General features: G+C 45.3%; 1 long non-coding RNA gene across 1 annotated transcript; it reads right to left on the bottom strand.

Annotated features, from left to right (window-relative positions):
• Positions 1 to 27,484: 27,484 nt before the first annotated feature.
• Positions 27,485 to 130,117, bottom strand: LOC113902283. The gene is made up of 3 exons (XR_003513743.1): positions 130,047 to 130,117; positions 41,334 to 41,410; positions 27,485 to 28,572 (listed from the first exon to the last, which is right to left on the bottom strand). It is a non-coding gene; the product is annotated as an uncharacterized LOC113902283 (long non-coding RNA).
• Positions 130,118 to 144,179: the final 14,062 nt, after the last annotated feature.

The raw sequence follows: 144,179 nt of genomic DNA, 5'->3' as shown, positions 1-144,179 counted from the left end.
GGGTTACCAGCCTTGCTCCTCTCGCATCTGGCTACAGCAGTGAGCCCTGCTCATCCAGAACTGGAAATAGTTCTTTTCCTTGTCTGAGTGATACCAGCAAGTATAACTTAAATGTACATTGCAGACCAGTGAAGGGCTTAGGCCGCTGAAGATGAATCCAACTCGTTTGCAGAAGACAAGGGTGGGCAGTGGAAATGTTCCATTTCAGTACCCATGGCAATGGGCAAACTAAGGCTGAGAGGCTGGAGGACTTGCTTGGAAATGTAAAGCAAAAAAAAAAAAAAACAAGCCAGGAAACATCTCTGGTGGTCCAGTGGTTAAGAATCCGCCTTGCAATGCAGGGGACGTGGGTTCAATCCCTGGTCAGGGAACTAAGATCCCACATGCTGTGAAGGAACCAAGCCCACAGGCCACAACTCCTGAGCCTGCGTGCCACAACCAAAACCCAGTGCCATCAACTAAATAAATACTTGAAGAAGAGGAAAAGCCAGGTTCCTGCTTTTCTGTTCATTTTCACTCCATTTTTCGAGCTGCAACCCCATAGTAGAAGATGATATTTCTAGGCAGGACACTAAAGTGTTCTTCCCTTTATGAAAACATCCGTCTCAGAATCCTAACTCCACAATGTTCAAACAAAACCGACCCAAACGATCTGGCTGCAGTTTGTGTGCTCCGGACTCTCCACCGGGAATCTGGAAGCAGAAGGGGCTGGGCCAGAACATTGTAAGTGACCACCAGAGGCACTGAACGCAGCAGATCATCACCCATTCCTCAGCGAGAGTGGAGCCACGCACGAGGGGCTCAGTGGGGAGAAGTAACTCTTATCACCCAGCTCAGTGGAGATCTGCCATCGCTCCTGCCAGAATCACTATAGAGCCTGATTCCAGGGCTTACGTTATCTGATATGCACTGATATGCATATTAGCTTAGATTTATGGTAACTACAAAAAGTGACCCTGGCCCTGAAAGGAATCCAAGTGGTGATTAAGAACCATCCTTAACAACTCAAGTATGACTCAAAGCACTTGCCCTCCATCTCTTCAGGCTGGAGACGCCTGCACCCTGGCTTCGGGGAGACCTCTGTCTCCTTGATGACCTGGGCGAGTGTGGTAAGACCTTGGGGAAATTCCTATGAATTTCTCAAGTTTTCAAAACTCCCTGCAAAGCTGCTAGACGATGCTTCATCTAAAGGAAGCACGTTGGCAAACTCAGAGATAATGTGTGCAGGGCAGTTACCAGGATGGATACTCAGTCCCAGGCAGTCCTCCTCCTCCCAGAGGGAATGTGAAAGGCAGAGCCCGTGCCTGTTAACTGGTGTGGCCTGGAGATGGGGTAGGAGGTAGAGAGGGGGCCAGTTGTCCAATCTCTCCCTCCTGCTATGTTTCTGAGTCAAAATAATTAGTGCTTAAGACAGGAGATCAAGCTAAAAGAAGAGCTCACTTGATCCCAAAATGAATGTGCTAAGGAGTCTCCTGGGACAACTCCCCACCCCATCCCCCACCCTGATCAGGGCAGGGCTTCTTGGCCAGTATGACTATTCATGACCACAGTGCCAGCTAAAGCCTGACTACCGCGTGTATTGCAAACCCATGAACACCAAGGAAAACCTCCTTTGCTTCCAATTTTTACATGAGTTGCTTTCACAAGGGACATAATAATAATAGCTGGCAATTTCTGAACACCTTTCCCAGGCACCATTTTCAGTGTGTTGACTCTGTCAGCTTCCCTCACGACCTTAGGAGGAAATATCTTTTCTCATTTACAGGTGAAAGCCCATACACCGAGAATTCCCGGTTACACAGCTAGCAAGTGGCAGAGCTGGGATTTGAACCCACGATGCTGGTTTAAGAAATGATGACATGGTTCTGTGGGGACACAGGGTCTCGGGTATCCAATGTGCCCCTAAGCGTTAGGGAGGACCTCTCGCCAGTGCCGTGCGTACATTCAAAAGAGGCAAAGAGGATGTGGGAGAGTCAGAGACTTCCCTAGTGGTCCAGTGGTAAGACCTCATCTTCCAGGTGAGGGGCACAGATTCAGTCCCTGGTGGGGGAGCTAAGATTCCACACCCTTGGGGCCAAAAATCTAAATCATAAAACAGAAACAATATTGTAACAAATTCGATAAAAACTTTAAAGATGGTCTACATAAAAAAAAAAAATTCTTTAAAAAAAAGAACATGTGAAAGATTCAAACCAAGGGGAAATTTGGAATAATGGTCATGAACAGGGGTTTCGTGATCAACAGGTGTGACTGGAGTCCACTCTGTCCCTTCCCAGCCAGGTGATCTTGGGCAGGTGACTCAGCCTCTCCAAGCCTATTTTTCCCATCATAAAATGAGGATAAGAAAGCAGATACATTACTTTTCCAACAAAGGTCCGTCTAGTAAAGGCCATGGTTTTTCCAGTGCTCATGTATGGATGTGAAAGTTGGACTATGAAGAAAGATGAGCACCGAAGAATTGACGCTTTTGAACTGTGGTGTTGGAGAAGACTCTTGAGAGTCCCTTGGACTGCAAGGAGATCCAACCAGTCCATTTTAAAGATCAGTCCTGGGTGTTCATTGGAAGGGCTGATGCTAAACCTGAAACTCCAGTACTTTGGCCACCTCATGCGAAGAGTTGACGCATTGGAAAAGACTCTGATGCTGGGAGGGATTGGGGGCAGGAGGAGAAGGGGACAACAGAGGATGAGATGGCTGGATGGCATCACCAACTTGATGGACGTGAGTCTGAGTGAACTCCGGGAGTTGGTGATGGACAGGGAGGCCTGGCATGCTGCGATTCACAGAGTCTCAAAGAGTCGGACACAACTGAGCGACTGAACTGAACTGAACTGAAGGACGGCTTTATCTCACAGTGTTCATGGGGCCGGGGAGTAGGGGAAGTTAAATAGAGCTGTCCCTACAAACAGCACTGAACAGTGGCTGGTTAGCAGTTCATGTGGTATACATGGTGATGTGAATTATCATCAAATACTGCAGGCTAAGGACAAATTAGGGCAAGATAAAGTTTTTTATTCTTTTTTTTTTTTTTAAGATTTTTGTTTTGATGTGGACCATTTTTAAAGTCTTTATTGAATTTGTTACAATATTGCTTCTGTGATTTATGATGTTTATGTTTTGGGGGTTTTTCTGGCCAAGAGACAGATGGATCTTAGCTCCCAGACCAGGGATCAAACTTGCACTTCCTGCATTGGAAGACAATGTCCTAACCACTGAACCACCAGGGGAGTCCCCAAGATAAAGCTTTATTTTAAAAAAGAGATTTAAGGTCTACACGGTCTTCTTGGTGGTCAAATTTGTTATAGAGACTTGTGACCCATAAATAAGGAATTTCCCTTAAAATAGTAGCTTTGGGAAGAAGTTTTGCTTGTGCTCAGTCATGTCCGACTCTTTGTGACCTTATGGACTGTAGCCCACCAGGCTCCTCTGTCCATGGGATTCTCCAGGCAAGAGTACTGCAGTGGGTTGCTGTGTCCTCCTCCAGGGATCTTCCCAACCCAGGGATCGAGCCCACATCTCTTGCATCTCCTGAATTGACAAGCAGATTCTCTACCACTGAGCCACCTGGGAAGCTCAGCTTTGGGAAATGGTTCCTTTTTCTCTGCTGGCCGCTGTCATTCACTCTACTTCACCCCTTCCTCCGTGGGATTTGGTGAATGAGGCAGTTATCATGTAACAGCTAAGCCTGGCTTCTCCTTGGTAACAGCTACGCCCACAGCGTCAGCAAAGCTGCCTCTGGGTAGTCGGGCCCCGACATTCAATCCACAGCAGACCGCACTCCGCCCTGTCTCCTCATACTCCCTGCTCTGCACCCCACTTGCAGCCTGGCAATGTGTGGGCAGACTGTTGGCCAGAAGCCCGTCTTCCTCACCCAGGTCCTGTCACTATAATAACCATATTTTCTCTTGAGGTGAAGAGTAATTGAATTAAATTGGGCGGCATTTGGTCCTGACCATATTAATTGCCCGATCCCATTGAGGCCTCTGTGAGGTCGTGGGCAGGAGTGAACAGCGCAGCCAGACAGATGTCCTCATCCCATGGGCTGGGTCGTAGTGCTCTAATTTCCATGCACATCCCAGTGACCTTCCTCCTCCAGGGGGAATCCTCTGGAGGTTCAGTGGGCCTGGGGGTGAACCAAGAGAGTCCCCTGGGTGTGTGGGGAACACAGAAGAGCTGGCAGGAGCCAATTAGACTGATGTCACAACATATGGACGTGCAGATGTTGCAACAGCAATGGATGGAAGCACAGGCGATGGGTGACATCTATAAAAATGGGTGCAAAAATTACTGTGTGTGTGTATGTGTGTGTTGAAGGGAGTTCCACAAGTAGGAATGAAGAGTTTTGCTCTGGCAACCTCTCAAACGTTCCATGGTTTAAAAGCCACATGTCTTTGGCAAATGAGCAGCCTTGGGAGTCTTTATCAAGAGTAAATGATGTGGGTATGTCACTTATCTAAAAGTAAAAGGCCCAGATGACTGCCTTTAAATGTCTCACTAGCTCTGTTTTCCCTTCTTTCTGCAGATAAAATTAAAAGTAGACATCACCATCTAAATTCATCAGCAGAATGCACCGGAACACCAGGAAGGGGATACGGGAGGAAGTCTCAGGGGTTAGGCCTTGAAACATCTCTTTCTCTGTCATCCTTTCCCTCGTCCTCACTGTCCACCTGGTCCCGGCATTGCTGTTCATTGTTCAGATGTAAAACTGAGTGACGTTTGTAAACGTTTGACCCTCTCTCTCTCACCCTCCATTTCATAGTTCCTTACGGTGAACAGGGAAACAAAAAGATGCCTATATGTTGAGTGAGGCAGCCTGGAAGTTTGGCCCTGCTTGTAAAACGCTGGCAAGGCTGCTTTTCATCCTCAGCGGCAGGACCTCTGTCACTCCGCTGTGGCCATTGCCTTTGTTGGTTGGTGAACCCAGTAATCGAGTTGCCAGGCTGGGAGGAGTCCTTCATTTTCACTGGTCACCCATGGTCTGCCAGGAGGAAACCAAATGTGCCTGGACTCTGAGAATAAAAAGCAGCAGTCAGCCCCAAGGACTAAGGAGGGTGACGATTATTGTCCCCACAAGGAACCCAGAGTAGATGGTTTCTTCTTGCGCTTGTTGTCATAGGATTGCTCCAGGAGGAGGTGATGGAAGGATTTTCCCCTTCATTTATATTCAGAAGGTTCAGTTTGTGTGTCAGGATAAGGATCTGTGGGCTGAGCGAGAAAGGAAGTCCCAAACACCCCATAATTTTTAAATGATGGGTTATGACACATTAATGGTTCCCAGGATGGGGAAAGTTTCCATCAGGATATATGATTCAGCTCCATAAGCAAGCCCAGAGCCCTCAGTAGGTGCCAACTTGGTTTCCAATCCACCAATCCTCTACAGTCAACCCCCAGTTTCCCGGGGAGAGGTCCTCCCCAGAGATACGATGCGTCACCCTTACAGTACTGTTTTAGCAAAGGGAGTAAGTCTGGCTGCACTCTATGCAACCAGCCTAAAGTCTAAGATGAAAACCTAACTGAGCAGGAGGATCAGAAGAGCATATCAAAAGCACCCTAAATTTCTGAATCAATATCTTCTTATTATTCTCATTGGTTGATTCGGTGACTGTTGTAAATTTGAACTTACAAACTAAGCATTCTCTAATTTTTTTTGTATTTATTTGTTTATTTATTCATTCACTCTTTTTTTTGCACGCTGTAGAATCTTAGGGGGCTCGGGTGGTGCTAGTGGTAAAGAGCCTCCCTGCCAATTCAGGAGACATAAGACACGTGTGTTTGATCCCTGGGTTGGGAAAATCCCCTGGAGGAGGGCATGGCAACCCACTCCAGTATTCTTGCCAGGACAGAGAATCATGGCAGGTTACAGTCCATGGGGTCACAAAGAGTCAGACTCAACTGAAGTGACTAAGCATGCATGTATGTGGAATCTTAGTTCCCCGACCAGGGATGGAACCCACACCCCCACAGTGAAAGCACCAAGTCCTAACCACTGGACCACCAGGGGAAACATTCCCTGGTAAAATGCTGCTTTTTATCTGCTTCACATGCTGGTGTTTGCCAGGAGATTTTGTTTGGGGAAAAAAACAAAAGAAGTTTGCAAACTACAGGACACACCTTAGGATCTAGCCCACAGTGCAAGGCCCCTCCTGGGTGCCCTGCTACCCTCCTCAGCCTCACGTGCTTGCACCCCCTCACCCACACCCTGTACCCCAACATGCAAAATCACCTGCTCTTTTTCTGTCTGAGTCTTTGCTTATATGGCTGTGTCCTCCACTGGAATCTCCTTTCCTCCTCACCTTCCATGACCGTCACCTCCAGGAAGCCACTCTGACTTCTCTGAGTGGAGGTAGGATGTGAGTTCCCATATCTGTGTCCCCACAGAAATGCTTCCCTGGCCTTTCTGAATCACTGTAGTTTCTGTTGACATGTCTGGGATCCTAGTTGGAAAGATCTATAGCAGACTGGTTCCAAATAGGAAAAGGAGTTCGTCAAGGCTGTATATTGTCACCCTGTTTATTTAACTTATATGCAGAGTACATCATGAGAAACGCTGGACTGGAAGAAACACAAGCTGGAATCAAGATTGCCGGGAGAAATATCAATAACCTCAGATATGCAGATGACACCACCCTTATGGCAGAAAGTGAAGAGGAACTCAAAAGCCTCGTGATAAAAGTGAAAGAGGAGAGTGAAAAAGTTGGCTTAAAGCTCAACATTCAGAAAATGAAGATCATGGCATCCAGTCCCACCACTTCATGGGAAATAGATGGGGAAACAGTGGAAACAGTGTCAGACTTTATTTTTCTGGGCTCCAAAATCACTGCAGATGGTGACTGCAGCCATGAAATTAAAAGACGCTTACTCCTTGGAAGGAAAGTTATGACCAACCTAGATAGCATATTCAAAAGCAGAGACATTACTTTGCCAACAAAGGTCCGTCTAGTCAAGGCTATGGTTTTTCCTGTGGTCATGTATGGATGTGAGAGTTGGACTGTGAAGAAGGCTGAGTGCTAAAGAATTGATGCTTTTGAACTGTGGTGTTGGAGAAGACTCTTGAGAGTCCCTTGGACTGCAAGGAGATCCAACCAGTCCATTCTAAAGGAGATCAGCCCTGGGATTTCTTTGGAAGGAATAATGCTAAAGCTGAAACTCCAGTACTTTGGTCACCTCATGCGAAGAGTTGACTCATTGGAAAAGACTCTGATGCTGGGAGGGATTGGGGGCAAGAGGAGAAGGGGACGACAGAGGATGAGACGGCTGGATGGCATCACTGACTCGATGGACGTGACTGAACTCCCAGAGTTGGTGATGGACAGGGAGGCCTGGCATGCTGCAATTCATGGGGTCGCAAAGAGTCGGACACAACTGAGCGACTGATCTGATCTGATCTGATCTGATAGCTTATTTATATTTATTTAATTAGTGGCTACCCACTACTGGCTTATAGTATGTGTGTTTGTGTATGTGTGTATGTCTGAGCTCAGGCATGTCCAACTCATTGCGACCCCATGGATTGTAGCCTGCCAGGCTCCTCTGTCCATGGAATTTTCCAGGCAAGAATACCAGAATGGGTTGCTATTCCCTCCTCCAGGGGATCTTCCTAGCTCAGGAATTGAACCTGAATCTGTTGTGTCTTCTGCACTGGCAGGTGGGTTCTTTACCAACTGAGCTACCTGGGAAGTCCTTTATAGTATGTATCCATAGTTAATAACTGTGGGTTGAATGAATGAATGAATAATAAGCAATTTCAATAAGAACCCAAATTTAGTCCTTAAAAGATGTGAGCTTTCAAATTGCTGGAATGTCCATGCTGGGTATGTAATGTCTACCAAGCATCAGGTCCTGCTTTAATTATTTGTGTAAATTGCCTCACTGAATTCTCCAAACTAGCTCCACAAAGTAGGTGGTATAATCATCATGTTAACTTTTCAGATGAGGAAACTGAGCACAAGGAAGAGATGTGATACCACCAAGCTCCCAATGCTAGAGAAAGGCAGGGCTGCACTCGAAGCCCCAGCTCGATCACCCTGAGAACATCCTGTTCAGGGAGCTCCCTACTAATTATGCTCAGAGGGCTGCAAGTGGTTGAACATCTTCTTGAAGATGTGAAGTCATGATGACTATCCTCTAAGACAGATGCCTTTGGGAATGGATGAGACGCTTTCTGTCTGAACTTGACAGCCCCGTGTGTGCAGGTTAAGTCACTTCAGTTGGGTCCAACTCTATGTGACCCAATGGGGTGTAGCCTGCCAGGCTTCTCTGACCAAGGGGATTTTCCAGGCAAGAATCCTGGAGTGGGTTGCCACGCCCTCTTCCAGGGGACCTTCCAAGGGTCAAACCCATGTCTCTTATGTCTCCTACGTTGGCAGGGGGTTCTTTGCCACTAGCTCCACCTGGGAAGCCCTTGACAGTCTCAGGGTGTGGTAAATTTTAAGTATGATTCTCTTTTGCCTCCTGCCATTGCCCTGATCATCAGGGATTCTTAGAGGGCCTGTCTTTAGAAAGGTCAGGGGCAGAAAAGGAAGGAACATGAGCCCTGGGGTCACAGAATCCCACACATGGAGCACAAGTCTACCATTTACCGGCTCTCTGACCTTCTCTGAATCTGTTTCGTCATCTTTAAAATGAGTCCATCACACACCAGTGTAACGCCGGTTGAGATCGGTTGCTATTAGAATAAATACGACAGAAATACCCAGTCTATTCACTTTCATTTCTTCTTCCCACTCTAGTCCCTTGATTCAAATATGCTATGGGATTTGAAAGCAAGCTTGTTAGAATCACGCCTAAAATAAGCACAGACAAGGTTCTGAGCCTGCATTCTTTGATTAAAGCACACAAGCTTCAGAATGTGTCTTCTCCTAGCAGTTACCTAATTGTGGCACTGGGGGAGGCTTTGCTTTTTTCCTAACTGGTGCTTCTCTTCCGGATAGATGAGGCTGGCTTCTGGATAAGTGAAGGAGCCTGGTAGTCACCTGTCTTACCTGGCTCACCGCTTGGTGGCAGCACACCCCACTTCCTTTACCCCTATTCTTTCCTGTAAGTGTGTAAGAAAGTAGGCGTTCTGTTTAGGGGCCAGTCTCCACTCCTCCGTCTCCTACATTGCTTTTGATGCAAACGATCATTTACACTTTTAGGTAAAAGCAAATATCGCTTGTGTGTGCTTTCATGCACTCCTTTAGGATGACCTGTGGAGCCTTACCAAAGCCGAACTCAGCACATTGCATTAGACCATTTTCACTGGGAGGTTTTTCTTACACAAAAGGATCCACAATTAAAAATGTGGAGAAATTTTCTCAGTGTGGCACAGCTTTTTAAAAGATAGGAACAAAGACTTTATTGAAAAGAGCAATTTATCATGCCAGTAATTTTCTACCTCTGTCCTGCCATTATTAAGGATAGCCGGGTTAAAAGGAACTCTTAGCTCTGGTCTCTCCGCTCAGCCAGCAGCCTCACATAATGGCCTGTCTCTAACTTCAGCCCATTGCCATGGAAGTAATTATACCACACGGCTGAGGAGGGCGATTTGCCACAGAATCAAGGAAGCAGCAATTGGGTTCAAAATGAAAAACAATCTCTAGATACAGGAGAAAAAGAAGCATGATGAATCGCAGAGGATCCAGAGAGCATTGTTTTATGTGGACAACTGCTGTGGACTGAAGTTTTGAAATAAAAGATCATCAGAATAAGACAATAACATATAAAGTTAATGAAATAAACTTCCCTATGCCCCCTTTCCTTTTCCCATAATTTTTTTTTTTTTTTGAATCACAGCACATGATTAGACAGTCCCCAATAAATGGTTCTTTACAGCTTCTGTGACAGTTCCTGCACCAGGCATTCCAAGTAAATAATTTTATTTATTTCATAAAATTCTGGAAAAGAATCACAGAGACCATGGCTGTGGATGTGATCTGGGAATTCATCTTGTTCCATACTCTCTGTCTTCCAAAAGGTTCAAACCGAAACTTTCCCAAGAAGATCAAAATCAACACTGTGGAAAGATCATGAAATAATTTTTTTTTTTTTTAATGAGGCTAAGGACAAAGATCCTTCAGTGGAATGGGTCAAATATTTTGTCCAGATGGGAACATGAGATCTGGAGTGAGAAGACCCTGCTTGGAAGGCTGGGCTCTGGGCTTTGCCAACCTTAACACTCGGACAAGTTCACAAAACGTCTGTGCACTTGAGCTGCTTCAAAACTGGAGATAATAGTCTATGTTACACGGTTGGCCAATGATCCAGTGAGACAATGAACGTGAAAGTGCTTTGTAAACTAGAGAGTTACCTGTTGCCACTTACGAGCACTTCTGAGCTCACTCAGTTCTTTTCCCCACCTCAGCGTGCTACGGCATCCAGCCTTTTACCACCAAAGAGCAGAAGGCTGATACCTGCGGTCCTAAGCACATCAGCAGCCTGGAGAGAGGGGTTATCTGAGGACCCAGAGGGTGCCTGGACCTCCCCGCCTCCTCCTTGGCAGCGCGCCTGCGCACTCTCCACCTCTCCGCCTCCGTCTGGCGCTGGAACTGTAGCCTGAGTGATGGGAAACGTGGCTTTGGGCCACTGTCTTGCTGCATGACTCTTTCTTCACTACTCTGGTTACTCATTCCGAATAAATAAGGATCAGAGACCCAGGCTGTTGAGCCAGGCAACCTGGGTTCCAATGCTGGTTCCACCAATGACTGGAGAGGTGACTGGGATAAGGACAAACAGTAGTCAGTATTTAGTGAGCATTCAGATACGCCAGCCCTGCTCCGAAGGCTTCATCTGCATCAGCTCAGGTGATCTTCACAATAACCTTATGAGGTCAGCCCAGTTATTATTCTCATATTCCAGGCAATGAAACTAAGACCAAAGTGCTTCAGTAACCTGCCCAAAGTCACTCTACGAGTGAGTTGCCGTCTCACATGCTCATCACGATGACGCCTAACTCCGCATAAAGACATACGTTAAAAGCTCAGAGTAGTGTCTGCCACATGGTAAACACTCAGTGATGGCTATTAATTATTGTTCATCAAAGACCCATTATATGCCAGCCATGTGCAGAGGAGGCTGGCAGGCTACAGTCCATGGGGTCACAGAGAGCCAGGCACAACTGAGAGACTAACACACACACGTACCAGTCACCTTGCTAGATGAACCCATGATACACAAGCTCCCCAGCCCCACCCCAGTAAAGATCACAGATAAAAATACTTGCTCTATTTATTCCGCGTGGTTGTTCTGGGGATCAAGTCCAGAAAGGCAATGTGTAAAGATGGAGGTGGGCTTTTGAAAGTGAAAAGGCAACTCCATTGGTAAGGTGGTATTCGCATTAGTTTATTTTAGCTGAATCTGACACAGAGTTCCTGTAATAGGAAAAGCTTAATCCAAGAGATACATTATAATAATCTTCTCCTTGGAATAAACATCATCTGGTGCCGTGGTGAGTGTCTAGGACTCTGGTTGCCAAAATAACCGCTTCGATTTTGTAGTTCTTAGTGTCACACTGACCCCAGCCCTGCGGACATAACTGTGCTTGTTTATCTTCCTCCAGGGTGGGACACATACAGCAACACGAAATGTCTGTTTTCTTTTCCAGGACCTGTTGGCCTTCTCCCAGAATATCAGTGAACTGATCTTTCTAAACACCCAATCGACGTATACTTATTGGACACATACTATTTGCAAAACACTATTGGACTGTATTTGTTCATGCTTTCCTGACTTTGTGTCCATCACTGGGGGTTAGCTCTGTTATAATTTTTATATTACAAGGACCACAGAACAAATGCAACAGGGTTCTTTGTCCCTTTTATTTCAAGAATGCCTCAGAGAAGAAAATCAAACCTAAAATAATTTGTGAAAATATTAAAAAACACCATGGTTCTTTTAGCCCCAAAGGCAAATTTCTGAGGGAGATAGATAGAATCATAGTAACATGATGTTGAATCTGATTTTAATGGGAATTTCTTGACCACCTCCTCTGGCCTTAATTCTTAAATATGTGTTCCCAGCTTGGATAAGTTATTTAACCTTTTTGGACCTTGGTATTCTTATCTGTAAAATGGGGGAGGACATAAAATATTTGGGAAGCTCTTAGAAAGCATTTATAACTCATTTAGTCCTCTCAACAATTCTGTGAAATAGATGTTGTTCCCTACTACATCTGATAAAACTTAGCTTCCTGAGCAAAGCAGAATGCTTAAGTTCTCACAGTTGGCGAACAGCCAGGTGAAGACTCTAATATTCTTTATTTCAGAAGCCTCTGTTGTTTTTTTTTTCCCCCCCTGGACCAAAGGCCAAAGACCAGAAAGGACTGCCTTTGGAGAATTCAAAACCCTAAGCAATCAGTGACAAGTTTTATTATTCTTCAACTCAGTTGTCCTTATCCCAGCCATGTGGACACTCTGGCCCCAGCATTTCTTGATATCTGTGTTTGCAGGTCAGAGCTCAGAGGACTTCTCATAAACAGTTTCAAAATACAAATGCTCTGTTCAAAGCTAAGCAAAGCCAGATTGACTTTAAAGTCAGAAAGTTCTGTTGCCCCCAGTTTTGTGTGTAGGGCACGCTTTGTGTGCTGGAGGTCAAGTTTTCCCAGTGATAAGGGGGACTTGACAAGGAAGATCTCAAAGCAGGAAAGCAGAGCATGGGTGCCCTAGAGGTCATCAGTGGAGAGATGGCCTTGAGAGGTCTTTATCTAAGTGGACTTGCCACCGGGAGTCAAGCGGGAGCAAATACACACTGCGTCTGCCAAAGGTCACGCACCTATCGGGGCAGCTGACAAAACCAGGATGGCTTCTAACTATGGTACGTGCAATTTACCAATATCCGGCAGTCAGTGAAACTGACAAACTTCCTCTGGGAAGTGCAGTCAGTTTTAGAGCTCAAAGTTCAGGATAGTGTCTTATGTTGCTGCAGTTTCTTCTCTCTCTCCTCACCCTCCCCTCCCTTCCTTCCCTCTTCTTCCTCCCTTACCCATCCATTTAGAGAACGAGAATCAGTCCATTGAACTCAGAGCCTATTCTGTCCTATACATTCATAATTTTTTTATTTCACTAAAACCTCATATGGTAGTTCTCACACCAAGCCCTACCACATCCCACTCAAGGTGATGTGCGTACATTTTTCTACCCCTGTTTGATATACTCATTCTTAGAAATGATAGTTCCTTTGAGTCCAGTTCAGGATGCTGCGAGGAGGATCCCTCCCTGAGCCCCAGGTAGTTAAATGCGTTGGAAGATTGGCAAGGGAACTTTCTAGAGACTTCTGGAAAGATTTCTTAGAAATGATAGTTCCTTTGAGTTCAGGATGCTGCAAGGAGGATCCCTCCCTGAGCCCTAGGTAGTTAAATGCGTTGGAAGATTGGCAAGGGAACTTTCTAGAAACTTCTGGAAAGACTGTGTGGAATCACTACCCAGTGAAGTTAGAATAAATGGTCACATCTAATACATGAGGCATTTATGATTGTCCCCGAAGGAAAACTACAGTAACACTTTAAAGTAGAGCATGCTCATTCTTTTTTTTTTTAAACATCGTGGAAAGAATGCACACTTCTGCAAGATGGACTAGAAGGGCAGCAAAATGATGACTCTGGCTCCAGGCACGTTCCAGGGTTCCTCCTACATTCTCTCTTGGGAGATAGAAGGCCGGTTTGGAGTCAGATGTGCAGGGGCTGTGCCAAGCCCAGCTCCTCTTGGGCCCTCTCCTGCCCCCAGGAAGTGGTAGGGCCAGCCTTCCCCTGAGCTGTCCTGTCCTCCTCCTGGAAAGGAGGGGTCCCTCCTCATCCAGACGCTGTTCACTCCACCGTTCTGCCAGCAGCTCCCTGGAAGTGAAGGTGCAAGGTTGGAGCTGCAGCTTAGCCCGATTGCCTATGTGCTTGGAGACCACTTGCCCTGACTCCCGGGGTGAGCATGCCAGGAAAGCCTGGCAGTCAGCCTTATCTGCTTCACCCACAGCCTCCTCAGCTCAGTGGCTACAGTCTTCTGAGCCTGAACTGAGAGCCTTCTTCTCTCATCTTCTCCATGGTTCACCTCTTAACACTCCACTTTCTCTTCTTGGGTAGCTCCGGTCAGATTACTCAATTCATTTTCCACCTTGGCTGCCTCTTGGGCTTAAATTCAGTCCCGATTGCTTAATTCTCAGCTTTTCTCGGACTGCATGGAATTGCCCTGAAATTCCTTAACTCCTTAAAGGATCCGCAGGACCTATCAACTTAATTCCATCCACCCCAGCGCGCCTAGGCTGACTACATCCACAATTGGAAGGGAAGAGAGATCTACTTATAGAGTCCAGGAAAGAGAGACAATCTCTCCTGATCACAACAAGCTGTGAAATATACAATGCTATCGCTGAATGCAGTCTGTGAAGCTAGCATAATTGCCCCAAAAGGGCTCAGAATGGAGAGAGGAGAAACCTGGTTTCTAGTCTTGTTCCCACCACATGAAAAGCAATGGATTCTTCATTTTTCTTGCACTGAAGATCCTCGAAATGCTTTGGAACCTTAGCCGTCTGTGCACAGCATTTAAGGGAACAGATAACGCAGTCTGCCCCCAGGGTGACAACCCCTCCCAGTCTCTCCCTACAGTGTGTTCTAGCACCAACACCCACAGGGTCCATTAATCCTTAGAGGGGAAACACGCTAGCAAGTTTTATTTTGCTGTTCAAGATGCTGATTGTCCTATGTAGCCTTGAGAGTAAAAGCAGAATAGCATGGGCAAGTTTAATCAACTGGTCTCATCCGCAGATTTTATGAAATGCTAAAATTATCCTCAGCTCCTCGGAGCGTTCCTGCTGTTCCATATGGTTTATATCCTAGCAATCTAGCAATTCATCAATCTGTTTACATACTGATGTTATACTTAGATTGATATTTAACTCTCCTCAGCATCAGTGCCTTGCAAAAGATTTATAAATGACTGCTAGGTGGTAATAGAACAGATACTGCACTAAAAGGAAAATAGTAATCATTTAGTTAGGAATCATGGTCCTTTCTTTTTATTTACACATATACAACCACATATTTACTGAGAGCCTTCTTCTCTCATCTCCTCCATGGTTCACCTCTGAACACAGGCTATATCACTGGCTATTCTATATAGTACATAGAACTGGCTATATCACAGCACCCGACATTGACAAGTACGTCAAATGCTGAACGTTGACTTGTTAAAACAGCCACTAAAGTTCTGGATATAAACAGCCTCCCATAAAAAATGTGCATGAAGTTAATGTACAGCTATCGATACACATATAAAAAGCGTGCACTTATCACTCTCTTTTTCCTGCTTGTTTTTGCTTCATGGTATACGTCACAGTGGAATTTCAAATCTGTCAGAAGATATCACAGTGTCTGAAATAAACAGCCTTTCTTTCCTACTCCTATAGTATCATAGACTCTTAAAGCTGGAGGATCTTTGAAAGGCTGTTTACCCTGGCTTCTAGCCCAATGCAGGAATCACCTTCTTTACAACCTTGACAGAGGGTTGTGCAGGCCTCTACTTGAATACTCCTAGTGATGGGGAACTCGTTTCTGTACACATCAAAAGGTTAGGAAGATCTTCCTTATATCAAGCCAGAGTAGGTTCCTAGTCATTTCCATGGCCGATCTAAAGCCAGTCTTGTCTTTCTTCCTCTTCAAACTAGCTCCTTCTTTTATGTCTCCCATTCTAACTAATAGAACCACTGATCAGCCACTTAGAAACCAGGCCCCACACGTCTCTCCATTTCCCCTTCAGTTGGTAACCAAACCCAAATGGGTTTGTCTTGATAAAATAGCCTCTTGAGTCTGGTACCTTCTCTCTGTCCCCCAGATTGTATCACTTCTTTCTTGAATTATTGCAATAACTAGTAATGAATCACTGTCTCTAAACTCAACCTGTACGGCTCACCACCCAAATGGAAGCAAGACTTCACTCTGTAAGCCCTACACTAAAGCCCTGTGACATCTGAGGCTGCAGCTTCATGCCCTTCCCCCACCCCCACCCTTGTGTCTCATGCTCAGCCTGTCACTCTTCCCACTGCAAGTCCCAGCCCTAAGGAGCCACTTCCGGGGAGTTCCCTGAACACGCCATCATAATTCACACCAACACGTTTTCAGGAACGTCGTTACTTTGCCTGAAACCCTGTGCCCTTGATCTACCTGAGGGAGTTCCACCAATGCTTCCTGACCTCATGAACAAATCACATTTTTTGTTGTGATTAGGAAAAAAGTGAAATTCACATAGAAATAGAAAATTTTATTTTGTTTGGTGTAACATTCTTCCTAACAAGCCCAGGTGTGAGATCACCCCCCTCTTCATGTGTTAGAGCTGTTTCTTTCTCAAACTGGAGGAAGTTAGGATTATCTCTACCAATCTGGTCTATCATTATGAAATAGACAAGTCCCCTAATTTAGGCAAAGAAAGTTTATTCAACCTGAATGACCCTAAGAAGTTAGTTAATAAATCGCCTACTCTCAGGCCCTACATTCTTCTTTATCTATTAAAGAGGTGTTACCCATGATTCGAAAAATAATTCATCCAGTACACATAGATGACCTATCCTGGGAATTGCCAGCACCATGGACATATTCTTTTACCTCCTACATAACCTTAGGCACCCTAAACTCATAGTTGCCACCATGTACTTGTACTTGTCCCTAGGGGCTCAGGAAAATAGAGTTAATTTTAATTTCTATTTGACACATGTCCTCAACAAAAACAATAACAGCCTCCAGCTCCAACTAACCCATGTTTAGCTTACAGGTCTGAGCCTGACTGACCGGTGAAGGGAATATAGTCTCACCTCTCCTCAAGGGGCCCCCATGTCTTTTAGTCCCAGAATGTTCATCTGGAACTCAACTCAAATACATTTCTTAAAGCTAAATGGTACCTACAAAATACCTCACAAGTGTTTGTAGCTTTATTTATAATCACCAAGAAGTAGAAACATTTCAATGTCCTTCAACTGGTGAATGGATACAGAAATTGAAGTACACCATGTCCTGGACTGCTTACTATGAAGCCTTAAAAAGGAACAAGCTACTGATACGTGTAACAACATGATGAATCTCAAATGCACCATGCTCAGTGAAATAAGCCATATCCCCCCAAACTACATAATTAATGACTGCATTTACATGACACTCTGGAAAAGGTCCAGGTGGCGCCAGTGGTAAAGAACCTACCTGCCACTGCAGGAGACATAAGAGACACAGCTTCGATCCCTGGGTCAGGAAGATTCTCTGGAGGAGAGCATGGCAACCTACTCCAGTATTCTTGCCTGGAGAATCCCATGGACTGAGGAGTCTGGTGGGCTACAGTCCATAGGGTTGCAAAGAGTTGGACACGACTGAAGCGACTTAGTATGCGTGTACTGGAAAAGGCAAAACTATAGGGACAGAAAACCAATCAATAGTTGCCAGGGCTGGAAAGCGGGAAGAAATTGACAATCAAAGGGTGAACAAGGCATTTCGGGAGGTGATAGAACTGTTGCATATTGATCGATCATGGTGGTCATTCAAGAAATGTGTCTGCCAAAAACTCATAGATCTTTACACTAAAAAGAGTAAATTTTGGTATATGTAAATTACACTCAATAAACTTGACCAAAGATCATTTTAAATGAGGTTTTTTTGTAAAAAGAAGAAAGCGACTAGGTGAGATTACTCTCCTCTTAATCCCAGTGTTCAGGTAGATGTGTTCCATTGAGAATGATAAATTGATATCTACATGAAGTCAGGATTGGACGACATTGACCCAGCAAAGCATACTGATTGCTGTTCTGAGAGACCACAGAGGGTGCATGTGGGAACAGCATTTCAAACTTGTTGATCCTAGGAGTGTTGATAGTGTAGCTTGGGATGGCAAAGGGGTGGCCAGGGTAAGAGCCAAGCTTGGTATGTGTGGGTGCACGTCCTTCATTGGTCCTCCTGTAGGACAAAGGGCAGGTGCCTGGACAACCTATGGGCAAAAATATGAGGCAATATACATGCAACTTCCAAGAGCTTCCAACCCAGCATCTTACTGAATCTTCTAAGAAGTTTCTGAGACAGGGGTCATCATTCCAGTTGTACAGATGAATAAGCTAGGGCTGGGGGGATATGACTGAGCCAGATCCCAGCAGGACAGTGAATGGTAGAGCTGGGCCATAGAGCTTCTGACTTCATGCTTATTTGTTTGTTGCCTGGTGGGTTGGCGGTGGTGATGATGGAGGTTTAAATGCTACTCAAGCTCTTACATCTTTGAGGTGAGTCCATCATCAAAATAAAAAGCAAAACTGGTGGAGACAGATCAAAGCTTTTTTCTCACTGTATAGTTAAAGATGAGGGTGAATTTCCAAAAAAGAGACATAAAGCAAATGTCAGGATTTTGTCTAAAATACTGACCTACGGCTCCATGAAACCAAGCATCTAATTTACAATTATGTAGGCATGATGGTATTATGGCATTTTGGTATTCAGGATAGCATTCTGGTATTTTGATTACATGTTTGAAAACACTTGGATATTTGCAGTTTTGAGGTGAACTTTCTGGCCTTTCCTTTGTCAGCCAGGTGTCCAGGAGTCTTTACAAATCTCCCAAGGATGTTTTAGAGATTTATTACTACAAACTTCCCAAGGGTGACCTAGTGGAGGCGCAGGGCAGTTGGGCACCTACAGAGGAATTTGGGTCTCGGGAGTTCTGTTTCTGTATCTGGAAACACTAGACTCTCCCACAGGAAAGAACAGGAAATACATCACAGCTTCCATATACCCTCCTGGTAACATAGATCCGGCTGCTGTCTATACTGCACAAGTGATATAGACCATATCATGGTTTGGGTTGGCTTACGAACAGATTTGGAAATTTTCAGAAGGGTCAGAATGTTAGGAAATTTGTAGCAGGGAAAATTCTTGCAGTGGCAGCTGATAAGCTAAATCTCCTGACTAGATTCTCTCCTCTCTTTCTGGCACGTCGCCTAATTGAACAAGCAAATCCCGTGAGGTTCTGCAATAGTCATACCAAACATATGGCACACTCATACCATGCTCTTGATTGAAGCCCTTCCAGGGTTCCACCCAGTGCCCATGTGGGAAATGGAGGCCCAGAAACATTGACCGTGGGGTTAGTGATGTAGTGGGAACCCAGGAATGGGATGGGGCTAGGGAAGTGTGTTCTCTGTTCCAAGTCGCACTGGATCCCCTCCTCAGGTTCAGGGGGCTTAATTCCACCCTGGTGCTTCCCTACATTCTGGGGGTGATGTTTTCTCCCATTTCTCTTTTTTCACTCTCAACTGTTCCCCTTACTCTCTGCCAACAAGCCCATGCTTTCAGAGGGAAATGGAGAAAAGGCTCTCGCCTCTTCTTTTTTGTTTTTTTCCCTTGTTATCAGGGTGAGCTGGGGGACAGGACCCTGGAGAGGCAGCAGAACAGAGGGGAAACTCGAGCCCAAAAGCCCAAGAACCTTAAAGGATGCTGACCTATTAATCATTGTTAATAATCACACAGCACCAACCTTCAACCGTTCCTACACATCCCACTTGGAGCAAACTCATGTTGTGAAAAATGAGGATTTTCACAGAAGAGAAATTATGAATCGGTATTCCATTAGCAGAGATGTAACTCCGGAAGTATTCATAAACACCTCCACTAAATGCAAGCTTTTTCTCATGCATTTTTAAACAAGCACTGGATTTCTTTAAAAAAAAGGTGACTTTCAGTGTAGCTCTTTGGCACCATATTTCTTGGGTAAAGTGAGATATACTTGCAATTTGGTCAAGGTTTCCAGGGAAGAATATTCTCCATTTCTTCCACCATGTGCCATAATACTTGGGTGAGATGAATGTAGAAGCGCAAACATTAGAGTTAGGCTGAGCTGAACAGAGACCTCTCTGTCCCAGGGCACAGGGTACCATCTTGATTATTATTCCTGGCAGGACTTGCAGGGTGATAATAAATGCTTCTCTAGGACAGAATCAGTCTGTCTCTCTCATAGCAAAGCAGAAGGCAGCCTTCCCACTTGTTTGCAAAAGAGGGAGGGAGAAAGAAAGTGGTGAGAACGACAGGCTTCCTGATCATTTTAATTTCCATAGCTCTAGGCTTTATGGGTGGAGAAGGAAATGGCCACCCACTCTAGTACTTTTGCCTGGAGAATCCCATGGACAGAGGAGCCTGGCGGGCTACAGGCCATGGGGTCGCAAAGAATCAGACACGACTGAGCAACGGACACACAGAGGCTTTATGGGACCATCAGGAATGAAAAGCAAGTGCACTAACTGTAAGTGAAATAAAGAAAATAAAGCTTCTCAACCTTAGTTTTTAATCCCATCTCTCAAGCCGTGGCCAATTTAACCTTTAAGGATATTGGGGCCCAGATTGTAGGTTACAAGGGCAGAATGCTAAGAATCTCTTGACTTGGCCCCAATCCTATTTACACTGCTAAATTCTGCAGAAATGATCAGCCAAGTGCTGTGCCTAGCATCACCAAAACTGTTTCAAGTATAAAAGCCAGGCATTTGATCAACAAACATTTACTGAGCACCCACTGGTGGGGCCATCACAAGGCACCCACTAGGAATATCTGCTGGATCCTGACCTCAACAGGTTTGCAGCCAAATTGGGAGACAAGCACATACACAAATGACCCTAAGTCTATGTAATAAGGGCTAAAGCAGAGATGCAAAATAACTGCCCCATGGAGGAAGGGGTGATCAGAGCAGCCCAGGGTGGAAGAGGCTCTAGCCAGGGAAGGAAGGGTATTCCTGGAGAAAAGATATTCCTGGATATTCCAAGATAGCCTTGCAAGATAAGCAGAAGGTAACAGAACCAGGAGTCCTGTATTCAGGCTATGTTTGCTCCTGCAAGATTCTCAACCCAAAGGGCATGGAATTTTCCATCAAGAAGGCTGCCAATTTAATTTTTCCATGAAAGTATATACACATGCATATATACATATTTGCCCTCCTCAGTCCTGTCAGATTGATAGCAATTATTTTTTTGGTTCTATCTTCAAATTTCAAAGGAATCAAGAGCAAAGGTACCTCCTGTCTGTGATTTCAAGCACTCTGGGGAAAGATTTGGGGTGGTAAGTGAATAACAATGAATATTTTCCCATCTGATCGGCGGATTCTATGGTGTTTGCTCTTGGAATTAATTTAGCTTTCTGGTCAGGTTATCTTGCACACTTTCCAGGGTCCCCTGATATAAGTAGACTAAGCAGTAAGGAGGAAATCAAAACAAGTGTGCATTTGTCTGGAGTGTGGTGACAAGAGTATAAAGTGGAGGAAAACAAATAAATATGGGAAAATAACAGTTAACAGAGAGCCTTAAGGCAGAACTAGTCATGACAATGTATTTACCGCATCAACTGGCTGCCCATCAAAGGCTAAGCTAGAAATTCAAGTCAAGATCAAGGAGAAGCTCTAGGCTGCAGTGAAATGATGGAGGTATTTTGGTCTCCTAATTTATTATTATTTTTTTAATCAGGTCAAGTTTACCAAATTTCTTTCCTGAAGAAATAAAAAAGAAAACCTCCTTCCTCTCAGTCAATAATGAGAAGTGTGTCCAGTTCTAAAGTTGCCCAGAGCAAGTATTTGTTGAAGACAAGCTAGGGCTCATGAGTGAATATTTACCAACCTAAATACCTTAGTTCCCTCTCTTTTTGGCAAGGGTATGGAAAAAGCGCTTACAGCCTGACAGTATTTACCTTCGTTTTATTTGTAAATCTGAATGAACAATTTGCCTTTCTTACTGCAGATTCTGCTTAAGGGAGAGGGGACGAACCATGTCCCGCTTTGTGTAGAATTCTAAGTTTTAACACTGGGAAAGCCCTCAGCCCTAAACAGGCTAGAATGGTTGTTCTCCCAAAGTGACAATAAATCTCAAATGCAATTAGCCATATTCCAACTGAGGGAATTCTCAGATGGGAGGGACTATTTGTCTATAGGTCAAAACACTGTACCTGTCCAACCCTGGTCGGCCTGTTATGTCTTCTTCCTTTGTACATGATATGTCTGCCTGTGATGGGAAGGTAAAGAAAATAAGCCCTTCTTTTCATACATAAGTTCTCAGGCTCAGTGGCTCCTTCTCACTACCTACTGGTAGGCGCAGCCAATCAAGTTCTTGGTGAAAGTCAGAGTGTATGTAGGCCATGAGTTTAAAGAATTCTTATTGCAATTAGAACAATGGCTAAACAAAATTTTCTTTTCTAACTAATTTCTATCCCCATAAGGTAACCTGTTTCATCATTAGGTTAAACTCAGGTCCAGAGTAAACTGCTTTCTTTTTCCTCAAATCACCACAAAAGCCCAGAGCAGAATGACAACATGAATTTGGGAAAGAGAATAAAACAGTTGTTATTTTAATTGAAAAGCATCCCAAGAGAATATTGATCCAGGACACAACCTGGATGTTGTGTTGGGGATGAAAATTAAGTCATCCTTAAGGATAAAAGCATCACAACACCCCCATCCTCACCACACCCACCCTTTCCCTCACTGCTAGAAGCAGGAGAAATTGATTCTAGTAAATCACCATTTCCTCCACTGTGGATCCAGTTAGGTCAGTGACACCTCTCCGAAGTGTCTGTAGTCCCTGCCATCCCAGATAAACTTCCTTCAGGGTTGCCCAGCAGCCTGGCTTTCTGGCCTCTAGAAATGGTAATGGATTCATTTAGAATCAGGGGCTACCGAGCCACGAGCTCAGGTGCTGCAGAAATGGCAGGTGGTTGGAGCTGACTTGACAGCAATTAAATGTACAAATCTTTGATTAGGCTCCCGGGAATGGAGTCATTAGCAACCTAGAACCGACCAGCTTGGTTTCCACCGCCTCATTAGCTGCTCCACCGATGTTACTTTAAAAAGCCGAGAGGAGGGCGGGAAAAAAAAAAAAAAAAAAAACCCTCCAGTGCAGAATTAGGAAAGTTGAGTGACAAACCCGGGAGGGAGGGGAAGCAACCAGTGTAAGCATTTCTACCTGAAAAAACAGGTCCCCTGGTTTTTTGCAGCGTGGTCGTTGACCTGCGCATGCGTGTTTGCTGGACTGTGAAATAGCCCCATACCTGCCTGATTAATCGGCCGAAAGAGCTTTTTTCCCTAATCTGCTTTCTTGAAATCCTCAAAAAAAAAAAAGAAAGGATTCATTGATTCAGTCTTTCTACCAAATCCTCAGTGTGGCAGGAGACTTCCTCCAGGTTGCTGAGGACAGATGGACCAGATCAGTAATAAGATTCCCTACACTTGTCTCCAGTGGCAAATCTGGAGTCTGCACCCACCCCATAGGGACCACAGAATCTCAGTGTCCATCTTCAGCTCCTGTTGCATGTTTCTGGCTGCCCCCATGATCCAAGCTGATATCTACCTTGTGAATTTCCCCCATGTTATGAGAGAGCTTGTTGTTGTTGTTGTTTAGTCCCTAACTCATATCCAACTTTTTTTGCAAACCAAAGCACTGTAGCCCATCAGGCTCCTCTGTCCGTGGGATTTCCCAGGCAAGAACATTGGAGTGGGTTGCCATTTCCTTCTCCAGGGGATCTTCCCGACTAGGGATCTAATCCACACCTCCTGCATTGGCAGGTGGATTCTTTACCACTGAGCCACCAGGGAAGCCCAAAGTTGGTTAATACCAACCATGCAAATTAAATAATCTTCCCAGCTGGGAGCTTTAAAACAAAAGGGCAATGTATTTCACAACCTTAATGTAAAATCCTGTGTGACCATGTATTTTATATGAGCCTAATGCATTGTGTAATTTAGTTCCTTTCTTTCTCAACCTGCCAGCCACTGGATTAATATTATAAAGCATGCTCCCAAGTATTTATTGATCACCTATTTTAAGCCTCATATTAATTGCTGTGAGGCAGTCTATGACTTTAGAATCTGTGAGAAAGAACCATTGTATACACTTTCCCTCATGTAGTCACTTTTTTATTCAACAAACACCTGCCCTATGCCTATTTAAGCATTGTCCTTGTCAATAATAATACAAAGAACAATAAAGTACATTAAGTTGCTTACTCTCTCCTGATCAGCATTTAACTGGGCTAATTCATTTAATCCTTGCAACTCTGTGAGGTAGGTACTATTGTTATCTTTATTTTAGAGATAAGAAAACCAAAGCACAGAGAGGTTAAGTGACTTGCCCAGAGTCACACTGCTGTTAAATACCAGATTGGGGATTTAGACCCAGGCGCTGTGGCTGCTCTTCTGCATTGCTTACAACTTATTAGGGAAGATAAACATCAAAACCAGCCATTTCGATACAATGTGATAAGCACATCTGCTTGGAGTATTAGATTGGCCAAAAAGTAAGCTCTGAGTTTTTCCATAAGATGTTACTAACGTTTAAAAAGGATGTGGTGGAGACAGAAGGGAATGATGAAGTGCCTGTAGAAAAGAATTTCATGGTGGAACTAATACTTGATCTAGGTTTTGAACTAAAAAGAAGAATGCCACAGCTTTCAAGAAGTTATAACCTACTAAGATATTTCACTAAATACTTTCGACACCATTCTGACATAGTTTTTGAAACAAGGATTTTACTTATGTTGGGAACCTTGAGATGGAAGGGATCACAGCCAAATGTGAATATGATGGCAAGAATGATCTTTTTAAGAAGGTGGTGTCTAAGCAAAGCCTTTAACAAGTGGTCAGAGTTTAGAATCAAGCCTTGTTAAAAGCAGAGAAGCCAAGAGAAGAGAAGACAAGAATGGGACTGGAAGAGGAAGAAGAGAGAGAGCACAGAATTGTACTTCAAAGGACATGAGATGAGGAAATACAGTTGGAAGAATGATTTGAATCTAAGCATGGCAGGCATTGTATGAGAGATTTTATTTAATTCTAGAAATCTATTGAAGGTTTTAGGAGGAGGAGAGTGAAATGAAAATGTCTCAGAAATACTGAGGAAAGCAAAAGAAAAGTTCAATCAAATTAATATGATAAAAAATTATATTTTCAAGCTAAATAACTTATCAAGCTAAGGAGTTGTTTTTAACTCAGAATACCAACTGACTACAAAGAATTTTTGAGATGATTAAATATGGTAACGAGAGGAATTACCTTATGAGCCATAATGTACTGTACACATACCATTTTTATTTTTCACAATATATTTGTATGAGTTCTAATTCATTTCTGTTCAAAGTGAGGATGACACTTGAGCTACATGCATGTTTCTGTGGTTCATAAATGGACAAACCATCTCAAGGAGCTTCTATCTCGTAGCAGACAAATAGGAGAGGCCTTTCCAGAACATTCTCGAGGTGAATCAGAGGGCAAGTTCTTGGAGCATCTTGGCCTCCCAAGAAATGGCAGTGTCACCTCCAGGCTGGAGCTCTTCTTCCATCAGTTATACTGAAGGGGTGCCCCAAACCAGGGCAAGAGAACAATTACCACTTGCGTTGCCACCACCACCAACAGCCAGAAAAAAATGATTTTTGCAATTCAGTGAAGGTTCGGTGAAGATTAAATCCAGTGAGGTTGTAGCACCACAACCTCATTCGCTATGTTCTTAATTTTTCATCCAATCAATTGACTCCTATTAGACCACAGCCCAACCTATTTCTTTAAAAAAATAATCTCTTGAGGACTTCCCTGGAGGTCCAATGGTTAAGAATCTATGCTCCCAATGCAGGAGGCATGGATTTGATCTCTGGTTAGGAAACTGAGGTCCCCAGTACCATGGGATATGGCTAAAAAAAATCTCTTTCTCTTGCCTACTCTTAATTTTTTTTTGAGGGGGGCGGAGGTTGATGGTAAGTGGGGTCATATTCTCCACCACACGTTACAATGCTTGCTTCTTAAGGGACTTCCTGGCCTTTCTTCTGTCATGTCTATGGAGACCTGGGTGACCACCCCTCAGCAGGTCTGGGTAAATGTCCCCTCCTCCCTTTGATAAAATACCATGCTGCCCCTCCCCCACCCAGGTCCCTGGGGGAATGCCTGATTGGTATGGTGGGGGCTAGGTGGTCACCTAAAAATTCTGGAGTTCCCAAAACTTTGAACTTATGCATAACACCAAGACAAGGACAAGGTGACATCTGAAGTTAAATACATTGTTTTTCATAATTATGAATTGGAGCTTAAATGGAAAGGGGATCTCATCTGTTAAATAATAATGATTACAAGACAGGCATAATTTCTTCCATGGTAATTTCTTTCCCTTGAGCTTCCTTGGGGTAAACAAGGAGACAGAAGGAGTATTGTTAGCTTCCTGAGCCTGTTTTCAGGCTTGTTCCTTGAAACTATCATTTCACCAGCATCTGCAGTTGCCTTGCATTTCTGGACATTGACTGGGTCTGCATGGCAAAGCTCCAGCTCTGAGTGATACTGCAACCTACCTTCTTCTCCCTATTTCTCTCCTTTGCTTACAGCACGGGGCCTTTACTTCTACATCTTTTAATTTCACCTGGGAAGCCCATAGCCTCTCACCATATCCGTCCAATCCTTTCTCAACGACATATGACTGGTCTGCTTCTCTCTCTGCAGCTCTGTAGTTTTGAAGCAGCCCATCTACACCATCCAGTGCTACACTGAGAACGCCAGCAGGAACATCCAGACCCTCCCTCCTGTAGATACCCCAGTTCTCCAAAATCTGTGTGATGCCCTGTGGCCACTGGATAAACCAATTCCCAAGACTTATGATACTTGTGCACTTTTAGTAGCACTATTAGGGGAGGAGCTAACAGACAACTCATGACTCTGAGATCATCAGAAAACCACTCCTCCAAACAACAAGACAGGTAAATTTTAGCAGCCTTTACCAAAGCCCTAATGCAATTTTTGAGCTGGAATCAAATCATGTGGAAAACTCCAGGACCCTTGCAAGATGTGATGAAACCAACTTATGTGTTGTTTAATTTCCCATTCAATATGCTGTTCTGTTTTTTGAGTCATATAACTTTGTGAAGCAATTATGGCTAACACACAGACTCAGGCAGGAGGCGGGAGGCAGTGAGCTGGGTAAAAAGGACTTCGCATGGGTGGAGAAGTCGGGGGTATGGGACTCAAGTTGGAGGAATCTCTAGGGAGAGGTCTTAGATCAGGAGCTAGTGACTGAAACTGTATTAATAGCTTTTGAAAACAACTATTTGTGTGTGAAGTGATAAATAGAAGTGGCTATTTTCTGGACCACATTTCATATTATCTCATTATGAAACAATATCACAGGTATCACATCACCCCATTGCCTCTTTGACAGGTGACCACCTTGTACAATGTCAACATGCTATAGAGTAAAATAATAATTACACTGAGTGCTCACTGGTGCCTGGTGTGTTTGATTGAAAAGCTTTGTAATATTAACTCATTTAAACTTCTCAACAATCCCCTGATACGGTTACTATTATCCTCCTTTACGGGCTTCCTAGATGGCGCTAGTGGTAAAGAACCTGCCTGCCAATGCAGGAGGCATAAGAGACACAGGTTCGTCTACTGGGTTGGAAAGATCCCCTGGAGAAGCAAATGGCAAGCTACTCCAGTATTCTTGCCTGGAAAATCCCATGGACGGAGGAGTCTGGTGGGCTACAAGCCATAGAGCTGCACAGAGTCAGACACAACTGTAGCGACTTAGCACACATTCTGCTTTTACAAAGGAGCAAACTGAGACGGAGAGGTTTGGGTTTCTAGCTGAAGGTCACAGTCATAAGCAGCAGCACCAGGGTACGGACCCTGGTGGCTTGATGCCAACACCAGGGCTTTCCTCTCTGTTATCTGACTACGTGGATGATGCTTTCTAGGTTCTGAGTACAGTTCTAAGCGTTTTGTATGCACTAATTCTTAAACCTTTAACGAATCCTATGAAATAAGAACTATTTTTGTTCCCAAAATATATAAATGAGGAAACTGAGGCCCAGACAGAGTATGTGTCTTGTCCAAGGTCACATGGCTGGAGAGGGTCAGCGCTTAGATGGAAAGGCAGGCCCCCTGGTTCTGAGACCACACTCCTGAGCCCTCAGCAAAGGTCCCATCTTTCCTTCCTGCCACGGTGGAGTACAGAGGTGGGGAGGAAGTGGGGTGAGGTAGGGGTGGGGACAGAAAAAACTCCAAGTCTGAGAATATGAGTTTTGTGGGTTTGATGAGAAACTGGTCTTGCACTCTCTCTCGAAAAGGGCTCAAAACAAAACTGTAGAAGTAGGTTAAGTAGAGTCTGGGCTGCTTTTTCTCCTCAGCAATTATATAAGGCCCTCCCTCACACAGGGACCTCAGAGGGGAGATTGAGACTCTTTTATTTGTTCAGACAGACAAATTTCAGGCTCTAAATATCATGACTTCTAAGAAAATTTGCATTTAGATGATTTAAAAGAACAAAACCCCAAGAGTTGTATATCAGCAGGTTAACACAAAGGGGAGGGTTTGTTTTTGTTTTCTTGGGGTTTGGGGGAAGTGAGGGGAGTGAAGGAAAGGCTTTTTTTGGTGTCAATGAAATTACAGTGCATGAATGCCAACCTTCTTTTAGTCCAGCAAAGTCCATAGGGGTGAGTCAAGGGGAACATGAGAAGCTCTTCTTCAGTACTGCTCCCCCTCAGGGATGATGGACAGTGGGGGATCCTGAATCATTCCATTCCAGCAGGAAATGAAGCAGGAGCTTCTGCAGAATCTACAGGTACAGGATGCTGTGCAGAGGATGGTGGCACCAGGAACCTACGGACAAGAGAGAGAGGAAGGGAAACAGGCTAAATGTGCTGGGTATCATACAGCTTCCCTGTCTATCATCTCATCTAACCCTCGCTACACAATAGGAGGAAGACAGCCTGACACATGGTAAACAAGGCTCAGTGTAAGCCAGGCCACACACCCACCATAACACAGCTAGCTATCAGGAGAGCCAGAGACAGTAATCAAACCCAAGTCTACTGGCCCCAAAGTACCATGTTATCCCAGACCTGGAAGCTAAGAGAACAAGGGGTCTCCCTCTGTCTCTGTGATGATCAACCCAACACCAGAGAATACAGGAGCTGTGCATGTCCCATGCAACCACCTGCCCTGTGAGCTTGGCAAGCTACAGAGCAGCCCGTGTCCTGGCTCCATGATTTTCCTGTGTCTGGGAAGACAAGAGGGCAGGGGCCAGCGTCATCCCTCTTGTTGTCATACTTCCTCTATAATTCCGTTTTCAAACAATTGCCCCAGCAGACCTGTCCCCCAGGAGACCATGTTCTGGCCTGTTCTGGTGGACAGCTGGCCTGGCCTCACCAACTGTCTGCAGGAAGACCGATGTTTCACATCCTTCCTGCCTGCTCTCTCCTCCTTCAACCTCCCAGTGCCACGGGGTTCAGGCATGTTGCCTGCTATGCCTACTGGTCTGTTTTCTACTTCACTTCCCAAAGCATGGTTTCCTTTCTGGGTGAAAACACAGAAGGCTGCTTCCTATCAGTATTTGTAGGGCACTTGTCTTGGGTGACTTTCAAGAAGTAGACGGTGGAGGGTAATTGATGACGATGGTGGTGGTGGTGACGGTGATAATGAAGGTAAGCACAGACCAAGCAGCCCAACACAGATCTTGGGAAATACACCAAAGAACAATTTATTTGGGGGACTATTAATGGAATGAACATTCCACTGCCATTTTTCCTGAGACATAGATCATTTGAATCAGAAAGAAGTGATCAAGAAAGGAGGACAGAGATACTTCCCCATGTTGCAGCTCTGGGTACCCCATGTGAGAGCTGAGGGGAGTATGGTAGGAGAAGCGAAAGGATGGAGGTGAAAGGGCAAGACACTGGGACACAGGTTACGAAGCAGAAATACCACCCAAACTTTATTCTTCTCTCTGCGGGCAGTGGCAGCAGTCACAGAAGTTTGGGAGTCTCCTGTCTCACCAGAAGATAGTGGGGGACCACACCTGAGTTGGTGCTGCTGGGGTGACTCATGTGGGCCACTAGGTGACCTCAAGGGGGACGCTGGCCATGCCAGAAATGTCAACCATGTAACTTGAGGTTGGAGCTTTGAGCCATATGATATCAACCCAAATTCCTGACTTCCGAGGAGAGGAGGGAGGCTGAAGATAGAATTCAGACAACTGGCTGATGATACGGTCAATTGTGGCTACATAATGAAATCCCAATAAAAACTATGGACTCTGAGGCCCAAATGGTTGGTGAATGTATCAATGTACCAGGATACATCCTGATTCTATACAGAGAAGACATGGAGAAGACTCAGGAGCTCAGCATTTGGGATCCTCCCAGGTCTTACCCTATAGGTGTCTTATGGCTGGTCCAGATTTTCATACTCAGTAAATGTATAAGGAGAGAGCTTTCCTGAGGTCTGTGAGTTGTTCTACTAAATTATCAAATCTGAGAGGGTCATGAGAACCCCAAAATCAGTAGCCAGTTGTTCAGAAGTGGCCTGGGGACCCTGGAACATGGAGCTGGTATTGGAAGGGAAAGGAGTCTTAGGAGGACAGTGTCCTCTCCCTATGGAGTCTGTGGTAACCCTGGATGGTTGATGTCAGAACTGCACTGAAGCATATTTTTGAATGACTGGATGAGTCTTCTACAGTTCAGTGAGGGGGGTAAGAGCAAGCAACTTCCCATTTTCCCAGAGGAAGCCAAGTGACTTTCATACCCACTGTCTCTCTGGGTAAAGTGGTAGCTCAAGTTCTGGCTCGGGAGCCCATTCTCCTACAAAGCCTAAGAGTGTTTACAGGGTGCTGCCAAGTTGACATTTTTGGAGTCAAATCAGCTATTTTGGCTGCTATAACTTGCTAATGCTGAGCAGTGCACTGATTATTGAATAATCAAATCCATTTAGTATCTTTAAAATGGAGATAATTTCACATAGTTCAGACACAGTCCAATTATTTTGTTGTTAAGAAGAGTGAATTGACTTGGACCCTTGCAATTCGATCAGTTGCTTGGCAATCAACCTGCCAACAATTTTTGCTTCCCCATTTTTCTTTCTGATTTTAATTGTGACATTGGAATAAAAGGAGAGTCCACACATCTGTTGCCTTGGATTCTGAGGCTGCATTGAAAAAATCAATCCTTAGCCTGATTTTTTGATTCCCAAACTAAAGAATCCAACTATTATTTTACATCCCTTCTGTTCTTTCTTTTCACCTTGCATACTCCAATCTTCTCTAGCATCTTCTGCTTTTCCTTTCTTCTTCTTTGATTAAAAAATGTAGAAACAGACTAGGTAAAATAAAGATTTAGCCAATGCTGAGAACACTACAAGAAATTGTATTGAATCCTATGCATCATATTCTAAATCAACATTAATGGAGATATTCAGCAGTGCTCATGTTTCACCATGACCCCTGGATCTTATATTTCATGCCTGCTTAGGTTTCCAAGCCTCCCTCTTCCTTTCTCCACCATTTTTGCATTTGTATATAATTTGCTTCATATATTATAGATGGCCAGGAGAAATATCAATAACCTCAGATACGCAGATGACACCACCCTTATGGCAGAAAGTGAAGAAGAACTAAAGAGCCTCTTATGAAAGTGAAAGAGGAGAGTGAAAAAGTTGGCTTAAAACTCAACATTCAGAAAACTAAGATCATGGCATCCGGTCCCATCACTTCATGGCAAATAGATGGGGAAATGGTGGAAATAGTGACAGACTTTATTTTGGGGGGCTCCAAAATCACTGCAGATGGTGACTGCAGCCATGAAATTAAAAGGTGCTTGTTCCTTGGAAGAAATGCTATGACCAACCTAGACAGCATATTCAAAAGCAGAGACATTCCTTTGTCAACAAAGGTCCAACTCATCAAAGCTATGGTTTTTCCAGTGGTCATGTATGGATGTGAGAGTTGGACTATAAAGAAAGCTGAGTGCCAAAGAATTGATGCTTCTGAACTGTGGGGAGAAGACTCTTGAGAGTCCCTTGGACTGCAAGGAGATCCAACCAGTCCATCCTAAAGGAAATCAGTCCTGAATTTTCATTGGAAAGACTGATGCTGAAGCTGAAACTCTAATACTTTGGCCACCTGTTATGAAGAACTGACTCATTGTAAAAGACCCTGCTACTGGGAAAGATTGAAGGTAGGAGGAGAAGGGGACAACAGAAGATGAGATGGTTGGATGGCATTACTGACTCGATTGACATGAGTCTGAGCAAACTCTGGGAATTGGTGATGGATAGGGAAGCCTGGCGTGCTGGAGTCCATGGGGTCACAAAGAGTTGGACACAACTGAATGACTGAACTGAACTGATAATTTGCTTTGCCCCCAAATTTAGTACTTGGCATTGGTTCCAGCACTGGGCTGGGCACTGGGGATGCTAAGATGAATAAGACACAGTTTGATGGGGGAGACACAAAATTAAGAGATAGTTGCAGGGGACTTCCTTGATGGCTCAGTGGTTAAGACTTTGCCTTTCAACACATTGGGTGCAGGTTCAATCCCTGATCAGAGGAGCTACAATCCCACATTCCTGAAGGCCAAAAAGCCAAAACTTAAAACAAAAGCAATATTGTAAAAAAAATTCAATAAAGATTTTTAAAACAGTCCACATTAAAAATAATCTTTTTAAAAAAGTAATGTTTCTCTAAAAAAAATCTGCACTCAAAACAGGCATCTGCTGGGCAAATTAGATCCTCACTCATAGGTTGTTGAATTGGAAAATAATGCCTATTCTCAGGCTGTTTGCCACAGGGGCTGAGATGCAGTGGGTAAGACCATGAATAGCCTTGAGCCAGCTGAAGTCAAGAGCAAGCCAAATTGTGAGGAAGTAGAAACATGATTAAGTAGAAGATAATAATGTTGTTGTTGTTCAGTCGCTAAGTCATGTCTGACTCTTTGTGACCCCATGGACTGTAGCCCACCAGTCTTCTCTGTCCATGGGATTTGCAAGGCAACAATACTGGAGTGGTTGTGATTTTCTTCTCCAGGGAATCTTCCCCACCCAGGGATTGAACTTACACTCCTGCTTGGCAGGTGGATTCTTCAACACTGAGCCACCAGGGAAGCCCCAAAGATACAATATGGAGGGGTTACATTAGGTCAAAAGTAGGGGGAGAAAAAGATAAAGCTTACGTATAGAGAGAAGCAGAAATCCAAGAGCTGGCCAAGTCCCTACAATGGCAAAGCACCAGGTCCATGACTTCTAAGTGTCAATGTTCTAAGAGTTAACTTGTCTCCAGCTCTAATATCCAGGTAGAAAAATCCCTTTGTGGTTTCTTAACAGAAAACTTCTCCTGAATTACTCCTCATTTCTTACAATAACCCCAGTCTCTGTATATGTGACCAGGCTACCACAGGTCATGGTTCCTCTCAACTCAAGGTTACACATCCACTGGTCCCACCTGTGCTGGGTGGTAGAGAAACTGATGGGGAGCAGAGAGCATGGCCAAGAGGTCATGTCACTTACTGGCTACTGCAGTTCCACCAAAATGCTCACAATGCCCCTTCAACATGGACCAGAACTTAGCAAGCTGTTCTTCCAGGACATGCTCTCCAACAAGAAAGTATGGAGGATTTCAGGTTAAAACAAACAAAAACACTTACAGATTACATGCCCTGCATCTCCTCATGCCCCTGGAAAGCTGTGATGGTTCTGGCTGCATTTGCTCAAGGGGACCTTTTTGTTCCACTTGGAATCTACCCTTTGCTCTGGGACTCCAGGGTTCTCAGTGATTCAGGGATGGGAGGTGGCCTAGGTCCTCTTCCAGCTCCAAGGGAAAGTGATTCCAGGATAATCTGAGGGAAATGGGGTTTCTTGCATTATTCTTTGACCTCTGGTTGGGCTGCAAGACAGCAAGGCTTTGGGGGCCATCAGAACCATGAAATGAGAAGAGGAATCATTACAAGCTCTTGAGCCCACCTTGAACATCTGCAGGGAGAAGGAGGCCAATATTTTACCTTCTGAGGATCAAGACTAAAGAGCTGCTGAACTACCGTAGGCTGATGCATCTGTGGTCCAGGGCAGGGCTGGGAGGCAGCCCCGAAGCCACTGGGTCACTCTCACTACTTTCACATAAGACTGCCCCAAATCCTTGACCACAGAGGGGACTTTCAATCCCTAAACACAAGAAGGGATTTACGTCTCCAGCCCCCCATGTATCACGCTGCTGAGTAACTCCTGTGGATACACCCAGTGAATGTGTGGTCTTTCTAGCCCTAATGCCATAGTGAATATGCTTGTTCATTGGAGACCTGGTCTCCTCAGACCATTTCAACCCACTATTCCCCAGTTCTCCTTGTGCCCACATGCCACGGCTGATGCCAGGAGGCTGATCCTGTGGGCATCTTTTTGATCACTGCTGGTGATGGTGTGGTTATCTAAGTCAGGACCACTCCCTACCAGCCAGACAGGGCCAGTTCCGGACCAGGGAGAATGGATTACTCAGGGCAGGCTCGGTTCCTGCCGAGGTCTCAGCTGGGCCCCTGAATCACCACTGAGCATGCTGAGAACTCTGCCCCACAACCCTCTGCAGGCCTGACTCACGGGGCAGTTTCCCCAAAGAACTCCCACAAGCCCAGGTACTGCTCACAGGATGGTGGCCGCCTCCGCATAGATGAGCAAGCAAAGCCAGCCTCTAAGCTTGCAGAGCTCTGCTTAAAGATACAGGACCTCGTGCTCAGGGCCACATACAAGCTGCTACATGTGTACCTCTCTGCCCTGGGTTTCTGGTTTTTACCCTGACAACATAGTGTGGTGAGCCTACCTGGGGTCCCCTTCATGCTGATAACAGCCAGTCTTAGAAAATGTAGTACTTGATGGAAGAAAAAAAGAGAGGGGGAGGGTGAGAGAATTATACAAAATAGTATCCTCAGGAAAGACCTTGAGTTCCTGAGCCCAGCCTCAGAGATTCTGTTTCAGGGTGTCTGAAAGTAGCCAATATTACTGTGCTTTTAAAAAGGCATCCCAGATGATTCTGACAGGTTTGGGAAACATTCTTCAAGTGTATACATACACACACACACACACACACATAAATAGTTTATTTGTAGGTAGGACTATACAGGAGTAACCATGTTGTCAATAAATACTCTGGGATGAAAACGGTCTTATCTAGGGAGACAGGTATCTGACATTAGCTAGCAAAATGATCCTGAATAAATCAGATCTCTCCTCCAAGCCTCATCTAGAAAATAAAGAGTTCAGATTAAATTCTCTCCAGATCCTTCCAGATCCAAAGACCATCAATATTGTCGATATTACAAATGCCCACTGTCCTCAGATTTTCACTTTCCTTTCAGATATGTAGTTGTAATCTGAAGAGAACCACACAATCAGGTCAACCCAGAAGGGTATTTTCAATATCTTCCTTCCACATAGGTGACTAATAGTTAGAAGTATAGGAAGTATAAGTGAAGAGAGCAGGTAGTGGGAGTATAAATTAAAGTGAATGAACCAGCTGGGGTATAATTGAAACCTTCCCCATCAAATAACTATAATAAGACTTGCAGCAAACTGTAAACAGAGAGACACCCAGTCCTGCACTGTGAGAGTTGCCATAGGGAAGGGAGTCCGTGCTGGAGGAGGAGTTGACCAGCAAGAGAAGGCTGGGAAAACATGAGAGTTGGGAGTAGAAGCAAGATGGCAGCCACCAGTGAAAGAAGCAAGCCGGCTGAACCCAGAAGGGAATTCAGGTAGAGATCAAGCCAGAGAAGCAAAAATCACCTGAAAACTTACAGATTTCAAGAAAGCAGGAAGCAAGAAGCCAGAGGCCATACGAGAAAGAAGAGGAGATATTTTATGTGAGTGAATCTAAGGGAATTTTCTTAGCCTCCATCAGGAGCAGGGCAGGGCTGTATGAGAAGGACTGGCCCTAGTGAATAATTAAGTATTTGCTCAAGAGCAGATATTTCTAATCTGGAAGCTTAAGGAAGACAGAAATGGGTGTATTACCAAGACTCCTAGCAAGGTAAGGCAGAACACAAACCAAGTCCATTTTGAGATCTTAAATAACCTCAGCTGTTGCAGGTTGAGGCACATGGGTTTGCAAACAGAAGTCATAATTCTCAGTGACTATACACAGACAAACCAAGTAATATTTAACGGCTATGACACTATTTTTTGTAAATCAAATTTCCTCATGTAAATCTGAAGCATTTATTTCACATGAGATATTCCAAACAGCCCTGAGAAAAATGAAACAGGCCAAAGGATAATATTCCATCAAAAACATTACCATGGGGACATTTTTTAAAAGAAAGTGCTTCCAGCGAAAGTTCGTGGTCTCGATGCACAGTGAGGCCAAAAAAAACTGAAACGTCAGAGTTTGGAGCTGAGAAAGGTTTATGGCAAGGCTGTGCAAGGAGACAAGCAGCTAATGCCCTAAAGAAGCCCTGCACTCCCTGAAGTGGTTTCAGCAGAGCATTTTTAAAGGGCAAGTGAGGAAGGCTTGCAGAGTGTATGGTCAGCTTGTGCACGGTTCACTGATGATGGTGAAGTCACAGGGGCTAATATCAATCCTGAGGCAGAGGATGAGATGATCAGATAGCATCACCGACTCAGTGGACATGTCTGAGCAAACTCCAGGAGAGAGAGAAGGAGAGGGAAGCCTAGCACGCTGCAGTCCATGGGCTCACAAAGAGTTAGACATGACTTAGTGACTGAACGGCAACAGGCTCCAGGAGGCCTGGGGCTATGTGCTCATGATCATCAAGCAGTTAATATTTTCCATTTCAGGGGGCGGTTCACATCTGCAAAACAACTCAGGAAGTGTGCATCAAATACTGTTATCTGGATACTTCAGAGAGGAGCTGAAGCAGGGGATATAGCCGAAGGCCTGGTGGTCGTTACTCAGCATTGACGAATGACCACACTCAGGGAAAGAAGCCCAGTGCTGTTGGGGCTTTTGTTCACAATTTTTCAGGAAATCTAGGAATCTAGATTTTTATGGGGAATCTCCTTCTTCAATGTGAGAAATTAATTTTTTAAAATTTTATACAAATACATGTAAGCCAGACCAGGCACATGGACCACTGTGATCAGCCTGCAAGCTGTGTGACTGTCACCTGGCCCCACACTTCTTGCTGTATTCCACCACATTGAGAACATGGGCTCCTGTGATCAATGAGGTCATGTGTGAAGTTGGGAGTAAATCGAGACCACACACAGTGTTGTTTGTTGGGAAAAAGAGACACGCTCTTATTTTGTGCTAAGGGATACCCTCTAGAAGTTTCCTCGAGGGTGCTGGAGAAACAGGGAATTCAGGAGAGACAAGTGGAAGCATTCTGAATCCTGAGCCTTCACTGAGCTTTGTTGGCTGCAAAGGACAAAGATGCATCTGGCCCTCCAATAGCATTGGAAGCAGAGCATGGGCAACTTGGGGTCCAAGGCAGTTCTAGCAATCTGGTGTCCATTTGGCAATCTGGTTATCCATCTAGCAACCAGGTTGTCCATCTAGCAACCAGGTTATCCATCTAGCAGCCTGGTTATCCACCTAGCACATTGGTTGCCTACCTAGAAATCTGGTTGTCTACCTGTCAGCCTGGTTGTCTACCTAGCAACCTGGTTGTCTATCTACCAACACGGTTGTTCACCTAGCAGCCAGGTTATCTATCTAACAACCTGGTTGTCCACCTAGAAACCTGGTTATCCATCTAACAACCTGGTTGTCCACTGGGCAACCAACAACAGGATCTTAGCAATCTCTCTCTGGAGTTCTTCCTTTACCAAGTCTCCATGATGATCGGATTCCAGCTTCCTTGTGCAGTTCCCTTCTTGGGTCCTCCTTCCCAGCTAGTGGACACTTGCCCACATCTCCAATTCAATTCTCTCTGAGAAGAATTCTGTTTGACCTAGTTAATCATTTTCTGACCTTGTTTGAACATTGATTTTTGTGCCAGGCTACCTCATAGGCTGCAAGCCAGGTAGAATTTGATTCCTTTGAGTCTCCATTCTCAGGTCAAGTGCCCCTAACCTGCAGGTCAGCTCAGCTTCATGAGCAGGGGAAAATGTTGGTAAATTCAGAGTGTGATCTGCCAGACACGGCTCTCCTACTAGAAGTCAGGGTGAGACAGGCAGCTGATATGTGAGACACTCATCTCATCAGTGACTCTGAGATGGCATTACAGATGAACCTAGTTCCAGGGCCGGAATAGAGACGTAGACATAATGGATGCATGGACACAGAGTGGGAAGGGGAGGGTGGGATGGATCGGGAGCTTAGGTTCGACACAAATACACTACCATGTGTAAAATAGATAGCTGGAGGGAAACTGCTGTATCACATAAGAAGCCCAGCTCAGTGCTCTGTGACGACCTACTTGGGTGGGAGTGATTCAAGAGGGAGGGGATATATGTATACATATAGCTGATTCACTTCCTTGTGCAGCAGAAACTAACACAACATTGTAAGGTAATTATACTTCAATAAGAAAAATAACAAAGTTAAAAAAAAAGGAGTTATTGAAGCTTTCAGTACAACTAGTACTTGAATAGGAAAGGAGTTTCTGAGGAAACAGGAAACTTACTACGACTTATGCCATGATTTGAAGAAAAGAGAAAAAGTGTTCAGACCTAGACAGCTCAGACAACAAGAGTATCCGTTATAACAGGGAAAGGGAAAATCTGAGAAGGCTGCCATTTTTGTTAGCGGACAAACTTAACACTTAACTTCATCCAACCTACTGACTCATTAAGAAAATTAAAAGGTCAGAGAGATGGAAGTCAAAATGTCAGATTGATAAAGCTCCCCTGGAGAAGTTGGCTCAGACAGTTGACAAATGGGCTTCACCCTGGAAATAGGCAGATCTACCCACCTCGTCATAAGCTAATTGGAATCACCCATGACCACTTGGTCCACTGAACTTGCTGACTGGCAGGCTGTGAGCAGGGCAAGGACCGGGACCAGGTAGGCTATGTAACAGAGTTGATTTTCTCAAACTTGCCAGACAAATTCAGGCACTCCTCCCTTTGGGGAAGAGCGAAACAAAAGGACAGATGTTGAATGCAGAAGAAGGAGAGGGCATGGAGCCCTCTAGGAATTGTCAGGTCAAAGCTCTATGCATTGTTTTACAAATTCAATGAGATAAAGTGATTTATTTAGCCAAAAGCTTTTTGAGAAGACCAGGTCCCTGCTCTTCTGGAGCTTACCATCTATGGGAAGGTAAGTATTCATCTGATCACCAGAAATAGATATACATTTAGAAACGTGAATAAGTGCTTTGAAGGAAAAGCACCTGGTCCTGGGAGAACAATAATAAAACCAACTCCCCAGCATGGAGGTGATCAGTGATCAGATGGTCAGAAAAGGCTCCCAGAAGAGAGGTATTTGTGCTGAAATCTGAAGGCAAAGACGGAAAGGGAGCCCTGTAGGTAGAGGAGTGGAGTGTGTAAAGACGCCAAGGTGGACAAGAGAAGGGCACCTGGAAGAACCACAAGGAACCAATTTGGGTGGAGTCGTGAACGATGGGAATGTGCCAGTCATGCAGGTACAGAATAATGCCCCCTCTCTCCTCCACAACCATTTGGGAAATTCACACAAAGGAAACATGGTGACTAACAAGACTTTAAGGCAGGCTAGCATCCAAGAAACAGCAACATCTTTTTAAATAGTTACAAAAAAGAGGTGCTTTGATAAAAGAAAGGAAGAGCTTAAAAAGGTGGGGAGTGATCCACAGCTCTACCTACCGCTGAGAAGTAAGTTAAGTCAGCTACCACTGAGAGAATCACAGACTCCTAGAGAGAGAGCTAGGGCCACCACAGGTCATCGTGGCTAAAACCATTTCAATGGACCGATGGGGCTGAAGAAGGAGAAACAGCTGTTCAGCAGAGAAGAGAGATGGGGTGTCAGCTGGAGGGAGAAGCAGAGTCATGGGACTTGTATTAATATCTTCAGATTCCTGAAAATAGCACCTAGCAGTTTGGGGACCCATTCAAATATTCAGTTAAATAACTTCTTTTCTTGTTTAGCTTTGTTTTCCTTTCTTTTTCAGGGAGTAAGCTGTCCTGCAATGTAGGGAGGCAGTGCACTCTCTGTGGAAAAGGATCTTGGTTTCCTGTTCATGAGTGGGGCTAAGAGAAGTCACTCTAGCCTTCAACTGCATCTGGTAAGTTGCCCAGTGGGCTGTCCTGTTGGTTCAGTGGTAAAGAACCCACCTGCCAATGCAGGAGACATGGGTTTGATCCCTGGGTCAGGAAAGACCCCCTGGAGGAGGAAATGTACTGTATCTCCAGTATTCTTGCCTGGGAAATCCCATGGACGGAGGAGCCTGGTGGGCTGCAGTCCATGGGGTCGCTAGAGTCGGACACGGCTGAGCTACTTCCCTTTCACTTTTCACTTTCATGCATTGGAGAAGGAAATGGCAACCCACTCCAGTGTTCTTGCCTGGAGAATCCCAGGGACGGGAGAGCCTGGTGGGCTGCTGTCTATGGGGTCGCACAGAGTCGGACATGACTGAAGTGACTTAGCAGCAAGCATACACAATGACCGGCTTACCTTGATGAAAGGTAAAATTTTCTGCATGGAAAAACTTAGAGACTGACTCCAAAAGCTGACTTCTTGAAAATCCAAGCACCAAACTGTATTCTCCCTAATCACACTTGGGGCTTCCCTGGTGGCTCAGTGGTAAAGAACCTGCCTGCCAATGCAGGTGTCTCAGCAGGATCAGCGATGGTGTTGCCAGCCCCCTGCTTACTGCCAGTAAGCAAATGCATCCTTGGGCTGAAACATGAAGCAGATGTTAGCACCCAGGAAAGGTAACTGGATCAGAGCTTGCAAGGATCCATTACCCTTTCTGCTCTTGGAGAGCTGATATTTATTGCAGGATGTGAATGGCATCCTCTCATGCTGCGGTTCTTAAACATTCGGTCATCAGAATCATCTGGAAAGCTTATTAATGCCCAGATCACTGGTCCTCAGCCCCAGAGTTTCTGATTAGGAGGGCCGAAGGATTTGCCTCTTCAACAAGCTCTCAACAATGCTGGTGCTGCTGGCCTGGGGACCCCGCTTAGGAAGGTCCTAGGGGATCCTTGATTCTCCTAAAATTTCATGCACAATCTGTGCATACGTGCCTGTGTGTTTTTGTTCTTGAATGTGTTTCATAGCTTTCCTCAGAATATACAAGTGAATCAAACCACAAACCAAGAAAAACCAGTAACTTTAAGAACATTTACTGGGACTTCCTTGGCGGTCCAGTGGTTAGAACTTCATCTTCCAATGCAGGGGGTGTGGATTCAATCCCTGGCCAGGGAACTGAGATCCCATATACCTCATGGTCAAAAAACCAAAAACCATGAAACAGAAGCAATATGGCAACACATTCAATAAAGACTTTAAGAACGGTTTCCTTTTTTTTAAAAGAACATTTACTAACACAAAATTTGAGCAAATTCTAGGAGATAGTGAAGGACAGAGGAGCCTGGCTTGCTGCAGTACATGGGGTCGCAAAGAGTCAGACACAAATTAGCAACTGAACAACAACTAACACAAAATACCAGGGGAAATGCTGACCCCAAAGAGAGATGAATATACTGTAGTATAGGAAATATAAACTCACCGGACACAGCAAAGTCTGTTCCACAAAAAGTGTTCGGAGTCCTGGAGTAAGAGCTGGGTAATGGTTGATAGGTACAACTGAAATAAAGAGATTTGGATAGGAATTAATATTCTCACCCTACAGGAATTTATTTTTAATTATAGATAATTATGCTGAAGTACAACAAGATGATTTGAAGCACTGCACTAATTCAGGAGTAATAATGCATGAATTACTGATGCAATCTTTAAAAATGTAACCTGTCATTCAACACCGGATCAGCAACCGACAGAAGGCTATGATCTGGCATCAGTATGGTACAGTAATATAGTTAACACTGGCCTTCAACCCAGCCTTTAAGAGCCCCCACAGAGCCATGAGGTGCTGAAACTTGCGTCTCCCTGTGGAGCCAAGTGAAGTCTTATATCCCTGCTAGCTGCGCTCCCCATTGGCTGACTCTCAGAATCCCTTGTTTTTAGAGATTCAGTAAGTTCTCCACGTACAAACAAGTTCTGTTCTGAGAGCTCATCTATAAGTCTAATTTGTTTGTAAGTCCAACTAAGTGAGCCTAGGTACCGAATTAACACAATCGGCTATATAGTACTGTAGTGCAATAGGTTTATAATACTTTTCACACAAATAAGATATAAAAACAAACACAAAAATAAATATGCTTAATCTTATAGTACAGTACCTTGAAAAGTACAGTAGTGCAGTACAATAGGGCTTCCCTGGTGGTTCAGTGGTAAAGAACCTGCCTGCCAATGCTGGAGATGTGACTTCAATCCCTGGGTCAGGAAAGATCCCCTGGAGAAGGAAATGGCAACCCACTCCAGTATTCTTGCCTGGGAAATCCCATGGCCAGAGTAGCCTGACGGGCTGCAGTCCACGGGGTTGCAAAAGAGGTGGACACAACTGAGCAACTAAACGGCAATGGTACGATAGCTGGCACACAGGGGCACACTCACATCTTGGAAAGTTCACAGCCTGAAAGTGCATATACAGGGGACTTACTGTCATGGAACACAGCGTCTTGTGTCCAATCAGATTTTGGTTCAAATGCCAGCTTTGGCCTTCACTAGTTATATGATCTTACGAAAGTTACTTCCACTTCTCGGAGCCTCAGTTGCCTCATCTATGAAATGGGGATGAGAGTCAAACACACAAGGCTCTTCTGATGAGTCAAAGGTATAACATGTAAAATGTCTGACAGTGAAAATTCAATATGTGGTCACAAAGATGTGGTCTTGCCCTGGACTGGTGTTGCTGGCTGTACCACATTTGCCTGTTATGCTTAGAAACTAACACCTACTCTTCCAATGAAGCCTTCCAGATCCAGTTTTGTTTTAACAGGACAGAGCAGTCTGCCTAATTTTGATATGACTAACATTTCATGGGGTTTCCCTGGTGGCTCAGCTGTAAAGAATTTCACCTGTCAATGCAGGAGATGCAGGTCAGGAAGATTCCCCTGGAGAAGGAAATGGCAACCCACTCCAGGATACTTGCCTGGGAAATCCCATGAACAGAGGAGCCTGGCGGGCTATAGTCCCTGGGGTCACAAAAGAGTCAGACATGACTTAGTGACTAAACAACATTTCATAGGGCTGTTGCTCACAGTCAAAGGATGGTTCCTGAGCATGCAAGTCAAGTAAGAGCCTTCAGTCAGTGGGAGAAAGTGCCGGGCTTGCTGACTAAACGTCTGCCCGAGACGTATTCTCTCTCCTGAATCTGAGCGACCACAGACAGAAGACAACAAAGGAGAGGGAGGGGAGGGGAAAAGTAGATGATAAATGTCTCCCACACAGTGATGGCTAATTTCTATAGCAAGAAAGCTGACGACCGACTGCCTTACTCAAAGTGAAAATACCTGAAGAAGAAGGGGGAAAAAACCCAAGTATTAAGCACCATCTGTGAGTCAGTTTTGCTTGCATATGATTACATAATGCCCTTTTCAGAAAGGAACAAAACAGAAAAAATATTGCCCAAGTTTATAGAGCCAGTCATTGGTAGAGTCCGGATTAAAATACAGATCTGTCTTACTCCAAATGTCACATGCTTTCAGTTAAACCATACTGTCTTTATCCAGATAATTGACTTCTGTGCCCACCAGGCTCCTCTGTCCATGGGATTCTCCAGGTAAGAAGACTGCAGTAAGTTGCCATGCTCTCCTCCAGGGGATCTTCCCGAACCAGGGATTGAACCCACATTTCTTATGTCTCCTGCTTTGGCCTGTGGATTCTTCACCACTAGCGCCACCTGGGCTTCTACTTAATAGCACTGTTATTTTAAATGGAAGAAAAACACACAAAAAAGATGTTAGAAAAACACACAAAAAAAGATGTTAGGTATAGAAAGAAAAAAACCACCGGAATGTACCTAAAATAACTGCAAGTAAATTAAGAAGAAAGCACCTACCCATGCACAACCAGAACAATAAGTAATGACCAAACACACAGAAGCACTTGACACAAAATACATGATCCATCTAAGACTGTAAGACCTTCTTTATCTCACCAGGAAGGCCAAAGTTAACCATGCTAAATGGCAAAGGCAATGAGCTCAAAGGCCTGTTGGGGGCAGCAGAGAGTCAGAGGTTGGTGAGCACTGTTGGCCACCAAACTCCAGGCCAACAAAAAGCCTTACCGGGAGAGACATTATTGATCATTGAGAATCAATGGGACTCTGCGCAAAGAGGTCAACAGAGGTTAGGGTAGACCTGGAGATGGGTCTTTGCATTTGGGTCCAGACATTTGCGTTTAGTTGAGGGTGGCAAGAGGCATATAACCAGAGAACAAACTGCCTAGCAATGAGTTCAAAGACCATGGGTTGCTGATGGCCTTAGAGCTCCAGTGGAGCTCCTTGGGGCATGAACATGCTCAGCTCTAACGAACAGGCTTAGCTTGTATTCCCTTGTGACAAGAATATGGACCTGGGTGGGCACAGTCTATGAGGTTACTTGATTGGCCCCAGAAAGCATATAAGTTTGTTGTTCAGTTGCTAAGTCATGTCTGACTCTTTGTGACTCCATGAATTGTAACACAGCAGGCTTCCCTGTCCTTCACTATCTCCCAGAGTTTGCTCAAACTCATGTCCATTGAATGAGTGATGCCATCCAACCATCTCATCCTTTGTCGTCTGCTTCTCCTCCTGCCCTCAGTCTTTCCCAGCATCAGGGTCTTTTCCAGTGAGTGGGCTCTTCGCATCAGGTGGCCAAAGTATTGGAGCTTCAGTTTCAGCATCAGTCCTTCCAATGAATATTTGGTTGATTTCCTTTAGGAGTGACTAGTCTTGAGTGTTCTCCAGCACCACAGTTTGAAAGCTTCAATTTTTCAGCGCTCAACCTTCTTTATGGTCCATCCCTTACATCCATACATGACTACTGGAAAAACCATAACTTTGACTATATGGACCTCTGTGGCAAAATGGTATCTCTGCTTTTTAATATCCTGTCTAGGTTTGTCGTGGCTTTCCTTCCAAGGAGTAAGAGTCTTTTAATTTTGTGGCTGTGGTCACTGTCCACCATAAATTTGGAGCCCAACAAAATAAAATCTGTCATAAGTTTGAGACTCCTGATTTTAAACGGACCATATTGAGGACCCTGGTAGGCTGCAGTCCATGGGGTTGCTGAGAGTCAGACACGACTGAGCAACTTCACTTTTACTTTTCACTTTCATGCATTGGAGAAGGAAATGGCAAGCCACTCCAGTGTTCTTGCCTGGAGAATCCCAGGGACGGGGGAGCCTGGTGGGCTGCCGTCTATGGGGTCGCACAGAGTCGGACACGCCTGAAGCGACTTAGCAGCAGCAGCAGTATCCCAAGAGATAGCTTTGAACTTAACAAGACCTGTTATTGAAATTTTAAAAGTCATAGAACGTGAGTGGAGTTCAAAGCCTACACAATAGAATGGGTCAACTACAGAGAATATTTGACACACACATACAGAAAGAATAAAGACAATGTCCACATTCGCATTCACATCTTAACTTAGAGGAGTTCCCACCACTGGTCTGATCCTCTAGTGGACATAAGGACACATATGGCATGGTCACTGCCCTCCAGTGGGCTGTGCACTAGTGTAATTGGGGAAATGGAGTCTGTACGTAAGAAGGTTTGTAATGCTGCCTTGGCATCTGTTAAATGCCAGGTTAGTGGCTAAACAATAAGGGCTAGAGGTGTTCTGAGGTTCATTGTGGTCTGAGATGGTTTAGGCTGACTTCACAAAGAAGTAGAACATTAACTGGATCTTGGATAAAGGTTAGGCTTAGGTGGTTAGAACAATAGCAAGGAGGGTATTCCAAGAATGGGAAACTGCATGAGCTAAAGAGAGGCAGCAGGAAGGTGTGGGCAACGTTAGGGACCATGGGCAGATCAGGCTGGATGAAACTGTAAATTCATGTGCAAAGAGGAGCATGCATCCAGGGATTTTGAATAATCTCACTTTCAGATTTGTAAGGCCATATATGATTTTATATGGGAAAATATGATTTTCACATCAGGGTTTGTCACTAAACCTGATAAACCCCTGGAAGCCAGGAAAGTAAGTCTGCTGCTGCTGCTAAGTCGCTTCAGTCGTGTCTGACTCTGTGCAACCCCATAGATGGCAGCCCACCAGGCTCCCCCGTCCCTGGGATTCTCCAGGCAAGAACACTGGAGTGGGTTGCCATTTCCTTCCCCAATGCATGAAAGTGAAAAGTGAAAGTGAAGTCACTCAGTCGTGTCCGACTCCTAGCGACCCCATGGACTGCAGCCTACCAGGCTCCTCCGTCCATGGGATTTTCCAGGCAAGAGTACTGGAGTGGGGTGCCATTGCCTTCTCCGAAGTAAGTCCTATAAATCTGTAAATAATGCCATCATTGTGTCTACCATTTGGAACATGGTAGACTCAATGAACCATACAATTTGTTCTCTGTTCTTTGAGCATTGTGTTCCTAATAAATATTTTGTTATCAAAAAACATATTACAGCCTTAGGCCAAGTTTTCAGATGTGCAATTCTGAAGCTATATTTTTTTTCCTTTTGGAATTTTAAATATATGTATAAGAGTGCAACCTAAAAAATTAAAAACGATTGTCTAAATTCATCTATCTATCTTGAGTGAGGCATTTCTTTTCCCCTTATCATGTAAGGGCAGGTTTCTTATACTTTCTTATCATTCATAGAGGTGCAATTACATTACACAGCTTCTCCAAGCAGTTAGTCTATGGGGCAGACTTGAGCATTTTTTTGTCCTTAAAGATATATGAATCCTAGATGATTTTAAAGACGGTTGTTTATAACTAATAACATGAAATGTCACTCATTCTTCTCAATTAATTGATCTTATCATATGCAATTCTTGATATAAAATCTCTGCTATAACATAGAGAACAGGGTTGTGGTTGCCAAGGAGGAGAGGTGTGGGGGAAAGATGGATTGGAAGTTTGGAATTAGCAGATGCAAAAGACTACATATAGAATAAATAAACAACAAAGTCCTGGGAACTATACTCAATATCCTGTGGTAAACCATAATGGCTGCTGCTGCTGCTAAGTCGCTTCAGTCGTGTCCGACTCTGTGCAACCCCATAGACGGCAGCCCACCAGGCTCCCCCGTCCCTGGGATTCTCCAGGCAAGAGCACTGGAGTGGGTTGCCATTGCCTTCTCCGAACCATAATGGCAAAGAGCATGAAAAAGACTGTATATATATGGGGCTTTCCTGGTGGCTCCGTGGTAAAGAATGTACCTGCCAGTGCAGGAGACTTGGGTTCTATCCCTAGCCTGGGAAGATCCCACAAGCCACACAGCAACCAAGCCTGTGCACCACGACTACTGAGCGTGTGCTCTAGAGCCTGGGATCCACAACTACTAAGCCCGCACACTTTAGAGCCCGTGCTCTGCAACAAGAGAAGCCACTGCAACGAGAAGCCGGCTGACTGCAGCTGGAGAGTAGCCCCCACTTGCTGCAACTAGAGAAAAGCCCGTGCAACAACGAAGACCCAGCACAGCCAAAAACAATTAAATTGTTAAAAATTTTATAAAAGAATCTGTGTGTGTGTATAACTGAATCACTTTGCTTTACAGTAGAAATTAGCACAACATTGTAAATCAACTATACTTCAATAAAATAAATTTTTTTAAAAAGCTCTGCTGTGGAAGAAATACCCATGTTTGTGACTGAATACATGAATGAATGAAGACGTGCAGAATTGTTGATGCACACATTTAAGATACTTCTCAAAGTGCAGGCAGTGAACCTGCTATATCAAAATCAGCCAGAATGCTGGTCTAAAAATGCAGAGTTCTCTAAGGTAAGGCTCAGAAACATGCATTTTAATAAGTTCCAGGGTGTTTCTCACATATCTGAATGCCCGAATCTTTGCTGTGGAGTAGGAGAGGGCAGACTTTGAGAGACATGGACGCTAAGCTAAGCGGTATCCCAGGACAGATCATTTTGGATGAAAATAACACAAGCAAAGGAGCAGAAGCCCCAGAGAGCACGATCTCCATCATGGAGGTAAGTTAAGGGTCACGTAAGGTGGGGCAGTGACAATGAAGGAAACGCCTGATGTTGAACACCTCCCTGCAAAGGGGTTTGAAACTAACGACAGACACTAGGGAGCCACTGAAGGCTTTGCTTAGGTGAGCTCATTGACTAGATCTGGGCTTTAGAAAGTAAACTTTCTAACAAAGCACAGCATGAACTGGCAGAGGTAGATTCTTGAGACAAGTATACTTGTATTCATTGGAGTGTTACAGCCATAGACCAGGTGAAAGATGATGAAGACCCAAATCAAGGTGCTGATCTGAAGAGACCAATGGGGCCACAGAGGAGATAAGACCTATAAGACTAGAGGAGGAGCTGAAAAATGTCCCTGCCCCAGTGACAACAAGGACCATAGAATGCCATAAATTAAATCTTCCATGAGGAGGAAGAATCTGTATGAAGCAGGCTGACACGTGAATGCATGTGTGCTTAGGCATGTCTGACTCTTTCATGACTCCATAGACTGGAGCCCACCAGGCTTCTCTGTCCGTGGGATTCTCCAGGCAAGAACACTGCAGTGGGTTGCCATTTCCTCCTCCAGAGGATCTCCTCAACCCAGGGATCAAACCTGGGTCTCCCGCTTGGGCAGGCAGATTCTTTACCACTGAGCTACCTGGGAAGCCAAAGCAGGTTGACACATTTGCTTCTAATTCATCCATTACCTTGTGGGTAGAACATCTCATTGAACTCACCGACTTGGCCATAGCCCTCTGCTGCATGCGCTGAGCTCTCCTGTGGGCCAGTGTTACTCAACCTCCTCAAATACTAACTCATTACCTCCTAATCCAACCAACATTTCTCAGATTCGTACTTTGTGGAGGTCACGGTCATTTCAGGGAAGGGTGGTTAAATGATGAATTAAAATGTAGCTCCTGCCTTTCTGAGGCAACACAAGCTAAGAGTCATTGATGTATTCATATTTCCCATGAGCCGGACCTTGTGTGGAATAGTTGATATCCCAGGTGAATAAGTGACAGTGCCAGTAAACCCACATACAGAGACAGATTACATGTTGATGAGGCACTAAGTCTAAAACTGATTCTTCTAGTTCACAAGTTCAAATGTTCATTCAATCAGACAATTTTATTTTTCCCATTTATTATTTTTAGAGGGGGAAAATTTATAATTTTAAACATAAAATGTCACCCTTATCTATTTTATGTGTAGAGATTACACAAAACTATTTTATTTGGGGAAAAAAAAAAAGCAATTCTGCAGTTCAGAAGCGAAACATAGCCTGACAGTTTAATAACCACTAGACTAAAACCTGGAGCGTCCCTGTCACCCTGGACAACAATCAAGGGCTAAGAGGTTACTGGCTGCCGTGTAAGAGCTACCACACAATTTCCATACAATTCTACGACCCAACCCCAGCTTTGAACAGCTTGGTCTAGACCCAGTAGGAGTGTCCACAGGATGCAAACATAGGTGTTTTAAATTCAGTTTGTAAAACTTAATCACCCAATTTTCTTCTTCTTTTTTTTTTTTCCCTCTCCAAGACACCAGCCAAGTATTTGGACTGATTTTTTTCCAGAAAACTTACTGGTTCACATCACTTAGACAAGAACTCTATGTCCAGAGAACTTGGAGTTTCAAAGCCATGTGATGATGCAATGAGACATTTGACCAAATTCCATCCTGGAGCTAATGATTCCACCCAAACGGAGAAGAGTGGCTGCTTCTGGTTTGAACTAGTTCTTGAGGCAGCAGAGCCTGGTACCAACATCCCTGGACCAGAGATGTGGATATTAGGATTTTTGTCCTTGCTGTATTACTGATGGGGCTTCCTGGCTCACTGTAAATGGAGCTCGGTGGTAAAGAATCTTCCTGCCAATGCAGGAGACTCAGATTTTGATTTCTGGGTCAGGAAGATTCCCTTAGAGGAAGAAATGGCAGCCTACTCCAGTATTCTTACCTGGGAAATCTCATGGACAGAGGAGCCTGGGGGGCTACAGTCCATTGTGTCGCAGAATTGGATATGACTAAGCGTGCGTGCACCAATGCACCAGCTGCTAATGAGCTGGGCTAACTCTCACAGGTTTCCTCATCTATCAGTGAACTACTTGAGCTGGTTGATCTCAGAGACTCCACTCGGCTTTTGAAATTTGTCAATCCCAGGGAACGCCTCTTAAAGAACTGTTCTCCAACTTGGCCATTCCGGGTAAACATGATCTGGTCCTGCTGAAATTTCCTGTTCTTGGTCATTACAATTAATTAGCAGAAATCTATGGCATAAAAAAATTAATCATAGTGCAATAAGGATGATAACATTTAGCCAGATGGTGAGGAGATGAACTAAGAAGGGAAACTTCTTTTTCATTTCCAAAGCCCCGTTTCAAGAGTTTGCAGGCTCCTTGAATTTGGGAAGATTACCAACAAATCATTAGTCGTTTCTGCAAGCAGGGCCCAGAGTTAGTGGCGTGGCCTGACTTTGAAAGACTCGAAGCTAGTCTGAAGTTTCATTTGGAGCCTGATCAGAAATAGATTGTGGATGGTAAGGAGATCTACCTCTTTTTGGGTTTGAGGGCAAAGAGCCTTCTGACAAGTGGGTAGGAAGAAGGCGGCTTCTCAATCCAGAAGGTGCAAGTCAGGGCCAGAGGGTCTGTCCTGTATGCTGTCAAGCTAAGAAGAAGGATATTTTAGGCAGAAAGAGAAGAAAGAAGGAAGGAAGGAAAGAAAGAAAGAGGCATGGAGCAAGGGAAAGGAGGGAGGGAGGGAAAGCAGTGGGGAGGAGAAGAAAGGAAGGAAAGAAGGAAAGAAAAACTTGCTAAAAAGCCTCCTGCTGTTTGCGGTTCCCTCCCCCTGGCTAGGAAGAGGAGAGTTTTATTAAACTCTTCCCTTTGTGTCTGCATATCTTAGGGGGTGACTTTTCAACTCAGCAACTTTGGGTTAGAATGTACTTTGTAAGCAGATCTGGGTTTTTGAAATCCTGGTGGAGTCTGGTCTCTGTCCTTCCTGTGTTTATCCTTAAATCCCCATCATCCTTCCTTCTCTGGTTATTTGTAGTGGATTCAGGTCAGTGGCTCAGGATTGAAGTATTTTAAGACTTGACAGTAACTTCAGAGGCAAAAAGAGAACCTTCGAGATTCTCTGAAGTTGGCTCATAGCAAGAAAAACGCATTCTGTTCTCCAACTTAAGGATATTTGTGATTTTGGCTTACAAACCGGATTCATTTCTTCTAGCTTCTCATCCCTTAGTGTGCTGGCCCCTCGGGAACAGGAGAGAAGGCCTTAGATCATTAATAGAGACCTGACTCAAATGCACACTTTCACCAAGGGTTTGGCCCAGATGAAACTGTAGGAAAAGGCCGAATAAAGCACGTGAGTGTTTAACCGAACTCAAACAAATGATTAACTACAATGTGAGGGGAAAAACAATAACAGGAACCAACAATGGTACGAGCTCGGATGAATCATATGTCAACCCTTGCTGATTGACGTCAGACTGGCTGCAAACGGTGTTTGACAAGTTAAGGACAAGGTGACCTCCAGGGTCAGATGCTACTGCTGGTTAAGATAATTTTCCTTTTCCAAGGGACCTTCTCTAAAGGTGTACAAATGCAATGTAGAGGGCCTTTCAGCAAGTTACAACTGTTGCCCTAAAGAGATTGAGATTATCTGAATTTATCCTAAAGAAAAAACAAAACAGCGAACAATTTCAAGACTTCAAAACAAAAATTTAGATTTATCCTCTATTGGATCACCTTCACAAAACATTCTTTATTCGTTCTACTTTGCTTCTGTCACTATCTCTCTTCCCTGCTTTTTATTTTCTTATGACACTTATTACCAACTGACATGCCATCAATTTGTCTATTGCATGTCCCCTATTCCACTAGAATGTAAATTTTTTAAGAACAGGAAATGTTCTTCTTTTTGCCTGCACCAAACAGCTTGTGGGAATCTTAGTTCCCTCACCAGAGATGGAACCCAGGCCCTCTGCAGTGGAAGCATGGAGTTCTAACCACTGAACTGCCGGGGAAGCCCCCAAGAATAGCATCTTTTTATAGTCACTGTTGTATCCTCAAATATGGATCATGCCCAGCTCACAGACGTATCAATGAATGAGTGAATCTTATCAAATACCTATCTAAGGGCATTTGGTAAATGTTAGTTAAGGGTATTAGTAAATGAAGAGACAATTAAGTCTAAAAAGAAGGAAGGACGCAGATTAATTGATCACCTATAACAAGATTTCAATGAATGTTAGCAAACAAAAATTACCATTGCTTTTATTAGTACTTGAATTATCTGTCCATGATTTTAGATGACATATAACCAGGAGCTGATTGGTCTGGATAGGGGTCGCTGTGATGGCTGGGGTGACCAGCCCCCATGCCACGTGGTTTCTTAGACTCTAGTAGGCTAGCTAGAGGTTTTTTTCTCATGATAATAGTCTACAGCAGTGTTCCAAGAAGGCAAGCAGGAAGTACTGAAGGCCTCTCGAGGCATCGGCTTGGAATCAGCACGCCACCACTTGCTACTGCTACATTTGGGTGGTCAGAGCAAGTCACAAGGCCAGCCCATATTCCGAGGGTTAGAAAAGCAACTGTATTCCCTGATGGGAGAGGCTATAAAGTCACATTGCAAAGGAGACAGAAACAGAGAGGGATGCAGACTTCGCTGGGGGTCCAGTGGCTAAGACTCCTTACTTCCAAGGCAGGGGGCATAGGTTCAATCCCTGGTCGTGGAACTAAGATTTCACATGCTGTCCAACATGTGACTCTCTCCCTGCCCCATTCCACCCCCAAAAGAATTAGAGACGGTTTTGCAATCTGCCACAATGGCATATATATCATTTGATTGATTCCTCTCTACTCATTAAAAATGAAGTCTATGTAGCAAATACATAGAGTTAAAAAGATAAATGAAAAATTTGTGTATTCACTTTTTTATTGTTGTTTAGTCGGTAAGTCGTGTCTGACTATTTGCAACCCCATGGACTGTAGCCCACCAGGCTCCTCTGTGCATGGGATTCTCCAGGCAAGAATACTGGAGTAGGTTGCTATTTCCCTCTTCAGGCGATCTTCTCGATCTAGGGATTGAACCTGCATTTCCTGCATTGGCAGGCAGATTCTTTACCACGGAGCCACCTGGGAAATACACATACAAAAGGTCAGAGGACAAGATACAGATATGATGGTTGCCGGAGGATGGCAGAATTTGTATTTTTAACTAGTTTATAAAAATATTTGGACAGCTTTACTGGAGAATGCTAACCTCACACCATATCTGCACGCTGTGTAAGGCACACTTCATTCCTTCAATAGGATTTGGCTGAAGTACCCAATGAATGAACAAAAGAATTATGGAGAGAAAAAGCAAATGACCTATTTTTTTTCCTTTTTAGACAAAATGAATCAGCCCCCAAATTCCATGCCAGACAGTTCAGCTGACAGAAGGAACTGAATGTGACATAGTCTGCATGCTATTTCTAGGGAAATGGAGTTAGAATTTTTAGAGTACAGAGCAGAGAACCTTCGCCTGTTAAAGTATTTTGCACGGGAGTGAAACCCTTCATTGTGTGACTAAATCAATGGAGATTATCTTCTCAGTTGGAATTTCCTTTTGTCTGCACGTGTATTCCGCCAGCACCTGCTCCTACATTTACTTCAGTCAATGAGTTCTCAAGTGAAGGACTCGATTCAAGGTAATGCTGAATATTGGACAAAGGTTACTCTGTAGATATTGATTTCATGGCCTTTGACTCAATCTGAGGTCAGTCATTGACCCGCACATTGCGCTCAATGCCATGGGTTGACATGAGCCCCTGCTGGTGTGGTCCTCACTAGCTCGAATTTTGTGAAGCTTAGGTTCTAATACAAACCTGCTCTTGGGTCAGATTTTTTCAGGATTGTTTTCAACAGGACTCACCTGTGGTCTGACTGGCAAACACACCGTGGTGTGTCATGGGAAGTCACATGTGGGTTTACACTAAGGATGAGTCCTCACATGTGGCCAAAAGGCACAGCTCTTGTGGGACAGCAAAGGAAAACAGAATCATAGAAATTCAGAGCTGGAAGATGACTTAGCCTCTGAGGAAAATCATTCCCAGGGACAGTGCGCTTTTTTTTTTTTTTTTTTGGTAACTTTTTATTTTGTATTGGGTATAGCCGATTACAATGTTGTGAAAGTTTCAGGTGAATAGCAAAGGGACTCAGCCATATGCGTACATGTATCCCATGGAATTTTCCAGGCAAGAATACTGGAGTGGGTTGCCATTTCCTTCTCCAGGGGATTGTCCCCACCCTGGGGTCGAACCTGTGTATCCTGCATTGGCAGGAGGATTCTTTACCACTAGTCCCAGGATCAAACCTGTGTATCCTGTATTGGCAGGAGGATTCTTTACCACTAGTCCCAGCTGGGAAGGATTCTTCACCACTGAGCCACCAGGAAAGCCCTGTGAGTATTGAATCTTAAGGAACTGGAACTCTGAGAGGTTAGACTTCATGTATGAACCCACAAGAAGGGCACACACATGTGCTTAGGAGGTCTGGTGGGCAGCTTGAAGGAGTGAAGCCAGCCAGCGGGCAGGAGTGAGGTTACCTCCACAGGCTCCTTTGCAACAAGGGCCTCGGGGTGACTGGTCAACATGATGATCTTCTGCCAGTTTAAAGAAGTTCAAGAGGACAGAGTCTGGGTGTTGCCCTTTTCATGTCTTGGCCAGATTCTTCACCCACTGATGTAAGAACCAGGCCATCCTTCTGGGGGACGTTCTGGTGATAGTTTCTTCTTTGTTATTTTTTCAAAAGAAGCCAGAAATCTGAGTTTTACATGAAATCTTCCAATTTTTAAATGCTAGTAGTTAACTCCAGTGGTGGAAATTCTTTGGGGGGAGGGGGTGGAATCACATCATCCATGGGCTGAATGTGGCCCTCAGGTTGCTCTTTTAAGACCTCTTTTCATTTGAAGAAGGGTGAGACAGGGAAAGCAGAGCAGGCACCCCCTAAAATCATAAAGTGTATGAAACTTATTGGAATTGAGGAAGTGGAGAATTTTTGTTTTATGTTTCTCAAAAGGAGACATGAGGTTTAAAGGCTGTGTGACCTTTCCTTAGTGAATGGCCACCCACATGTGGCCACCCACGTGGGACCCTCTGTGCCACGAGCAGCGGGGTCAGGAGGTTGAAAGCCTAGCAGTCACTGCACTCTCCAGACTGCACTATCCATGCCCACCCTCCAACCATTTTCTGGGTGGGAAGCAGGAAAGGTCTTATAGAAACAGCCAGCAGCACAAGACCATGGAGTCTCAGTGCGCTAAGCAACCTTAACAGACATCTGGTCAACCCTGTCATTTTATACAAATAAACTGAGCCCAAAGAAGGAGGGACCCCAACTCTCAGCCTCACACAGCTGGTTCACAGCTGAACTGAGATGACAGCTCAGACCCCTACTCCCCGAACAGATTGTCTTGAAAATCTTTCCTCTCCCCCACCTCTCATCCTCACTCTGGAAAGAGTCGTCGTAAAGGATATCTCTGAAATGAAAAATCAAAGACCGCTTCCTTTCCGTAACTTGGTGAGACTTTTCATATCAAAAATTTCACCAGCCAGGAAAAACCATCTTTCTCAAATCCTGCACCCCTGATTAGGACTTAGAAAAGAGAGACAGCAAAGGCATTGTATGCTTTGCTTAGTTATGATGAAGAGCTTGCTAAGTGTACACGTGTGACAGTCTACCAGGCATTTTATCCACTCTACTGCCGTTCACCTTCATGATTATCTCCATTTTACAGTTGGGAGAACCGAGGCCTCAAGAAGCTAAGAAGTCTGCCCAAAGGCTCACAACTATTAAAGGACAGAGCTAGGATCTGGCAAAGAGCCCTAATGTAATAAGTATGGTCCTATGGCTGAACTTCACCCCTGACTCAACTCCCAGGAGATGTTAGCTTTCAAAGGCCCGGTTCCCAGAAAACCTTCCACCATCCTGGCATCTAGGAAGCTGCCTCCGTCTCTTATACAAAACACTACTGTGCCCACCTGATCCCACTTTTTTTTTCAGTCTCCAAAAACGTGATCGTCTCTCATGATGCCAATTATGCAGAAACAATGGACTTCTGCTCAATAGTTAACTATTCACCATGTATGAAAGAAAATCCTGGAATGTTTACTTCAAATATGAAAGTGCCGGCTCAAAGGAAAACTCTTTTAATAATTCTCTGGAGTAGGGGAAGAGTTCTAGAGGAAGCCTTCTTGCAACTTTAACCAAAATGTCGTGGATTGTGTATACAATAAGAGCAGAATGTCTTGATCCCAGGAGAATACACAGAAACAGAGGAGGTAATTGGATTAATCATTTTGACACCTGAAAGGATGACAAGAAACTTTTAACCTACCAATAATCAGCGGAGGGAGCTGTCATTGTAGATGGCTCAGCCAAACTATGGGGTATCATCACATTAGCTAACTGCCTGGCCAATTAGAGACGTGTAATTCTTTCATATACTTAGCTTGAAAGTGAAGATGATTCAAAACAGTTTCCTTGTCTCTGACACGTATCCAAATTTTTAATAACAGCTAAGCCCTTTACTAAGTAATTGAATAAAATAATGCATTCAAGCCCCAGAAAACCTTCTCAGACCTCTTTTAATCTCTATGTTTTATTAATGGAAAAATGGATTGCGATTCACATTTCTAGACTGGGCACATGTCACGTGATAGGTTTTTTTTTTTCTTTGTAAAATTTAAGCATTCCAAACTTATTGGAGGAGTTAAACGATTTTGATCATTTTGAAACTAGCTGTCAGATTTAATCTATGCTAAAAAGACAGAGGGCAAATGTATTCTGAAGCTTGTTATATAATTTACAGATTATTCTTGCAATTTATATTCCATCAAATAGGGTATATTAGGCTCTCAGAAAGCACGTAATGATCAATTAATTTCAGCAGAGCCATCATGGTGGCACTTATGGGACAGACATGATTAGACCCTTTTCAAGAAGAGTCCCAAGGTCAAGTCATCAAATATGACTGATTACGTTTTCTAATGGTTTCTCCATGGCCATTAAGAAGCACTCAGCTATTCAGCTTCTCTTCTGATCGTGACATTCAAAATTTGCTCGGATGGCTCCTGACAAGCAAAAATGTATTCTCTAATCTTTAACCACATAAACAATAGCTAACCACTTGTAATTGAGTTTAAATTGATTTCAGGTGGCTTCAGAGAAAAGCAATTTCTACAACAGATTAACCTCTTAATTAAAGTATATTAAGAATACTGTCAGGTGGTGAAATTCTGCTACAGCAGAAAATTATACCTCATTGACATTCATTTATGAAAGAATTGTTGCTCCATTCCCAGGTAACAGGTTACTTATTGATGGTTCTTGCTTCACTGGGTCAACGCAAGTCTGCCTTAGTCTGTAGACTCTTGGTCTGCTGTGAGGCACAGGTGTGGGGAGGGAGGGGGGTGATGTCAAGCAGACTTTGTTTACAGCATGATGCTATCCTTTCATTGTTTGTGATGTGATGCTCTCCTCGTACTTACATCAGCAGAAAGTCACTTTCCTTAAGAAAGTGGATCCTGGGAAAACCACAGACTCTCTCGAGAGATCTGAGGAAGGGGAAAATCCGATGTCAGCCTCCACAGGCAGGATAACCAAACTGCACACTGCCGGGTGTTCTTTAATGCATTTGAGCAGACATCCCTGTCCTCCAGGCTTGTGTTGTCCAAGAGTGGTCTTCAGATCAGCATCACCTGGAAACTGTTAGCAATGTAGAGTCTTAGCCCACACCCCCACCCCACCACCCCAGACCTACTAAATTCAGTCAGTTCAGTCGCTCAGCTGTGTTCAACTCTTTGCAACCCCATGGACTGCAGCACACCAGGCTTCCCTGTCCATCACCAATTCCCGGAGCTTGTTCAAACTCATGTCCATTGAGTCAGTGATGCCATCCAACCATCTCATCCTCTGTCATCCCCTTTTTCTCCTGCCTTCAGTCTTTCTCAGCACCAGGGTCTTTTCCAGTGAGTCAGTTCTTTGCATCAGGTGGCCAAAGGATTGGAGATTCAGCTTCAGCATCAGTCCTTCCAATGAACATTTAGGACTGATTTCCTTTAGGATTGACTGGTTTGATCTCCTTATAGTCCAAGGGACTCTCAAGAGTCTTCTCCAACCCCACAGTTCAAAACATAAGTTCTTTGGTGCTCAGCTTTCTTTATGGTCCAACTCTCATATCCATACATGACTACTGGAAAAACCATAGCTTTTTCATTTCATAGCCTCAGTAGACCTACTGAATTAGAGTCACTGTTTTAACAAGATTCCCCAGATAATTCATTTGTGCTATTAAAGTTTAGAGAGTACCATTAGCCCTCCATATCTGCAGGTTCTGTACTCATGAATTCTATCAACTGCAGATGGCAAATATTTGGAAAAGGAAATTCCAGAAAGTTCCAAAACACACACACAAAATTTCCATGTTCCAGCAGCTTTTTACATAGCATTTACATTGTATTATGTATCATAAGCAATCTAGAGATGATTTAAAGTATACGGGGGTGGGGGGAACGTGCATATGTTATTTGCACAAGGGGCTTGAGCCACAGGGAATATAGCCATTATCCTATAATAACTTTAAATTGAGTATAATCTTTAAAGACATTGAAGCACTATGTGGTGCACCTGAAACTAATATTGTAGATCAACTATAATTTAAGAACTAAAAAGCAGAAAAAAAAAAAAAACAGAAAAAGAAAAAAATAAGGAACTTTTGCATCCATGGATTTTGGTATCCCCAGCCGTCCTGGGAGGAATCCCCCAAGGATACTAGGGGAGGAATGTAGTGTTCTCAGTGAGTGTTATGATGGATCCCATCATCTTAGCTGTATTCATGCATCAGAAATACCTGGTCAGGCTTCCCTGGTGGTACAGTGGCTAAGAATCTGCCTTGCAATGTGGGAGATACAGGTTCAATCCCTGGTTGGGGGAAGATCTCATATGCCACGGGGCAACTAAACCCACGTGCTGCAGCTACTGAAGCCCACAAGCCCTAGAGCCTGTGCTCAGCAACAAGAGAAGCCCCTGCAATGAGAAGCCCCCACACCAAAATTAGAGAGTAGCCCTGACTCTGCAAGTAGAGAAAACCCGAGTGCAGCAATGGAGACCCAGTGCAACCCAAAAATTTAATTAACTAATTAAAAAAATAAAACTTGGTCAGAAATGTCCCTGCTGGTCCAGTGCTTAGGAATCCACCTTGCAATGCAAAGGATGTGGGTTTGATCCCTGGTCGGAGAACTAAGATTCCACAAGCTGAGGGGGAACCAAGCCTATGCACCGCAACGAAGATCCTGCATGCTGCAACCAAGACCAAATGCAGTCACATCAAAAAATATTTTTTTAAAAAGAAAAACTGGTCAGTTCTATGAAAAGAGTAACAGAACTGGCATTGAGCATGACGGAAACCAGACAATCTCCTCTGGACACTTTATTTTCCTCTCCCTCCTTTCAAGAGCTTCCTGGCTTCCTGGAATTCCTAACCTGGACATGAACAGCCCAGGTGAGTTCGCACCCACTGACTTGGTTCCAGCCCAGGACACGGGACGTTCACAGTTTCTGACTTGGACAGAATCCAGCTTTAACCCTGCACTGTCTCCCTGGGCTGGGGATAATCTGACCCAGTCTCTTCTCTTGGCATTGAACCTTTAGCTCACGTTCCTGCATTGGGCCCAGACTCTGTCATCTTCAGCCTGGGGATTTTTGGTTGCTCTCTGAACTTGCCTTTTTGATCTTGCCCACCTGGTCTCAAGATATGTACACTTACCTGTCTAAACTTGGGCTGGGGCATTGACTTCTAAGCCATCCCATAGGCGGCAGCCTCCAGGCCACTTCACTGAGGCTTGTGGTTGTTCAAAGGAAGTCCCATGATAATGCAACTGTGCTCAGCACCCCAGATGTTTTTTAGGAAAATTGGTTTAGAGAAGCAAATCTCTTGCTTGACCACACACTAAAATCACCTGAAGAAACTGAAATTTTCCAACAGCAAGGGTCCCATCCCAGGTGAATTTAAATCAGAATCTCACATCCTGAATAGAAATGTTTGTACAAGCTACAAGGTGATTCTTAGATGGGGCCAGAGTTAGGAAGCGCCAGATAAGAGAAGATCAAACCAGTCGATCCTAAAGAAAATCAACCCTGAATATTCAATGGAAGGACTGATGCTGATATTCAAATATGTTGGCCACCTGAGGCAAAGAGCCAACTCCTTGGAAAAGACCCTGATGCTGGGAAAGATTGAAGGCAGGAGGAGAAGAGAATGACAGGGGATAAGATGCTTAGATAACATCACTGACTCAGTGGACATGAGTTTGAGCAAGCTCCGGGAGATGGCGAAGGACAGGGAGGTCTAGCGTGCTGCAGTCCATGGGGTTGCAAAGAGTCAGACACGAATGAGCAACTGAACAACAAGACAAGAGAAACTTCCCCGCCCCAGCCACGCTCACCCCCACTTCACACTGTATGCTTGAGTAACACTTTACTTCTCCTTATATTCAACTTAGTCTCTCTCCCCACCACCAGAGCATTTAGAAAACAATGAATGAACAGTGTAGCTTAATCGGGGGAGGGGAGGAAGGAAGGCGGTGGGGAGGAAGGACCTTCCTGCTTTATCGACCCCATTGCTAAGACTGCAAAGAAGTTTATCCAGGGTGGAAAGTGAACTGACACCACCTCAACTTACCCCAGCTGAAGGTGCATGCCTAGTTCAGAAGGATCCTAGGAAGTAAGAAGGTGTAACCTGGTGATCACAACCACTCTCAAGCCTGGAAGAAAGAAGCCGAAGCACCAGGCAAGAGATTTAACATGATCAGCACATGTTTTTCCATTGGCACATCTTCCAGAAAAAAGAAAAACTACCCCTACACTGTTGCTGTTTATAAGTGGTCATTCTAACCCGTCCTGCGCATCCCTAATTTTTGGCGGTAAAGCGGAGCGGGGATCGGGTGCTCTTCAAAGGGTCTGTCCACACCCGAGATTAACAGAAGAGACAGCAGCTGACCCCTCCGCCCCTCCCCACGCCAGGGCTCCAAGCCCTGTGTCCGCCTCTGGGTGGGTCCGAGCCCACAGGGGAACCAGGTCAGAACACCTGCTGCGGTGAGGAGGAAGCCAGAGTGCACCTGACGCTCTTCCTCCCCTCACCTTTTCTTTCACGGGTCAAGAATTCATAACAACTGCCACCACGTGCTGGTTCTGTAAGAGCCTGCCCCAGCCCAGAGAGGAGCCGCACCTGGGAACCCGAGAGACATGCAAATTCTCCGGGGAGGGCCCGCCCAGACCCACTGAATCAGAAACATTAGAAGGACGGGGCAGCAAGCTGTATCTTAAGATACCTTCCAGCTGACTCTGATTTGAAAAACACAACTTTATTATTTTATCTGTACTTAGAGTTTTCTTGATTTCCCTAGTAGCTCAGATGGTAAAGAATCTGCCTACCGTGCAGGAGACCTGGGTTCGATCCCTGGGTCAGGAAGATCCCCTGGCGAAAGGGAACGGCAACCTACTCCAGTATTCTTGCCTGGAGAATCCCATGGACAGAAAAGCCTGGAGGGCTGAAGTCCATGGGGTCGCATAGAGTCGGACAGAACTGAGTGATCAACACACACACAGCTTTCTTAGGAGTCTCCTCCGTCATCTTTCTGATCTGGTCTGGTAAGGGGAGGGGATGTGAAAAATCCCACCTTTCCATTCAGACTTCCTGAGCCCTGGAGCTTACGGGGTCCCCAGCTGGTTCTCAGCAGTCCACCTTCTGAATCTCTGAGCCTCTGTTTGGATCCCATGAGTGGTCTAAGTCCTGTGTTCTTGTGAGAGAACCCTTGTACTTTCCTGAGCAAATGAGAATGAAGACAATGATGCCAAGAGGATGAGAGAAAGAGAAACAGAAGGAAATGAGCAATAGAAAAATTGCTTTTAATAATCACCTACTCTGTGCCAAGCACTGTGCTAGACACTGAGAATGCAGTAACCCTTCAAGTCCTTACTACAATCTCCTATAATAGTAACATCACCCCTGTGTTCAGAGGATGAAACTGCTGAAGCAAGAATGTGGTTCCAAACTGCACCCTTCACCATCTTCTCCCTCAAACACTGGGTTCTCTGCTCTTAGGCTTAGTTTATCCCTTCGTTTTGGTTTAGGAATTGTGGCTTGGTTGGCCAAGCCCCATATGTGATGTTTCAAACTCCAATCTTCTTTTGATTAAATTAGAACATCAGTCTAATCCTTTGAAATGTTGAAAAATGAAACTGACCAACGAGGCCAAGAAACTTCAGCTCCAGTTTCTTGAGAAGAAGCCTGAATTTGGATTTCATTCTCTGCCTTGACCGTGTGACCTTGAAAAGCACCGGCCATCTCTGAGTTCTCTCTCTACCATTCTCTGCCTCTGCAGTGCTGCTCAAAAATCAAAAGCGCTATTGATGTAGGAGCACTCTACAAACTGGAAAACACCACCGAAAATAGAAATTATTATTATGTCTAAAAAGTAGTTCAGCTCTCTTTTTTTTTTCCTCCAGCTGAATTGACTAACTACCTAAGAGTCAGGAAGGGAGACAAGATCTTTCATGGCTGGGTTCATTCCAACAACAATACTTTCCACAAACATCCATTAAGGCCCTAACATGAGCCAGGCACTTTTATAGGTATTTTCTCTTTTCAGAGACAAGACGTTTATGACTGAGTTACTTCTGCAACTTCTCATCTGTTGGCGGGTGTTATACCTGCTGTGGACTAAAGTCAGGGAGCTGGACCTGGGCAGCTTGATTAACTGGATTTGGACACCATGGCTTGACTCCACAAGCACCCAACTGTCCCCGACTTGCCTTGGCTCCTCGCCACATGCGCATCTGTGTGGCCCGTGGGGAAAGGTCAAGGTCATGCGGCTTTTTCATAGAGGCCATTTGGTCACATGGATTCCCAGCAAGAGAAGGAGGATGAATCACAGCAGCTCCATCGCCCTGTAACAAACAGCTCCGAACGCATGCCCCACTGAGCATGAGTCAGGTTGAGTGCAGAATCAGAGGCCATCTCCTTCCCAGCTTTCTACATTTTTCTGTCTTGCTTCTCTTCCTGGGTTTGTTTTGCCTTTAGGTTTTCTTTTCTTTTTCAACTTTATACCTAGGTTTTGAGACTTTCCCCTAGGTGTCTTGGCTAAGAAAGAGGCAGCACATGTTTTTCTTAAGAAATGCATTCGGTATAAATACAGTATATTATTCCTACATTTTATATAGCATATTTATATTATATCTCATATATAAATATAGATTAACTATATATAAATGTGCATGCTGTGCTCAGTCACTCAGCTGTGTCTGACTCTTTGTGACCCCATGGACCCCATGGACCCCGCCAGGCTCCTCTGTCCATGGGATTCTCCAAGCAAGAATGCTGGAACGGGTTGCCATTCCCTTCTCCAGGGGAATCTTCCCAACCCAGGGATTGAACCCACGTCTCCTGCTTCTCCTGCCTTGGCAGGTGGATTCTTTACCACTGTGCCACACGGGAAGCCCTATCATGGTGCCTAATACACAGTAAATGCTGGAGAATATTTGCCACTATTGATTATGATCACCTTAACCTTAAGGTGATTATGATCACCACCTTAAACAAAGATGGAACGACATTTCCTCAGACATCCAAGAAGCCCACATTCATGGCCTAGCACACACACACACACACACACCAGTGTAGTTTGGGAGCTAAGCTCTCCATTGGCCTTCTATTATCATATCTGAAGTACATTTTGTTATAAGGGGAAGGGTTTAGATACAAGAGGCAACAAAGAAGGAGCAAGGTCAACAACACTGGCCAGGACCTGACCTTGGGATCCCCAAAATAATGATCTCCAACAGAACTTCAGGGAAGAGAGGAAGAAGTCTAGGGGGAGACAGACAGCCATGCTGTCAGGGTTTCCTGCAATAAATTACGGATGGAGAGACAGCCTTTATAAAGTTCACCAAATCTTGCAAAAACATGACTACCGTAGTAGGAAAGCTTGCCAAATTATGCAATTTGGAGCAAAAATGCTCCTTTCCACCCCCACTGTGATGTTCAGCTGCTGGCTAAGCCAAAAGCAGTTACTGGCAAGAAAATAATTAAAAAAAATTTTTTTTTGGCATATGGTGAAAAGCAGGGAAATAGGAAAAGAATCCTAGAGGAGTTTTTCCCCTAACCTTTGATTAAAATGATTTTCTGCATTTGGCAAAACAGCATTAATCAAAACACATAATTCATAATGAAACTCATTTCAAAGCTTTAACCTTCTGTGAAAGTTTTGGATGAAGAATCTATCCTGAAGATACACACTTATACATACACAAAGATGTTCAGGCCTGTCTAGGGCAGCATTTTTTAATAATTCTGAGAAACAATTGAAAGGTCTAAAGATAAGAGAATGGCTAATCAGATTTGGTACATGCATCTCATGGGAATCTATAGAACTATTACAACCAATGGACTGTGTTCATACTGAATGATGCCAGATACAATAAGCTGAACCAAAAAAAAAAAAAGCAATCCATTAGGTAATATACTAAGTATAGGCATATCTTGGCAATATCATGGGTTTACCACTACAATAAAGTGAATATTGTAATCAAGCAAGTCACACAAATTTTTTGGTTTCCAGAGCATAGGAAATTTATGTCTCATTCACTTCCGTATCCCTCCTACCTAAAATAGCATCTGGCACCTTGTAGAGACTCAACTATCTGTCATTTGACTGAATGAGTGAATGTTCATAAAATATTTTGTAATGAACAGTTTTGAGATGGCTGGAAGGCATCACTGTCTCGATGGACATGAGTTTGGGTAGACTCCAGGAGTTGGTGATAGGGAAGTGTGGCATGCTATGATTCATGGGGTCGCAAAGAGTCAGACACGACTGAGTGACTAAACTGAACTGAATGGACAGTTTAATACATATGTATACCTATATGTACACATATATGTGTATATAAACATATAGGTATACATATGTATAGGTGTGTATATATATATATGCTGATGGATATGTATATGTAATAGCTGCTGAAATTGTGACAACTGTCAACTCAGGAATACAGGTACTGATACTTTAAGACCAAAGGATGCTGGCATATATGGCACCCTCTTCCTGTGACCTCTTTACCCCTGATCTCTCACCTTTCATTGTGGTTACTTTTCCTCCACTTTTTTTCTATTGATACATTAATGCAGCACCAGTATATAAAATGTTTAAAGTCAATGAATAAAAGGAATAAGGCTGTTTCTGGTTCCTTGGAAGACCTTCTCCTGCTTTTTATCTATGAAGAAGCAATGGCAACCCACTCCAGTATTCTTGCCTGGAGAATCCCAAAGACAGAAGAGCCTGGTGGGCTACAGTCCATGGGGTCGCAAGAGTCAGACACAACAGAAGCAACCTAGCACACACTTTTTATCCAACAAATGCTTGCCACTCTTCAGAAGCTCTGCTGTGTGCCCACAGGGCTCTGCTTCCCATGGATACCTAAAATCTAGTCTCCCCACAACATCTGGGTCTGGCCCACGGTCCTTGCATGCCTTCTTCTGTCCTGAACAACTGTGGCACCTGCCCCTGAAATGAGTCCTCACGAGCAAGGGCAGAGGAGAGCATCTGCCCAGGTAGGCAGAGTGAGAAGCCAGAGCCGGCAGCCTCCTGCCATGCAGGTGCCACTGGCCTTCGTGGTCACATTGGACGATACTCACTGCCCCCTGCGGGTCTGGGCCAGGCTCCCGACATGTGATGGTCTTATCCATTCTGGGCTCACACCGAGGGTCAGCAGGTCTGTGGGAGCTGCCAGTGTTTCCGAGTCTACTGATCCTCTTTCCTGCCTCTGGCTTCATGGTGTCCCACCACTCCAACTCTAGAACAGCAATCTCCAAGGCCTGGGGGCCAAACGCATCTGTCTGCCCTGTGGCATCTCTCAGCCAGCCAGGCCTCCCATCAACACTCACTGTGAGGTGACACAGTGCTGGGTGTCATGGAGCTGGACAAGGAGGCAGGATGTGGGGACCCTGACTCTGTGGGGCTCCAGCTCTGCCCACCCACATTTGGGACCATTTACAATGAACCCACTGACTTCAGTCACTTCCACAGTCAGTGACTGTGATTCGGGGAGTTGGGGTCATTGTCACAGAGTCTCGTCCAAATGTCCCTCAGGGTATGTCTCTAGATTGCATGGAGGTCTAGTTTGCATAGTTCCCTCCTGAACAAAACCAGGTAGATGCCCAAGCTGACCTTCTCTCTCATCTTTGGAGATGGGCTCAGTCCAGGCTTTGTAGGCAGGCCGAGTCTGAGCAGTGTCTAGGAAAGCTGGGTATACCTTGAGAAGAAGCCATGGCTCTGTGAGAAGATCCCAGCCCGGACTCCTGACCTGGGACCACCCAGGGGGCCCACGGGCCTCCAGCACAGTGCTGACCACGTAGCCACAGGCAGCCTTGGACCACTCCATGACCAAAGTCTGGTCTGTGCCTGTTCTGAGAGGGATGGCTGAGGACCAGTTTAGCAGGAGTGGAGGAGCTATCTAGAGCCATCACATATCATTATGCGTTGCCCCCTCCCCTGGCTTCAATAGCACCTTATAACACAGACATCTCTGTATGTATACGAGTTTCAATATAGGCAGAGCTGCAAGACTTTGTCTCCATCCCAACCGAATGTGCTGGGTTTTGTTTTATTTGTTGGGCTTATAGATGCTTTACCACGTTGTGTTTGTTTCTGCTGCACACCAACGTGAATCAGCTACATGTATACATATGCCCCCTCCCTCTTGGGTCTTCCTCCCACCCCTCCAGGTCATTAGAGAGTACCGAGCTGAGCTCCATGTGCAATGTAGCAGGTTCCTACTAGCTATCTATTTTACACACAGTAACGTATATATGTCAATCCCAGTCTCCCAGTTCATCCCCCTGCCTGTGTGCACATGTTCCTTCTCTATGTCTGCATCTCGATTCCTGCCCTGAAAATAGGTTCATCTATACCATTTTTCCGGATTCCACATGTATGCATTACTGTATGACATCTGGTTCTTTCTTTCTGACTTACTTCACTCCATATGACAGACACTAGGTCCATCCATGTCTGTACGAACGACCCAACTCCATCCCTTTTTATGGCTGAGTAATATTCACACAATGGGATAATACTCAGCCGTAAAAAGAAACAGAATGTATTGGTAACTGGAACAGTCTGGGTGCCTTTGCGTGACTCTGAAATGCCAACTGTGGCGGTGGTCACGTTTCACCCAGAATGGAAGGCTGCTTCGAGGCAATCCACTTTAGGCGTATTTGGGTGAGTTGAGGTTGCCCTCCATCCCTACCACGGCCCCCAGGGCCCAGCACAACGAGGTTTACCAAGGCACGCGGGTGAAGGGGAAAGAGGGGTAAACCATGTGCCCACCAGTCCAGAGAGGAGAGCAGAGCTCATCTTCAAATGCAAAGGAAGGAGTTTTTGTCCTCTTCTGCTGACTTAAAAAAAATTATTTGGGGGTGGGGAGTGGGGAAGAACCCTGAGGGTCTTAGGAGATGCGTCCCCACGCCCACCTCACTGACTGGATCCTGCCTCACCTGCCCACAGTCAGGACACCCAACCACACTGGCCTTTGCCCTGGCCCTCTGACTCCCCAGCTCTCCCCTGCCTTGGGGCCTTTATGTGCACTTGTCAATCCCTCTTTCTAGAATATTCTTTCCTCACCTCAGCTTAACTGTAACCTCTTCAGAAAGAATTTCCCTGGCCATGTTAAACAAATAACCCTCACTTCCCAGGCTCTCTCTCTCTATCCTACCCTCTTGTTTCATCCCTCCAATCTGAAGTTAGCTTGTATATTTATTTCTTGGTTTATTGTCTGTCCTCCTTGACCACAACATCAGCCCCATGAAAGTAGAAACCTTGTCTGTTTCATAAACCCGTGCCTTGCACATTATTCAGTAAATATTAAAGGAATGAATGATGTTATCATAGTCTTTTAAGATTCTTAAGGGAGAGAGAAAAAAAAAAAAAAAGAAGCCTTCCATGAATTCCAAGCAGAGAGAAGAGCAAATAAAGCAGAAAATGGAAGAACTGTTAACTGCCACATTAGCTTGAGACTGAAGCAAACAGAAAAGCGAAAATCTGAATGCTTAATTATAAAATGTGGGCAAAGGCAGTTTTCAAAGAGGAACAGGATTCTGTCCTCAGGAAGCAGATGGATTATAAAATGCCAAGGATGGCTACTTCACACCCCCTAAAGACCCATGCCCAGTTCCTTGCTGGAAGGACAGCATGATTTTTTTCAGCCCCGCCTGAGAACACTTCAACCAGAAACACTCCAAATGAAAGTACGAAAGAGCCCGAGAAGCCTTGCCATGGACAGCATCTGGGCAGAATAAGAACATCTGTTCCCAGCATGAGCCCTATTAGCTTCATCTTGTGGTTTTCATTAAAAAAAAACAAAATGTACAATTATGATGCACGGATGTAACTGGTGGCAAGGTAGAAAGGGGCACCCCACAGTGAGCTACGTCTCAGGGAGGACACGGCTGCCTAGAGGGGTGCCCACACACCCAGGGACAAGCTGTGGCCAGCAATGACAGCTGGGTTAGCTGGAATCAACAAGCTGGACTTCTAGAGGCAGGGGCCAGAGGGGATTGGAGGAAAGACAGTGAGCAAAGGGGTTGGGGAGGGAGAGGGGAAAGAAGAAGGTGGGTCTGGCAAGTAACAGGACTGGCAACTAAACCCAGATCACCAGAGTTGGAACCGCAGCATGCCACTTCCTAGACATGTAACCTCAGGCAAGTTGCCAAACCATTTGTGCCTTGGCTTCCTCCACCCATGAGAGGTGACAATCACGGCCCCTACTGCAGAGTGTCAACATGAGGGTGACAAGAGTCAATGTTAACACTTGTCCAGAATAAGCCCCGAGATGCTGTCAGCTGCCCCCAGGGTTATTATTACCACCATCATTAGCATCATGATTTCTAAGACTGCATTGACTCCTTCCAGCACAACCAGCTACACACTGGTATTATTCCCAGGGCAGGAAGTCAGTGGGTGGAAATGAAGGCCCTGGCCTCAGCCCTCTCTCTCTCCAGAATCCAGGCTCCTTACAGTGTTCATGCAGGACTCTGTGCCTCCCGAGAAACAGCCCTTGACCTTAGTGCTGCTCCAGTGAACACCAGCCAGAAGGCAGAAGCAACACACACTGAAGCTCTCTTGATTTGTGAGATGAAAGGCCAGGGGCAGCCTCTTTTCATAGGCCCAGTTATTACAGACGGTACCACCTGCCCCTAAGGAAACAGGAAACTCGACAGACGGGTTCAAATCCCAGCTCCACACTTGAGAGCAGCGGGCACGGCCTAAGGGCTGAGCCCTTGTGCTCCCTGCTGGAAACAGAGACTAAGGTGTCCTCAGGATGTGGCGGAGACTCAACAGGCTCAGGTGCAGACCTCACGGTGTCGGGCACCCAGCACACAGTTGCTCTGCCCATCACTAAATGATTGCAAGCTCCTTGCAAAAGCTGGGGAGCAGATGGGAGAAGGTGACAGAAAGGTAACAGTGGAGAAGCGGGAGGGAAGGTTTTGGCGGATGGCTGACCTGGAAGCAGGGACCAGAGGTCCTGGGGTGAGGAGACAGGCCACCAGCAGGGGCAGAGGGAGGCCAGCTCTGGGGAAGATAAGAGCTGGGCTGCCTGGGAGCCAAAGAACCCCATTTCCCTTGGCACCACAAGAACTTCTCAGAATGACAGTATTGATGTTGTTCCTGATAGCTAGAGCTTCAAGAAAAGGTTCAAGAAAAGGCTGGGCCACAAGGGAAGCTGGATTCTCCAGGCAAGAATACTGGAGTGGATTGCCATAACCTCCTCGAGGGGATCTTCCCCACCTAGGGATCAAACCCAGGTCTCATGGAAGATTCTACCATCTGAGCCACTAGGAAAGCCCAAGAATACTAGAATGGGTAGCTTATGCTTTCTCCAGGGGATCTTCCAGACTCAGGAATTGAAACAGGGTTTCCTGCACTGCAGGTGGTTTCTTTACCAGCTGAGCTAAAGGGAAGCCCTTTAAATAGCTTACCATTTGGTTAAATTATCCTTCCCAACACTTCCCAGAGCTCCTCTGGCAGCCTCTGTAATTAGAACGTGACAGGGGCTCAGCAAATGGCCATGGACTTGAACCACAGGTGTAAAAAAAGTGCCCAGGAAAGAAGACTAGGGATTAGTATGCACACAGGACAATAAATGACAAATTAGGAGAGTGGGCTTATAGCTGTATTTTTTCCACAATTTCCTAAGTATAGGAACAAATATTTTCTCCGATGGTGATTCCTGAAAATGTCTCGTTAAGACACACAGGTGCATAGCAGTGCTGTCCAGACTCAACACGGCAGGACATCCTATGAACACTGTTTGCAAAGCCTGTTGCTGTTTTTGATAAGCATTTCTTCTGGGAAAGAGCAGGTGCCCAAAGTCTGAGAGGTCACGTGCTGCCCGAGTGGACAATGTGAAAGAACAATGACCTCTGAAGTCAGAAGGAAACAAACCACGCCTGTCCTGGTCCACACCTACCCTTCCCTGAGCCAAAGGGAATTCACTCCTGATGCAGGTCCCACTGTGGGCTCTGGCCTCCCCACCCCATCATCTCAGGGTTTACTACCTGCTTATTCAAAGTCGTGGACTGCCTAATCAGGGATCCTCCAGCAGTTTCAAAACTCCCGCTAGTCCCAGGACTAAAATGATCTTCCTGGGACCAGGGGCCAAGAAGCGGGTTTATCCTGTAGCCCATCTCACCCTCAGGTGAGGAGAGAGGCCATCGGGTTTGTGGGGCCCAAGGCTGCAGGCAGTGATTCACTCGCTCTTAGCAACCGTGGCTTTGGCTTAGTTTAGCAATATCTGGAAGCTGAACATTCTCATCAGGCTTGTGTTTTATTCAACTGCCTGCCCTGGGGGTGCTGCTGGCTTGGTTGGCCTCCTGCTGGAAGCTGACAGCTCATGCTAAGCCCCCCTCAAGAGGGCCCTCAGTGTCAGCTCTTCCCAGGCACGCAGGGTACGACCTGTTCTAAGCCCGCTGTCATACATAGCTGCTCGTCACCAGGTAGCAGCTTCTCCCTAAATCTTTTAGTCATCACACCCCTTCCTGCAGACCCGCTGCCTAAAGGAAGATGCTTTACTTTTTTTGAAAGCATCTTTTCCCTCTCTTTTGCAGTTTGGTTTCCCGCTTGCAGTTTCAGAGCCAATGAGGCAGGCAGAGGCAGCCTGTCATGGGGAGCAAACCGAACCGAGCTTTTGTAGAGCCTGTGGTGGGGCCAGGCACAGTGTGGGAGACTGTGGGCACCTGTGACCCCAGCTCAAGAACCTGACCCCTGGGCTCCTGCAGGAAAGCCCAGACCTCAGCTACTGGGAGTCATGACTCTGAACATGAGAGGTGTGAAAATCTTCCTGAGTTCTGCTGGACAATCCAGGGCCATAACATGCTTCTGTGGATTTCAACAATGAACATGCAAACCTAGGTTAAAAAGATGATGATGACTGGAGAAGGCACTGGAATTATAATAAATGGATAGACATGGATTTACAGTCCAGTTCTTGCCTTAAATAGCTGAGGGGTCCTGGATAAATCACTTGACCTCTCTGAGGTTTTGTTTCCTCATCCAAAAAAAAAGTTGAAGAATTGCAGAAATCTCATAGAGTCTATGATAAAGACTAAATGAGATAATGCATGATAATTCATGTAAACTTAATAACATAACACCTGACATTTAGTCAGTGCTTAGTAAATATTACATGTCTTCAGCATTTGTTTCAAAATTATCCATCAACAAATGAACTTATCTACAAAACAGATCCACAGACATAGAGAACAGACTTGTGATTGTCAAGGGAGAGGGGAGATAGGGGAAGGATGGAGTGGGCATTTGGGATTAGCAGATGCAAACCATTATATAGAAGATGGATAAACAGCAAGGTCCTATTATACAGCATAGGGAACGATACACAGTATCCTGTGATAAACCATAATGGAGAAGAATATGAAAAAGAATGTATCTATGCGTATAGCTGAATCATTTTGCTGCACAGCAGAAATGAACACATTATAAAGCAACTATATTTCAATAAAAAATAAATTAGAAATAAAATGAAGATAAGAAACCAAAAAACTTTTCAGTCAAGAAATGCACAAGGATGGGACAGATTTCAGACCATTTTGGTGGCCTCCCAACTTTTGGTTTTTGTAAATACCTGCACGAAAAGAGCCCCCACCCCTTCCCCAACTTCACTCCCTGACTCCCAAACCCACGTGCCTGTTCTCACCCTGCATTCCTGCCAGTCTCTAAACGGATCCTACTGACACATACTCCCCGGCCTTTGACTCTCCCCTGGGCAGCCCCGCGATGGCATGACCCATGATTCTCTGAGCTCACAGCCTCAAAGGCTCAGTGTCTGGGCCTTTTCAGTATCCTTCACATCAGGTCCTTCACACAGTGTGGCTGAGCAGAATTCTTGTCTTAACTCTGGCAACTTGAAAAATGAACTATTGATTTCACAGGCTGAGATCTTTGAAGATTTTCAAAGTCTCAGAACCACTTCCCAGTCCGAGAAGTTCAAAGACTGAATTCATCGACTGGTTTACTCTGCTCTCAAAAGTCATTTACACTTCAGTCAGGAGAGGCTGGGAGAAAGGATGTTCACTGGGGGAGCTTTTGCCTCTTCGCAGACTGTCTGATAGCGGAGGAAAGACACTTCCTCTGGTCTGCGCTTCAGAACGTATGAGCACTGAGCATAAGACTAGCCCTTCCCAGGGACCTAGTGCGTGCTAAGTTGCTTCAGTCGTGTTGGACTCTTTGCAACCCCACGGACTATAGCCTACCAGGCTCCTCTGTCCATGGAGATTCTCCAGGCAAGAATACTGGAGTGGGTTGCCATGCGCACCTCCAGGGGATCCTCCCTACCCAGGGATGGAACCTGCATCTCTTACGTCTCTGTATTGGCAGGAAAGTTCTTTTTCACTAGCACCACGTGGGAAGCCCTTCCCAGGGGCCCAGAAGGAACTCAATTCTTGCTTGCTACAGCAAGGCATCGTGTGGCATCTGAATGGTGAGGATGGTGTGCATCTCTGGGCCATGAGGAGATGCCTGGGGTCATGTCCTGGTTTGGGATACTGGTACCAAGAGGCTGAAACACGCAAAGCTTATGCTAACATCTCCAGGGTGGTCTCATCCTGTGCGCTGCTGCCTCCTTCCAGACCCTCTCCTTTCCTTATGTAATGAGTTAGAATTCACCCTCAGGTTTTTCAGGTGGATTTGGTGCAACCTGACTGTCAAGTAACATTATGAATGCCAATTAATGACTGTGCAAAGCCCTAACACCTGCACACACACACACAAAGCCACTGAACAAATAAAGGTTAAGAAAACTCTATCCACAGCATATTAATTAAGAAAGCCACGTTATGTAAAGACGTTTTGAAAGAAGCTGTTTTCTACAACATCCTGCGATTGCAGAGCCTTTTATGGGCTTTGTGACAGGATGGTGGTCTGTGGTGATGCCAAGCCAGCCAGAAGACAGGCATATGAGAGTGCCAGGGGTCAGAACCCATGGAGACAGAAATGGAAAACTCGTGTGTCGAGACTGTAAAATTCTTTACAAGTTTTCCTGAGATTCACATGAAAAAATGACCAAGTGACACTATAAAAGCAAATGCTTGCAGATCTTACAAATAAACTAGAAGCGGGCCTCAGGACCGCTCAAGAAATGAGGCATTTGGGTGAAGCCAAGAGCTGGGGGCTTGAGCAGGTGTGGGTCATGATGCTGGAAATAAACAAGTTGCCACAGGAACCCAGCACTAGGAGAGACCAAGATTCCCAGAAAGGGCAGTGCGGCACCCCCACCCCTACCCACTAACAGTCCAAGCAGTTTGCTCTCAATTATCCACCCCATGTGTAATTTCAGGGAAACTCACTCTGTAAATTGCAGATTTTTTGACACTTAACTCAGAAAAAAAGGAGTCGTCCAACAGTGATTTCATGCCCAAGTAAACCTGTCATCTTTACTCTTAGCCTTTTCTTTCCCTTCTTCCAGAGAAAAAAGATCCAGACATTTTAACAAGAGAAAGTAAACTCCCAACGCTGAAAAGATTGGAGTTTTCAAGTTGGCTTACGATGCTCATCTGAAGAAGGGGGCTTTCGAGTTGGCAAAGCGCCTCCCTCCCACATCCCTGCTAAATCACCAACTCCAAGGGCTCTGACTCAGAGAATGTGTAAGCCCCAGGCTTGTCTCATAAACACCGCCTTTCCATGCCCCATGTTCTAGATTCCTTGCTAGTGCAGTGCAACTCAGGGTCGGGGCAAATAAGGTAAGGAGACCATTCCAGTTCAACATCTGATGCTGGTTTTTTCTTCCCCCCTCTGCTGAAGTTTAGGTAGAGGCCAACAGGGCTGTTTTCACTATTGTTTCCAACTAAACTGCTGACAACTAAGAAGTATGAACACTTGGCAGGATTTCAAGCTCCAACAATAAGCCAACTGCATGAGGAGCTTCTTTTGTGTGGTTTCTCTCTTGCTCCTTTTTCTATCTTGTGATATTCCTGCCCACTCCCAGGACTTCAGTGGCCACCCTAGTGGGGTCCATCCCTGTTCAGTCAAGGTTATCCCAAGGGACTACAGTGGTCCTGGCTGTGGGGGTGCACTGGCAGCCCACGGAGGATGTATACAAACAGTTGCCTCCTGCCTCAAGCATGAGTCCACTACTAACCCACATACTGTGTGGGTTAACTGTGGTTGGGACACACGATCAGGACCGTCCCTTGTCCTGGAAGATCCCACATTCTTTGGGGCAACGAAGCCCTTGTGCCACAAGTGCTGAGTCCATACACTCTAGGGCCCACATACCACAAGAGAAGCCACGGCATTGTAAAGCCCATGCACCCCGGCAAACAGCAGCCCTTCCCTCACCACAACTAGAGAAAGCCCATGTGCAGCAACAAAGACCCAGCCCAGCCAAAAGTTATACATATATAAATTTAAATATATATATAGAGAGAGACATATTTTTTAAAAATTCCCTAGTTGTATGAACCATTTCCTTTGGGCTCTGTCATCAGTCAATGGAAGCTGAGTTATTTGATAATATGACTTCTGCTAACATGCCAGGGAATTCCTCCCAGGGAATACATACATTTATCAGTTTCCTTCTGAAGAAACTGGTAGTTTAGTCACCAAATCATGTCTGACTCTTTGCGATCCCATGGACTGTAGCCTGACAGGCTCCTCTGTCTCGTGAAATCTCCCAGGCAAGAATACTGGAGTGGGTTGCCATTTCTGTGAGCCCAGAAAGTGATCTTGAAGTATGGAAGACCAGGGATTGGTATTTTGACGGGGCATGAATTCATCACAGGTCCTTCAGTGATAAGGAGCAGAAAGCCAGCTGAAATGAATCTAAACAAAAGGAGTTAATTGGATGATGTGACGGGGCAGGGCAGGCATGCAGTTGGCGTCAAGCACATCTGGAAAGAAACCTTGTCAGGACCTGCACTGACTCACATCACAGCTCTGGCCCATGTGTTGGCCCAGTCCTTGTTGGCTTCTCTAACTGGCAGGGGCCTGGGGCCATATACCGTTATAGGTCCCACCAGGAGAAAAGGCTTCTCTTAGAGTCTCAGGGGAAGAACTCTGATTGGCTCAGCTTGAACCACATGCCTACCTCTGAGCCAATCACTGTTGCTAGAGACTTGGCTATTGTTCTCATTTTTTATTGCCCCACTCAGTGGCTTAAAACAGACCACTGTTTATTATCTGGAGGTCAGAAGTCCAGTGGAGGTCTCCTCTTGGAAGGGTGGGATGGGGTAGGGATGGGAGGGGAGTTCAGGAAGGAGGGGACATGTGTACACCGGTGGCTGATTCATGCTGGTATGTAGCAGAGGCCAGCACAATGTTGTAGAGCGACTGTCCCAGTGAATTGAAATTTGTTCTGAACCTCTCAATAGTGTACGATTATGATCTGGTAGGCTGCAGTCCATGGGGTCGCGAAGAGTTGGACACGACTGAACGACTTCACTTTCACTTTTCACTTGCATGCATTGGAGAAGGAAATGGCAACCCACTCCAGTGTTCTTGCCTGGAGAATCCCAAGGACGGGGGAGCCTGGTGGGCTGCCGTCTATGGGGTCGCACAGAGTCGGACACGACTGAAGCGACTTGGCGGCAGCAGCAGCAGCAGCATAATCTTTGATACTTAAAAAAAGCTGTTGTAATAAAAAAAAAATATGAGTTGGAATGAGGGAAAAAAGGGATAAGTTCCTTTCTATAGGTTCTGTCGGGGGGGCGCGGTGAGGTGGATAATCCACTTCCTTGTTCACTCAGTTTGCTGGTGAGTTTCATTCTTTGTATTTACAAGATTGAGGGCCTTCTTTTCTATTTCCTTCCCCATCTGTGGGCCATTCCCAGCTTCTAGAGGCCACCCACATACGTTGGCCCATGGCCCCTTTTTCCATCTCCAGAACCAGCACTGGTGGGTCCAATCTTCCTCAAGTTTCAAATCTCTCCTGCTTTTTTTCCTTTCTTTCTATTATCACATTCTCTAAGACTTCTGTTTTTCTCTTCCACTTTTAAGAGCCCATGTGATTATATTGGGTCCACCTAGATAATCCAGGGTAATCTCCTTATCCTAAAGTTTACAACCCCAATTCCATCTGGAAAGATCCTTTTGCCATGAACAGCAATGTATACTTGATAGCATACTCTCATGTAGATGGCAACAGATTTGTAAAATACGTTCACAGGTTCTGAGGGTAGAGCATTACCAACTATTGGACTCTCACAGCCAGGTTTTGGCTGTATATCCACCTTCATAGCCAGGGTATGGGCTGGTCGTGTGATTGAGAGCTCTAAGAGAACCATGTGGAACAGGAAGGATGAGAAAGTTCCCTAAAGAAGGACAATATGCTGTTAGCAGGCAGTGGGGTGGAGGTGGGGGGCGGGGAGAGAAAACTGCCCACTACAAAGCAGGATGGGCCTTATTACACATTTAAAGCCACTGCTCAAAGGTGTTGGTAGGCTTTTCAGGTAGGAATTTTAACAGTCCCAACGTCAAGTGCCAAAAACATTTTTTAATGACTAAATGAATGAATGAGAGGGAAGGCAGATCAGAGGCAGAGACTTAATCTGTTACCGAGCTTACCCATCCCACTTTGCTGGCCTTAACTAAGAGAAGCACAGGAAACAGAAACTACTCATAGGAATTTGGCCCGCAGACTCAGGCTCACATATGGCAGCAGAAGAGAGCCAAGCAGGAGCGGAGACTGGGATCTGGCTCAAGGCTCATGTGCTTGAGTAGATCAGAAACTGGAACAGTGGGTAGCCAGAGAGGCAAGCTGCAGCATCCGTGGGATGGAGGGCTCTGGACTGTTAGTTGGGACATAATTGGCTATGGTGCAAATGGCTGTAACCAGCCACACAAGCTTGGGTAGATTTGATCTTGGACCAGTTTCATCTCCAGTAAAAAAAAGAGAATAGGATTACCAAGGGTGTCCATGAAGTGACAACTCACATCCACCCCCCACACCCATAGCCATCCACCACTCCTTTACGTTGAACCCCAGCTGTCCTCTGAAGCCTTAAGGCAGCTCTCCAACAGACACTACAAGCTGATCCAAGCTGCAGTATGCGTTAAAAACCCTTGGTCATTCTAGAGTCAGATGATTTCTTATTTTTTTAAACATAAAAGAAAAATAGGTTTATTTGGCTGTTTCCAAGTCTTAGTTGTGGCACATGGGGTCTTCATTACTCTCTAATGGTGGTGGCACACAAGCTCAGTAGTTGTGATACGTGGGCTTAGTTGGTCGGAGACATGTGAGATCTTAGTTCCCCAACCAGGGGTCGAACCCACATCCCCTGAATTGCAGATTCTTAACCACCAGACCACCAGGGAAGGCCCTAGAGTCAGATCATTTCTAAACTGTTTTTCAGCTTTAACATTTAACCTTCTAATAAAGAACAACTGCTTAGCACCAAAGGAGACCTAGACTCCCTGATTTTAAACCTCTCCATGCTGGATGAGGACAAAACCACCTGGTAAGAAAGGCAGAGTGAGCTGGAGCAGCCTTCAGGACTTAACCCCAGGGCCCAAGAGCAGAAATTCCAATCAGAGATAAAATAAATCTCCCTGCTCACCAGAAGTCACAAAATGCCACCTGAGTGTTACACAAAAGGTCAACAACTATAATCCTTGATGTGCAGATAATTGTCTTGAGATGACATGGATAAGCCATCTGGGTTTGGGGCAGGAAGAGATGGAGCAGATAAATTGGGAAATGTCACAGGTCAGTTTCCTAAAAGCTCTGTGCAAACAGGAAATTATTAGGGCATGCTCATACCTCAGCGGGAAGGGAAGGAATCAGAACTGACCGGAGGGTAAAATTGGACTGTGAACTCAGCCAAGGTCTTCGTTGATTGTACGGGGGGACCAGGAGCTGGTTGGCTTTCCAGAGATGTCCCTTGTTGGGAGAAGGGGGTCAGACCTTTTTGAGCCGTCCTTGAGCAGTCGTTGGAGGGAGGCTGCCCCCAAGAAGGGGCCCATCCTTAGGTGAAGAGGCTTCCTTTGTAAGCCTTCATAGAGGACAGTGCCCAGAGCTCCCAGGGAGGACAGAAAGAGGAGCAGAAGTTGGGGTAAATAGTTCCTTCAGTCCTGAAGGAAGAGCTGGGTGGAGCCACGTGGGAAGCAAATGGAATTTCCCACCTGGATTGTCTACCTGGATGACTTCTTATAGTAGATAATCCAGGTGGAAAATTCCATTTGCTTCCCGTTTCTGAAAATTAAGAGTCAATCTCTAGTTGTATGTGGAAATCACTCCACCACCACCACCCCTTATAGGGAATGCACTGCAGGGTCCTGTCCTCTGTGCCTTATACGGTCTGTAGCTTCTGCTGGTGTTGATCCAGGGCCAGTGTTCCAGGGTGCCCAGCAAGATCAATTAGCAAGAATGGGACACATTGATGGTACGGAGGGTTCATTCCGATGGACAAATGTCCTGAGTTATTTTGTTAATGTTATAACAAAAATGTTGTTTAGTCACTAACTCATGTCTGACTCTCTTGCAACCCCATGGACTGTAGCCCCACCAGGCTCCTCTGTCCATGGAATTTCCCAGGCAAGAAGACTAAAGTAGGTTGCCATTTCCTACTGCAGGGGATCTTCCTGAACCTGGGATTGAACCTGAGTCTCTTGCATTGGCAGGTGGATTCTTAACCACTGAGCCCACAGCAAAAAAAACAGAGGTGGACAAATTATAGTATCCAAGTAATGCATTATATGAAGACATTACATTAGTCTGCCAGGGCTGACAAAACAAACACCACAGACAGCGTGGTAAAAGAACAGAAATTTATTCTCGCAGTTCTGCAGGCTGGAAATCCAAGACCAAGTGTTGGCAGTGCTGGTTCCACCAGAGGTCTCTCTCCTTGGCTTGCAGATGGCCACCTCTAACTGTGTCCTCACACGGCTTTTCTCTGTGTACACACATCTCTGATGTCTCTTTCTGTTCTGATAAGGACACCAGTCCTATTGGATTAGGATCCCACCCTTATGACTTCAGTTAACCTTAATATCGGAGAAGGCAATGGCACCCCACTCCAGTACTCTTGCCTGGAGAATCCCATGGACGGAGGAGCCTGGTGGGCTGCAGTCCACGGGGTCACTAGGAGTCGGACATGACTGAGCGACTTCACTTTCACTTTTCACTTTCATGCATTGGAGAGGGAAATGGCAGACCACTCCAGTGTCCTTGCCTGGAGAATCCCAGGGACGGTGGGCTGCCGTCTCTGGGGTCGCACAGAGTCGGACACGACTGAAGTGACTTAGCAGCAGCAACCTTAATATTACCTCTTCAAAAGTGTCATCTCCAAATACAGTCATATTGGGGGGTAAGTGCTTCAGCAAATAAATATGGGGTGAAACACAATTCAGCCCATAAATATAATCTTTCTAACACACTCTTCCCAGTGGTCTCTGGATGGATGAACAATAGAGTGTAAAATCTGTATATGGAGGCCATTAAAAATATACATATTTTTTGGACTTTTCTGTTAGTGTAGTGGATAAGAATCTGCTTTGCAATGCAGGGGACTCCGGTTTGATCCCTGGTCTGGGATTCCACATGCCTCAGAGTAACAAAATCTTGTGCGCCACAACTACTGAAGTCTGCACGCTTGGAGTCCATGCTCTGGGGAAGACTCTGCAATGAGAAACCCACACACCCCAAGGAAGGGTAGCCTCCACTAGCTGCAAACAGAGGAAGCCCATATACAGCAATGAAGACCCAGAGCAGCCACAAAGAAATCAATAAATAATAAATAAAGAGATAGTTTCTTTAAAAATATACATATATTTTGATATGTTTTGTCTCCTTTTGTTTTTACTTTATCATAGAGATTTTATCATTTAGGATTTGGAAAACATAAAGCTCAAAGAAAAAATAAAAATCACTCATATTTTTATCTCCCATTAAAAAAAAAAAAGTAGTATTACCATTTGATGTATTCCCTTCTAGTCTTTTTTCTCTGCTACATATAAATTTCTTTTACAGATTGGATCACATGTAGCATATCTACATTTTTTTTTACTACACATTATCATTTTGACATTGTTCCATTTTAACAGGAAGACAATATACCCACTATTGCCTTGTCTGATATTTTATTTTGTGAACTACTGCACTCAATATTTGAATAAATGTTTTTCTGAGTGTCTGACTTTCCAGTATTTTTCTTTTTTCATACAATTTGCTTTCTCCTCTTTCTATTCAAACTTTTCGCATCATTTTAGGCCCAGTTCAAGCCCTACCTCCTCAAGTAAAGTCTTGCCCAACATTTCTTGGGCATAGTCACCTAGCCTTCCCTTAGATTCATATAATGTGCTTTCTATATTATTTGCTTGATCTCTTCTTCCTCGTGATAGGTTTTGAACCACTGTCACACTGTATTTTTATTTTAAGCCTTTCCTTCCCAAAGGATTGTGGACTCCTTGAGTACAAAGATGGTGCCTTCCACTCTTCACTCTGCTGTGGACAATTGCCCTTCACTTGATTGGTTAATTTTTTGGTGGCTTGATTAGTCTGCTGGTTGGTTTGCTGTTTTCTGAAAATTAAGCGTCAATCCCCAGTTGGCTGTGGAATCACTTTCCCCTTAACTTACCTTGGAGGGCCCTGGTTTGTGACATTCCTGCAGCAGGTCTCAATTGGACACATTGAGTTCTTTGTGTTCCTCTGACTTCCCTGCTCTGTGTGTCTTGACAGCAGGGTGGTTCTACTATGTTATATCCTATTGTGTTTTTATAAGGCTTAATTACTGTCTATGGGCTTCTCACTGAGAACTGAGGGGAGGGTGAATTCTATAAATAAAATGTGTGATCAGTGACATTAATATGCTGCCAGATTTAGTGGTGTCTCTGTTACTCAGGTTTACATGAAAATTCAAAGTGTTGCCAAATAAATGTTATAGGTAAGGAATCTATTTTGGATCTCTTTAAAGGGTGAATCAAGCTTCAGTCAAAACATATTCCAGAAGGAGGAACTCTGATGTTCTGATGCACCCTGTACCGTATGGCACTCTATCTCAACCTGCTTTCTCTTGATGCAGTAGATTGGCCAGGGCCTAGAGACGACTTGAAGAAGATATTCTTCTTTGTGCCAAGTCTGACCAAGCAAAACCTTCTATCATCATTGCTAAACCAAATCTATCATTATTTAAAATGGATACAAGGCTTTATCTGGTTCATTAGGATGAGCATAATACATCGCTGTAAAGGGCTAAGAGGCCAATCCCAAGTGACATTCAACATTTGTAACTGGAGGGAGGAGGAAAGAGAGGAGGGAGGGAGGGAGAGAAGGAAGGAAATAGTTCACATATATGCATATCCATCGGAGAAGGAAATGGCAACCCACTCCAGTGTTCTTGCCTGGAGAATCCCAGGGATGGGGGAGCCTGGTGGGCTGCCATCTATGGGGTCACACAGAGTTGGACACGACTGAAGTGACTTAGCAGCAGCAGCAGCATGCATTTCCATAGTGCCAGAAATATCTGCCATTTGGTTACCTTCTCTCTGGAAGCCTTACTAAATTTCAGTTTCAGGTTAAATTAACAGCCATAATAACAAGTAGAGATCAAGAACCTACAATCAGCAAAGTAGAGGGCATGATATTTGACATTGCCATTTTGATACAATTATTCTGATGAGAGACTATTTTGTCATGTTAAAAAAAAAGTCAGCTATTAGTTCTTTTTTTAAAGAATGAAGAAGCAGATAATCTCACCCCTTCCAAAATCTCCACCATCCTATACCTCATCCTTAAAATTCAGACCCTAGTCACCACTCCAAGGGATAGAGAAAGTTCCAGAAGGGGAGGAGTGGGATACACATTACTCACGTATAAAAAGAAATGATCTTTGACCAGACCATTTTGATGCATCAAAATACTAAATGTTATCCTTTAACGCAAGTCCTGGTGCAGTGCCATTTCTGGACACCCAGCATAAAAGGGAATGTTGAAATATGGAATTGCGCTGATAATTAATAGAAAGAAAAAGAAGTGATTTCACGTATCTGTAACTGTCAGCTGACAGGCCCATGTGCCTGGACTTGTCCAGTCAGCCACCTCAATCCTTCACTTGCTGCTCTGAACGCAGATGTCAGATAGGTGGCCTGGTGTGTGCACTGGACCAGCCCTTCAAGAGTGAGAGAAAGATGATGATGCAGAGGAGCAAGGGTGAGGAAGAAAAAAAGCAGGAGCCCGGGAGAGGTCAATGGGCCTTCTCCCCCGAAACGAGAGCTAGAACAAGAGCCAACCCATGGAGACACAGACCCGCGGTCCTGTCAGGGAGGGACAAGTGAGGCGCGTCTCACTGGACCTAAAGAAACTGGCTCTTTCTTGAGCATCATTCCCTCCAAAGGACTTCCTGTGAGTTCCTGTGGGCCACACCCCCGTCCCTGAAGTCCCGCCCACTCGGGAATACTCCAGAGTGGGTTGCCGTGCCCTCCTCCAGGAGGAGGCCTATTTTCTCCTGAGTCTTTTTATTTTTTTTTAATTATTTGTCATTTGGAGCTTCCCAGGTGGCACTAGTGGTAAAGAACCTGCTTGCCAATGCAGGAGACTCGGGAGATGTGAATTTGATCCCTGGGTTGGGAAGATCCCCTGGAGAAGGAAATGGCAACCCACTCCAGTATTCTTGCCTAGAGAATCCCATGGACAGAGGAGCCTGGCAGGCTACAGTCCATGGGGTCCAAAGAGTTGAACACGACTTAGTGACTGAACACATACACACACACATTATCATTTTGTGATTCAACTGCATTACACTTTATTACATTAAAATATTTTTAATATTTATGAATAACATATATTCAGAATTTGTTTTATAAATTATAAAATACATTTTATTATTTTATTAACCAAAACATGCTGCCTGCTCCAAATAAAATATAAATGTTCGGATAATTGAGAAACTATTTGCCATTTTTTACTAGTGCCTCCAGATGGGTGGCACTGGGCACCCTGGAAATAAAGAGAAATAAATAACTCTGAGATATAACAGTCTATGTATTTGCTCAAGAGTGCATGGCAAAGATCTGCATTTCATTTTTACAGTATTTCATCAGACATATGGGAAACCACAAGGTATGTTTAGTCTCTCGGTCATGTCCAACTCTAAGCGACCCCCATGGACTGGAGCCCTCCAGGTTCCTCTGTCCATGGGATTTTTCAGGTGAGAATACTGGAGTGGTTTGAGATTTCCTTCTCCAGGGGATCTTCCCAACCCTGGGCTTGAACCTGCATCTCCTGCGTCTCCTGCATTCTTTACCTGCTAAGCCATCAGGGAAGCCATGCTAGGTGATTTTCATTTAGAAGTCAGCCGCGGCCTATGCAAAACTCACAGACACTCTCAGACTGTCAGCCATCCTGCTCTCCACGGGAACAAGAGCACCCTGACTCCTGGGGATATCAGGACAAATATTGGAAGAGGAGTGAGGTTTTCAGAGGGATTGCCTGTTTTGGACAGTTGGTGATGGACAGGGAAGCCTGGCGTGCTGCAGTCCATGGGGTTGCAAAGAGTCGGACATGACTGAGTGACTGAACTGAACTGCCCATTTCTGATACAAAACTCAAAGGAGCATGGGCAAAACCAAGGCTCCAGGTGCCTGTTTAACACTCGACCTGCAGAGCTCAGGGCTGCGGGTAGAATGAACCCAGAGGTGAGAGTCCCAAATCGCCCATCCTCTTTCTTTCCTCTCCTCCCTATCACAGTCTGTCTTTACCAGGGAAGCCAAGAGTAGGCATCCCAGGTGGATAAGGACTATTTCCCAGCTCTTCATTTTTCCTTTTAGTCTCCTGATTAGGTCTCAGATGAGTATATTTGCCTGTGGGGCTGAAGAAGGGGCTTCAGGAGTGTGGGAAGAAGGAGGGGCCCAACAGGACCTCCCCTGCACAGCTGGGAGATGACAGCCCCTTCTCCCCATCTGCAAGCTCTGAGGAGGGACAGGCAGCTGGTTCAGGATGCAGGCACCTCTACACGCACCTAACTCATGCATATCAAGCCACCTGTGCTCAGCAAAGAGAGACAGAGGCAGGGAAAGGGGAGGCAGGAAATTGATTTTGTATAAAACCCTTCATCATACAGCCTACATGACTGAATGTATTACAATACCCAGTGTGCATGGCTGTTACTGTTCAGCAAACCTCATATGCCACCATTTGCTTTAGGATGACATAAAGTACTTTCCATGGGCTCCCCTGGTGGCTCAGAGGGTAAAGAACCCACCTGCAATATAGGAGACCAGGGTTTGATCCCTGGGTCAGGAAGATCCCCTGGAGAAAGGAATGGCAACCCTCTCTAGCATTCTTGCCTGGAGAATCCCATGGACAAAGGAGCCTGGTGGGCTACAGTCCATGGAGTTGCAGAGTTAGATATGACTGAGCAACTAATGCTCTCACTTTCAAAGCACTTTCCACAGTCATATTCTTTCTTTCCTTTCCTTTATTTATTTATTTATTTATTTTTTGCCATGCCGTGTGGCATGCAAAGTCTTAGTTCCCTGGCCAGGGATCGAAGTCTTGCCTCCTGCGGTGGAAACACTGAGCCCTAACCACTGGACCACCACTCGGAAGGCCCTCCAGAGTGTACTTGGTCTTTGCCTCACAGGCTGACTTTAGCATCTAATATCCCATAAAGATGCAATTCCACACTTTTAAATAGAAAAGGGAGATTCATCATGCTCATTGGTAGAACTCTTAACTCCAAAGTGATTAAACTGAAGGAGCTAGAGTTCCTTCAGGGTTCCAGCCAGAGTTCAGCTGAGTAATGGATGCAGGGACCCAAGGATCTGAGTCTCCAATATTAAACAAAAAAGAAAGGGAGAAGAGAGAAAAGGTGGCCTGAAACTGGAGCTGAATTTGTACTGGTCACCCAAGGAAACAGGGGGCTTCTGTGTGCGTCTGGTCTTGGTCAAAGGCTAGGTTGGGGCGATGGTGCACAGTGCAAGAGAACACAGCTGGTATGGAGAACTCAGATGCTAAAACACATCATCTGTGCGGCCCCTCGGCCCTCCTCCTCGTCAGCACCATCGTCGTCATGATTAGCCGCGTTTACCGAGCGGCTTCTCACACCAGGCGGAGGGGACAGTGGGCCAGGTGTCCAGGGCAAGGTCACTTGGTTTCAAGGAACTAAGCAGCTCAAATCACCATGAAGCACACCCAGACCATCGATGAACTGGGAGGCCGTCAGGAAGAGGACTCTCTGAGGCCACGTCGCCTCTCCTCTCCCACTGATGGCCCCCTCTCACCACCAGTTTCTGTGCCCACTGACCACTCACCAGGGCCCACATGGACAGTCCTGAAAGGGAGGGCTGAACCACCAAATCCTGATGACCTTCCAATGATGGGGACTGCCGCCAAGTGAGTCCTGGTCACCGGAATCTGTTAGTTGAAATTTCCAAAGAGAGAGTAAGGGGAGGGGGTGAACCGGTTCAGGCCACCTCGAGGGTCAAGTGATGAGGATTGAGTTGGGCACCTCTTACATCAGCAGCCACCCTGCCACCCCCAGCTTCAGATGGGGCTTCAGGTGAGAGGGGCTCCAAGTGAAGCTGGGAGGGGAGTTTGGGCATGACAGGGCAGGAGACTAAGCCGAACGCAATGCGGGAGCTTGAGTCCATGAACACAAGCATTCAAGGCTAAGGCATTTCTAAGCACACCTTCATGTGAGCAGACTGAGCCTCTCTTCCTACTCAGAAATAATAGCTAATGTGGGCTGCCTTATTCCTAAGCACCAATATCCATCCCTATGTTCTAAGCACTAAGTACCAAGAGATGTTACTTTAACCCTTACGGTTTAAACCCTTATGGATTCAACCCTTACGGTTAATATGACTGCTATTATCACCCCCAATTTACAGACAAGGAAACTGAGGCTCATAGAGGCTAATGACCTGGCCCAAATTTACAGTGAGTAAATGACGGAACACGTACATAAACCCAGGGCCCCTACCTGTGCGCTCTCTAGCATAGATTTTCTTTTCTTTGGCCTCACTTCTCTGAAGGCTTCACTACAAGGGAACCAACTTGATGGTTTTTCTACAATCGTCACTAAAAAAGTTCCTAAGAGAAGATTCCAGGTTCTATAATATTTAGTGCCACAAATTTTTTTTTAATTATTCCACCTACACTTCCAGAAGGCATTTAAAACTTACATCACCAATATCGAAATACAGTTTCCTGAGCATCTATAGACTGCAGACCCCTGACCAGGTGCAGAAGATACAGAAGGGTGGAAGAGTCTGATCCAGGCCTCAACACATATCCATCCAGGCCCTGAGATCACTCGATTCCCCGCCTGCCTCATTTCTATAAGAGAAACCTCTGCTGCTCCTTTAGTCCTGCCTTCCAGCCCTTTAATCATTGTTATTTGCCTTCTCTGGATTTTCTTCAAAGCCCCCTTCATCACTTCAAAGCTTGTTACATTACAGATTTCCTTCTCCAGAAAGAAGAGGTGAAGCCAGAAAGAATCCTAAGAGAGGCCTGAGGCCTGACAGAGTCTTGTCTGGGTGGGAGGATCAGCTCAAAGCTCCCTCCTGCTGGGCACTCGCTTGTGAATTCCAAGGCTACAAATGCCTTTTTCTTAATAAGAGCAAAATACAACCGCCTGAAGGTTTAGCTGGCATACCTCTATGGTCCCCGGATCTTTCTCTTCCATACTTGTACATTGCTGCTCCGTCCTGGCCTGTCTTCACGGTTTTATTTTCTTTCCCACATAAATTTCCCAACCCCGTCTCCATTATGTATGTAGCATTCTGTTTTATATCATTGGCTTTCGTCAATGGGCCAGAAACACTCTCAATTGTAATTCTTTGTTTCATGTGTTTCCTTTTTTCATACCTTAGGATCCTTATATCTTAAAGGATTTTTAGAAATAATTAGCTCTATCTAGTCTTTCCCTTAGTTGGGCTTCACGGTTGCCTATTTCATCTTTCAAAAGGGGCAAGGATAGAGTGACAACAATCTCTTTCAATAAGGGTTTATAGACAGTTTTTAGGAGAAGGAAATCTGTAATGTAACAAGCATCAGATTCACTACTTTAAAAATCTTTTCTCCTTAATGCCTTGAAATGCCCTGTTGATGTGGGCTTTACAACTGTCATACTACAGACGAGGAAGCTAAAGATCAGAGAGATTTATATCACTTGTCTAACAAGAAGTAGACTGGGAATTTAAACCTAATTCTGGCAGCTTCCAAAGTCCATGCTTTCGAATCTTTTCCTACATTTACTTTCTCACTGTCAAAACATTTCTCTTTGCCAGACTTAGGTTTTTTAATCCTAGCTCTGTCATCAACATGTGGCTAAATGTGTCAGGTAAATCATTCTACCTTCTTGTGTTTATTTTCTCATCGTGAAAATAGGAATCATAATATTCGTTTTACATGCCTTGCAGGAAAGGATGAACAATCTATATCCTAAACAAGCACAATTTCTCATTATAGTTATTGCTAATCTTGAGTATTGTCTTGGCGGCGGTGGGGGGGTGGGTGGGGGTCAGAATATCCCCTCCTAAGATTTTGAGGCGCCTTGTACTGTCTAAGAAATGGATTTGTTATAAACCACATAATTCTTCAAAGAAAGTACTGTATCAGGATGTTTTCAACTGCTGGCAAAAGAACCCTGAATCAACTGCCATAAACAACTGGGGGATTATTTACATGGTAAGAAGTGCCAAGGAAGAGCAGCTCGAAGGTTAGCTAATTCATGGGATCCTTAATGTCATTCGTGAGCAAAGTTCCTTTCATCTTTCCCACTGCCCTCCTCAACGGGTTGGCTGGTATCCAGGCTCATTCATCTTACGGAAGCAAAGTGGTGGGCTCTGGCACCACATGCAAACACCAGCATCCAAAAGAAGCTGAAGGTGACCGCCTCTTCCTGGTGGTCTCATTTTATAAGCAAACAAACAGACAAAATTCTTTGCCAGGTTCCCCCATCCCCAAGCACACACTCCTTCATATCTTACTGGGCAAAATGGTACTGTGAAGATCCCCTGGAGAAGGAAATGGCAGCCCACTCCAGCATTCTTGCCTGGAGAATCCCATGGACAGAGGAGTCTGGTGGGTTCCAGTCTATGGGGTCATAAGAGTCGGACACGACTGAGTGACTAACCACACACACACACAGCTCTTGCCCAAACCACTGCCTGGTAGCACCGTGGGAAGACCTTGACTGTCTTACTGGGACACATGGCCTTAGGAAGGAGAACTGATCATCCAAATAAAACCAGGGTTCTGTTAATAAGGATAAAAGGGAGACTAGCTATCGGTGAGCAATCAACAGTATCTGCTCTAGAAAATGAATGAGCTCAATTCACTATGGTGGATTCTAGTGCCTTCGAGTCTCAGAGGTTCTCTATGAGAGAAGGGAATACAATGCTGTCCCCTCGTTCCCATCCCCTGTTGTTCAATCGCTAAGTCGCGTCCTACTCTGTGCGATCGCATGGACTGCAGCATGCCAGGCTTCCATGTCCCTACCCACGATGCCCATTTAATTTCAACCCAATTCTAGTTTAAAGGATTCCATTTCATTCCTCATGTATAGACTACAAGATCCTTCTACCTCCCTGGGTCTCTCCCTTTCTCTTTATTTTGGATACAGCTTGTGCACGTCAGTGCCAGAATGCTGAAGGGCTGATTAGCCTTTTCTTTTCTGGGCTTTCCCAAGTGAAACAGAGGACTCCAGGATGGAAAGGCTCTTCAAGGGGCTTTAATTAAAATAAGCTGCAAGTTTCTCTGTGATCTCCTTTCCAGATCACATCATTCTCTCTGAGGCAAGTAACTACAGTGCTGCCCGATGTCTCATTCCCTTCCCAACCGATTCAGTCTCCAACGAACAACGTCCGTCCTGTATTCCACCAAGAAAAGAGAAGACACATGTTCTGAACGAGCCGCATGGAGTTCCTTAGCATGCGGGCATTTCTGGATTTAGTTCAATGGTCCATGAATCACAGTGACTGGTACCTCCCAGGAGAGAAGTCCCCAGCATCCAGAGGAACCCAAGGTTAATTACATAAGCACAGGTAATCACTTCTCAGAAGTAATTATCAGCTTATATCCCCAGAGATGCTGAGTGCTCAACTCGGGAATATTTTTAGCTCTGGAGTCCACTGGCTTTTTTGTCTTTCTCTCTATTTACCCTAAAATTAACATTAATCAACATTTAGCTCCAAGCACACTATGCTTCCATCAAGTAATTATAACACGTCTCCTAATTTTTTTTAAAGTTTGACCTTAAATCCCCAGCTTCTCTCTGAGTCAAGATCAGTATTTGTAACAGTGAGCTCATCAGGCTCTGGGGCCCAAGGATGCTTAAAGAGCACCCCCACCCCCAACAGATCCAGAGGACGCCAGAGCCCATGCTTGCAGCAACATTCTTATGATGGAGCCAAGGGGAATATACTTAGCCTTTGTGTTATGGGGAAATTATGTGGCATGGAAGCAATAACATTTTACTTACTGCCACTCAGAGACCACCAAAGCAGTCATATACAGAGACAGACAGCTTATCTAGTCATTTTCTAAACATTTTAAAGACCTCAAAACTGGATGCCATTCCCTGGCTCTCTGATGCTAATTCTTGTGACCATGACTGGGAGAGCCTTAAAACACTGGAGCCATAAAAAGGAACGAAATTGGGTCGTTTGTAGTGATGTGGATGAATCTAGAGTCTGTCATACGGAGTGAAGGAAGTCAGAAAAACAAGTATCGTATATGAACACACATATATGGAATCTGGGGAAGTGCTACTGATGAACCTCTCTGCAGGGCAGGAGGAGAGATGCAGACACAGAGAGTGGTCATGTGGACGCGGGTGGAAGGGGAGGGTGGGGCGAACTGAGAGAGCGGCGTTCACACACTCTGCCACGTGTAAAACAGATAGCTAGTGCGAAGCTGAGGTACAGCACAGGGAGCTCAGCTCAGTGTCTTGGGACGACCTAGAGGGGTGGGGTGGGGGATGGGGTGGGAGGGGGGCTCCAGAGGGAGGGGACATACGTATACGTATGGCTGATTCACATGGCTCTAGAGAAGAAACCAATACACTATTGGAAAGCAATTATACTCCAATAAAAGCAACCAATTAAAACACTGGGAAAAAGTCTGCGTTTACTCTCGGACCAAGAGAAGAAAACGGAGATGTCAACTGTACCACTGGGACACGCCACTCTTCTTTGCACCAAAAGATAGATCCAGTTATGAAACTGGCTCCACAGATGCACAGGTTCAGGAAAATCACAATGAAGCTATTTATTGGTAATCACATATGGGAAATGATGGGGCTTGTTTGCAGGCTAGCACTACTAAGAAGTTGCTAAACCTCTGAATGTTATTATGAATATTATTATTCATTTAATTTGTAAAAAAAATGATACAGATCAGATCACTAATTATACTATCAGATCAGATCAGATCAGTCGCTCAGTCGTGTCCGACTCTTTGCGACCGCACTACTAAGAAGTTGCTAAACCTCTGAATGTTATTATGAATATTATTATTCATTTAATTCGTAAAAAAAATGATACAGATCAGATCACTAATTATACTATCAGATCAGATCAGATCAGATCAGTCGCTCAGTCATGTCCAACTCTTTGCGACCCCATGAATCGCAGCACGCCAGGCCTCCCTGTCCATCACCAACTCCCGGAGTTCACTCAGACTCACGTCCATCGAGTCAGTGATGCCATCCAGCCATCTCATCCTCTGTCGTCCACTTCTCCTCTTGCCCCCAGTCCCTCCCAGCATCAGAGTCTTTTCCAGTGAGTCAACTTTTTGCATGAGGTGGCCAAAGTACTGGAGTTTCAGCCTTAGCATCATTCCCTCCAAAGAAATCCCAGGGCTGATCTCCTTCAGAATGGACTGGTTGGATCTCCTTGCAGTCCAAGAGACTCTCAAGAGTCTTCTCCAACACCACATTTCAAAAGCATCAATTCTTCAGTGCTCAGCCTTCTTCACAGTCCAACTCTCACATCCATACATGACCACAGGAAAAACCATAGCCTTGACTAGACGAACCTTTGTTGGCAAAGTAATGTCTCTGCTTTCGAATATGCTATCTAGGTTGGTCATAACTTTCCTTCCAAGGAGTAAGCATCTTTTAATTTCATGGCTGCAGTCACCATCTGTAGTGATTTTGGAGCCCAGAAAAATAAAGTCTGACACTGTTTCCACTGTTTCCCCATCTATTTGCTATGAAGTGATGGGACCGGATGCCATGATCTTCGTTTCCTGAATGTTGAGCTTTAAGCCAACTTTTTCACTCTCCTCCTTCACTTTCATCAAGAGGCTTTTTAGTTCCTCTTCACTTTCTGCCATAAGGGTGGTGTCATCTGCATATCTGAGGTTATTGATATTTCTCCAGGCAATCTTGATTCCAGCTTGTGTTTCTTCCAGTCCAGCGTTTCTCATGATGTACTCTGCATATAAGTTAATCAGCACACCTATTTCCCTCTCTTGTATGTTTTAACTTTTTCAGCTTTATTAAGATATAATAGACGGAAACATTGGATTCATTTTTGGTGTAGAACATAATAATTTTATATTTGTGTATATTGTAAAATGATCATCACAGTATGTTTAGTTAACAATCTTCACTCACAGCAATATTTTTCTTGTGATGAGAATTTTAAAGATCTACCCTCTTAGGAAATTTCAAACAGACAATACAGCACTGTTAACTACAGATGCCAGGCCATATGTGACATCCCCAGGACTGACTTTAGAACTGGAAATTTATATCTTTTGACTGTTTCACCCACTTTGGGGCCTTTTTCATCTGGAAATAACCTGTGAATTTGTAAAGTGATCCCTTATTTTCAAAACACTTTCTACATTTATGATCTCATTTGAGCCTCCCATCCCATGAGCTAGGACGGGTATTTTTTAATGTTTTAAAATTGATAAAACTGAGGTTTAAAGAGGGTGAGTGACTCAACCAAGACCAATATGGGGAGTTGGATATACTAGCTTGCCCAGGACAGTCGTGTTCCTGAAAGTTGTTCCAGAGCCACTAATATCGGAACTCCTTAAACAATCAAAAGTGTCCTGGCTTGGATGCTAAGGTATCTCCCTAACCATAGTCAAGGTCACAACCCAGTCTTCCAACTGTTGGTGCATGGTGGTGGGTGTGTGCTCAGTCGTGTCCGACTCTTTGTGATCCCATGGAATGTAGCCCGCAGGCTCCTCTGTCCATGGAATTCTCCAGGCAAGAACACTGGATTGGGTTGCCATTTCCTCTTCCAGGGGATCTTCCCAACCCAGGGATCGAACCCATGTCTCCTGTGTCTCCTTTACTGGCAGACAGATTCTTTACCAGCTTAGCCAGCAGGCAAGCCCCCGTGAGCAAAGGCAGAAAACGCCAACTTCCATTTCCACCGACAACTTTTGCTTACAGCACACTCATCCCAGGCCTATAGTTGCTCTACACGCTATGCCCTCCCAGCCACCTTGCAGTCAGAACAGTGTTATCCCGCTTGACACATAAGGAGACAGACCCAGGGCATTGTCACCACCCAAAGTCACATAGCACAAAAGAGCTGACACTTGGCTTTGATCCTGGTCTTCCAGGCTTCAGGTCCAGGATCTGTAGCCACGAGAACACATAGCCATCTCTCTGAGAGTTGCTGGGCTATTGTTCAGTCACTCAGTCACATCCAACTCTTTGCCACCCCATGGACTGCAGCGTGCCAGGCTTCCCTGTACTTCACCATCTCCTAGACTTTGCTCAGACTCATGTCCATTGAGGCGGTGATGCCATCCAACCATCTCATCCTCTGTCATCCCCTTCTCCTCCTGCCTTCAATCTTTCCCAGCATCAGGGTCTTTTCCAATGAGTTGACTCTTCACATCCGGTGGCCAAAGTATTGGAGCTTCAGCTTCAGCACCAGTCCTTCCAAAGAATATTCCGGGTTGATTTCCTTTAGGTTTAACTGGTTTGGTCTCCTTGTAGTCCAGCGGACTCTCAAGAGCCTTCTCTAATACCACAGCCCCAAAGCATCAATTCTTCGGCACTCAGCCTTCTTTATGGTAGAAAAGTTATGACAAACCTAGACAGTGTATTCAAAAGCAGAGACGTTACTTTGCCAACAAAGGTTCATACAGTCAAAGCTGTGGTTTTCTAGTAGTCATGTATGGATGTGAGAGTTGGACCATAAAGAAGGCTGAAGGGTGCTGGGAGAATTGATCAAATAATACAGGGCCATGTGTTCAGGACACTGGCCTCCAGGTCAGAGCCTTGGTGATCCACTTCTTTTCTGCTTCTGTCTCCCTTGCCTACATCCCATCTCACTCCCTCCACTGTCCCCAGGCACCCTGACAGCCTGAAGACCAACACAGGACATCGCACATGCTTGTTCTGTGTTCTCATACAATGTTGCAATTAGACGCTCTGCAAAGGCAGTGGGGGAAAAACGAAGCCAGAACACTCTGTGCCAGATATTCTTTGAGAATAATTATCTCCGAGGTTGGTCAGAGATGCCAGGAAGACTGCTCCAGTTCGGCTGTTGCTGATCCCTGACAGTCTGTCTGCCCGTCCCTTGTCCCAGCCAAGCCAGGCAAGCATGCACTAACTCAGTTACTTTCCCTCTTCTTTATTTCATCCCTCATTATCTCAATTACCATCCCCAAACAGGCCCCACCAATGAAGAAGGGCTTGGAACCACACTGGTCAACATCATACTTAATAATAACAATTATATAATTATATATCTCTCATATAATAATATGTAATTACCCAATAATTACTATTAAACAGTGCCGTGGTGACCACTGAGGTTCCCAAACCCTCTTATTACTGTTGTCACTGATAATGAAGTAAAAGATCATTCCCTAACATTGTTTCTGTGTCCCACAGACTCCTCTTTTGAGCTCGCCAGTGTCTATTGATTTATTATGTTTCCATTCTTTTTTTTTTTTAGTTGCAGAGTGTCAAGAGAACATTTATTGTTATTTTTCAAGAGGACCATCTCCCTCAATTCAAATATGGTAACTATTTTAAAGTATCCCTTGCTAGAAAAACAAACAGAACTGTATTTCAGCTTACCAAGGAGGTAAGGCAAATAGCCTTGAACATTTACAGAGCAGACATCCGAACAGGTTACTGATGGGAAAGGGGGATAGGAATAGCATGATGTAACTGATTCAGATGGACCCATTAGTTTGTTTCCATTCTTGAGCTGAGGTCTCACAAGGAGAGGGAGGCATTAGAACCCCAGACATAGAACTCTGGTCCCCCTAAGCCTGTTCCATGCAAATCTACTAAGGATTTACATTCTCCTCCATCTCACAGTGCAGACAGAATCTGAACATGCTCCTTGTCTGTAGTGATGGATGGGGAACCCTCACATCAAATGACGTAGAATGAGGGCTTCCCTGGTGGCTCAGTGGTAAAGAATTCGCCAACCAGTACAGGTGACAAAGGTTTGATCCCTGGTCCGGGGAGATCCCACAGGCCCCGTGGGCCACAGTTATTGAGCCTGTGCTCCAGAGTCCAGGAACCGCAACTTCTGAGTCCACGTGGTGCAGCTACTGAAGTCTGGGCACCCTAGAGCCCACGCTCTGCAATGAGAGAAGCCTGAGCATCGCAACTGGAGAGTATCCCCCACTCGTTGCAACTGCAGAAAGCCTGAGGAGCACGGAAGACCCAGCACAGCCAAAAGTAAATAAATAAAATTATTTTTTTAAATAGGTAGAATGAGCCTGTGCCCCAACTTCTTCCCAACCTGCTTTGAGATACTCAGAAAACAGGTAAATGCAGATAACTCTTGGGTAGAATTAAAACAAAGTCTTCAGTTATGCTGACTTCAGAATCTGAAATTCAGTCTCTCTAATCAGATACATGCCCTCCCGTGGAGGCAAATACTGAATTTCATCTTTTCTTTGCTGGATTCTAACTCTGAGACATTTTGGGAGTGAGGTGGGTAGGCAGAGGGGATACCATAATAGCATGAGAATTTCTTTTTGAAAACATTTTTTGCTAAGATTGATGTAAGAAGGATTTTCCTGGTTGCCTAGTGGTTAGGATTCTGGGCTTTCACTGCTGTGTCCCAGGTTCAATCCCTAGTCCAGAACTGAGATCCCACAAGTTACCCAGTGCAACCAAAAAATAAAAAAAAAAATTTAAATTGGTGCAAGCAAAGTGAATTATTTGGCTAAAAACTATATAGGACACTTTTGAGCCTCATCTGTCCCTGTTTCCCAGACTGCAAGTAGACCACTAGAAAATTTATCTAGGGATCTACAAGCTAACAAGCTTTCCCTTTCCTGGTTTGAGACTGAGTCCCTTCATTGCTTAGGGGTGCCTGATTCATAAGGCAAAATAATGAACTAAAAATCTGCCCATTCTATAGGCTAAGAGATCAATTATAGGTAGATGAAACTAAGGAGACTAAAGCAAATGAGAATAATGTAATTGTATTTCCTTCAAACTAAATTTATCATAGACGATTAAAAAAAAGGACAAAGCAAGTGATTTTTCTATTCCATCATGGTAAGCCATTAAAAAAAAAATGTTTTTTTCAGCTTCATCTACCAGCTATCCCTAAGAGGCTAATCCTCTTAGCAGATAATAGTCTAAATTATCCCCCACACCTGAGGAAATACTACCTGCAGGTGACAGAATCTGGAAAATAATATAGTTTTTTGAGGTCCTGACAGTGCTTTACTTGTTCCTCTTGGAAGAAGACTTTGTCAGCACAACACAAAAGTGATGCCAAGCCCCTGGATGTCCTGTGTGGGCATCACCCCCGCTCCAGGCCAGAGGGTGAAGGATGGAGGCATGTGGCTCTTTTCCTTCACATGTTGCATGTATTCATGCCACCCTCGTTCTCTGCCATGGTGCCAACCTGTGCCTTACAGGGTGGACAGTGACACAGAGCCTTTAGTGTCCATGTGGTGGATGATGGGAGCACTCCCTGCCCTCACCCTCCACCTACTGGGCAGCTGAGTTGCCAGATCCAAGCTCAAGCCTCAGTATCAAGTCTCAGGGTTGAAGGTTGGAACACCCTGAGCTCTAGAGCAAGGTCACACCTCTGCTCCAGACCTTTGGACAAATTTCCAGGGTCTATCGGAGGAGATACGAATTTACTGCAGCCCAGATGGACAGAGGAGCCTGGCAGGCTACATACAGTCCATGGGGTCACAAAAGAGTCAGACACAACTTAGTGACTAAACAACAACAGGATGCCCTCTATGAACGTCTCTCCAGTGTCAACGGACAGGCCTCTTACTCCATCGGGACATCCCCCCCCCGACACTAGCCTGCAAGTTGTCTCCTGCATTCGCATCTCCACATACCTCTCAGAACTTTCTTCTCCTCCCTCTTGGTCCAGCTAACTCCTCTCCATCCTCAGCATTTCAACCTGAAAGTCATTTCCTTCTGTAGCCCTCTGTGAATCATCCCTTCTGAACCTGTCCCCGGGGTGTGAAATTGCAAACTCTTCCTAAATACGTTATGGAAAAGATAACTAAAAGATGCCAAACCATGCTGTCCATTTCCCCCCCCACTTCATTGTAAGCCTCACAAGAGGAGAGAGTCAGTGTTCCGTTCCTTTTGATTGACTGAGTGCTGGGCATGTCCTCATTTATAAGCCGTTGTGGACTAAATGAGTGAGTTCAGTCGACACAATGACTAGAGTATTTACAGACATATACTAAGAGCCACCTTAGGATATCAGTAGAGAGAAGCTCAGGCCAAGGAATAAAAAGGCGCAGGTGTACTGCAGGTGAGGTCTCAACCATCCAGCCCTGATGAATAGAACAAAAGCTCCTGAAGTCTTCGATCCACACACTTTGCTACTCCCAGAAAGACTGGCGAACTTGGCCCAATGTGAGTTTCTGAAAGGAAGTCCATAGACTCGGGATTTCCCAGTACAGTACTCACTTCAAACGTTTAGCACTTTGCTCTCAGAAACCATCAAAAAGTCCTGCAAGTGCTCATGTTCTGGCATCCATACTGTATCTTCCAGTATGTCTTAAACCCAGATGCAGAGGGGAATAAAGGACTCCTTTATGAATCATAAATCTCTATTTTTGGTTTAGAAACTTTGAGCACAGAGCTAACATGTGTGGTAACCTCAAAAGTTAGGGAGGGGCTCCAAAATACCCTTCCTTCCCTCAGTAACCTACTGCAAGTATGTAATTTACTGTTTTATTTATAGCATTGCCGTAACTGTATTTTCATCTTCACTAAAGTTGAGGGATAATGAGTTCCATACGTTAAACTACCTGCTGTATGAAGTTGTAATTTTACAAACTGCTCCAAAACTCTTGTTCTTTAAAGCTTCAAGCCACTCTGTGCCTCTCTCTGATAATCTCTTTATCATATGGAGAAGGTCCTATTTGTCTTTTTAATCCCTGTTACCCCACTTATCATCTGAGCATTATTTCTTTGACTCCCTTGCATTCTGTAGCTTCTTTATGGCTGGTTCGTTTCTTAACTGACTTGCTTTACAAAGAAATATCACGAAGAATAAGGTTGCCTTCTTTGATACTGCTGCTGCTGCTGCTGCTGCTGCTGCTAAGTCGCTTCGGTCGTGTCCGACTCTGTGCGACCCCATAGACAGCATCCCACAAGGTTCCTCTGTCCATGGGATTCTCCAGGCAAGAACACTGGAGTGGGTTGCCATTTCCTACTCCAATGCATGAAAGTGAAAAGTGAAAGTGAAGTCGCTCAGTCATGTCCGACTCCTAGCGACCCCATGGACTGCAGCCCACCAGGCTCCTCTGTCCATGGGATTTTCCAGGCAAGAGTACTGGAGTGGGGTGCCATACTGCTAGACCGCCACTTCTCCGTGGGTTGTCTGGACCAGCAGCAACAACGTCACTTCAAGGCTTGTTGAAATGCATAATTCTGGGCACCCCCCTCCAGGCTCCAAATACTCTATAATCTGTATTTTAATAAGAACAGTAGGTGCCACTTTAGGGCTCCCAGGTGGCTCTAGCGGTAAAGAACTTGCCTTCCAATAAGGAAGACAAAAGAGACCTGGGTTCGATCCCTGGGTCGGGAAGATCACCTGGAGGAGGGCATGGTAACCCACTCTAATGTTCTTGCCTGGAGAATTCCATGGACAGAAGAGCCTGGCGGGCTACAATCCATGGGGTCACAAAGAGTCGGACAAGACTGAAGTGGCTTAGCACACATGTAGGTGCCTTTTTGCACATTAAAGGTTTGTTTTTTAAATGTTATTAATTAATTTATTTATGGTTGCACTGGGTCTTCATTGCTACATTCAAGCTTCCTCTAGTTGCATCGAGTAGGGGCTACTCTCTAGGTGTGGTGCATGGACTTCTCAGTGTGGTGGCTTTTTTCTTGTTGCAGAGCACAGGCTCTAGGGCACGAGGGCTTTAGGAGCTGTGGTTCCTGGGCTCAGTTGCTCTGCAGCATGTGGAATCTTCCCAGACCAGACATCAAACCCATGTCCTCTGCATCAGCAGGTGTATTTTTTTTTTTAACCACTGGACCACCAGGGAATTCCCCACATTAAAGTTTAAGAGACTGCCCTAGTCACAATGGAGATGCAGACATAGAGAACAAACTTATGGACAAAAGAATGGGGAGGAAGGAGAGGGTGGGACGAATGGAGAGAGTAGCCTGGAAACATACACACTACCACACATAAAATAGACAGCCAAGCGGAATTTGCTGTATGACTCAGGGAACTCAAACCAGGGCTCTGTAACAACGTAGATGGGTGGGAAGGGATGGGAGGTGGGAGGGAGGTTCTAGAGGGAGGGGACCGATGTGTACTTTGACTGAGAGTCCTTTGGACAGCATGGAGACCAAACCACTCCATCTTAAAGGACATCAACCCTGAATATGCATTGGAGGGACCAATGCTGAAACTGAAGCTCCAATACTTTGGCCACCTGATGCAAAAGAGCTGACTCATTGGAAAAGACCCTGATGCTGGGAAAGATTGAGGGCAGGAGGAGAAGGGGACGACAGAGGATGAGATGGTTGGATGGCATCATTGACTCAATGGACATGAGCTTGAGCAAACTCAGGGAGATGGTGAAAGGCAGGGAAACCTGGAGTGCTGCAGTCCCTGGGGTCACTGAGTTAGACAGGACTGAGCAACTGAACAACAAAATGACTGTTTCATGTTGACATATGGCAGAAACCAAGGCACTATTGTAAAGCAATTATCCTTCAATTAAAAATAAATAACTTTTTAAAACAAGAAGCTACCCTAGAGAACCTCTATCTCAGGCTCCGAGAACTCTGGCCCAAGGTCTCCCTCTCAGCACCCCTACCCACATCCCACAAGCAGACACTCCCCTGACACACTGGCTGGTGGCTTTTGTCACCCACTCTCTTCTCTGCTTGGATTCAAAATATCTCAGGAGCCTCAGAAATCTGAACTCCCAGAAAACGAGGGTATCAGAGGTCCCAAGAGTAAGCTTCATCTGCCTTACGTGTTCAGTAGAGTTTTATGAGCTACCACCTGATCTCCTACGTAAAGATGGTCTCTGCCTATACATGTATATGGTATGTGTGTATATCAAGGACACTGTTAGACATGCTAGTTATGATCTCATGGTAGTACACACATCTCACATTCTAATCCTGTGCTGTAGAGGCAACAGCACCAGCTGTTGTCAGACGAAGTTTTAGCCTGCCCTGCCAAGAACAGTGGCAAGACTCTGGGCAAGACTTCGGGCAAGCTACGGAAAACTGTCTCAGCCTCAGACTCCTTGTGTACAAAACGAGGACAATCCCTGTCTTGTAGGCCAGTGTGGGGATCACAAATTGGTATAATCTGTATTTTCCACAGCTGCTGACATGTACCAGGTGCAGAGTAACTTGGAGGCCTGTTGTCAATGTGATTGCCATGATGGATACACATGTAAGTGTAATTTGTGGGGTATGTTCACTCTCAGATGTTTAGTTATATCCAATTCAGTTCTCAATGGACCACTACGTTGCTTTTTGTATAAACTGGTCCTAGCCAGCATTTTAATCAAGTTGGCTTCTTGGTCCTAAAACCACCTTTACAAGTTTTCCTACGCTGGGGTACAAAGTTTATTCTTCAGCTATAAATCAGTCTGTGCCCATTTTGATCTTTTTCATCAGTGCCTCGGGATCTTAAGAAGTCATTCACCCATCTAAAATTATTCCCAACCCTCAGAGTTCCAACTTCCCATTTGGGCAGTGGTTCTTTTGAGGTGAGGGAAGAGAGGATCTCAAGAGGGTATGGTGGCAATGCTCGATTGTCACAGCTGGCAATGGGAAGATGCTACTGGCATCCAGTGGGTAGAGGCCAAGGATGTTGCTAAACCTCCTACAATGCACAGGGGAGGCTGCCACCAGGAAGCATTACCCAGCCTCGATGTCTTTTTAAAATTTTTATTTATTTATTCATTCATTAATTCATTGGCTATGCTGGGTCTTCATTGCTGTGCTTGGACTTTCTTTAGTTTTGAAGAGTGGGGGCTGCTCTCTAGTTGCCACGCACAGACTTCTCATTATGTTGGCTTCTCTTGTTGTGGAGCACAGGCTCTAGGGTGCTTGGGCTTCAGCAGTTGCAGCTCCTGGGCTTATTTACTTTTCAGGATGTGGGATCTTCCCGGACCAGGGATTGAACCTGTGTCCCTTGCATTGCAAGGCAGATTCTTAACCTCTAGACAACCAGGGAAGCTCCCAGTCTCAAATGTTCATAGGACTGAAGCTGAGAAATCCTGCTCTAGATGAAAGCTGTATGGTGTTAGTTTCTGCTGTATGAGGAAGCCTTATAAAGCAATTATACTCCAACAATAACAAAACAAAAGTTGTGGTAAGTGTATACCACACCAGTGATACAAATATTGAATAATCTGGGAGGAGGTGGCACTTTCCTCATGTACACCTAGTTCAGTTCAGTTCAGTCGCTCAGTCGTGTCCAACTCTTTGCGACCCCATGAATCGCAGCACACCAGGCCTCCCTGTCCATCACCAACTCCCGGAGTTCACTCAGACTCACGTCCATCGAGTCAGTGATGCCATCCAGCCATCTCATCCTCTGTCGTCCCCTTCTCCTCTTGCCCCCAATCCCTCCCAGCATCAGAGTCTTTTCCAATGAGTCAACTCTTCGCATGAGGTGGCCAAAGTACTGGAGTTTCAGCTTTAGCATCATTCCTTCCAAAGAAATCCCAGGGCTGATCTCCTTCAGAATGGACTGGTTGGATCTCCTTGCAGTCCAAGAGACTCTCAAGAGTCTTCTCCAACACCACATTTCAAAAGCATCAATTCTTCAGTGCTCAGCCTTCTTCACAGTCCAACTCTCACATCCATACATGACCACAGGAAAAACCATAGCCTTGACTAGACGGACCTTTGTTGGCAAAGTAATGTCTCTGCTTTCGAATATGCTATCTAGGTTGGTCATAACTTTCCTTCCAAGGAGTAAGCGTCTTTTAATTTCTTGGCTGCAGTCACCATGTACAGTGATTTTGGAGCCCAAAAAATAAAGTCTGACACTGTTTCCATTGTTTCCCCATCTATTTCCCATGAAGTGATGGGACCGGATGCCATAATATTCGTTTTCTGAATGTTGAGCTTTAAGCCAACTTTTTCACTCTCCACTTTCACTTTCATCAAGAGGCTTTTGAGTTCCTCTTCACTTTCTGCCATAAAGGTGGTGTCAACTGCATATCTGAGGTTATTGATATTTCTCCTGGCAACCTAACTTTTAGCTAAAAAAGATGACACCAATCTATTATTCCCAAAGGATAAACTGAAGAATACGTAGGACGATTGTGAAACATTTCTGTTTAATTGGTAGGAATTAAAGTACACTTGAAATGGTAAGCGTAAAAAAGAGCACAATGCACAAAGGAGTCTATGACTGCTAGAAAGTTGGTTTTGCGGGTTTCATCAAACAAGATGGCTCTTTACATGGACGATGGATACTGGGACCTGTTCTTTTGATTGCACATTGATGGTCCCTTTAGTCCTGTGATATAGAGAGCATGCTCCAGTTAAGTCTCCATCAAAAATGCACAAAACATGGCAGAGGGCACAACCCGACACACCCAGCACACCCAGCCTCCCACACACATGCCCTTTTAATAGCTGAGTTCTCAGTGCTGCTTTCTGTTTTCTGGTTTCATTTCCATTTTTATCTTGTTTTCAGAGCTCATAAACATCGGAGCAGAAGTGCCCAGTCTCAAATCATTAGGGTACAGTGATCTAGCCTCGATCCACCTCCAGGGTCAGTAGACTTCAGCTGAAATTCTTACCTTCTTCATGGTAGGGTTGGCAGCTGTGTTTCTCAGATCAGCATAGTGAGTACTGTTACTCTACTCTTTTCTTCTTCATTCCTCGAGACTCCATCCTTTCTCCAAATAGCTGGTGTGTCTCCAGAAAGCTGATTCCATCAGCAGTCCCAAGAGTGGGCACTGATTAGTCTAGCATAATCCAGGTTGCCCCTTACCTCTTGACAGTTATGAAACCTGGAGCTTATGTTTCAAGCACCAGCTCATAATATTATTCTCTTGATAATAGTTATTGGTGTTGGGGCAGGACAAGACCTAAGTTGATCCATTCAGACTGAAATGAAAGATTTTTCTTCCACAAATAAAGAATGTCTTTTCCTCCCTCAACCCCAGGGAGGTGAGCAGGGAAGCATAAGGCAGCCCTCATTTTTCCTAGTAGTCCTCATTCAACCTCAAGGAGAGCAAGCTTAAGAATGAAATCAATGCTAGTATCAGGCAGAAAGGCACAAACAACTGGGTCCTTGTTGACACAGAGCCGTTGAACCAATCAATCCTGAAGTGCACTCTACCTTCTTGCTGTGAGCGACAGCACGCCTCCTGGTTATTTGCCCTGGGTTTTCTCTTAGAGCCCAGAGCATCATAACAGATTGTTTCTCCAGCTCAGCAGAACTATGCTCAGCAGAACATCTCAGCAGGGATCTGTAGAGGATGCATCAGAAGGCTCGGTAATCCACCGCCATCTTCTCTTTTACCTTAAATACTCTCAAAACATCTTCCTAGCCCATCATGGCACTCAAGAGACCTGCTTTCTCAAAGGTTAGAAGTCAAGAACCTCCCCCCAAGATGGCCTCGGGTCCAAGTGTTTATGACGTCTGTGAGTGACAAGGACTTGCAAATCTCTCAGAAGCTGTCCGATATATGGAAACCTGAAGTTTACCTGGATGACCAAATGACTTCATTTTATTCTCCCTAGTTGGCATCAGTGCCTTAGAATAGAATCTGGCATCATGCTTTGCCTAAAAAGAAAGAGCTGACAGGGCTCACAACTGGCAATGCATCAGTTCCACCTCAAGGACATCAACGGGGAGAAGTTAATGAAACGGAACAGTTCTCATATTAACCAGTTAGCTATTCAGGTTAGGACAGATGTGGAAAATCAGCCCATACGAGACAAATTCATTAAGGTGAAATTACCCGTTCAACACCTTGATATCTGAGCAGACTGATGTTTCAAAATTATTATAATTATGATCATGGGGATAAAGAGAGCCAAACTTTCAAAAGAAGACTTGAAAAAATAAAAATAAAAATTCTAGTACTACCCTGCAAGATGAAAATAATGAGCTGGTCACAGATCCCCAGGATACCAGCAATTGCTCTAAATCCTTCTTGATGAGGAATCTGTGACTCTGAACTGAACATTAATTCAAATGCAAATAATCTCTCTCCCCCCTGAGGATCATTATTCCTGATTCGGCAGGCAGTTTAATGGGAAATCTGCAGGTGCACTGCAGACTGAACCTCAGAAGTGGTTTCAGCTCCAGACGAAAGCTTCCACTCCTAAAGACATGGAATCTGAGGGCCAGAGACTTGAATTCCCTCACTGCCCTGAAGTCATCTCCCCCAGGAAACCCTATGAGACATGGGATGTGAATGTGGCCTGGAAATCATCGTAAAGCTCTTCAGCTTCTCTCAAGCACACATCCCAACCTTCAGAAGCTGTTAATCACCTTAGCTCTTTACATGGAGGTTCTTAAACATAAGCTGCAGAAGACACTCAATCCTCCCTACTGTCACCTCTAGGGAGCCCACAGAGGAGAAAAAGTTGGAAGCCTCTCAACTTGGATGGCTTGGGTTTGAATGCATGATGCTAGGAAAATGATATGGCCATCTGTGCTTCAATTTCCCCATCAGCAAAATGAGGACAGTAATGTGTCTACCTTGGACCATAACGGCATTTCAAATTTTTCCTGGGCAACCTAGCAAAGTGGTTACAGAGTGTGGACTCTGAAAATAGACTTACCTGGGGTTTCGATCTGAGCTCTACCACTTGCTGACTACTCAGCCTGAGCAAATTAACCAACCTTTGGCTTTAGGTAAGTTAACTAAGATGTCAAATGGGATAGTAACAACATTTCCTAGTTGTTAATGGGCTTACTTTCCAGGTGGTGCTAGTGGTAAAGAATCCACCTGCCAATGGAGGCGATGCAAGAAACTCAGGTTCAATCCCTGGGTTGGGAAGATCTTCTGGAGTAAGAAATGGCAACTTTTGTCTGGAAAATTCCATGGACTTGAGGAGCCCCATGCAGACCATGGGGCTGCAAAGAAGTGGACACAACTGAGCAACTGGCCACCATAGTGAAGATTAACATTTTAAAATAATTTAGACCAGTATCCAACTTATACAACAAGTGTTTTTTGTCCACTAAGCACAGTATTTGGCCCATAGTGAGGCAAGTTCTACGTGAATATGAGAATTACTGTTAACCTCTGTGTGAGTAGGGTGACACTGTAGATGAGGGAAGAGGGAACAATATTTCTGAGGATAGAATAGAAAAGGACAGGATACATTTAGTCAGAAGACACTGACTTGTCAGCATCCCATCGTACCAGGTTTCAGGTCATAGTAGAAATGGGATACTTGGGTAAATCCTGGTGACCTAGAATCTCCAACTAGAAATACATCAGCCATCCAGATGCCATTCTCATGAGAAGCCCAAAGCATGTTTCTGACATCAGCAGAAGGGGGATCTAGGTGGGAAGCTATTGTGTATAGCAATAGTGTGTCTGAGTGGCTATAGGCACAGGATAAGTTAGTTACTCAGTCACGTTGGATTCTGTCCAACACTATGGGTGGTAGCATGCCAGGCCCCTCTGTCCATGGAATTCACCAGGCAAGAATACTGGACAGGGTTGCCATTCTCTTCTCCAGGGAATCTTCCCAACCCAGGGAATCCAACCTGGGTTTCCTGCCTTGCAGGCAGATTCTTTACTGTCTGAGACACCAGGGAAGCCCATTCTTAACAGAACTGTCATAAACTGTGTTGCAGAATCACACAGATACAGCATGTCAAGCAGACAAGCTGACCTTATCAGAGAAATGTAAATAACAACAGTCCTTGGCTTTCAATCTTTCAGGATCATGAAGACCTGCCCAGTATCAACATCCATTTTTTTTAAACCACAGCTGAAAAAGTAACACCTGCTTATTCAAGGAACAGAGCTGTAGAAGATGTGATGATTTGATTCATGGGTAATAGGATATACTTGGGCTTTCCTGGTAGCTCAGCTGGTAAAAAATCCCCCTGCAATGCAGGAGAACTCAGTTCAATTCCTGGGTCGGGAAGATCCACTGCAGAAGGGATAGGCCTCCCACTCCAGTATTCTGGCCTGAAGAATTCCATGGACTGTATAGTCCATGGGGTCACAAAGAGTCGGACACGAATGAGCCACTTTCACTTTCAGGATATACTTAGCTTGCTTTAAGTATTAAATCTACCCCTAAAAATTGGGAGTAGGAAAAAAAAAGGAGAGTCAATCAAGATGAATGACTGATTAAAACAACCCTGCATCAAACCTAAAAAATCTACTTAAATACAAATCATCACCCTCATTTTTGCTTTCTGGGATTTTTCCATTATTGTTATAATATTGGAGGCACATGGGGTTTTCTGAAGCCAGGGTTTCTATTTTCCAGTAGAGGCTTTTGCCTGACTATTACTTCTGTTTTGGATTATATTAGCCAGAACTTGGCTTCCCTGGTGGCTTAGAGGGTAAAGTGTCGGCCTGCAATGCGGGAGACCTGGGTTCAATCCCTGAGTTGGGAAGGATCCCCTGGAGAAGGAAATGGCAACCCACTCCAGTACTCTTGCCTGGAAAATCCCATGGACGGAGGAGCCTGCGAGGCTGCAGTCCATGGGGTCGCAAAGAGTCAGACACGACTGAGTGACTTCACTTTCACTTTTCACTTTCAAAGCTGTTACAACATAAGTGAGAGTTGAGATACAGTTCTGTCATACAGAAGTTTCTTTCAATTTCTTCAGGCCAAATGGGCTTTAAGTACCTGCATAGTAAATACGAATCATTCCATCTTGCCAGGTCTTGCAGATTGTCAATGGTTATAATTTCATTAAGATAGTCTAATGTGATTAGAATCCGGTATTTGCTAAAGTCATTTTATGTTCAAGGACAAAATTTAAAGATATACACACATATACATGTATACATATATATAAAGCAAAATACCCATACATATATATGAAAAAAAAATAAAAAGTATTTGCCTCCTTTACTTTTAGTGTTGGAGGAAATGGATAGAAAACCCTTGCAATAATTTCTTTGTTTCTGGGTCAATTTAATCTCAAGGATTTTCTATCTCATTTTCAATCTCAAAATATAAAAAGCAAATTCAGTGAAGAAAGGGATCATAGCTCCTGGGTCATCAGAGACCCATCACTTCATCTTCTCTTCAGTCACCAGGCAACACAGGTACAATTTTTCTTTCTGCCTTTAGCTTTAATGGCAAGGGGGAATTTCAGAGCCTGCTTCTATTATCTGTTGGTGGCTTTTGTCTTGTGGTTACAGCATTATTTTGGACAGGTTTCACCACCATGACTTCCTATCCCCAGATGGTTACTTCAGGTACCAGAATCACCCATCAGAGGAGCACCCCAATAAGAGGTAGCTATCTCCCTCTCATCTCAGGCCCCATGTTCTATAGAGCATTCCTGCTCCATGAGAATCAAATCACAGTTCATTCCAGGAAGGAAATAGCAGGCTGGGAAGAGGTCAACCATCTCATACAATGAGAGATGGTGGGAAAAGCCAAGCTGAATGGCCTTAGTCCCCTTTTTCTCCTGTTGTCAATGGAAAGCATTGGTCTCCCTCACCTGCAGGTCATCAGAGCCACCACATCTCAAATTCCATGTCATCTTCTCCAGTTCGAGGGGAGTCCACAGTTTGATGGAGGTCCTCTGGTTAGGAGACTGAGAGCTCATTTCTGTGAATTTACAATTTACTCTTTGGAGCCAGAAAGTAGCCAAATGCCAGGAGACCTGTTACCTCAGGGGCCCTACAAAGCATTCTATTTATTTCTGTTTGCACAATGAGGAACACAGACTAAATCGACTCCCTCCATGACAGGGTTGTTTGTAATTATATCCCTTCACCTGTCAAGTTGTTATGATCACTCATATCTATGGCCTTTGTTCTAATATCCAAGGAGGATAATATGACATCCAGAAAACCCTGGTCCTGTTCCTTATCTGACAAATGTTTTCAAATCATAGAATGAAGCGGAAGAGAGGTTTGATTTTTGAAGGCAAGATGCTGTCCTGTGACAGCCTGCATAATATACAGTTTATTTGAGGGGTTTGAGTCTTGCTGAGAATTCTTGAACCATAAACTGCATCAGTGTGCATTGATCCTTCTCCAGCTCCTATTTCATCCAACACCTACCAATATTTCATTGACTGGAGACTTTGTCCCCATCAGGGGTTTTCAGGCTTGAGGGTATATCAGAATCACCAGGGGACACATGTTAAAAATGCCCATCCCCTGGTGTGTTCTTCAGCAATTTGATTTAGAAGATATAAAGCAGGCACTCAGAATCTGAATGTTTCGCTAGTAAACCAATTGACTCTGAAGCAGGAGGTGCAAGACACATTTGTCTACTAGCCTGGGTCAAAATGAACACTTTGAAGACTCTCCAGAAAACCCCATTGTTTTCAGCATTCCCACCATGGATTCTTTCACATTAAGTACTCAAGATTAGGGGTTTCCCACATGGCACTAGTGGTAAAAAAAAAAAAAAAAAAATCCACCTGCCAATGCAGGAGATGTAAGAGACACAGGTTCAATCTCTGGATCAGGAAGATCCCAAGGAGGAGGGCATGGCAACTCACTCCAGTATTCTTGCCTAGAGAATCCCATAGACAGAGGAGCCTTGCAGACTATAGTCCATAGGGTTGCAAAGAGTTGGACACAACTGAAGCAACTTAGCACACACAAACACTCAAGATTAGATGCTGTCTCCAGGCCCCTGAAATATGTTAAGGTCTTTTTGAGGCAAACAATGCAATGTCTTAGATCCCAAGGATCGTTGTTCAGTCGCTAAGTAATGTCTGACTCTGCAACCCCACGGACAACAGCACCCCAGGATTCCCTGTCCTTCACTATATTCTGGGGTTTGCTCAAATTCACGTCCATTCAGTCGGTGATGCTATCTAACCATCTCAACCTAAGATTTCTCATCTGCTATTCAGAATCTCTTCTTGTCCATAGGATATGCCAGGCACTCAAGAAATCAGGCTGAGAGAAGCAGAGATCCCTTGGGACCTCACAGGCTTATGGAGGAGATGCTCCAGTAATTGCAATATGGCAGAAGACTCAAGATGACAAAGATAGGCACAGGTTGCTATGCAAGAACAAAAGAGGGGCCCTGCCTGAGACAGGAGCTCAGGAGGCTCCATCTGAGCATGTGACAACAGAGCAGGACTTTGGATATGAAGAAAAGAGATTAACCAGGGCAAGAAGGTAGAGAGGGAAGGCGCAGAGGAGAGCAGATGCAAAGCATGGCTCAAGCATCCACAAGGCATTAGATGTGGGCAGAGGGTGGGGCATGAGAAAGAGTGACAAGGGGAGAGGCTGGTGGGCAAAGCAGAGCAAACCATGCTGAGGTCTTTGAAATTATTCACTGGGTAAGGAGGAGCCATGGGGAGGTTCAGATGTGGACAGATGAGGGGTCAGGTGGGAAATGTTTAGATTATTTCCTCACATAGCCAGGCTCAAATACCAAAGCTTAATAATGTGTGTGGCTTTGGCAGCATGTCTCTTTTTTAAAGTAATAAAAAGTTTGAAGTTTCTATTACACACGGAAATCTGTTGAGAATTTTAATCTGATGGCGGGTGCCACAGTGCTGTGACTTAATGATAGAGTCCTCTGCCAGCAGAAACAAAGAAGGTGATGTTGCTCGTATGATTCAACTTGGCTTTAGTTCCTTATTTTACAAACCCTATTCCTTTTCAATTTGTCTTCTCCTTACAAGCCAGGATCTTCCTGATGGAGTCTTCAAGTCATTAGAGGACAGTTTGTTTTTAGCTCAAATATGTAATACGCTGCAAACCCCTTGTCATTGTTTTTCAGTCACTAATTCATGTCCAACTCTTTGCGACCCCATGAACTGCAGCACGCCAGGCTTCCCTGTCCTTCACTATCTCCTTGCTCAAACTCAAGTCCATTGAGTCAGTGATGCCATCCAAGCATCTCATCCTCTGTCACCCCCTTCTCCTCCTATCCTGCCCTCAATCTTTCCCAGCATCAGGGTCTTTTCCAGTAAGTCAGCTCTTCACATCAGGTGACCAAAGTGTTGGAGCTTCAGCTTCAGCACCAGTCCTTCCAATGAATATTCAGGGTTGATTTCCCTTAAGATTGACTAGTTTGATCTCCTTGCTGTCCAAGGAACTCTTAAGAGTCTTCTCCAACACCACAGTTTTAAAGCATCAACTTCAGCACTCAGCCTTCTTTATAGTCCAACTCTCACATCTGTACATGACTACTGCAAAAACCATAGCTTTGACGATATGAAATCTTGTCAGCAAAGTGATGTCTCTGCTTTTTAATACACTGTCTAGGTTTGTCATAGCTGTTCTTTCAAGGAGCAAGCATCTTTTAATGTTGTGGTTGCAGTAACCATCCACATTGATTTTGGAGCCCAAGAAAATGAAACCCTCAGCAGCCTAAAAACCCTCCACCACAATCCCGGTCTGCCTTCCAGATGAGTCCCTTCAGGACCACTGTGCTCCAGGCACCATGATCAGAGCTCACACCTGCTACAAGGCTGCCTGAATCTGTGCACTTGCTCACATGCTTACCTCTGCATTCCGATAAGAAAGCCCTTCCTCTAGCCTCATCTCCGCCTCAACGGTCTGAATCTCTAAGTGCAAGTGACTGATGACCAGAACAGAACTATTTCCTTTTGAGTGTCCCGGCACGCACCCTCAGTTCGATTGTCTTCTAGAGTTTGGCTTTTCCTTTTGAGTGTCCGGGCACACACCCTCAGTTCGATTGTCTTCTAGAGTTTGGCTTGCATCAGAGTCACCTGTGCACAGATCTGCACTGCAAACTCCTTCAAGGACAGGAACCCAACTCTGTCAACTTTGTTTCCCGTATTCCTAGCTCAGCAACTACACAAGACTGAATTGTCTGGTTCAGGCATTTCTGCATTCCAGACACCGTCCTCCCAAAACCACAACCCACAGGGATGCTCCAGCTCCTAGGAACAGCTAGAGTCAGAGCTACCACTGACAGCTACACTCTGTGCTGACTCTAGACCAGGCACTGAGTTGAGATTTTTCACATATACCTATGTCTATATGTGTGTATATATAAACGGGGCTTCCTAGGTGGCGCTAATGTAAAGAACCCACCTAGCAATGCAGGAGACACAAGAGATGTAGGTTCGATCCCTGGGTCTGGAAGATTCCTTGTAGGAGAGGCACAGCAACCCGCTCCATTATTCTTGCCTGGAGAATCTCATGGACAGAGGAGTCTGATGGGCTACAACCCATGGGGTTGCAAAGAGTTGGACACAACTGAAGCGGCTTAGCACACACATACAAAAATATACACATATGTGTGCATGTATATGTGTATATGAATGCTATATGTGTTTACTTGTGCGTATATATAGTGGATAATATATGTATGGTCAACTAGCCCCATGTAAAGAGTATTATCATCTCCTTCTTGGGGATGGTTAAACTGAATCATAAGAGGGCGAGCAACTCGTGGAGACTTCTCGGCCGAGCAGAGGAGACCATCTAAGAGCATCTCCCTCCAAGAAGGAAGCCCACGCCCACACTGAGGAGGTTCCGGCCACTGGCCCCGCCCCCGGCCCAGGATGATTCCGGGCTGATGAAAACCCTCGACTGATCTTGAGGCTTTCCTTCCGCCTCTGAGCTAGGGTGGGCCAAGGGGTATGGGGAGGAAATCAGTAGAGTCTGGGAGGAGTCACAGCTTTGTGAAAGATAAAGGAAAAACAAGTCAGGGATGGCGCTGGAGAAAGAAAGTTTGGAGAATCTGGGAACAGGAGAGTACAGTAGCCCAGACTGTGGGGAGCACAGCTTTGTACTTGCTGTGTCAATCTTAACACGTCAGCATCCCCGGGTTGAATGGCTGTCTCCCACACTGGCCTGTAAGCTGCTTTTTTTTTTTTTTTCTATTGTTACATGAACAATTATTGGAAGTCTACTTTTGATGATGGATTTCTAGGTATTGGTTGATATAGGAGTGAATGAGAGAAACATAATACCTGCTTTATTAAAAAGCCCACCTAATTGGTTATACAAATAGTCACATCTTTCAGAAATTTATTTTATAAAATTACAGACTTAAAAAAATCCGAATCATTGATTTTTCGATGAAGAAGCTGCAATTCAGAGAGTTTGAATGGCTTGCCAAAGTTAATAAGCCAATTACTATCAGACTGACTTAAGACTTAAGTCTCTAATTGTATCCAATGTGGCATAGTTGTATCTGTACTTTAAATTTTCAATTATTATTCACTCCTACAATTGTTTTCTTGTTTTGTTTTGTTTTGTTGGCCTGTAAGCTTCTTGAGGGAAGAAACCATGGCTACTGAATTCCCAGATGTATTACTAGTGCTTAGCACAAAGTATAATACTAATAATTATGCTTTACCGTCTGAGCCACCAAGGAAGCCTAATTATCATTACTATAACAGAAAAAAGTGAAAGTGATAGTCTGTTGTGTCCGAATCTTTGCTACCCCATGGACTGTATCCTGCCAGGCTCCTCTGTCCATGGGATTCTCCAGGCAAGAATACTGGAATGGGTTCCCAGGGGATCCCCTTCTCCAGGGGATCTTCCTGACCCACACAGATCAAACTGGTTCTCATGCATTGCAGGTGGATTCTTTACTATCTGAACCACAAGGGAAGCCCAGTCACCAGAATTATACAATGTGCCAGCACCTCATTCTAAGCACACCCTTGGTACTATCTGATCTGACCGTCACAAAATCTTGTGGGGTAGATAATATTATAAATCCCATTTAACAGGTGAGGAAACTGAGTCCCTGTAAGGCTGCATAACTTACCTGGGCCACACATCTAAGACAAGTCAGGACTGGAGTGAATACACACGTTATGACGCAGAACCTGCTTTTAACTATCACGTGTACCACTTCCCATGACATAGGAATGGGCTAGCCCCTTAAGTGTTAGTCGCTCAGTCGTGCCCAGCTCTTTGCGACCCCATGGACTGCAGCCTGCCAGGCTCCTGTGTCCATGAGATTTTCCAGGCAAGGATACTGGAGTGGGTTGCCATTTCCTTCTCCAGGGGATCTTCCCAACCCAGGGCTCGAACCCAGGTCTATTGAATAACACAATGAGAAAAGCAGGGGTGAGCCACAGGGCCAGAACTGGAGGGAGGGAATGAAGTGTGGGAATGGAAATGGATCCTTGGATTTGGGGGTTAAAAAGGTGTTGGTGGCCTTCACCAGAGTGTGGTGGGTGTCCTCCTTCTATCCCCATGGTGGCAGGGGGCGGGGGGGCTCTGCTGAGGGCTTATCTTTGAATCCTCTGTTTCTAGCAAGGTGCACCTGCGCTGCACTCAGGAAGTGGCCCCACGCCCCAGACCCCAGCTCCCTCCCACACATCCCACTGGCCCCCTTAATGAACAAAGGACATAAGGAAGCTAAAGCTCCTGAGAGTAACTTAGAAAATGACATTTTTGGCCCTGCAGAGACAGTGAAGAGAGGAAATGTTGAGACAGAAACCAAAAACCCTTGGTTTATGACTTTGAGCTGGGGCTGGGGGAGGGGAGAAGGGGACTAGCTTTCATTGGCTACAGCCACCACATCAAATATCAGTAAAACATGAGAACAAGAACCACATGAAGGGAGAGAGCACCAACCTCGGGGAGCCTCTTAACACTTAAGAAGCCTCTTGGTAGAACTGAAGCCTCCAGAATAAAAAACAAGCACCGTTGTTCTCTATGGTCTAAATCACTTCAAAAGAGATTAAGGAGCCCCAAAAAGATAAAACTCAGCTTAGATGTGCACCCACCCACTTCCTTGCTAGCATCTTCCACGGCATGGCAGGAACCAGGCCCCACTAAGCAGGGGGCAAGGAGAGGCTGGGGCGGAGGGAGCTGAAGCGAGGCAGAGAAGACCCCCGCCGCCCTCCGTGCACCCCTACCATTTGCAGACTCGGACTCAGATAGTGAGCCCAGAGGTGGCACCGCGCTCGATGCTGTGGAGGCCAGACGGCTGGATCACTCGACTCTGCCACGCTCGGCTCCAGGACCCTGCAGTTTTCTGACTCAGATCTCAGCGAGCACCACTGACATCTGTTACCCCTGAAGAGATGTGATATGGGGCCTAATGGATTTTCTGTGTGTTCCTTTCTGACCCTGGAGAGACCTCCCAGGAAGACCAAATATGTCTATCAGAGGGGTCAGGCCCCTCGCAGGGAAAATGCGATCCAACACCACTGCAGTCTCTGGCTGCAGAGAGTGAAAGGAAAGGACCAGAAGAAACAAAGCAAGCCCAGCCCGGGGAGAGCAGGCCCCCGCGGGCTCCACTGCTGCGCAGGCGCGAATGGCAGCAAGCCGCGTGCGACCAGCTTGCATCAAGAGCGCGTTTCAATCCCTTACACTTGGCATTCAAGAACATTTTGGTACTTGTATTTAATCGTGGGTGTTTTTGTTATTTCTGTAATTCACAACACATGAGGCCATTCTGGGAGAACCTGAATCACTAGGAGGCAAAGAGCCATCATCCTATTTCCCACCCAGCTCTGGCTCCATCAATACCCCTTCCTGGGACACCACGCTGGGGGTGGCAGCTCAGATTCCCTGATGATGAGAAGCAGCCCAAACGCCCAAGCTTTGAGGGGAAGAGGTCTCCCTGCTTTCTTTCAAGAGGGGATAGGGTACCAACAGCTGGGCTCAAAGGCCCTTCTTCGCTGGGAGCTGAGCAAAGGCAGAGGAGACGTTGTGGTGAGACCAGAGTGGGTGGGAAGCCCTAAGAGCTCCATACTAAGTGGGTCCACTGGAGGGGGAGAGGCTGGGCCAGCCCGCTTTCCATGTACGCTGTACTCTGCTCAGAGCAGGCGAGGCAACTGGGTGGCCTGGAAATGCTGTGGAAGCCAGTGAAGGCAGGGTCCCTCTAGACTGCAATGAGCTCAGAGAGCCACTCAGGGCGTGTCCTTCAAGTGAGCGGGAGGAAGTGTGCAGATGACATTGAAATATTGAACCCTTTGCAAGCCTTGTGCCCCCTTCTGGAAATTTCAGGGTGAATTGGGTGGGCTAAAGCAACATAAATGAAATATACATGTTTGTGTACACAAAGGCAAGGAGATCTGAATGAAAAAATACAAAAGGAAAATAGAGCAGCCCAGACTGCTGCTGCTGCTGCTGCTACTGCTAAGTCGCTTCAGTCGTGTCCGACTCTGTGTGACCCCATAGACAACAGCCCACCAGGCTCCCCCGTCCCTGGGATTCTCCAGGCCCAGACTAGTTTACATAAACCCATGACAGTACTCGAATAAGCTAAATTTATTCTCCAAGACAGTAGTTTCCCCAGACCAGCCCCATACTGGGGATAGAATGGGACAAATTCTTACTCATCTATAGTCAATAGAAGAAAACAGTAGTGATGCTCCTATACATTTCATGCATAATAAAAATACATGTGTGCCATATATATGTTAGTTTACTAAGGACAATTGTCCTTTCCCAAAAAAGACTAATCAGCGTGGCCTTTACTTTTTGAAATGATAGTCAGAATAAATGAGAATTGGTTTTTAGCCAACTTATTTGGTCAAAAATTAAAAGCTGACAAGCCTACCTTGCAACCAATCTTAATTATTGTTTTCCCCAACTTTACTTGTCTCTGAAAATGAAATGCCTAGGAACTGGTAACCCAAGACATGAAAATGAAACATAATTCCATTGTAAATTTCAAACCTCCTGGACTAAGACAGATTTTCATCACTTTTTTCTTTTGACAGTCAACGTCATAGAGTTGCAAGGAAAGCTGATGTTTAGAAGGACCTACCCTGGGCCAGGAATCATACCAGACTCTTTCCTGTAATTCAAGTCACTAAACTCACAATGGCAACCCACTCCAGTACTCTTGCCTGAAAAGTCCCATGGACAGAGGAGCCTGGTAGGCTGCGATCCATGGGGTCGCTAGGAGTCGGATGCGACTGAGCGACTTCACTTTCACTTTTCACTTTCATGCATTGGAGAAGGAAATGGCAACCCACTCCAGTGTTCTTGCCTGGAGAATCCCAGGGACAGGGGAGCCTGGTGGGCTGCCGTCTATGGGGTCACACAGAGTCGGACACGACTAAAGCGACGCAGCAGCAGCAGCAAACTCACATAGCATCTTGGTATGGTAGATGTGATTTGGTCCAAATTTTTTTTTCCCAAAAGAGAAACAGAAGCTTTATAACCTGAGCAAAACCACAAAGGTGAAGTCAGTATTCGAATCGAGGCCCATCTACTCAGAAGGCCATGGTATTTCTCTCCCACATCCTCAGTTATTATTGAGAGGTACACGCCACTGTGGATTCCCAGGTGGCTCAGCGGTAAAGAACCCGCCTGCCAGTGCAGGAGATGCAGGTTCGATCCCTGGATCAGGAAGACCCCCTGGAGAAGGAAGTGGCAACCCACTCCAGTATTCTTGCCTGGAAAATCCCATGAAGAGAGGAGCCTGATGGGCTACAGTCTACAGGGTCACATACAGTCAGACATGACTAAGCAACTGAGTACACACACAAACACATCATTGTACCTGCAAGAGACCTTGATGTCATCTCCTGAAGCCTCTAATTTCACAGAGAAGACCAAGCTATGCTGAGATTGACTCCTGGCCCTGAGCTCTCTCTGCAGCCTTCATGAGCTGGGTGGGCTTTATGAGAACCCATACACCCCTCTCTTGATCCCAGGTCCTAGCCACTGGGTGGGGGTGGGGTGGGGTAGCGGGGGGAGACAGGACCCTGCGGCACCACCCAGATGAAGCCTGAGAAGCCGGGATGCCACCCCAAAGCCTGGTAGCTCTGGATGTGACTCCAAGCTGGCCCAGGAGGCTCACTCCCCACAGGAGGAAGAAGCTGGAAATAGGCTCCCTGGCAACGGCCTCTACCCAGCTCAGGCCATGCCCTGAGGGATGAGGGACCACAGGGACAAAGGGGCATTGTGTGAGAGAGAGGGAGGGAGTATGGGGAGAAAGGCACTGGCAGTTTCTTCCTCTGTGAGCCGGCCTCACCCAGCTCCTGGGAAAGGAAGGAGCCACCATAAGGAGGCTGGACACCCACCATATATAACAGGAGAGCCGAGCTGATTGATTTAGTTGCTAGATTTCCTCCGAGCAATAAACAGTTCCATTTAGCCTGCATTGTGTCCTCTGATATAATGCCGCCAGGTATATAGACACTGCCTTATCACATGCCCTTTGAGCAGTAAGTCGCTCAGTCGTGTCCAACTCTTTGCAACCCCATGGACTGTAGCCCGCCAGGCTCCTCTGTCCATGGGGATTCTCCAGGCAAGAATACTGGAGTGGGTTGCCATGCCCTCCTCCAGGGGATCTTCCCCACCCAGGGATCAAATCCAGATCTCCTGCATTGCAAGCGGATTCTTTACTGTCTGAGCCACCTTCCCTTCAAATGGGGACATTTTAAAAGAGTCCGATAACATTTTTCTGAAAGGAACCCCCCAACTCCTTTTTCTGTTCTCTAAAAAGAAGAATAGAATCATTTGTTTCCCAAAGGGGGCCCTCCGAAAGTGGCTGCCAGAGGAGCAGACTCCATTTTAATATCATCTTCTCTTTGCTGAATTGTGTCTTCGTTTTACACTGCGGCTTTATTCTCTGCTCCTTTGACACAGCCAGCTGCCTTTCACATTCCAGCTCAGAAACAGGCTGGCTTCAGGCGGTAACAGGCACCAGCTTTCAAAGCCCTGGATGACTCACGTTAGCCTGTGCGAGCCTGTGAGTCCAGCCGGCGATTCCTGGACTTTTGTTTTCCTTGATGAAGCGCATTCGTGGGTGCATAGCTCTTAGTACAAAAACAATGTCTGCTTAAGGACTCTGCCTTCCCATGGGGTGAAGTACAAAATCACAGAGTGGAATGTCTGGCTCATATCACGTTTAGGTTCATCCTGTTATCAACTCAGCAGACGGAGGAAGTGACATCACGCGCCCAAGTTCTCCTTTGAAGCTGGAGGGGCAGACCGAGACCTTGTCTGTAGCGCGGCACTCCAGGCAGGAAACATTACTCTCGGACTTTTCTGTTAAGTTGTCTTAGAAAACAATAGGTCGGGCCATCAGATTCTGAACCAGAAGTTTGAATTCCATCGTGCGAATGGTGAAAAAGGCCTTCTGTGGATTCTGCTCTTAGCCAGGAAGGTGACGGAAGAGATCTGTTTCCCTGAATGTCTCTCTCTTTTTTTTTTTTCCAAACTTTTTATTTTGTGTTGGAGGGGTTTCCCTGGTGACTGAGACAGTAAAGAATCCGATTGCAATGAGGGACACCTGGGTGAGATCCCTGGGTTGGGAAGATCCCCTGGAGAAGGGAACTACAACCCACTGGAGAATTCCATGGACAGAGGAGCCTGGCAGGCTGTAGTCCATGGAGTCCCAAAGAGTTGGACACGTCTGAGCAACTTTCACTCCCTATAGCTAATTAACCATGCTGTGATAGTTTCAGGTGGACAGCAAAGGGATTCAGTCGTACATATGCATGTAATTGGACTTCCCTGGTGGCTCAGTGGTAAAGAATCTACCTACCAAGTAGAAGACCTGGGTTTGATCCCTGGGTTGGGAAGATGCTCCTGGAGAAGGAAATGGCAACCCACTCCAGTATTCTTGCCTGAGAAATCCTATGGTGGAGCCTGGCACGTTACAGTCCATGGAGTCACAAAAGAGTCAGACACAGCTTAGTGACTAAAAAACAACAATATATGTATCCATTTGCCCCCAGACTCCCCGCCCATCCAGGCTGCCACATAACATTGAGCAGAGTTCCTTGTGCTATACAGTAGGTCCTTGTTGGTTGTTCATTTAAAATATAGTCCCTAAGAGTCTTGAAATTTAAATCCTGTTGTACGAAGCACAAAGTATGCAACGGGTAAGCAATGCTCAATGGAGCAGGCTTTCATGAAACCAGTGGAGCAAGTCTGTCTAACACTAGTCGCCCACGTCTCTCTTTGCTGGAATATTCCAAGCTTCTCCACCCGCCATGCCCTGATCTGTTTGCTGGCTGTTCTTCCACTCCTAAGTAAATGTGCTTTATAAACTGGTTATTTGGGGTTTTTTTCTCGGTGAGTGACAGCTCTGGGAACTCTCAGTGTGGATCTGAACAGCATGCAAAATCATTTTACTTTTAAGACAAAAGACATTAGCTTCCCATAGCTTTCTTGGCTATCTCTACCTCTCTTCTCTTCCCATCCTGCTTTCCTTCCCCTCCCTCTCCACAACACCCCCTGCCCCCCAAGGCACTAAATAAAATGCTTAGAAAACGAAGGGCACAGCTGCCCTTCCTTCCCATTAAGACAATCAAGAATGATGGTGAATTTAATATATTTGATTAGAGAAACTCCAATTTGGTGCACTTGAATCAGCTGCCTTTGTCTTCAGCTCCCAATGGCCTGATTTCAGTGGAATGTCCTCTGCTGTCCACTGCCAGCTCCCTGGAGTGGGGAGAAAATTCAGCTTCTGAAAGCACTTGCTTGGCAGCCTTAGAAGCAGAGTATTTGTGCTGTGGAAGATGCCAGGCCCCGTTTCTCACTAATCAGAGGGCGCACTTCATTCAAACATGACCACTTACTGCTGACCCTCGACGCTGTAAACCCCTGGGTCCTCTTTAGCAATGTTAATGTTTCGTGGATTTTATGGCTTTTCTTTGCCCATATTCACTGTTAAAATCCAGGCCTGAATCCTGTTCAAACAGCCCAGGAGACTCTGGCGCTCCGATTGTACAGAAATTCAGAGTAATAATTGCATTTACATATGGAGTTCCTTTCATCCAAAGAACAAGTATAACCCTCACAGAAAATAAGAAAATGTGTCATAATTTCCCCATAAGGTGTTATTAAGAGAGTCTGAAATACTGCCCGGGCAATCCCTACCTTCTAGGATGCTTGTAAAGGAATTGGTCTCGTGGGGAGTTTCGAGGCTTGGAGAACAATGCTTACTTGCACTTAAGGTCTGTAGTGATTTTTAGGAAGAGCTCTCATTCAATATTCTAAATAAATGCACGTTCAGCAAATAAGGACAACAATGAATTAAGGGGGAGATTTACTCTGAAAGGTGGATTGGAACTCTACAAAAGTTCACAGAGGTCTCTTGAATCCATTTCATTTCCTACCACTGCCAAAGTCAGAGATTACTCTTGAGAGGGACAGGATCACCAGGGCTGTTAAACTCATTTCCTACACTTCTATAGAGAAATCATTTCCTACCCTTTCATAAAGAAAAAGTCCCACGTCTCCTGGTGTCCACCCCACAGGGACCACCTAGTCCAGCACCGGCCCAGATGACTTCTCCTCCTGGTTCCACGGTGGGAAGGCACGGCCAGGAACCACAGCCAAGCTAGAAATAGCATCTGGGTTGCTGGGTTCCAGCATCCATGCCGGATCTGTGAGTCAGCCTGTCAACAGCACTGATAAGGTGCGCACCGAGCCTTGCTAGGCCCAGGCAGAGTGACCCAGGACGGAGGACACCCTGTCCCCACCAGGCCTGGGTGAGCATGGCACCAACATCCTGGGGCTGGGTGAGGTGAGGAGGTGAGCCCTTCCCTTGAGACCAGTGTGTGCATAGCAGTTTTGCAGACAATGCAAGTCCGAGTCTTCCTAGGAGGCCTGGGCTTGCTTTGGCTTCACCCTCCAGGGCCTTGTGGTCCTGGAGCAAGAAAAATGAGCTCAGCCTTCTAAGCTGGGCCAGTTTGCTGAGGGCAGTATCAGTTGCTAAGGTTCAGAGTCCAGGGGCGGGCCTCCGGGAGGAGGTTTGGAGCCGACCCCTGTGAGCCAGGCTCACACAGTAGCCCCTACAATGAGTAAGAGCCCTTTGTTGGCAAAAACACAACCACCACATACAGCTGATTTTACCTCCCTTTTCGGTGGAAAAGTCGAGTTTTCAGGGCCCTATTGTATAAGAAGGAATATGAAAAGAATTTTGCATCCTCTTATGGCATTGTGTTATAATAATGGAATGCTGTCTCCGCCCCGTCTGGCTGACGGGGGTGGGGGGTGGGGGGGCCAAGGCCTTGCCAACGATTATGTGGTTCCTTGGCGTGTGAGTGTCACTGTGGGGACAGCTTCCTGAGCCTGAAAGAGGCAGTGAGGGCTTCAAGCTGAAAAGACGGCCCGGCGGGGGGGTGCCCAGCCCCAGGGCCCCCTCCTCCTACACAGACACACGCACGCACGCGCACACACACACACACACACACACACACACACACACGGGGACACACCCCTCCCTGGGGCAGCTTCACTCCTCCTGAGAGTTCTGGGGACCGCCTGGGAAGTTTAATACAACTGCAGCTGTACGAGCCGCTAAGTGTCTTGGACACCACACACAATGGGTTCCAGAAAAGAGAAACAAAAACGCTCTTTAACCAGCATGCTGCATTCGGTGGGGAAGAAACCAGAGTTGGGGGCAAAGGGTTTTCCTTGACTAATCAGAACAGGGGCACCCATTTCTGCCCTTCTACTCTGCTGAGTAATGAAAGCTCGTTTCCCCCTGAGCAGAAGCATCTGACCGGGACTCTCCAGAACTGACCAATTCAGAAATGAGTTCTGAAGGGCCAAGGGAAAATCAGCAGTGTTTTGAAGAATTCTTCAGGAGGAAATGGTGACAGGTCCTTTTCCACCCCATCGTCTCCGGAACCGAGGGACGAGACGCCGGAGTTCAGCTGCAGCGGGAGGGCTCGGTGTTAGACGTGAGGAAAGTTTTCCAGACAGAGGAATGCGTGTCTGTCACTGAGAGGATGTTGGGACATTGCTGAAGAGTGAATGTGTCTGCCCGGTTCTGTGTGGTGAGGGGCAGAGCCCTGGATTCCAGGGACCCCCTGGCTGGGGAGGCCGTGATAACAGCGTTCTGTTTTGTTTTGAAATTCCTAGTTGTTAGGCTCCTGTCATCACAGCTGTTCCTTAGAATCACCCTATTTGGCAGGAGAGCACGGCCTTTCGAGTCCTCCTGACCAATTCCGGCCTCCCCAGCCTCTTTCTCCTCATCTGTGTTTAGGAAATGCCTCCCCGGTCACCTCTTCCTCTCCAGCTCACAGATTCCAAGGGAGGAACAATGGCCATCAAGGGCGTGTCTGGCTGAGCTGTTTTTCTTTTCCTTTTTCTTCACGGACTTCATTCACTTCCATGTATATTCTCAGCAGCCAGGCCAATCCTCCTCCACACGAGGCTGATGTCAGCAAACCCAGGAAGCTTTCCAAGCCAAGAAGGCCTCCGACTCAGGAGGACGCGGTCATGGATCCCCTGGCCAAAGCGCTCTGTGTCCACAGGACGTGGGAGGATGTGACCTCAGGAGTGGCTGCCCAGAGGCCACAGGCTGCTCGCCGGCTGCAGCCAGTCCAGGAGATCGACTTCCTCAAAGCAAAGCCAGTGGAAGATGGCTGCCCATTTCCTGAGACTTTAGGGGCACAAGCTGAACAAACGCCACCTGCCATTGCTCTGCCTACGTTGAAGTGGAATCGAAAGAAAGCAAATCTGAGACTTCCCTGGCTGTCCAGTGGTTAAGACTTCGCCTTCCAATACAGGACGTATGGGTTCAATCCCTGGCTGGGGAGCTAAGATCCCACATGCCACGTGGCCAAAAATTCAAATCATAAAACAGAAACAATATTGTGACACATTCAATAAAGACTTTAAAGGGTGTCAGAAAAATCTTTAAAAAAAGAAAGGCAAATCAGATCTCCTTGGATTGCCTAAAGCACCCATTCTTATCTGTTCTGTCAGGAATCTGTGCCCAAGACCAGCACCCTGCTTTCTTGATATTCACCCGCCGACTCCCGCAAACCAGCCCTGGCATAGTCTACTCCACTGAACATGGGCACCAAACCATCCAAGACATCTCCCAGCTTCCTCCCTCTCCGACATCCCTCCTTTCTTTCTCATCAACTTCACTACCAGTGTATCTACAACTGCTCAGATGCACAGCAACTGACCTAAAAGTGCTCACATATACCCCTTTCCCTGTGGGCAACATTCTACAACCAATCTGCTAAGTTTACAAAGAGAAAAGTTATTTCAGTAAATGCAAACATTTGTTTTCATACATATGATATGTCTGCAGAGCTCTTGTATCATTGACACAGGGTCATGGATAAGAAAGGAAGGAATTATTATTTCAATTAATCCTGTTATCTGTATTTGTAACTGGTGGTGTTGAATTAGGTTCCTCTACACATGGAATACAAAGCAAAGGAATGTGCCTTTAATTCGGAGAATATTCGTACTTAACATTTAAGATCATGTTTCAAGATGTGCCTACCTCTGGCCATCACAGCGAAGTCACAAAATCACTGCTTCTCTTAGACTCAGACGTCCATCAGATCTCTCACCTCCCACAGGCCCTCACAGAGGACAATATGGTACCCACAGGTCAAGGGAGAGGATGACAAAGGCATGCCTGGCTTACTCTCATGCACTCCAGCTGAAGATTTGAAGTGCATCAAAGATGCCATCTGATGCTCAGAAGGAGGTAAGTGAGAGCTCTGATACCGAGCGTGCTTCTGACTTGCATTAACTACTCTCCAGGATGAACAATCCAATGAGATATTTGATGCTCACCAGGCAAATGACCCAAACTCAGGGCAACACATATTAAAAAATTAGTCACCGATGGTGAGTTTCTTGAGCATAGAAACAGTGTCTCACTCCTGTAAGTATTCTCATTGCCTGGTAAAATTCCTGTTTCACAGTAGTTAGCAGTACTAGCTGCTAAATTCATGCACCTATACATCTTTAGAAAGTGAAAGTGAAGTTGTGTCTGACTCTTTGTGACCCCATGGTATGGCCTACCAAGTTCTTCTGTCCATGGGGTTTTCCAGGCAAGGGTACTAGAGTGGGTTACCATTTCCTTCTCCAGGGGATCTTCCCAACCCAGGGAATGAATCCAAATCTCCCGCATTGCAGACACACTTTACCGTCTGAGCCACCAGGGAAACTTAATCTTTTCCAGAAAAGATAAAGAAAACCACCAGAGAATTCCAAGCGGGTAAGGAGCAGGTAACTTTGTAGGAGGATGGATAAATAGGATTTGGCCCAAAACATTCAGAGAGAATGCAGGCAATGGATTAGTTGTGAATTTACCTGCATCATTCAGTATCTGTACTCTCAGATGGGCATGATAAGAAAAACCGACCCAGGGACCTCCCTGATGGTCCAGTGGTTAAGATTCACCTTCCAATGCAGGGGGTATGAATTTGATCCCTAGTTGGGAAGATAAGATCCCACATGCCTCATGGCCAAAAAACAAAACATAAAACAGAAGACAAATAGACTCAGCCAGTACCTAGGATAAGGAGGCCCAGGACAGCAAAAATAAGAAAATAATATAACTTGATGGGTACGTAGCTCCCAGAATGCAATCTGCTCTCATACCCTTCACCTCATAATTATATCTCTCTGGAATAAAGGTGGGGGGGAGCATCCCAGGTGGCACTAGGGGTAAAGAACCCGCTTGCCAATGCAAGAGATGTCAAGAGACATGGGTTCAATCCCTGGGTTGGGAAGATCCTCTGGATGAGGAAATGGCAATCCACTCCTGTTTTCTTGTCTGGAGAATCTCGTGGACAGAGGAGCCTGGCAGGCTACAGGCCACTGGGTCACAAAGAGTCGGGCATGACTGAAGTGACTAAGCAGGCACCCACGGAATAAAAGGAATTCTTTTGGGGCCAAGGTTGTAGGCTGAGTCTGGGTATTTCTGGAGGGGAGGAGAGCATGCATGCGGCCCCTGAAAACGTGCATGTGTCACTGGAGACCTGCCTGCCCCCTGGAGCACCTGTGAGCGAGAACTGGACTGATGATCATTATAAGAAGCATTGCTGCTAGTATTATCAGTCTGTGCACTCTGCAGCGTGTCTAGGAATTGAACTGAATGATGAGCATAAAGAAATACTTAGTTCCGTAGAACACCTGCGAAAGAAATATGTAGACAGATGCAGAAAAAGTAAAAGAAGGGCTTGTTTAGATTCGTAAGCCTTTGTCAGTGTTAAAGGGCTTCCCTGGTGGCTCAGACAGTAAAGAATCAGCCTGTAATGCAGGAGACCTGGGTTCGATCCCTGGGTTGGGAAGATCCCCTGGAAGGAGGGCATGGCAACCCACTCCAACATTCTTGCCTGGAGAATCCCCATGGACAGAGGAGCCTGGCGGCTGCAGTCCATGGGGTTCCAAAGAGTTGGCCATGACTGAGCGACTAAGCACACATCAGTGTTAATGAGAAATCGATGGTGTGGCATCAGATGTTGTATTTACAGCACACTAAATAAACCTTAAATAAGTCTAGACCTGGCTTCTAGAAACTTTCTTTCAAAACCAAAGGAGTATAACTGAGACAACTGCAATACACACAGAAATCAAAAAGTACATTGAAACGTATAGAATTATAAAAGAGATGTTTTAAAATACCCTGGCCATGACTACAGTACCTGGGACTTTCTCATTTAAATGAGTAATAACAGTGACTTCACCAACTGATATTTCTATGTTCCTAAGGGGTGGGCAAGACTGAAAAAGCCACCCAGCTATCCACTGGCTTCAAATAACATAGAAAGGCAGCATTTCTAAGGGACAGAACAGGAGGGAATAGGACAGGATGAGGGAAGAGCATAAATAGGCTCGTGTCTCAGTGGAAGGTCTGAGGTTTACCACTGTTTCATCGACCGCAACCAATAAGCTGATAACGATGAGCCCTTAATGCACAGGCCGCCTCTGACTAGTGTCGGCCCAGCGTGCAATCGTCTAAATGATACCACAACAATGCCAGGGCACACATTAAGCTCTTACTGTAATAGCTGGGCTGCTAAGCGGGAGACGTGGAAGGAGACAGAGCAGGGGAAATTAAAGATACCCTGGGCTGCACGTGTCCACTGCTATCAAGCCACAGGGCTTGTTCCATCGGGCCACAAAGCGATGACAACAGGGAAGCAATTTACCAAAAGGTTGCTGGTGGGATCTCTATTTTTAGGTTGAAAGACGGACCAGACCAAGAGTGAAACCTGATGTAAACAGCGGACTTCGGGTGATAACAAAGCATCAAGGTAGGGTCCTACATTGTAAAACGGAGCCACTCTGGAGCAGTATGTTGGCAGGAGGGGAGGCTGTGCGAGTCAAAGGGAGGGAGGCAACGGGAAGCCTCTGTGCCTTCTCCACAGTCTGGCTGTCAACCTGAAACTGCTCTTAAAAATAAGATCAGGCATAAATAAATAAACAAGGACTTCCCAGGTGGCGCTTGTGGTAAAGAACCTGCCAGCCAATGCAGGAGACATAAGAGGTGCAGGTTCGATCCCCTGGAGGAGGGCATGGCAACTCACTCCAGTGTTCTTGCCTGGAGAATCCCACAGACAGAGGAGCCTGGGGGGCTACAGTCCATAGGGTCGCAAAGAATTGGACACGACTGAAGCAACTTAGCATGCACACATAAGTAAATAAAGTCCAAAAACGGGCAAGGATAAATCATGGTCTTTCCAGCAAATATAGGGATCTTACATATCAATCAACCTCATCCAGTGAAGAGCTCAAAGGATGTAGTGTCAAAGGTCAACAGGTGACTGGCTCTAACCATCCCACTTCCTACTCCAAAGAAAAAGTGACTCCAAAATTTGCCCTATGAATGTATTTCCAAGCTTCATAATCTTGTATTTTAACCTTCAAGCATCTTGAACGAGTAGCTGACTTTTTTATTATTGCCATGACTCTAGACGAGAACCTTGTTTCCTATCCCTGCTGTAACAAATATCAACCAACAGCAGCTAAAACACCACCCATGTGTCATCTTGCAGTTTGGGAGCTCGGCAGTCTGGGATAGGTCTCTGCAGACCAAAGGCAATGTGTCGGTCGGCTGGATTCCGTTCTGGGGGCTCTAGAAGAGAATCCTTTATCCTCCTCATTCAGGTTGTTAGCAGAATCCCTTGCAGTTATGAAACCAGGAGCTCTGTTTTCTTCACAGCTGTCCAGCTTCCAGAGTCATCAAGGTCCCTGGCTCACTGCCCCTTCCTCCATCTTCACGGCCAACAGTAGTGGGTTGACGGGTCACATCCTGTCTCTCTGGTCCACGCTTCCTGCCTCTTCTTTCACTTGGTGGTGGTTTAGTTGCTAAGTCCTATCCAACTCTTGTTACCCCATGGACTGTAGCCAGACAGGCTCCTCTGTCCATGGGATTCTCCAGTCAAGAATACTGGAATGGGTTGCCATTTCCTTTTCCAGAGGATCTTCCTGATCCAGGGATCAAACCCGGGTCTCCTGCATTGCAGGCAGATTCTTTATTGACTTAACTATGAAGGAAGCCCCTTCTTTCACTTATAAGGCTGGCGTATGATCAGAGCCCTCATCTGGATAATCTCCCCAACTCAAGGTCCATACTTTAGGTCACAGCTGCAAAATCTCTCAGCCATATAACATGTAATATTCATAGGTTCCAGAGATCAGGGCAGAAACGTCTTTGGGGAACCATTACTCTACCTGCCACACTTTCCTTGCGTGTGTGTGAAAGTCACTCAGTCATGTCTGACTCTTTGTGATCCCATGGACCATACAGTCCATGTAAGTCTCTCAGCCAGAATACTGGAGTGGGTAGCCGTTCCCTTCTCCAGGGGATCTTCCCAACCCAGAGATCGAACCCAGGTCGCCTCTATTGCAGGTGGATTCTTTACCAACTGAGCTATCAGGGAAGCCCATGTGGTCCTGCAACCACAGTGCTTTTGGAACTTCCTCCCTTAAAGTCACTTTCAGCACTTAAATGCTAAGTCTACCTCATTCTTACGTGACCATTCTGCAGTGTTTGACATTGACATGATCTGTTTCTTGAACACTCGGCTTCCACTTGCTATGATGCTGTCTGCTCTTCTTTTACCCCCTCGGGCTATCCCATATTGAATCCTTCATCCATTTCTCTGCCTCCTCTGAATGCTGTGGCTTCCCCTAACCTCCAGGACTATCCAGCTCTCCCAGTCCTTAGTTCTGAATCATAACAGCTTTCTGAGCAGCTCTGCTTGGGTGAATTGGAGGCTCCTTTTCACCCAGACCTGACCATTTCCTCTTCCTGTATTATCTACGTCATCACGGCAGCACCAAACCTCCTCCCCCCCGTGACTGGTCCTTAGGAGCCATTCTCTCCTCCTCCTCCTGGCCCTTTCCCACACCCCTCCACCCAGTCAATCTTCATGCCCCGTCTGTCTCACCTCCTGAGGATCTTTTGTATCCGCCCTGTCCTCTCTCTTCCTGCTGCCCCACTGTACTGTTCAAGCTCCCAATATCCATCCTTCAATTCATCTAGCAGCTTCTCATCCTTGTATCCTGTTCCACTCACTCCCAGACTTCCTGCACATTCAGACATAGATGTGATCTTGTCACTACTCTAAAAGCATTGTTTCCTCCTAAATGTGCATTGACAGAGGAATGGATAAAGAAGACAGGGTACGTTGTGTACAATGAAATATTACTCAGCTGTTAAAAAGGATAAAATAATGCCATCTGCAGCAACACGGATGGACCTAGAGACTGGCCGAGTGAAGTCAGACAGAGAAGGAACACTGTATAACATTCCTTACATGCGGACTCTAAAAAGACCTGATACAAATAACTTATTTACAAAGCAGAAACAGATTCACAGACTTAGAGAACAAACTTATGGCTGACAGGGGGAAGAGCTAGGGGAAGAAATAGTTAGGGAATTTGGGATGCACAGGTACACATTGCTATATCTAAAATGGATAGCCAGCAAGGACCTACTCTGTAGCACATGGAACTCTGCTCAGTGTTATGTGGCAGCCTGGATGGGAGGGGAGTTTGGGGCAGAATGAATACATGTATATGTAGGGCTGAGTCCCTTTGCTGTCCGTCTGAAACTATCGCAACATTGTTAATCGGCTATATCCCAATACAAATAAAAAGTTTTTAAAAATCTGTTGCTGTTCATTGCCTAGCCCATGGTGGACACATCTGTGCGTGCACAAGCGTGCACATACGTACACACAAACCCCTAGCCTCAAGTTAGGCGCTAGGCTTATCACCTGTGCTTCTCCCCCTTGCTGTTCACATTCACAGAATGGTCTGCAAACTAGCCCCATCTGCATCACCTGGGAGCATGTTGCTGCTGCTGAGTCGCTTCAGTCGTGTCCGACTCTTAGCGGCCCCATGGACTGCAGCCTACCAGGCTCCGCGGTCCATGGGATTTTCCAGGCAAGAGTACTGGAGTAGGGTGCCATTGCCTTCTCTGTGGGAGCATGTTAGCAATGCAGAATTTCTGATGCCTCCTCAAACTCACCTAATCAGAATCTGCATCTTAGTGAGATTCCTGTTCAAATTCTATGCACATTAAAGTTTGAGACACATTGTTCTAGCACTGTGCTGTCCAGAGTGGTGACCTTTTGAGTATGGAAACATCTTCTAGAAATTATTTCTATGTGTAATCTCCTCCATCTTAACTTAGACTTTGACACATATTTTTATGAATCACCATTTAAGCAAATCATTCCTACCGTTCATGCCCCTGTGCTTTTGCTTACATACTACTTCCTCTGTCTGGAATAATCTTCCTTCTCCACTGACTGAAACTCGTTTCTGCACCCTCCAGCATCACCTCCTCCAAGAAGCCTTCCCCACACCTTTAAACAGACCATTGCTCCCATCACCACACTCTTGTAGACAAGCTTATGGAATTGTTCATTTCCGTGTTTATCTTTCCCGTTAGTTTGTGGGCTCCTCAGGTATGAGAATCGTGTTATCTATGTGTCCTCAGGTTATACGGCACAGTAATAGTTTCTTAGCTAAACAAATGAATGTCTAACTTGAAAAAGTCAGCCCAATCTCAAATACTTTTCTGTTTTTCATGTCTCTATTCAAAACCAAAGACCCAGAAGACAGATTAACTAAGTGAAGTGGAGACAGGCAATCCGCTGAAGAAAAGAGTTCAAAGTAATCATGGTAAAGATGATTCAAGAACTTGGGAAAAGAACAGATGCATAGAGTGAGAAATTGCAAGAGGTTTTTAGCAAACAGGAAAAATAAAGAACAACCAAACTGAGTTGAAGAATTACAATAACGGAAATGAAATATATCAGTATATTAGAAGGAATCCATAGCAGAATAAATGAGGCAAAAGAACGAATTTTTCAAAACCATAGAGAGTTACTTTTTTATCTTTTTCCTCAGGCTGCAGGTTCTAGCTGATTTCTAGGTGACATCACACCAGCTGGACAGAGAAGTGAAAGCAGATAGGGTTTGATCCTCACTTACCTGCAACCAACCTAGGGCATTTCTGATCCGCTTCCCATCTTCCAGCTCTGTGTCTGTTTCAACATGTAGATATACTATAAAGAAGAGAGAAAGACAGATGTTTAGAATCAAATGCTTAGCACCTGTTGCTTTGGCCAGATTTTAAGCTTAATAAACGCTTCAAGACCATGCTCAAGCCCACATGGAGCAAAACCCCCAGTTCACAGAAACTCATTTTGTTTTTCCATTTGCTCCAGAGTAACATTGGCTGATTCTGACCCTAACTGGTGAACCACTAATGGGCATTAAGCTCCTTAGTGGTACAGTCTGACAACTTAAAGCAAAATGCCAACTAATAAATTTTTCAGATGGGCATATTTCCTTAAATCATTTACAATGAAATTTGCTATGTTCACAGAGGTCAAAAAGACATATTGTTCGACTAAATCCATCTCTTCACATGAAACTTGTGTTCTGTCTATCCTACAGGGTTATCCTGAAGGTCTAATGAGATAATAATGTAAAAAAAAAAAAGAAACTAGACATGTTACAATTCTATACAAATGTATGCATATCATTCTCATTAATAACATTACCATAATTTTAATGACTCCTCAGATTTCACTTCTTCTGGTGATTGGTCACACACCTTCTACACTTCTCCAATATTTCTTTTTCTTGTCTGTCTGTTCTTTTTCTCACCTTCTTTGTGAATTTGAGAGGGGATGCACATCCCTTAAAATACAGTCTTTATTAACCTAGAGGAGTGTGAGGGGAGGGTCGAGTGAGGGGACATACGTATACTCATGGCTGATTTGCGTTGTTGTATGGTAAAAACCAACACAACATTGTAAAGCAATTATCCTCCAATGAAAAATAAAAACTAAAGATACAAAATTTAAAAAAATAGATACAGTCATTATATAATGCACACAGGGCAAGTGCTTACAGAATCCACTGATGCATTTCATTTATTTGGTTTAATCAAGATTTGAATAAATTATACATCTTTCTCCTCCCTGAAATTTCATGGATCTGGCCCTACATAGAATTATAATGAAAGCTAAAAAGGTGACATTATCTTCTATTGTTCTAATACCCCCGGCCTGCTACCATATACTATCGGCTCCTAAAAAGATGGGTGGACACTTGCTTATGTGGGGAGAGCAGGCAGGCAGCAGCTAAGGAGAAAACAGGAAATAATAGGAAAGACTCACTGAGGCCTCATCAATAGCCTTTCGACGTCTCTTTTCAAACATTCACTACAGTTAAAGGTATGTTGCTGTTGTTGCTCACTTGCTAAGTTGTGTCTGACTGTAACACATGAACTACAGTGCTCCAGATTTTCCTGTTCTTCACTATCTCCCTGAGTTTGCTCAAACTCATGTCCACTGAGTCAGTGATGTCATCCAACCATCTCATCCTCTGTCACCCCCTTCTCCTGCCCTCAATCTTTCCCAGCATCGGGGTCTTTTCCAGTAAGTCCGTTCTTCACATCAGGTGGCCAAAGTATTGGAGTTTCAGCTTCAGGATCAGTCCTTCCAATGAATATTCAGGATTGATTTCCTTTAGGATTGACTGGTTGGATCTCCTTGCAGTCCAAGGGACTCTCAAGAGTCTTCTCCAACACCACAGTTCAAAAGCATCAATTCTTCATCACACAGCCTTCTTCATGGTCCAATTCTCACATTCTTACATGACTACTGGAAAAACCATAGCTTTGACTATATGGACCTTTGTCGGCAAATTGATGTCTCTGCTTTTTAATACACTGTCTAGGTTTGTCATAGGTATTCTTCCAAGGAGCAATTGTCTTTTAATTTTGTGGCTGCAATCACCGTCCACACTGATTTCAGAGCCCTAGGAAATGAAATCTGACACAGTTTCCGCATTTCCCCATCTATTTGCCATGAAGTGATAGGACCAGATGCCATAATCTTGTTTTTTGAATGCTGTTTTAAGCCAGCTTTTTCACTCTCCTTTTTCACCTTCATCAAAAGGTTCTTTAGTTCCTTTTCAATACTGATTTCAGCTTGTGAGTCATCCAGCCCAGCATTTCGAATGATGTACTCTGCATATAAGTTAAATACGCAGAGTGACTATATATAGCCTTGAGGTACTCCTGTCCCAATTTTGAACCAGTCTGTTGTTCCTTGTCCAGTTCTAACTGTTGCTTCTTGTCCTTCATACAGGTTTCTCAGGAGGCATATAATATGATCTGGTATTCCCATCTCATGAAGAATATTCCACAGTTTGTTGTGATCCACACAGCCAAAGGTTTTAGCATAGTCAATGAAGCAGAAGTAGATTTTTTTTGGAATTTCCTCGATTTTTCTATGATCCAGCAGATGTTGGCAATTTGATCTCTGGTTCTCCTGCCTTTTCTAAACCCATCTTGCACATCTGGAAGTTCTCGGTTCACATACTGCTGAAGCATAGATTGAAGGATTTTGAGCAAAATCTTGCTGGATATGAAATGAGTGCAACTGTACAGTAAATTGAGCACTCTTTGGCATTGCCTTTCTTTGGAATTGGAATGAAAACTGACCTCTTTCAGTCCTGTGGCCACTGCTGAGTTTTCCAAATTTGCTGGCATAATGAGGGCAGCACTTAAAGAGCATCCGCTTTCAGGATTTGAAATAGCTCAGCTGGAATTCCATCACCTCCACTAGCTTTGTTCGTAGTGATGCTTCCTAAGGCATGTAGGATCCACCCCAAATTGAACTCAGCAAACTTTGCTCACTACCAGTGCTACACTGTGCTAGGTTCCACAGTTAAAATAGCTAACTGAAATATACAAAGATTTGATGATCATTGATTGAAATCACCAAAAACTAACAAAATAATTTAAACAGAAATTAACAGGAGGCAGAAAACGGATGCATACTACAGTTAACATATAGGAATAACTAGAATGGCAGAGAAGGACTAATTTAGATTTAGAGAATTAAGATAACCTTCTCAGAGTAGGCGGCCTTTGACTAGAGCCGTAAGGAGCTGAGAATCGGGTAGGCACGATGGGCAGAGATTCCCATGAGAAGGAACAGCAGAACGAGAGTAGGCATGGGTGTGGCAAAGAGCAATTATCTGTACAGAGGAGGGAATTATAGTGTGTTGTGCAGTGGGTCTGTTATACATGGCAAGCAAGCTTTGTTTGGAATGAAAAATGAATAACCATTATATTTAGTTCTGTGTGCCTTTCTTTTAATTTAGCCAGGCTCACTGATATATAATTTACAGACAGTAACATTTTCCCAAGTGTACTTATTTTCACATCTCACTTAAGGCCCAATGCCCAACCCTAACCCTAAAGCAAGCCTTGTGCATGGTAGAGTTTCAGCGGCTACCAGTCTGGCTTGATATGATTTCAGAAACTTTTCTTTTTCCACAGGCTTTCTTGTACGACCCTGAGCTCACAGGCTCAGTTCAGTTCAGTTCAGTCGCTCAGTCGTGTCCAACTCTTTACAACCCCATGAATCGCAGCACGCCAGGCTTCCCTGTCCATCACCAACTCCCGGAGTTCACTCAGACTCACGTCCATCGAGCTCATAGGCTAAATGGTATTAATGTCTATCTTGACAGCGGCCTGACTTTAAAAAGTCCTTTGATTTCACCAGGGCTTCCCTGGTGGCTCAGCTGGTAAAGAATCTGCCTGCAGTACAAGAGACCTGGGTTCGGACCCTGGGTTGGGAAGATCCCCTGGAGAAGGAAACGGCTACCCGCTCCATTATTCTGGCCTGGAGAATTCCATGGACCATAAAGTCCATGGGGATCACAAAGGGCCACCTTCTCACTTAATCATTTAGAAATTGTTGCATAAATATCAACTCTCCAGAGTGTCAGAGCATTTTGCAGTTTGCAAATAGCCATAGGGAATCCTAAACAAAATTTTATGAGGCAGGACATTTGATACTTCTCACTTCATGATGAATAGACAACATTTTCTAATTGAGACTTTGTGAAAGGCAGAGATTGGGTTTCATTAGGGGGATATTCGGAGAAGGCACTGGTGACCCACTGTACTCTTGCCTGAAAAATCCCATGGACAGAGGAGCCTGGTAGGCTGCAGTCCACGGGGTCGCTAGGAGTCAGACACAACTGAAGAGACTTAGCAGCAGCAGCAGCAGATTGAGGAGAAAACACTTCAAGCAGTCACATTTCACTGCTTGAAGCCCATTCTCTGCACTGATGCTCACATATGCAAAGCAGATGTCATCTGCCTAATTTGATAGATAAGGAAAAGGACTTGAGAGCTGAGTGACTCTTTGAAGGTCATGGGCATAGGTGACAAGCAACAGACATGGGACTAAAACTCAAGTTCTAGTGCAGCATGCTTTAACAGTAATCACAAGGCACTTTTGAAGGTAAAAGAGGGTAAATCACCTTTCAGACACAACCTTTGAACAATGTTCCTCGGTTTCAGAAGGCAAAGTATCATAGCAATTTTAAGTGGAAAGGGGTTCAGTGCTCACAAAATCATTGGAGGGGCTGGAAGGATTAGGCTGTAGGTTGGGTCTCCAGGAATGACTCCTGGCATTACACCGCTGACCCAATCCATAAGGAAAACTGCTTTTTCCTCCCCAAACAGAAGCTGGAGAGGTGGCCCTGGGAATAGCTGTGTTTCAGAGCACAGCCCCTATGGGACTCTGGAAACTATTAGCATGCCACTATGATTGCCTCTCTACTCATATGAGCTGCTGATTATGCAAGAGAATTTTGCTACAGAAAAGTGGCAGCATCTTTAAGACCCTGTTTGCCAGCACTATTGGCCAAAGCTTCATATATCTGACCTGAGTTCCCCATTTCAAATCTCCCATGAGTGCCTCTCACTGGGGAACCCAATTTACATCCATAAACCTAGCTGCAAGGGATTCTTGGAGATATAGAGTTGGAAGAGATGCCAAGTACCAATCTACCTATGACAGGTGAATTCCGACCCTGACAGTCTCCCAAGATAGATTAGAAATAGGTTTCTTGGGTTGTGCTTTAAAGGCAGACGTCACAGGCAATCTGTGTCCAGGTGCAATGTGTGGTCACCTAGGTTGTACTCCTCAGAATAGGGAAAGGGGACTCCTTGTGTTGTAGACAATTCACAGAGACTGTAAGCAGAACGGCTGTCCCTGGCCATTTTGCTGAGCCTTCTCCACAGCTGTCTGCAGGGGGGAAAGGCTTAGTTATGGCTTTGACACAGAGAGAAAGCCATGTGTATGGCTAGGTTAAGAATTACTTGGAAGTGAAGGCTCTCCCAGGGTGCTGTGGCCCTGGCTAATGGATAAAGGTTAAATAGAGGTCAAGACTGATTTGAGGAGGCTATAGCCACAGTACCTGCCTGGTCAGGTATTTCCATCAAGCTTTCATAACTTGACTTTAACATAAACAGGCCTGAGAATGAACATGTAAGTTTTTATCTAAATCAAAATCAATTATGTTATGCTAAAATGTCTTTGAATTGACTTTGCATTATGGAAAATTAAAGATAAAAATATACTCTCTCTCAATCCCATATGTTAAACACACACATACACATTGCTAGAATCTTTTTTACTATATTATTTTTTAAAATTATTCCTCATTTATTTGTCTTTCTGACTTTTCTCTCCAGCCAAACCCATAATATTGTATTGGGTTCTGGCTTTACCACTTCAGTAAGAAAGTAGAATATACCCAGAAGATAGCAATTAAAACAAGGACAGGTCTAGACTCCGTGTCAAGAGATTATTAGCCTTGGAAGAGAAGCTTACATAGCCAAAGTTCCATCATTACGGAAGAGGAGTGTCATTTGCTCTGTGGTTTCAGACGGAGGAACCTGGACAAATGACTCAAAGTTACAGATCGGAGTTTAGGCTCAGTTATCATTAGATCTGGCAGCACATGAAACAAGCTACTTCCCTGGATGTCTGCTAGGGAATGACATGCCACCTCTCATCACTTTTACCATTTGGTCACCTGTACCTGGGGCTTCCTAGGTGATGCTAGTGGTAAAGAACCCACCTGAATGCAGGAGACATAAGAGACAGGGGTTCAATCCCTGGGTCGGGAAGAGCCCCTGGAGGAGGGCACAGCAATCCACTCCAGTACTCTTGCCTGGAGAATTCCATGGATAAGAGGAGTCTGGTGGGCTACAGTCCATGGGGTCACAAAGAGTCAGACACAACTGAAGCAACTCGGCACGCACATACACGTACCCGTATCTGATTGGATTGTGTGCCTTTTGCTCCCACGGGCCTTGAAGCAACTCGGGGACACAGATCCTATGCTTTTGTTCCTGTATCTCCAGCTCATTCCACAGTGCTTGCCACATAGTAGGCACTCGATACAATCTTGATGAAAGAATGAAAAATAGAAAGGCCAATGGACACAAAAAAATATCGGCAGAGGAGGTCTGACCACAGATAACCAGTGATGCTGAGGGAAACTGGTACCTAAGCCATGGCTTGGCAGAAAGAGGTGCTCAAAGCCTGTCATGAGCACAGACTCCAGGTGGAAGCTAGTAGAGGATGCAGGTGATTAGACGTGTCTGGGCACTGATGCTGTCAAGCTTTCTCAACACACATCTGCAGCGGCAGAAAAGGCTGCTTATTTTGGCCTGGGGGTGGTGGCCGAAAATCTCCTATGCATAGAAGGTCTTTTGTTTCCAGGTCTTCAAATACTCTCTATACATGATCTCAGTCATCCTACCTCTTCCCCGGGAAGATGCCGGCAGGTGGCCTCTTCCGCAGGCACACGCCAACCAGCCTGTTTGCACAAGAGTCTGCGCAATGCCTCCTCTCTGGCAGGCAGCCACCTGAAGAGTCAAGAAAGGACGGTCTTTCAGCCCCAGTGACACCGCTTTTCCTTGATACTCGTGACTCACTGCTTATTGTCAAAACATGAGTTGTCAATCACAAATCAGTGACCTGTGTGACTTGGCACTGGGCAGTACCCCTGAGACCGAGTGAGTTTGTACAAAGGTGGTGTGTGTGTATTTGATCCAGCATAAGATGTTGAAGGGCTTTTCTGGTGGCTCAGATGGTAAAGAATCTGCAGTGCAGGAGACCCGGGTTCCATCCTTAGGTTGGGAAGATCCCCTGGAGAAGGGCATGGCAACCCACTCCAGTATTCTTGCCTGGGAACTCCCAGAAAAACGGAAGAACCTGAAGGGCTACAGTCCATGGGGTCACAAAGAGTTGGACATAACTGACCGACGAACCCACACAAAGTGTTGAAATGAGCTCCTTCTCCGACACCCATTCCTCCCTGGCCTCCCACTTCCCCTGATGCAGCCCCTCTTCTCAGCAGCTCCCAGAAGGCCTGGGATCATCATGCCAGTTTGACTGCTACTTGAGAGCATCATCTCTTCATCAGCCAGCACTGGCCATCATCTTATATATAACATCCCTGGAGCGAGCTACCTGGCCCTGCCCTTACCCCTTCCCCTGCCACGCCAGCTCACAGCATCCGACTGCCTCTCTCCTCAATACCTCTCAAGTTCAGCTCCCAAGATCAACAAGCACGCTGTCCCACCACCACCACCACCCCCATTCCTGCCAGCTGACTACCCCAGGGTCCCGCTTGCAACTCTCCTCTCTTCCAGAAGCTCATTTGGTGGCCCCAGGAGGCAAGTTCACGAGCACAGATGAGAAAGGTCTCTCTGCTAATTCACAGGAAGAGTATTTGTATCTTTTGACTTCCTGCTTTTGATGAACCATGTAAAAGAAAAAGAAGTGGGTTTTTAAAAAATATCATTGGCCTCCAATAGTAACTTATTAAAAAGCAAATGCAAACTGCTGGTTGATTAAAGACCAGTCCCTGCAGCCTATATACACACTGAGGGGCCAGGGACAACCCATGACACGTGGCCAACACTGGAGCAGCCATGCCACATGAAACACAGCACCTGACCGTTTTTTGGAGAGGAAGTGAAGAAGGGTGTCTTCAACCGAAACCTCAACAGATAGAATGCGTGCAGAGTGAGTCCGGGGGATGACAAGTGAACTGTGAGTGACTCAGGAGCTCTATCCCCTGTTCCAGCAGGTGGGACTTCTCCCAGCACCAGCCTGATTGACGGGATGCAAAGGACTAGGCGGGGGACCAAGCCCACGCTGGAAAGTGATCAGAGGATGGAAATGCAATCGCTGATCGCCTTGGGCTGAAACCTCTGTTGTTTGTTTCTTATGGAGGTTAGGAAATAGAGACTAGGGCTGTCTGTGTCCTGAACGGTGAGCACACTGGGGGACACGGACTGGGAAGCCACGACCTAGTTGCTAGCTGTCTGGCTAGAGGTGACAAGGCCCTGCCCAGCCACCAGGAATCCTTAGAGAATCAACATTCTAGCATCCCTGTATCCTTTCAGGCTCTGGCTAAAAGATGCAACAAAGCATCCGAAAGTGCGCCTGGCCCCTGAGTGCTGGCAGAGCTCTGGCCGGTCTCAGAAATATCACCAATATTCAGTTAAGTGAGCCCCACACAAAGTAGGTGCTCAGCAAATAATAGGCTCCCTCTCTTCAGAAAGACTTTGTAATTCAGCTCTTAAGAACATGGCTTTTTGCAAGTACCATCTGGCTCTGCTGTGTATTAACTGGGCAGCCTTGTGCAAAGCTTTAACAGCATAGACCTCTTTCCTCACCTTCCCTAAATGGTTGTTGTCGTGAATTTATTTGATTTGCATAAGACAAAGCCCAATCCACAGCAAATGCTCTATAAACGGGAGCCACTATTTTCATCCCGTGACTCTTCAGACTGGACGTGTGCTGCACTAACACACCATCAGTCTCCGTACATTGCCGTTGGTTTGTATTTGTCTGTTTGCTCACTCACACTGGCCTGTGGATTTCACGGAGCAGGAGCCATGGCTTCCTCTTTTCCGTGTTCCCGGTGCGTAGCACAGGGACTGGCACCAAGATCCACTGAAGAGATGACCGTCACTTAGCCTGCTTGGTATCCAGGGCCACATGCCTGCAACCGATGCACAGCGGTGACAAGAAGCAGGCTTTTTCCCACTGCCTGTCACCAACTCTTTTTGTTCACAGATCTGGGCCATTCTTTTTCTTTCTTTCTTTGATTTTTGGCTGTTCTGAGTCTTCTTTGCTGCACAAAGACTTTCTCTAGTTGCAGCAAGCAGGGTCTACTTGTCATGGAGGTGGCTTCTTTTTGTTTCGGAGCACAGGCTCTAGGCACACAGGCTTCAGTAATTGTGACTCCCAGGCTCTAGAGAGCACAGGCTCAATAGTTGCGTTGCGCCAGCTTGGTTGCCTCATGGCATGTGGAATCTTCCCAGACCAGGGATCGAACCTGTGTCCCTGCACTGGCAGATTCTTAACCACTGGACCACTCAGAGAAGTCCTATTCTTTTTCTTAGTCTCAGTCTTATGAACCAGTAATTACTCAAGGCGTACTCTGCCCCAGACATTCCAAACCAGACCCATGAAGACGGTGCCCTGAAATCCGTAGTTTAACAGAAACCCCAGGCACTTCTGAAGCCCATGCAGCAAACAGGGTCAGCAGGCCACGGGCAGCCTCTGACACAGAAAGTTTCCTTTCCAACTTCAACAAGCAGAAGGCAGTGATTTCTCACACCTGCAAGACGAAGGGTGCGACCTTCTGATCTCCCAAGATGGCCCTGACGTGGATCACGGGGTTGGCAACATCCACAGGAGGACACAGCGCTTCCTTCCTCAAATGCTATGGGTTCTATCAAATCCCCCAAACCTCCAGGAGCCAAGCCAGAGGCTCCAGAAGGAGGAGGCACCCATTTACCGTGGTCCTCCTGGGTGACAGACTCTGTACTGGGAAGCACACCCAAGATGGATAAGTTAACATCAGTTGAATTTAGTCAAACCTAAATGCTATTTTGGCTTCCCAGGTGGCTCAGTGGTAAAGAACTCATCTGCAACGCAGGAGACACAGGTTTGATCCCTGGGTTGGGAAAGTCCCCTGGAATAGGAAATGACACACTGCTCCAGTTACTCTTGCCTGGAAAATTCTGAGGACAGAGGAGCCTGGTGGGCTACAGTCTGTGGGTCACAAAGAGTCTGACACGGCTCGTCTTGGTCTCCCAGGCGGTGCTAGTGGTGAAGAACCTGCCTGCCAATACAGTAGATTTAAGAGACACTGGTTCAATCCTTGGGTCAGGAAGATCCCCTGGAGGAGGGCATGGGAACCCACTCCAGTATTCTTGTCTGCAAAATCCCATGGACAGAGGATCCTGGTGGACTATGATCCACAGGGAAGCAGAGAGTTGGATTCAACTGAAGTGACTTAGCACGCATGCATAAACTCCATATTCCCTCAGGGTGGAAATTTTTTCTGAAGAGCACAGAAGGTTAAAATGAAAACTTACCAGCTAATAGCTGCATTACAGCTGATGTTTCCATTAAAGCAAGGGAGATGTACACCTGTCAACTGGGGCCGCATTCATGTAAAATGCATCATTAAAGCTACCAAAGCTTCCTGCTTCGCACAGATGAATCACCACAGCAACAGTGAGCAGAGATGCTCGGAGAATGGACCATGTGAACTGCCAAGGTGCTCATTAAGTTCTTGGTTGATTTTTATCTAAATTATCTTGGCCCACAGCGTTGCATCAATGAGAGCCACTTACTCCGCAGAACCATGGCGGGAGATGAACAGCACATGGCTTTGGGGGTGTGGGGCAGGCTCTGGGGAAAGTCAGCATAAAGAGCCCACCCAGCTCAGACAGATGTCTAGCAAAGCATCAGACGACAGGCCTCTCAGATCTGGGAGATGCTTTCTGACCATGGACAAAAAGCCTGTGCAAAACCTTTAATATGAATTTGTACCCCAATCTCAGATGGTCCTATGCTTTGTGCCCCAATGAGCCTAACTGAGAGCAGAGCTGCCAGGGCCCTAGGCAGTCTCCTACGGCATGGCCAGAGCACAGATCAGCGCTGCCTTTCCTGGGGATGCTTCTGCTCCCAGGCACCGAGCACCCTGCAGACGGGGTGGGTCATGGCCCGAAGGTCTGAGTTCCGCCTCGTCTCCCAGGGATAGCAGACAGCAACTTGAAACAAGTGGCTGTCTAGAAGGATGCAGCTGACTCTGGAGTGCTGGGTCTGGACCAGGATGGAAAGTGGCCATTGAGAAGGGCAGTTTCGTCAATGGTCAGTTCTTCAAGCTTTGACACACCAGTTAGGGAATTACCCTGGCTCTCCTCTTCTATTCCTTCCCATCAGCTCTTTTTTGAACAACTTACCATCATTATCACCTTCAACAAATGGCTGTAAGAAGCAAGAACAGGAATCCTATTGAGACCCCACCAACTAATCCTGAAAAAAGACGTGGAGCTTTCCTGGTGGTCCCAGGGCTAAGACTCCGAGCTCCCAAAGCAGAGGTCCCGGGTTCAATCCCTGGTCAGGGAGCCAGATCTTGTAGGCTGCAACTAAAAAGATCTTGCATGCTGCAACAGAGACTCTGCACAAATAAATAAATAATAATAATAATAAACTATGTAGAGAAGAACTACAAATAGTCAATAAAATGAAAAAATGTGAATGGGGAAGATTAAAATGGCCAACTAAGATGTGGATTTCGTGAACGTACACTTCCTCTGCTAGACGTAGGAGGCCCTCCTGTTACTCCCCCTAAGTGACTCCTTCAGAAACTTCATGGCATCACAGCTCCAGCTTTTCCTCTGCTTTCCTTCACTTCTTACATGCTGCTCCCCAGATTCCACCTTTTGTTCTTTGATGTTCCTGTAACCCCGTTTCATGACCTGTGTGATAATGATGACCTAATTGTCTGACTCTCACAAAAGACTTCAGGCCGTAAGACAAAGGACTGCGTCTGTCCTGTTTTGTCATTAGCGTGTGTCTGGAATATATAGTTAAAAAGCAATCAATATGTGCTGGGTGAGCGACTAGAAGGAGATAAAGACCAATATGTAACAAATAGAGGACCACAATACTTATTGTTTGTCTCTGTTCAGGTCTGGGATTCGAATGCATTATACCCAGTTACAAACACCCAGAAGAGATAAGTGGAGAAGAGCTGTGTTCATGTACAGGTACAAAAGACAAGTTGGAGAGAAGTTAAGAGAAGAGGTAAGACAGGCTTAGAGCTGAAAGTGACACCATGTCTTGCCTACTGGGAGTGGTCTGAAATGTACGTAATGCCAGTGTAGCACAACCATCTGCATATGGCTTTTCACTCTTTCTAGCTGCTTTCACATGTTTTATTTTAACTTCATGATAATCCTTGAAAAAGACAACCTGATACTGTTCTCCCATTTGACATATAGGATAATGGAGGCAGGGAAGTGTACGCCTGACCCCAGGACACCTCGAGACTAGTGTCGACAAGGCATAGACTGAATATTCTTCAGGCATTCTAAATGCAACCTGCCCCAAACTCCATTCATTCCATTTGCCTTCTCAATATTTACATAACACTGTGATCTCAAAACAGATTGAAAGAAGTACTTTCAACAGATATTTGGCAAGAGATTTATATTCAAAATATCTAAAGAACTTCTGTGACTCAATACCAACCAGAAAACCAACAAAATAAAATGGACAAAGGACAACCCACTCCAGTATTCTTGCCTGGAGAATCCCATGGACAGAGGAGCCTGGTAGGCTGCAGTCCATGGGGTCACAAGAGTTGGACATGACTTGGTAACTAAACCACCACCACCAAAATGGACAAAAGCGTTGAATAGACATTTTTCTAAAGAAGACCTACAAATGGAAACATTTCTCCCAAGATGGACTCCCAAACCCTAGTTCTAGAAGGGCCTTGAGGTACAAGGCCAATAATTTGAACTTTGTCCAAAAAGCACTAAAGGATTTTAAGCAAAGATTGATGTGCTTGGCATTTACTTTTAGCAAGATCACTCTGGGTGTTAGTATATGTTTCATAAAAAGAAATGGTCCTAAAGTCAAAGGTGTTTGGAAAACCTAAACCAGTCCATCAAGGATCTTTGCCACCTGGTTCCTCACAATGATGCTTTGTGGGTGGACTCTAAGAGGAGAGAGAAGATGAGCAGTTCATCCAAGAACTGGTTGCTTAAAGAATTTTGCAGAGAGTCATGTCCTGGAAAACATGGTTAAGAATCTTCCTTGACTGCCGTCTGTACTCTCCCAGTCACATCCAGTCACCCAGTCTCAAAAGGTCATTGCCAAATTCTCCTTCTCCCCGTCCATACCCTTGGTGCTCTCTCTATCAGCCTCCGAGCGTGACTGCTGAAGGGAGGATGCTCCAGTGCCAAGGGAATCTCTTACTTCCCTAGTCAAAACCCCTCAACAATTCTCACAGAAAAGAGGATAGAGTTCCAGTTTCTCAGCATCTTAACTCACAAGGCCCTTCCTTACCTGACTTCCTTCTTTTTCTCCCTCCCATCACATCTCACGAGTGTGTCCTGAAGCTCCAGATTTGAAAAGCTACTTGTGCTTTCACCAACAAATGCTTCAGCAATCTGAGCTTTTCCATGAGGTGTTCCCTTTCCATAAAATGCCCTTGCCCCCACTCCCTCGTTCATCATCTACTACTGACCCCACTCAGGCTTCCGAGCAACACAGACTCGCCAGACGGGATGGACTTCCCCTGAAAACTCTCCAAGTAGAAGCTCCGCCCCCTCACCCACCCCCTCACACACATCTGTCTAGACCACTTGCCACTCTGTACATCACTGCTGGCGTGTTTGTCCATCTCATCAGTCAGTTCAGTTCAGTCGCTCATTCATGTCCGAGTCTTTGTGACCCCATGGACTGTAGCACACCAGGCCTCCTTGTCCATCACCAACTCCCAGAGTTTACTCAAACTCATGTCCATTGAGTTGGTGATGCCATCCAACCATCTCATCCTCTGTCGTCCCCTTCTTCTCCCACCTTCAATCTTTCCCAGCATCAGGGTCTTTTCCAGTGAGTCAGTTCTTCACATCAGGTGGCCAAAGTATTGGAGTTTCAGCTTCAGCATCAGTCCTTCCAATGAATATCCAGGACTGATTTCCTTTAGGATTGACTGGTTGGATCTCCTTGCAGTCCAAGGGATTCTCAAGAGTCTTCTCCAACACCACAGTTCAAAAGCATCAGTTCTTCAGTGCTCAGTTTTCTTTATGGTCCAACTCTCACATCCATACATGACTACTGGAAAAACCATAGCTTTGATTAGGCAGACCTTTGTTGTCAAAGTAATGTCTCTGCTTTTTAATATGCTGTC

The sequence above is a fragment of the Bos indicus x Bos taurus genome, chromosome 12 (genome assembly GCF_003369695.1).
Source record: "Bos indicus x Bos taurus breed Angus x Brahman F1 hybrid chromosome 12, Bos_hybrid_MaternalHap_v2.0, whole genome shotgun sequence".
In the NCBI taxonomy this organism is placed as follows: Eukaryota; Metazoa; Chordata; class Mammalia; order Artiodactyla; family Bovidae; genus Bos; species Bos indicus x Bos taurus.
Note: the sequence above shows the minus strand (reverse complement) of the source record. Positions and strands in the feature narration are given on the sequence as shown.